Raw genomic sequence first — 124846 nt, 5'->3', positions numbered from 1 at the left:
AGTCCCAAATGCCTTACAACTGACTTTCAGAAACACCAGGGTGAGTGAGAACAGGATTGGGTAGAGATTAAGCCCTGGCATAGGGAACATGACCCAGCATGGGTCCCCAGGCCAGTTCTGGGGAACTGACTATTAGATGCTGGGTCCCAGGTGACTTCTGGTAAGAAGGAAGCAATGGGAGACTTCCCTGGTGGCACAGTGGTTAAGAATCTGCCTGCCAATGCAGGGGACACGGGTTCGAGCCCTGGTCCAGGAAGATCCCACATGCCGTGGAGCAACTAAGCACACGAGCCACAACTACTGAGCTCATATGCCACAACTACTGAAGCCCACGTGCCTAGAGCCCACACTCCTCAACAAGAGAAGCCACCGCAATGAGAACCTGGTGGCCTGGTGGTTAGGATTCTGGACTTTCACTGCCGTGGCCTGGGTTCAATCCCTGGTGGGTGAACTGAGATCCTAAAGGCCACAGGGCACAGCCAAAAAAAAAAAAAAAAGGAATGGCTGGAACTTTGTGGAAAAATGGTCAGAGGGTAAATTCCTTTCCTGATCTGTGACTGAGGACTCAAAGGAGAGAACTAAGCACAAATGGATTATAACTCACTTGTTCGTGTATTAACTCACTCATCATTTCTTCTCTTCACTCACCTCACTGATTTATTCACTCCATCTACCTGCCTCCTTTTCCTCATTCATACTTTTGTTTCCTTACTCACTGACCCTGTTACCGTGGCTAAGAGCTATGTAGGTGACTAAGGCTTCAGAGAAGGGGAGGCAGCTGGGCAGAAAACCAACACACGAGGCAATAAAAGCAATAATAGAAGAATGTACAAAATGTGTAGGGACCTGGGACAGAGAATGGTTTAACAACAGCTTAGAGGGTCAGGAAAGCCTTCAGGGAGGATGTGGAAAGGAGGTTGCCTATCAGAAGATATTCCAGACAAAAGGAACAGCAAGGCACAAAGGTGCGAACAGCTTGCCTGGTTAGAGAGACGTGAGAACTTCAGTGTGACTGGAGCCCTGGGTGTGTGGAGGGGGAGGGAAAGATGAGAGATGAGGCAGAAAGTAGGTTGAGACCAGGCTGGAATAGCCTTTGGATGGCAGGTTAAGGAGCACTGGTTTTATTCTTGAGGTCAAGGGTTCTCAAAGTGTGGTTCCTGAACCAGCAACATCAGCATCACCTGAGAACTTAATAAAGATGCAAATTCTCAGGGCCCAGACCTACCCAGTCAGTAGGGCTACAGGTGGGGCCCAGCTGGCTCTGTTTTAGCACGCCCTCCAGCTGATTCCTAATGCATTGTACAGTTTGGGCATCACTTTCCTAGGTAGTATGGAGCCAGGGTTGGTTTGTGACCAGGGCAGTGCCATAATAACACTCTGAAGTGGAAAGTACTCTGATAGCAGCATGGAAGCTATACTGAATAGAGGGGGTGAAGCTGAAATTGGGGCGGACGAGAGTGCAATCGTGTGCAAAGAAATACATCTGAGGGACTTCCCTGGTGGCACAGAGGTTAAGAATCCACCTGCCAATGCAGGGGACACAGGTCCGAGCCCTGGTCCAGGAAGATCCCACATGCCTCGGAGCAACTAAGCCCGTGTGCCACAACTACTGAAGCCTGCACGCCTAGAGCCCAGGCTCCACAACAAGAGAAGCCACTGCAATGAGAAGCCCACGCACTGCAACGAAGAGTAGCCCCCGCTAACTGCAACTAGAGAAAAGCCCACGTGCAGCAACCAAGGCCCAACACAGCCGATAAGTAAATAAATAAATAGTTTTTAAAAAGTGTCTTTAAAAAAAAAAAGAAGAAAGAAATACATCTGAGATAGGGCTTCCCTGGTGGCGCAGTGGTTAAGAATCCACCTGCCAATGCAGGGGACACGGGTTCAAGCCCTGGTCCAGGAAGATCCCACATGTCGCGGAGCAACTAAGCCCACCCAACACAACTACTGAGCCTGCGCTCTAGAGCCCATGAGCAACAACTACTGAGCCTGCACGCCACAACTGCTGAAGCCCATGTGCCTAGAGTGCATGCTCTGCAACAAGAGAAGCCACCGCAATAAGACCGCGCACTGCAATGAAGAGTAGCCCCTACTCACCGCAGCTAGAGAAAGACTGCACAGCTACAAAGACCCAACACAGCCATAAATAAGTAAGTTAGTAAATAAATAAATAAATAAATAAATAAAAGAAACACATCTGAGATGGCAGATGTGGCAGAAACTGGTAGATGTCCTTCCGAATCTGTTCTCCCTTTCTTCTATAGTAACAGAACTCCTGATTTTTAGCTGGACATGTTTCTCTGAAAGACTAAATATCCCAGCCTCCTTTGCAGTTAGGTGTGATCACGTAACCGAGTTTTGGCTGACAGAATGTGAGTGGAAGAGATGTGTGTCACTATGAGGTCTTCTTTTTTTTTTTTTTTTTGCGGTACGTGGGCCTCTCACTGCTGTGGCCTCTCCCGTTGCGGAGCACAGGCTCCGGACACGCAGGCTCAGCGGCCATGGCTCACGGGCCCAGCCGCTCCGCGGCATGTGGGATCTTCCCGGACCGGGGCACGAACCCGTGTCCCCTGCATCGGCAGGTGGACTCTCAACCACTGCGCCACCAGGGAAGCCCCACTATGAGGTCTTGAGTGCCAGTGCGTGTCCCCCGCTTCCCCTGGCTGGGATGAGGCATGGTGGCCACCCATCTTGAAACATGTGGTCAAAGATACCATAGGAACAGCTGAGCAACAAGATAAGAAGCTAGGTTCCCTCGTAGTAATCGTACCAGCCTGAGACTACTGTGGCCAGATGGTTATATACTTCTATTTTATTTAAGTCACAATTATTTTGGGTGTCTCTTAGAGAAACCAAACCTATATTCTAGTTGATACAGTGAGTAGCTGGCATGCCAAGCCCTCTTTTCAAACTATACCTGTTTCCTTCTCTTCCCTTCTTCTCCTCTTTCTTTTTCAAAAGAATTCGAGAAAACTTATAACTGAGGGTGTGCCTCATGAGTTTCATAAAACACAAATATAAAGTTAAGCTCATCTGATTTAATGGAGTCGCTGTCATTAAGCGTTAGATTTAGCTTTGAGCTTCCTGGAAGCTAAGGCGAAAAATGGAAATATGATGAATCAGTCTCAGAACATTTGATATCAGAGTAAAGGGCATCTCCCAGTTTTCACGACAAAAATTCTAATAATTTGTCAAGCTGGAGAAATTTCTCAACTAGAGTCATATGTTGATAAGATTCTCCATACATTTGGCAGCAAAAGGAGACTGAGTTTCACATGGTGATTTCTTATCACAAGCTTTGATGAAAGCTCAGGGCCTATTGTTAAAACAACTCTGGGAGGACGGTATGCAAGGGACAAAGCTAGGGTGATGCTCAGCACTGTACATGAATTTGATCCTCTCAACAACCTATGTCAAAGCAGGTAATATTATGACACTTATTTTACAGATGAGGAAACTAGGATACAGAAAGGGGAAGGGCCAGATCAGAGAGTTGGTGGTGAGCCAGTTTTGTAAGGCAGGTCTTAGACTCTTGAGGCCCTTTTTACACGTCCCTCTCTAGGGCCTACCAGCACCCTCACATACAAAATTGTAGGTATTGTGGGTTGAGAATCAGAGAAAAGCACAAGAATCATTGCCTCAGACGGAGGGCAGGAGGGAAGATGGCAGAGTAGAAGGACGTGCGCTCACTCCCTCTTGCGAGAGCACTCGAATCACAACTAACTGCTGAACAATCATTGACAGCAAGACACTGGAACTCACCAAAGAAGATACGCCACATCCAAAGACAAAGGAGAAGCCACAATGAGACGGTAGGAGGGGCGCAATCACAATAAAATCAAATCCCATAACTGCTGGGTAGGTGACTCACAAACCGGAGAACACTTATACTACATAAGTCCACCCACTGGAGTGAAGGTTCTGAGCCCCACGTCAGGCTTCCCAACCTGGGGGTCTGGCAATGGGAGGAGGAATTCCTAGAGAATCAGACTTTGAAGGCTAGTGGGATTTGATTGCAGGACTTCGACTGGGGGAAACAGAGACTCCACTCTTCGAGAGCACACACAAAGTAATATGCACATCGGGACCCAGGGGAAGAAGCAGTCACCCTATAGGAGACTGAACCAGACCTATCTGCTAGTGTTGGAGGGTCTTCTGCAGAGGCGGGGGGTGGCTGTGGCTCACCGTGGGGACAAGGACACTGGCAGCAGAAGTTCTGAGAAATGCCCCTTGGCTTGAGCCCTCCCAGAGTCTGCCATTAGCCCCACCAAAGAGCCGGGTAGGCTCCAGTGTTGGGTTGCTTCAGGCCAAACAACTAACAGGGAGGGAACCCCATCCCACCTATCAGCAGACAAGTGGATTAAAGTTTTATTGAGCTCTGCCCACCAGAGCAACACCCAGCTCTATTCACCACCAGTCCCTCCCATCAGGAAACTTGTACAAGCCTCTTAGATAGCCTCATCCACCAGAGGGCAGACAGCAGAAGCAAGAAGAACTACAATCCTGCAGCCTGTGGAACAAAAACCACCTTCACAGAAAGACAGACAAGATGAAAAGGCAGAGGGCTATGTACCAGATGAAGGAACAAGATAAAACCCCAGGAAAACAACTAAATGAAGTGGAGATAGGCAACCTTCCAGAAAAAGAATTCAGAATAATGATAGTGAAGATGATCCAGGACCTCGGGAAAAGAATGGAGGCGAAGATCAAGAAGATGCAAGAAATGTTTAACAAAGACCTAGAAGAATTAAAGAACAAACAAACAGAGATGAACAATACAATAACTGAAATGAAAACTATAATCAATAGCAGAATAACTGAGGCAGAAGAACGGATAAGTGACCTGGAAGACAGAATGGTGGAATTCACTGCTGCCGAACAGAATAAAGAAAAAAGAATGAAAAGAACTGAAGACAGCCTAAGAGACCTCTGAGACAACATTAAACACAGCAACATTCGCATGATAGGGGTCCCAGAAGGAGAAGAGAGAGAGAGAGAAAGGACTCGAGAAAATATCAGAAGAGATTACAGTCAAAAACTTCCCTAACATGGGAAAGGAAATAGCCACCCAAGTCCAGGAAGCACAGAGTCCCAGGCACGATAAACCCAAGGAGAAACACGCTGAGACACATAGTAATCAAACTGACAAAAATCAAAGACAAAGAAAGCAACGAGGGGAAAATAACAAATAACATACAAGGGAACTCCCATAAGGTTAAAAGCTGATTTCTCAGCAGAAACTCTACAAGCCAGAAGGGAGTGAGTGGCATGATATATTTAAAGTGATGAAAGGGAAGAACCTACAACCAAGATTACTCTACCTGGCAAGGATGCAATTCAGATTTGACGGAGAAATCAAAAGCTTTACAGACAAACAAAAGCTAAGATAATTCAGCACCACCAATCCAGCTCTACAACGTATGCTAAAGGAACTTCTCTAAGTGGGAAACACAAGACAAGAAAAGGACCTACAAAAACAAACCCAAAACAATTAAGAAAATAGTAATAGGAACATACATATCTATAATTACCTTAAACGAGAATGGATTAAATGCTCCAACCAAAAGACACAGACTGGCTGAATGGATACGAAAACAAGACCCGTATATATGCTGTCTACAGAAGACGCACTTCAGACCTAGGGACACATACAGACTAAAAGTGAGGGGAAGGAAAAAGATGTTCCATGCAAATGGCAATCAAAAGAAAGCTGGAGTAGCAATACTCATATCAGATAAAATAGACTTTAAAATAAAGAATGTTACAAGAGACAAGGAAGGACACTACATAATGATCAAGGGATCAATCCAAGAAGAAGATATAAGTATTCTAAATATATATGCACCCAACACGGGAACACCTCCATACGTAAGGCAAATGCTAACAGCTATAAAAGAGGAAATCGACAGTAACACAATAATAGTGGGGGACTTTAACACCTCACTTACACGAATGGACAGATCATCCAAACAGAAAATTAATAAGGAAACACGAGCTTTAAATGACACAATAGACCAGACAGATTTAATTGATATTTATAGGACATTCCATCCGAAAACAGCAGATTACACTTTCTTCTCAAGTGCACACAAAACATCCTCCAGGATAGACCACATCTTGGGTCACAAATCAAGCCTCGGTGAATTTAAGAAAATTGAAATCATATCAAGCATCTTTTCTGACCACACGCTACGAGATTAGAAATCAATTACAGGGGAAAAAACACAACAAACACAAACACATGGAGGCTAAACAATACGTTACTAAATAACCAAGAGATCACTGAAGAAATCAAAGAGGAAATCAAAAAATACCTAGAGACAAATGACAATGAAAACACGACGATCCAAAACCTATGGGACGCAGCAAAAGGAGTTCTAAGAGGGAAGTTTATAGCAATACAAGCCTACCTCAAGAAACAAGAAAAATCTCAAATAAACAATCTAACCTTACACCTAAAGGAACTAGAGAAAGAAGAACAAACAAAACCCAAAGTTAGTAGAAGGAAACAAATCATAAAGATCAGAGCAGAAACAAAGAAAACAATAGCAAAGATCAATAAAACTAAAAGCTGGTTCTTTGAGAAGATAAAATTGATAAACCATTAGCGAGACACATCAAGAAAATGAGGGAGAGGACTCAAATCGATAAAATTAGAAATGAAAAAGGAGACGTTACAACAGACACCGCAGAAATACAAAGCATCCTAAGAAACTACTACAAGCAACTCTATGCCAATAAAATGGACAGCCTGGAAGAAATGGACAAATTCTTAGAAAGGTATAACCTTCCAACACTGAACCAGGAAGAAACAGAAAATATGAACAGACCAATCAGAAGTAAGGAAATTAAAACTGTGATTAAAAATGTTCCAAAAAAGTCCAGGACCTGATGGCTTCACAGGTGAATTCTATCAAACATTTAGAGAACAGCTAACACCCATCCTTCTCAAACTCTTCCAAAAAATTGCAGAGGAAAGAACACTCCCAAACTCATTCTATGAGGCCACCATCACCCTGATACCAAAACTAGACAAAGATACTACAAAAAAAGAAAATTACAGACCAATATCACTGAAGAATATAGATGCAAAAATCCTCAACAAAATACTAGCAAACAGAATCCAATAATACATTAAAAGGATCATACACCATGATCAAGTGGGATTTATCCCAGGGATGCAAGGATTCTTCAATATATGCAAATCAATCAATGTGATACACCATATTAACAAACTGAAGAAGAAAAACCATATGGTCATCTCAATAGATGCAGAAAAAGCTTTTGACAAAATTCAACACCCATTTATGATAAAAACTCTCCAGAAAGTGGGCATAGAGGTAACTTACCTCAACATAATAAAGGCCATATACGACAAACCCAAAGCACACATCATTCTCAATGGTGAAAAACTGAAAACATTTCCTCTAAGATCAGGAACAAGACAAGGATGTCCGCTCTCACCACTATTATTCAACATAGTGTTGGAAGTCCTAGCCACGGCAATCAGAGAAGAAAAAGAACTAAAAGGAATACAAAATGGAAAAGAAGAAGTAAAACTGTCACTGTTTGCAGATGACACGATACTATACATAGAGAATCCTAAAAATGCCGTCAGAAAACTACTAGAGCTAATCAATGAATTTGGTAAAGTTGCAGGATACAAAATTAATGCACAATGGACTTGAGGACATGGGGAGGGGGAAGGGTAAGCTGAGACGAAGTGAGAGAGTGGCACGGACTTATATATACCACCAAATGTAAAATAGATAGCCAGTGGGAAGCAGCCACATAGCACAGGGAGATCAGCTTGGTGCTTGGTGACCACCTTGAGGGGTGGGATAGGGAGGGTGGGAGGGAGACGCAAGAGGGAAGAGATATGGGGATATATGTATATGTATAGCTGATTCACTTTGTTATAAAGCAGAAACTAACACACCATTATAAAGCAATTATACTCCAATAAATATGTTAAAAAACAAACAAAAAAAACCCCAAAATTAATGCACAGATATCTCTTGCATTCCTATACACTAATGATGAAAAATCTGAATGAGAAATTAAGGAAACACTCCCATTTACCATTGCAACAAAAAGAATAAAATACCTAGGAATAAACCTACCTAGGGAGACAAAAGACCTGTATGCAGAAAACTACAAGACACAGATGAAAGAAATTAAAGATGATACAAACAGATGGAGAGATATACCATGTCCTTGGATTGGAAGAATCAATATTGTGAAAATAACTATACTACCCAAAGCAATCTACAGATTCAATGCAATCCCTATCAAATTACCAATGGCATTTTTTACAGAACTAGAACAAAAAATCTTAAAATTTGTATGGAGACAGAAAAGACCCCGAAGAGCCAAAGCAGTTTTGAGGGAAAAAAACGGAGCAGGAGGAATCAGATTCCCTGACTTCAGACTATACTACAAAGCTACAGTAATCAAGACAATATGGCACTGGCACAAAAACAGAAATAAAGATCAATGGAACAGGATAGAAAGCCCAGAGATAAACCCATGCATGTATGGTCAACTAATCTAAGACAAAGGAGGCAAGGATATACAATGGAGAAAAGCAGTCTCTTCAATAAGTGGTACTGAGAAAACTGGACAGCTACATGTAAAAGAATGAAATTAGAACACTCCCTAACACCATACACAAAAATAAACTCAAAATGGATTAGAGACCTAAATGTTAAGACCGGAAACTCTCGCACCGCAATGAAGAGTAGCCCCCGCTCGCCACAACTAGAGAAAGCCGCCCGCAGCAACAAAGACCCAACGCAGCCAAAAAAAAAACAGACTGGACACTCTAAAACTCTTAGAGGAAAACATAGGAAGAACACGCTTTGACATAAATCACAGCAAGATCTTTTTTGATCCACCTCCTAGAGAAATGGAAATAAAAACAAAAATAACAAATGGGACCTAATGAAATTTAAAAGCTTTTTCAAAGCAAAGGAAACTACAAACAACATGGAAAGACAACCCTCAGAACAGGAGAAAATATTTGCAAACGAATCAACGGACAAAGGATTAATCTCCAAAATATATAAACAGCTCATGCAGCTCAATATTAAAAAAACAAACAACCCAATCCAAAAAATGGGCAGAAGATCTAAATAGACATTTCTCTAAAGAAGACATGCAGATGGCCAAGAAGCACAAGAAAAGCTGCTCAGCATCAGTAATTATTAGAGAAATGCAAATCAAAGCTACAATGAGGTATTACCTCACACCAGTTAGAATGGGCATCATCAGAAAATTTACAAACAACAAATGCTGGAGAGGGTTTGGAGAAAAGGGAAGCCTCTTGCACTGTTGGTGGGAATGTAAGTTGATACAGCCACTATGGAGAACAGTATGGAGGTTGCTTAAAAAACTAAAAATAGACTTACTATATGACCCAGCAATCCCACTACTGGGCATATACCCAAAGAAAACCATAATTCGAAACGACACATGCACCCCAATGTTCACTGCAGCACTATTTACAATAGCCAGGTCATGGAAGCAACATAAATGCCCATCAACAGACAAACGGATAAAGAAAATGTGGTACATATATACAATGGAATATTACTCAGCCATTAAAAGGACTGAAATTGGTCATTTGTAGAGACGTGGATGGATCTAGAGACTGTCATACAGAGTGAAGTAAGTCAGAAAGAGAAAAACAAATATTGTATATTAACGCATATATGTGGAGCCTAGAAAAATGGTATAGATGAACCGGTTTGCAGGGCAGAAACAGAGACACAGATGTAGAGAACAAACGTATGGACACCAAGTGGGGAAAGCAGCAGGGGTGGTGGTGGTGGGATGAATTGGGAGATTGGGATTGACATGTATACGCTAATATGTATAAAATGGATGACTAATAAGAACCTGCTGTTTAAATACAATAAATAAAATACAGAAATTCCAAAAAAAAAGAATCATTGCCCCAGAATATGCCTGTGTTAGCCAAGAGAAATTAGTGAGATCTGGTAAATATTAGAGGGACCGCTGAGCCTCTTAAGATAGGCTGCTGCTGATAGGGTGAGGAAGTAGGGGTAGGTACTGTGGAAGAAGAGGGGAAACCCCAAATTTTGAGCTTGATTTCGAGCTTGACTAGAACTTGTGGGGCTTCAAGAATGGAAGGAGAAATAATATTGAAAGTGCTGTCCTAGGGCAGCTAACGTCTAGAAAAGGAGAAAAAAACTCTTTTCTGTCTCACTTCTTACTGAGCACCCACTCAATAAGTACCAAGTATGTGCTAGGAACCCAAGTGACAACAAGAGAACTAGCCCACTGGGTGAAAGGCATTTTCTAAGTTGTCTCATTCTCAAAATAACCCTACAAAGAAGGTATGATTATTGGTGTGATTATGTCATTCTCTAGATGAGGAAACTGAGGCTCAGAGCTGTTAAATGATTTGCCCAAGTTCCCACAGCTGGTAAGGTGGGGGTGAAGTTTGAACCCAGATCTGTCTGACTCCAAATCTTTCAATGCACTATCACTGTTTCATTAGCAGGGAGAGAAAAGGTGTGATGAATTTGACATTTAAATCCATTCTATTTCTTTGTTGTTATTGTTGTTAAAATACAATTTAAATAACTGAACACCAAATTGGTACACACCCACCATCTTTTGGCATAATTTTTTTAAGTGACTTTTTGATTGTAAAGTTAATATTACTCAACAAAAAAATGTTTGGAGACTACAGACATGTAGAGAGAAGTGAAAGAAGCAAAACTGAATCAGAGGGACTTCCCTGGTTGCGCAGTAGTTAAGAATCCGCCTGCCAATGCAGGGGAGATGGGTTCGAGCCCTGGTCCGGAAAGATCCCACATGCTGTGAAGCAACTAAGCCCATGCGCCGCAACTAGTGAGCCTGCGCTCTAGAACCTGTAAGCCACTACTACTGAAGCCCGCGTGCCTAGAGCCCGTGCTCTGCAACAAGAGAAGCCACCGCAGTGAGAAGCCCACGCACCACAAGAAAGAGTAGCCCCTACTCACCGCAACTAGGCAACTAGAGAAAGCCCACTTTTTCAATGAAGACCCAACGCAGCCAAAAATAAATAATTAATCAATGGAAAAAAAAAAACGAATCAGATAATTCTTTAACCATTAACATTTGTGGTGTTTCTCTCCACTCTGCTATGAATAATTTGTAGTTTGCATTTTACATTGAAGTTATCAAACTGCATACCTGCTTAACATTATAAGCATTTTTTCCGTTTTTAAGTAGGTTGCATTACCACCAATTTACGAGCTGTGAAATATTACATCTGGTAGATGTACTTTATGTTTTTTAATCATTCCCTTCTTGGTGATTTCTTGTAAATTTTCCTGTTATAAAAATATTTCTTCAAACATCTTGGCGCATATATATTTGTCCTAATTTAGGATTATTTCCCTGAAATTCATTCCCAGAAGAGAAATTCCTGGGTCAAAAGGCCTGGACATTATTTCTTTTTTTAATAAATTTATTTATTTATTTATTTTTGGCTGCGTTGGGTCTTCAATGCTGCGTGCAGGCTTTCTCTAGTTGCGGCGAGCGGGGGCTACTCTTCGTTGTGGTGTGCAGGCTTCTCACTGCGGTGGCTTCTCTTGTCGTGGAGCACGGACTCTAGGTGCGCAGGCTTCAGTAGTTGTGGAGTGCAGGCTCAGCAGTTGTGGCTTGTGGTCTCTAGAGCACAGGCTCAGTAGCTGTGGCGCATGGGCTTAGTTGCTTCAAGGCATGTGGGATCTCCTGGACCAGGGCTCAAACCCGTGTCCCCTACACTGGCAGGCGGATTCTTAACCACTGCACCACCAGGGAAGTCCCAGGCCTGGACATTATTTAAGCCTTTGATGCATACTGCCAAATTGCTTTCCAAAAGAAAGATTTTTAGCAAGTCATTTTCCCACCAGAAATGTAGAAGTATCCATTGCTCACACTAACACCAGCTTTTGGGGTTACCAGTTTTTTTAAACTTTACATTTGAGAGGGTATAAATGGCTTCTTTTAGTTTGTACTTCCTTAACTACTTGTGAGGTAGAGAATGTTCCATGTTCATTGTGTTTCATCTGTCTCTTTTGACCATTTATTGGGTTCTTAGTCTGTTATCAATTTTATGTTATTTACATAATGGAAATATTAACCCATTGTCTGTAAAACATTTCCCCAGTCTGAAGTTTGCCTTTTACTGTTAGTTATGATTTTGGAATAAGGTAGGGTTTTTTTTTTTTTCTTTTTTTGCTTTGTTTCCAAAAACAGAAGTTAAGAATGTTTTTATATTTGTGATGCAACAGACAAGGGCTTAATTTCCAAAATATACGAACAGCTCATACAACTCAAAAACAAAAAAACAAACAACCCAATGGAAAAATGAGCAGAAGACCTAAATAGACATTTCTCCAAAGAAGAAATACAAATGGCTAATAGGCACATGAAAAGATGCTCAACATCATTATTAGAGAAATACAAATCAAAACTACAATGAGGCACCACCTCACACTGGTCAGAATGGCCATCATTAAAACGCTACAAATAACAAATGCTGGAGAGGGTGTAGAGGAAAGGGAACCCTCCTACACTGTTGGTGGGAATGTAAGTTGGTGCAGCCACTATGGAGAACAGAATGGAGGTTCTTCAGAAAATTAAAAATAGAGCTACCATATAATCCAGCAATCCCACTCCTGAGCATATATCCAGAAAAAACTCTAATCCAAAAAGCTACACGCACCCCTATGTTCACTGCAGCACTATTCACAATAGCCAAGACATGGAAACAACCTAAATGTCCTTCTACAGATGACTGGATAAAGAAAATGGGGTACCTATATACAATGGAATACTACTCAGCCATAAAAAAGAATGAAATAATGCCATTTGCAGCAACATGGGTGCAACTAGAGATTATCATACTAAGTGAACCAAGTCAGAAAGAGAAAGACAAATAACCATATGGTATCACTTACGTGTGGAATCTAAAATATGACACAAGGAACACCCTGGTGGTCCAGTGGTTAGGACTTGGCACTTTCACTGCCGTGGCTCAGGTTCGATCCTTGGTCGGGGAACTAAGATCCCGCAAGCTGAGCAGCATGGCCAAAAAATAAATACATAAATAAGATAAAATATGACATGAAATGAACCTATCTACGAAGCAGAAACAGACTCACAGACATAGAGGACAGATTTGTGGTTGCCAACAGGGAGGGGGTTGGGGGAGGGATGGGGTGGAGGCTGGGGTTAGCAGATGTAAGCTATTATATATGGAATGGATAAACTCAAGGTCCTACTGTATAGCACAGAGAATTATATTTAGTATCCTATGATAAATCGTAATGGAAAAGAATATAAAAAAAGAATGTGTATATATACATATACATATACATATATATATGTATAGGTGAATCACTTTGCTGTACAGCCGAAATTAACACATTGTAAATCAACTATACTTCAATTAAAAAAAAGAATGTTTTTATGTTTGTAAAGAAACCTGTCCATCTTTTCCTTGTGATTTCTTCCACTTTTCTCTAATCTTAAAAGATCATTCACTCATCTAATGGCTAATTTTCTGTTGGATTCAAGAATTGATGGAGGGACTTCCCTGGTGGTCCAGTGGCTAAGACTCTGAGCTCCCAATGCAGGAGGCCCAGGTTTGATCCCTGGTCAGGGAACTAGATCCCACATGCTGTAACTAAGAGTTCGCATGCCGCAACTAAAGATCCTGCATGCTGCAACTAAAGATCCCACATGCCTCAACTAAGACCTGGTGCAGCCAAATAAATAAATAATAATAAAAGAATTGATGGAGATGTCTGAGTTGTTTTGTCATTTTTTAATAACAAAAGAGAGAAGAGGATTATTTCCTTTACTTTTTTTTTTTTTTCATATATTTGACTTTCCTTGACTTTTTGCTTCAGTACCTTGAAATATGCTCACTGGAAGTGGGGGCTGTAGGAGGAAGTGTGTATATGTATACACATCAAAAAAAAGTCTGGAAGAATATGTACCAAAACATATTAACGCCGTTTTTTCTGACTGATGGGAGCACAGCTGGGATGGATTTGTTAGCTGTGCCTGCCCAGCACTGCTATTTCCTTTGGGCAAAATAGCCATCTTCATCCCCTGTGACTTTGGTGTGGCTGCCCATGACAGTACACTTACCCTGTATAGTACCTTATTCCTCTGGCAACAGTTCTGGGGGTAAAGGCATAGGCATGTCACTCCAGCAGAGCCCATCGGAGTCCCTCCCTGAGACTGATACATGAAACTGGGTGTAGCTCCTCTTTTGCTGGGTTCAGTTGGAAAGTTGGGGCTGCCTCACACCATGCTTCCTGCCAGGTAGAGGAGATCACTCTGCAGAGGAAAGTAAGCCGAAGTGTAAAGAAAAATCAAGACAAGGAGAGATGAGAGAAAGCAAATCCTCCAAGTACTGTATCTCCAGTTCCAGTCTCAAACCCTGATCCATGGTGTTCCGCTTTCAATCTTGCCTCAGCTACTGTGAGCCATAGGTTCCTCTTTGGTGAAGCTGGCTTAGATTGGGATTCTATTACTTGACAAGTGAAAGAATCTAACCAATGGCAAGGAGATTTAGGGGAGGGAAATTGCCCCTTAACCCCCTATCCCCAGGCAAACCAGGTCCCTTCTCTGAGCCTCAGTTTACACTAAAAGTAAATTTTAGCTGTCAAATTTTTAATTCCAATGGTATTCAAGGCATTTCACATACATCAGTCTCATAGACTTCTCAGGAGAATTCTGAGTCAGTCATCGATATTCCCATATTCCCAATGAAGAAACTGAGACTCAGAAAGGCAGAGTGTGACTCAGATAAGTTAGTCTCAGAAGCCTTTCTAGGGGGATTTCCCTGGTGGTGCAGTGGTTAAGAATCCACCTGCCAATGCAGGAGACATGGGTTCGAGCCCTGGGCCGGGAAGATCCCACATGCCATGGAGCAACTAAGCCCGTGCGCCACAACTACTGAGCCTGCGCTCTGGAGCCCACGAGCCACAACTGCTGAGCCCACGTGCCACAACTACTGATGCCCGCACACCTACTCTCACCATAACTATAGAAAGCCCGCGCGCAGCAACGAAGACCCAAAGCAGCCAAAAATAAATAAATAAAATAAAATAAATTTATATATAAAAAAAAGCTTTGGGCTTCCCTGGTGGGGCAGTGGTTGAGAGACCGCCTGCCGATGCAGGGGACACGGGTTCGTGCCCCGGTCCGGGAGGATCCCACATGCAGCGGAGCGGCTGGGCACGTGAGCCATGGCCACTGAGCCTGCGTGTCCGGAGCCTGTGCGCCGCAACGGGAGAGGCCACAACAGTGAGAGGCCCGCGTACCGCAAAAAAAAAAAAAAAAAATCCTTTTTAGGAACCTCTGCCATCTTCCTTTCTCACTGTAAAATGGGCATAATAACTGACCACCCTGACACAGTCCTGAGGATAAGAGAGGGAAAAGCCAGTTGAAGTTGAGTTGGGGGTAAGCATTGTCCCTTCCCCATCTTCCTGGAAAATGCAGGAATTCAAGAGTTAGGGCTAGCACTGGGTGATGATGGAGGTGGAGTTGGGGTCCTCGGCAAAGAGCCTCCTCTGGCTGGCTTCAGTCCATCCAGCCGCACCCCTACTTCCTGGGAGTTGCTGCCCCGCCCCCCGCCGCCCCCCCACCCCGGGCCACCTTCCCAAAGAAGGCCTCGCGCAAGAGGACTTCAGTCAGTTCCCTTGGCCCCCTGCCTACCTCCCCGGGGCACTTTTGGGCTTTCCCTCCCCAACCTGGCCCCGAGCCATCGGTCACTGGCGCCTGCCCAGTCACGTGGTCCTCTTTGGCCGACTTCCTCCAGGATCCTGATTTAACTCTCCCTCCTCCCCCGTCCCTCCCCGCCCCAGGCTCTCAGGGCACCCTCCTGTTCTGCCCGGCAGGTGTAGGGAAGTAGAGCATCAGCTCTGCCTCAGAGGGGGACCTCGGGCTTTAGTTTTCCCGCCTGTCAAATGCGGCCCCCACCCTACGGTTGCCTCAATTCTCTTCACTGCCTCCTACTCTTGCTTTGTCCTTTCCCTACGGCCCCATCCCTCCACCCCCATCAGTCTCCTAAGCTCTTCCCAGGGCCTAATTCCCCGGGGCGGAGGTGGGGGGGGCAGGGGAGGAGGGACAGAGTCCAACCTTAAGGGAGCTCACGGAACTGGTCTGAAAGGAACTCCAAGAGACAGGGAGAAAATGGCCAGCTTCCGCCATCAGACAGACTTGGGTTCGAATTCGACTCTGCTTCTGACCAATTGCTGATTCTGAACCCTTCATCTCTCTGTGCCTCAGTTGTTCCTTCTGTGAAACGGGGACCCTGCCGGGAGACGAAGGATGGAAAGACTCAAACGGAGGCTCCAACCTGAACTAAGGGGTTCCCCCGCCCAGCCCCGCCCCCAGCACCCCTTCCCTAGCCCGGGAGCGGATCCTCACCTCCCAGTCCCTAGTCCCTCCGCCGCAGGCTCCTCCTCCTCTTACATCAGAGCCGCGGGCGGGCGGAGGGAGCCAGCTGAGCCCGAATCGAGCCCTAGCCCGAGAGCGGGCGGGCGGGCCGAGCGCGCAGCAGCGGCGGACGGCGGACGGAGCTCGGCACCTGACAACTCGCGCCTCCCAGCCAGCCCCGCGGCTGGGCAGCCGCAGGTACAGCCCGGGAACCGCCCCGCCCGCGACCCTGGGCGCTGTCGGGCGGCGGGACCCTTCAGCCGCTGGACACCATCCCCGAAAGATGGGAGGGGGTGCCTGGGCGTACTGGACTGTACAGGGGCAGGGCTGGGCCTTTGTCCCCCACCTATGCCCCAGGCCCAGCAGGTGCCTTTACTGAGTGGGTAAAAGAGGAAGGAGGAGGGGTGTGTGTGTGTGTGTGCCTTCAGGAGGAGGTGTGTGTGTGTGTGTGTGTGTGTGTGTGTGTGTGTGTCTGCCTTCAGCTGGGCCTGAATGTGGAAGGACTGGGCATTAGGAGGGGGCCGTGTTGGGGTATGCGAATGTCACAGCACAGGCAAGTGGATGTGATATGAAGTTGCAGCATGTTGGTGCGTAAGGGTATCCGTATGGGTGGGGATGTCTGGGAAACAGTGTTTGGGCTGCACATTGTGTATCTAGGTGTTGTGTGTGCTGGAATCTGGCTCAAAGGGTAGTAAGTCAGAGTTGGGGGGTATACAGTTGTGTACTGAGGATGTTTGGAGTTAGATGTTTTGAGGATTTGGAGTTTAAGAGCTTCTAGGGTGTATAGGAGCTGGAGGGTGAAGGGTGTGAATGAATCTGGGATGTCTGGTATACAGGTGAGGGGTCTGTGTGTGTGTCTGTCCTGTCTGCATGTCATCTCGTCCAGGTGTATGTGGATGTGTGTTTTGGGGTGTGAGAGGGATCTGTGGGAGGGATGTCTGGGTGTGAGGATGTCTGAGGAAGTGTGTGTTTGGACATGTGTGCTGTTGTCTGGGTGTACATGTATGATGAGATGTCAGAGCATCATCTGGAGATGGAGTGTGCTGGATCTGGGGGCAGGTGTTTGGGTTCAGGGGTGTGGGTGAGTCTTGGTGTGGTGTATCTGGGTGTAGGGATATGTGTGGAACTGTGAGGTTTGTTATTTGCCAGGCCTTCAGGTGGGTTTTAAAATTCTGCCTCTAGAGCTTACCATCAAGTTTCCTTTCCTAGAAGTTTCTGCCCCTGGGATAGGTGGCCAGACCCCCCTGGGAACAAAGTCCCTCCCAAAGAGTGGGATCGCACATCAGGGGCTCTAGTCAGGGCACCTTCCCCTCATTTTCCCACAGAAAAAACAGAGAAGAAAAGTGCTCTTCCTGAGGTCACACAGTACACTGGTCTCTCTTTTGGCCTCACTTTCTGTGGGCCTGGGATGGGATTGAGAGGCTGTGTTCTCTGGATGGGTCCTAGTCTGGCTGCAGCCCCCTCCAAGGCCTTTACCTTCAGCAAGCTTAGCTGGGGCCCCAGCTAGGGTCATTGGGCAACTCTGGGTCCAGACCCTATCCATCGCCAACCTCAGTCTCCCCATTCTCCATCTGATGAATGGAGAGAGAATGCTCACTCTCTACTGCTGGTTGAGACAGACGTCTCAACAGAGAAAAGTACAGGCTGGATCAGGGTGAGATCAAGCCGGGAGGGGACAGGTTGGGTGGGACCATTTCTCAGGCTGCTGGGACCCAGATGGGGAGTCAGGAGTGACAGGGGGGTAACAGGAGGTCCGGGGAGCTCCAGCTGTGGCTGCTGTTGCTGTGGTAACAGTGCAGAAGGAGCTATTTAAAAACATGGCTGAGATATTGCTGGAAGCCCAGGCTGCCGGAAAACTGATTTCCGAGAGGCCTGGCAGGGAGAAGGAGGAGGGAGAGGAGACACCCCAGCAATTCCCAGGGTGGGGCTGGGACATCGCTGGTTCTGGGGACGGGGGATCCTCCTGGGCTGTGCATTTCTACAAGCTGCTCTGGGGTCTTCTCTTCTGTCCTCCCAGAGGTCAGTGTCCCCCAGAGTGTTTGGATTTAGAGAGGGAGGAACTGGGAGGTGAGCTGAATAAACGAATGAATGAGTGACTTTGTTGAATAAAGAATTTTGCTGCCACCCTGAAGGATTTTCCTCTAGGCATAAGGATATGATGCAGGGATGTTGCTGAATGAACAAATGGCCTGTGAATGAGTGAAAGTTGAATGATTTTGTCAAATGAATGAATCAAGGAATGAATAAACGCAGGCTGAATGGGGCCCCCAGTAAGTTCCCACGAAGAAGGCTGGGCCCTGCTGAGTCTTTTCCTTCCATTCCCTTTCCCAGGAGCCCTGGCTGTGGCCAGGGGGCAGCGGGCCATGCCGGGGGCAGTGGAAGGCCCCAGCTGGAAGCAGGCGGAGGACATTGGGGACATTTACGACTTCCGTGATGTTCTGGGAACGTGAGTCTCAGGGCAGGAGGAAAGGGAGAGCTGTCCCTGAGCTGGGGGGTGGGGGTGGGGGGGCGGGGCTGGGAAGGTCCTCACTCCTGGGCCTGACTGGCTGGGGAGGCTGAGTCCAGGGTGGTGCTTCCTCTAGCCAGTTGATCACTGCTTCCTGTTTCCTACTGCCCAGGCCCCATGGTGGCCTTGTATGGCCCGACTGGCCTGGGCTTCTCACTTCTGGCTGACAGTGGGTGGAACAGAGGCTGCTCTTGCCACAGCTCTGGGTTCCTGTGACGAGAAGAAAGTAGGAGGAATGAAGGAGCCAGTTTTTCAAACTTGTTGCCAAGAACTGGGGGTTCTGGCCTAGGTTTTGGAACTGAAGCTGGGCGTGGCTCTGTTCTCAGTGGTGGGAATCCAGAAATAACTCAAACCTGATCTCCCAAGTCGATCCCAAACATGTGAGGGAGACAGACCTATGGAAAATGACAACAGGGTGTGTGCTGTGCTCTAGCTAAATTCGGGAATGAGGACTTTGTTGAGCCCAGAGAGAGCAGTGGCTTCTGTGTGGAGAAGAACTTTATGGAGAAGGGAGTATTAGAGCTGGGGACTAAAGGATGGGTAGGAGTGTACTTGTCAGAGAGGGAGAAGGCATTCCAGGCAGAAGGAATAGCATCAGCAAAGGTTCAGAGGCATGTTATGTGTGGAAGGAGAGTCTAGTGGAGCTTCTCATCAGAGGCTGGGGGAAGAGTGGAAGAAGAGGCTGAGAAGAGAGAGGAACAGGTCATGTAAGGCCTGAAAGCCAAGCTATGGAGGCTGGACTTGATCCCATGAGCCACAGGAAGACATTTAAGACTTTGTGGCAGATTTGCAATTCAGGATGGTCACTCTGGCCACAGCACAGAAGGTAAACTGGAGAGGGACAAGACTGGAAACCAGCAATGAGGCTATCGCAGTCACTAGTTATTCTGATGATTGAGCTTTCACGAGAGATGCTTTTCTTTGACTTATGGCTTCTTATTATCCCAGGGAAAGCAAACCGTCCTAGAAAGAACGCTCTAGTAAACCCTCCTTAATCAGTGAACTTTAGTGAAAATGAATGTGTTCCTTTCTAAGAGCCTGTTAGAAAGCATTGCTTCTCAAACTTCAGTGAGGATACACATCACCTGATGGTCTTGTTAAAATGCAGATTCTAGGGCTTCCCTGGTGGCGCAGTAGTTAAGAATCCGCCTGCCAATGCAGGGGACACAGGTTCGAGCCCTGGTCCGGGAAGATCCCACATGCTGCGGAGCAACTAAGCCTGTGCACCACAACTACTGAGCCTACACTCTAGAGCCCGTGAGCCACAACTACTGAAGCCCGCGTGCCTAGAGCCCGTGCTCAACAAGAGAAGCCACCACAATGAGAAGCCTGTGCACTGCAACAAAGGGTAGCCCCCGCTCGCCGCAACTAGAGAAAGCCCGCGCGCAGCAACAAAGATCCAACACAGCCAAAAATAAAATAATAAATAAAAATTAAAAATGCAGATTCTGATTTAGTAGGTCTAGGGTGGGGCCTGAGATTCCACACTTCTGAAAAGTTCCCAGGTGATACTGATGGTTCTTCATGGTTCTAAAGGGTGTTAAATAAGCCATGACTCAAATTGGCTTTTGCAGAAAAAGGAGTGAATCAGTCATGCACATAATAAAAAAGCCTAGGGAGTAAACTTCAGGCATGGGATGCAGAGGCTCACATGATGTTATCAGGAAATTGTCTTTGACGGTTTCTCAGCTCTGATTTCCTTTGTGTTGGCTTCATTCTCAAGCAGGCTCTCCCCAAGTGGTGGCAAAGATGACCACCATTAGTGCCAAGCTTACGTCTTACCAGCTTAGCAGGAAAGAGCACCTCATTCTCAAAGTGCCAGTAACCTGGCTTATATCACAGGACCCAATTACTGTGGCCAGGGGATAGACTACTCTGATTGGCCAGGCTGGGTCACCTCTGGCACCAGGGAGGTGAATGAGTGATGGAGGGAGGCTCATCCCATCTCCTTGGTCTGGGGATGGTCACGTAACCCATAGGGGGATGGAGGAGAGGCTGGAGGGAAGCTGAGTTCCCCACCTCGTGAATCCCCTCTCTCTGCAGAGGGGCCTTCTCGGAGGTAATCCTGGCAGAAGATAAGAGGACTCAGAAGCTGGTGGCCATCAAATGTATCACCAAGAAGGCTCTGGAGGGCAAGGAGGGCAGCATGCAGAATGAGATTGCTGTCCTGCACAAGTACGTGAGCCACATCCTGTCCCTGCCCTGGGTTGACCCTGCCTTGACCCCTCCCATTCGCTTCCTATCTCTGCTTTGGGCAAATCATCTAACCTCTCTGAGCCTCAAATTGCTCATTTGTAACACGAGGTAATAATCTCCACTTGGTAGGGATTTGGGGAGCATTAGAGGTCCTTTATTTCAGGTGCCTGGCACAACAGCTAACATGACAGATGTGACCGAGATGCCACTGCTTCTTTACAGTGGTTTAATGTCCAATCAGATCTAAAGGTCAGTCCTTGAACGTGTCTCAAACCCATGTATCTCAACTGACGTTATCTCTAGACCTACCGCAAGTTCCTGCCACATATTAAACCACCCAGCAAGTTGAAAAATGCTCATCTGCGGATGCCCTGACTCAACAACCAAATGGTCTCCGAACTGCTCATGCTGATGGGAAACCTGCTGTTCTCACTGGAAAGCTCATATAGAATCTTCACTTCCAGCCTCCCCCCTGAGCTTTCCAACCACCATGGGCAGGGACGAAATAATCATTTCCATTATTGGGTCAGGGAGACTGAGGCCCAGAGAGGACAAAGGACTTGCCCAAAGTCACACAGCAAATTTGTGGCAGAGCCAAATCTTCCATCAAACTCAATTACCATCATTGGTTCATTTCTGGAGCGTTTACTGTGTGCCAGGCATTGTGCCGATTCTTCCCTGCATTTCCTCACATGATCCTCACTCCACCACTTGGAGGGAAGTACTATCACTGGCTTCATATTATAGATGAAGAAACTGAAGCCCGGAGAGGTTACCCTCAATTCAGTGAATATGAGTGAGCACTCACTCTGCACCAGGTGTGGAGCAACAGTGGTGAGCAAGATAAAGCTGCTGGTTTCATGGAGATGATGTTCTGGTGGGGGAGGCTGACAACTTTATAAACCCAGACAAGTGTTAAAATCATATACTGATCAGCACTGTGAGGTGAGAAGACTTGCCCCCGAACAGCACATGGCAGAGGCGGATGAGGACCCGGGTCTGTCTGACGCCGGAGCCCAGTGTTAACCCCTGTGGCTCTCCTGCCTTCCATGACACTATGATACATCATGGTAAATCAGCTTTTCCCTTTGAGACCCAGATCTCAGGCTCGTCCTGCCCAGGTTTGCAGGCGGTGGTTCTTCACCATGAGGGTGGGGAGGTGGCTGAACTGTCCTCACCTCTGAACCACCTCATTTCTCCTTTCAGGATCAAGCACCCCAACATTGTAGCCCTGGATGACATCTATGAAAGTGGGGGACACCTCTATCTCATCATGCAGCTGTGAGTGGCCCTGCCTCTGCCCCTTCCTCACAGCTCTGCCTGCTGCCCCCTCCCTGGCCTCTCTGCCTTCCGTTCTCTTGTCCAGACTGCCCTGTCCCTGGCTACAGGGTGTCAGGTGGGGAGCTGTTTGACCGAATTGTGGAAAAAGGCTTTTACACAGAGCGGGACGCCAGCCGCCTCATCTTCCAGGTGCTGGATGCCGTCAAGTACCTGCACGACCTGGGCATCGTACACCGAGACCTCAAGGTGGGTGTGAGGGTGTGTGGGGAGCTGGGGCACACAGGGGTGGGGCCTCTGCAAACTCCTGAGACCTTGGGTACCTCTTACCCCCTTGCTGAGCCTTGCTTTCCCATCTGCAGAATTAACCCGGTAAGCCCTAAACTGCTTCCTCCCCATTCCATCTCTGACACACAAATGGACACAAAGGTGAACTGTGCTGTTATTTTATCCCAGTCGCATCTTATGTTTTTCTGATAATAAAAGTCCCACTTGCTCTTTGTAGAAAACTTGAATGGGGTAGCAAAACACGAAGAAGAAAGCCAGAAGCCCCTGAAAGCCTGCTCCTCAGAGACAATGATGGGGTTCACGTTTTGTAGTACATCTCATTCTGCTCTAGAAGAGTGCTGGGGTGAAACAGATCTGGGTCTGAATTCTCTCCCTGCCACTCCCCTCCCTAACTGTAGATTCTCAGGCAAGTCACTTTGCCTCTCAAGGTATCAGTTTCCCCCACTGTAAAGTGGGATTATTCAGAGTGGGCTAGCAGGGATGTGGTAAGGATAAACTGAAATCAAGCACAAGACAGGATCTGGCGCACGGGAGCTCCTCAAAAATTCTTTAGGGTGTCACAGTACACACCTGAGATTTATAGGAAATTCCCTTCTACATCCCCGAGGCCCTTGTCCTTTTGGAACTTCGAACTTAATTGAGTTTCTTGTGCCTCCAACCAAGATGGCAGCTGTGATGCCCCAGTGGCTTCTGGGGGGCTCGCTGGGGTGCTTGGGGAGGCAGAAGGTCCTGCTGGCCTCTGGCCATCTCCCACTCCTCTTCCCCCACCTCCCATCTTCCAAGCCAGAGAATCTGCTGTACTACAGCCTGGATGAAGACTCCAAGATCATGATCTCCGACTTTGGCCTCTCCAAGATGGAAGACCCCGGCAGCGTGCTCTCCACAGCCTGCGGGACCCCAGGATACGTGGGTGCGGAGGGCCGTGGGCTGGGACTGTGGGCGGGGAGGAACCCAAAGCTGCCGGGCAGATTTGTCACTACCATGTCCCCTTCCTTCCACAGCCCCTGAAGTGCTGGCCCAGAAGCCCTACAGCAAGGCAGTGGATTGCTGGTCCATTGGGGTCATCGCCTATATCCTGTGAGTGGGGGGCTTGGCCGTTGGGGATGTGGCTTCAGAGTTCTCTCCCCTACTTTGCTCTCTTCCTCCTCCCTGCCATTTCTTCTTTCCTGCCATCCATATTTATATCTACCAATTAATGACTAATATTACTTCACTCAACAGGTACTATGTTTCTGGCACTGTGCCAAGCACTGGGGCTTTAGCAGAGAATAAGACAGACAGGGTGCCTGCCCTCAGGGAGCAGACATGCTAATAAGGGAGACAGAAAATAAATAAGTAAATCTATAAAATAATGGCAGGTGGTAAGAAATATTAAGAAGAAAAATCAAGCAGGGAAGGGAGATGGGGATGGATGCTATTGTAGATAGGAGGTCAGGGAGCCTCTCTGAGGAGGTGGCATGAGTGGCATCCTGACTGAAGTGAGGGAGCCAGACATTCGAGGTGTGGGGGGAGAATGGTTTAGGCAGAGGGCACAGCAAGTGCAAAGGCCCTGAGGAAGGACAGATGGCTGCATGTTAAGGAACAGAAAGCCAGGGTAGCTGGACAGGAGTGAGCAAGGCAGAGAGGGGCAAATTTCCCCCCTTTGTAAAAGGGGGAACTCCTTCCTGTGGGTTCTGCCTGATCCCTGAGACTGCCCCAAAGCTCCATCCTGGAGCCAGTGGGTACAATGAAAATGGAAATGAGAATGAGTTTCTCCTTGCCCAGGCTCTGTGGTTATCCCCCCTTCTATGACGAAAACGATGCCAAACTCTTTGAACAGATTTTGAAGGCCGAGTACGAGTTTGACTCTCCTTATTGGGACGACATCTCTGACTCCGGTATTTGGGGCTTTGCTTTCTTCCCCTGGGTCCTACCTCCGGTGCCTTCCTCATCTGCTTTGGGGGTCTCCTCTCTGCCTTCCTTCCACCAGATTCCCCAGAGCTGTCTTCGAGACCAGACACCCACCCTGGGTGCTTCTCTTTGCCTGGCTCCTGGCCTGAGAAACTGTAGGCTTTCATTCATTCGGTCTTCAAACATAGTATTTTAGAAAATACCTCTCCCCACTGACTTCCTAATGCCTAAGACACCACCATTCATGTTTTTATCTGTCTTCCTGTGCCTCCGATTAGGAGGCAAAGCTGTGAAGCCATTATCAGTCATGTACACATCAGTGTGAATACACTGAGCACAATCTTCTCTAGGAACAAGTTATTCTTAAGGGAGAAAGCTGGAGGGTTGGGGTGGGCCTGGGGACTTAGAGAAAAGGGTGCAGGTGGGGTGGGGTGGTGAATGGACAGATCTGGCTTCGGTGCCAGCCAGACCTGAGGGGTGGGTTCTATCTTGGGGGTGTTCTCAGGCACCACCATGCTGTCTTTGCTCTTGTCTTGGGGATTCAGCCAAAGACTTCATCCGGCACTTGATGGAGAAGGATCCAGAGAAGAGGTTCACCTGTGAACAGGCCTTGCAGCACCCCTGGTGAGAGCTCCCACAAGCTGTGGGCTGGGGTGGGATCTGGGGCCCCCAGGCCTGCCTCAGCCTTCACTGACAACCCTCCACACACATCCGCTCTAGGATTGCAGGAGATACGGCTCTAGATAAGAATATTTACCAGTCGGTGAGCGAGCAGATCAAGAAGAACTTTGCCAAGAGCAAGTGGAAGGTGAGCCCACGTTTAGTCCTGGGTCCCAGCCTCCCCAGGACTCCTCCTCAGCCCCATCCAGCCCTCAGCTCACACAGCAGCTTGCACCTTGTGGGGCACACTGTAAATGCTCAGGGGTGCTTACTGAAGAACCTCATTCATTCATTCAATGCTCTGACACCTACTCTATTCCAGTGATGGTCCCTGACCTCCAAGTCTAGAGGGAGAACAGTGTATACTTCTTAAGGAGACATCGAACCCAAGCTACGAGATCCTGGAAGGGGCATAAACCTGTCAGACGTGATAGCCGAGTAGGAATTAGCTGGGCACAGCAGAATAATGTCTGAGGCAGACGGAACCAGGGTGCATAGGGCCAGGAGACGTGAGAGTGCAGCCATTCAGGGCAGTGTAAGCGCTAAGCCTGGCTGGACTGGAGGAGCTGTGGGGCAGGAGCCCAGGCTGAAGACCCAGGTAGGGGCCAGGCTGCTCAGGGGCTTGAGTACCACAGTGGAGCAATGACTTGATCCTGAAGATGCTGAGGAGCCCCAGAAGGATTTTCAGCTGGAACTTGCCCATTAGAAAGGGCTCTCAAGATGCAGAAAGGCACAGTGGAGGCTGGGAGACCCTTTAGGGGGCTGTGGCAGAGACGTAGTCAGGAGACGGTGAGGGCTTGGACCAGAGCAGTGGCACTGCGAACAGAGAACACTGGTTGGTCCAGAAGTCGTTTGGGAGGCAGAACTGACAAGAAGTGATGGTAGAATGGATATTGGGGGAGAAAAGAGATGTCCAGGGCTGGCCCAAGATTTTGGTCGGGGATGAAGTAGATGGCGGTACCGTCACTAAGATGGAGATCCCAGGGGCAGAAACTTGTTTTAGGGGATGATTTTGGTTTGGGACATGGTAAATTTGAGGGACATCTCAGTGGATAGGTCGAATAGAGAAAGATACACACACACCTGGGCAAGTTAGTTAACCTCTCTGTGCCTCAGTTTCCTCCTTTGACAATGGTGACAGTAATAGTGCCCACCTCAGAGACATTCGTGAAGATTAAATGAACTACTATGTAAAGTGCTTAGAACAGTGCCTGACACATAATGCTGTATTGTTTACTCTTATGTAAATATAAATTAATTATAAATAAAAAGTTACGCACGTCTATCTATATATACATTTTATACATGTGCGTGTGTGTATTACTATATGATATGACTGAATATAGTTTAATAAAGCCTTGTAGATGTTTCAGGGAGTTTTAGGTGATCAACCAATATTGCCTGAATAAAACTAACAGAACTGCTGCGAGAATTACACCGCCAGACCCTGCCCGGTGATGTCCTACTCTCTCCAAAGTCCCTTCTTCTGCCTCTCTCCACAGCAAGCCTTCAATGCCACGGCCGTGGTGCGGCACATGAGGAAGCTACAGCTGGGCACCAGCCAGGAGGGGCAGGGACAGACGGCGAGCCACGGGGAGCTGCTGGCCCCAGCAGCTGGGGGTGAGGCCCTGGGCTCTGTGGAAGGGCAAGGGTGGTCCACAGAAAGGCACCCACACTAGAGCAGAGGGTCTCCTCCTGTGGCCAACTCTGCTTTCTCTCCCCGTGTAGAGCCGGTGGCCAGCTGCTGCTGTCGAGACTGCTGCGTGGAGCCGGGCCCGGAACTGTCTCCCACACTGGCCCCCCAGCTCTAGGGGCCTGGATCCCCCGTGTAGGAGGGGTTGGGAGCAGCCTGCTCCCCCCCTCCCTGAACTGGGGAGTTACCCTGCTCCACCCGCTCCGCACCCCTTTCCCTACAGCCCCTCCACTGCATTTTCCATACAAATGTTTCTATTTTATTGTTCCTTCTTATAATAAAGGGAAGAGGTTAAAACCACAGGTAGCTCTGTCTCCCCAGACAACTCCCATCCCACACTGTCATGCAAACTGCTTGATTTGAGGGTGCCTGGCCCCTTAGGTAGCTGCAAGGAGCCCCCTTTCCAACATGAGACTGGATGGGGGTGAGAAGGGGGAATGGTGGGGAGGGGTATTTGGGGCATCCCTTCGTCCAGCGCCCCCACCTAGCCTTCCGGCCCTGGGCATCTCTTTCTGCGCTTTGCTGGTGGCTCCTGAGCTCGGTGGGGTTGGCGCAGGTCAGCACTGAACAGCACCTGGTGGGGGGGAGGAGTCTGAGTGGAGAGAGGGTACACTGGGGTCAAGACTGGGGGTGCCGTGTGGGGAGCCGGAAGGGTTCATGGGGGGCAGGGCTGAGGCAAGGAGAGTCCACTGGAGTCAGGGCTGGGGTGGGTGGAGAGTCCTTTAGGGTCACCTGGGGCAGTGGCGGGGTAGAAGAAAGTGGGTCAGGGCTTGGGGCGAAGTCCTATGGGGTCTGGACAGGAGGAGGACGGGAAGGCTAGGTACACTCACTGCTTGGGCCCAGCCAGCATAAGGTCCCCACAGGCTCCGGAAAAAGCTTCCTAAACCAGAAGTGGTGAGGCGAGATTGATTGGCCCTCCTGTTCCCTATCCACAAGGGTGGGGTGTAGGGGGAGGTGTGGGAAGTTTCCACCACCTCAGCTCACTGCCAGTCCCGACATCCCACTCTCTCCTTACCCAGTTCCTTGTTGGCCTGGGGGCTCGGACCCTTGGTGGTGGGGTGCCAGCTGTAGTCACATTGAGCGATCTGCCACACGTGGACATCCACGGGCACAGCCTGGGGCTTGTCTAGGGCCATCAAGCAGATGCAGTCGGCCACCTTTGACAGACACAGAGTGAGCCACAGAGGAGGAATGGCAGGGTCCAGCCAGCAACCTGCTTCTAGCCCCAAAGCCAGCTGCTTCCTTCTCCACTCTGAGGTTACTATGATTGTACATTCTATTAATAATTTAAAACACAGCTGTGTGGACTTCCCTGGTGGCACAGTGGTTAAGAATCTGCATGCCAATGCAGGGGACATGGGTTCAAGCCCTGGTCCGGGAAGATCCCACATGCCGCGGAGCAACTAAGCCCGTGCGCCACAGCTACTGAGCCTGCGCTCTAGAGCCCACGAGCCACAACTACTGAGCCCATGAGCCACAACTACTGAGCCCGTGCACCTACAGCCCGTGCTCCGCAACAAGAGAAGCCACTGCAATGAGAAGCCAGCGTATTGCATGAAGAGTAGCCCCTGCTCACGGCAACTAGAGAAAGCCTGCGTGCAGCAATGAAGACCCAATGCAGCCAAAAATAAATTAAGTAATTAATTAATTTTAAAAAAGAAATAGCTCCTGGTATTAAGAAATTCTTTTAAAAAAAATATAGGGCTTCCCTGGTGGTGCAGTGGTTGAGAGTCCACCTGCCAATGCAGGGGACACGGGTTCATGCCCCGGTCTGGGAAGATCCCACATGCCACGGAGCGGCTGGGCCCGTGAGCCATGGCCGCTGAGCCTGCGCGTCCGGAGCCTGTGCTCCGCAGCGGGAGAGGCCACAACAGTGAGAGGCCCATGTACCGCAAAAAAAAAAAAAAAAAAAATATATATGTGTATATATATAAATAAATAAATAACAGCTGTGATGAGAGTGCTACTGGGTGAACATCTTATGTGTGTCAGGTTCTCTTTTTTTTTATAAATTTATTTATTTATTTAATTTATTTTTGGCTGCATTGGGTCTTCGTTGCTTCAAGTGGGCTTTTCTCTAGTTGCGGTGAGTGGGGGCCCCTCCTCGTTGTGGCACGCAGGCTTATTGTTGTGGCTTCTCTTGTTGTGGAGCACGGGCTCTAGGTGCACGGGCTTCAGTAATTGTGGCACGCGGACTCAGCAGTTGTGACTCGCGGACTCCAGAGCGCAGGCTCAGTAGCTGTGGCCCCCGGGGTTTAGTTGCTCCATAGCATGTCGGATCCTCCCGGACCAGGGCTCGAACCCGTGTCTCCTGTATTGGCAGGCGGATTCTTAACCACTGCGCCACCAGGGAAGCCCCTTGTCTTGTTTCGCAGACAAGAAAACCGAGGTTCTGAAAGGTGAAATGACTTGGCCAAAGTTACACAGCTAGGCAGACGCAGAACCAAGATTTAATGTTAGGCTGGAGTTCAGAGCCCGTGAAAAAGAGTTCTTTAAGCAAAAGTTCATTTTTAAAGTACAGAGAAATATAAAAAAGAAAACAATAAATGCCAAATTCCCAATCATCTTTCTGATAGCTAACGCTGTTGATATTTAACAAGAAGTTCTATAAGTGCATATAATTTTACGAGAAGAACAAAATGAAAAGTGGAAACATCTTTTCATTTGTCTTCCCAAAGGTAACCACTATTAAGTTCCCTGTGATTCCTTCTGGAAATTTCTGCATATAGCAGTGTATATATGTACCTAAACAAATGGTTTTTCTAAAAATGCATTCAAAGAGCAATGTCTTTTATACCCTTTCTGCATTCTACATTTCTCTAATAAAACATCTGCTGGTATCCTTTCTCCTTCCCACTCTGCCTCCAGAAGAGAAGCCCGCATCCAAGCACCCAGCTCTCAGGCCTGCCTTCTCTCCTCCTCCGCTACTCTCTGCATGGGTGGTGAGGGCAGCTCCTACCCCCCTGGGGCCTTACCTTGGTGCCTACCCCAGGCAGGGTGCAGAGGGCCTTATGGGCCTCCTCGTAGGGCGCCTTGCGCAGCTGCTGCAGCCAGGGAAGTCCACCCCGTTCTTCCAGGATGGCTCGGGCAGTGGCACTCACATAGCGGGCACGATACCCCAGGCCCAGCTTCCTGAGCTGAGCCTCCACCTGTGGCCCTGTGGGGTGGTGGGGAGGGGATCAGGGGTCAGGCATTATCACATCCTTCCTGTCATCAGGCTAGTGTGTGAGCCCTGCACCCCACAGGAATGCTTTCCCTAAGCACCCCTCTCCTACCTTGCCACCCTCTGGGAGACCCCAGGACACTTGCATGTACAAAGGAAAGGGTTAAGGCCTGGGTTCTGCCCCTCCACAAATGTTCTCTGAGCACTGACTATGTGCTGTGCACCGCAGAAGGGACTGAGAAGGACTTGCTGCCCTGGAGGAACTCCCCAGTTAAGTTCCTTAACCTTTCCAAAGGGCATTCACATTCATGATCTAAAATAAAAGTCATAATAACAGCAACAGCTTCTATTTTCAAGTGCTGGGTATCATGCATGGGCAAAGTGCTTCAGGTACATTATCATGCTTACTTTTCTCAAGGACCCTGATGACAATATTATTGTTCTTCCCACTTTATGGATGGAGAAAATGAAGGCCTAGAAGAGGTTAAGTAACTTGCTCAAGAAAGGACATGGTAGAGATGGGACCTTGCACTGAGGTCTGGGACACCAAGCCTGTGCTCTTAACCCATTGCACTACCTACCTCATGATTGCTTTATTCATCCCTCAAACCCTTCTGGATAGAGACTGTTACTCCCATTCCACAAACAAGTTAAGAGAAGCTTGGAGAGGTGAATGAATTTCTTGAGGTCTTATGACTACTAAGCTGGGAGCTAAGACCCAAGATTGGGTTTCTAAGCACCTAAAACATTCTGTTTTCTCCAGAGGGGGCTGTCTCCTTGCTATGCAGTCACCAAGCACTTTCTCTAGCTTGGTTCTCACAACTGCCAACTGATATACTTGCCTCTGTAAAATACTTGCCTCACAGGGCTGCTGTGAAGAACATATGTGTTTCTGGTTGCAGAATTGTTGGATTCATTGCGGAGATAACAAGTTGAATTTTCTGTTTACATCCCATAAGCCAAACACTGTGCTAGGTGCAGTATGTGTATTCCTTTACTCAACCCTCATGACAACTCTGATAGGTAGGTGCTATTCTTTTTTTTTTTTTGCGGTACGTGGGCCTCTCACTGTTGTGGCCTCTCCCGTTGCGGAGCACAGGCTCCGGACGCACAGGCTCAGCGGCCATGGTTCACGGGCCCAGCCGCTCTGCGGCATGTGGGATCTTCCCGGACCGGGGCACGAACCCGTGTCCCCTGCATCGGCAGGCGGACTCTCAACCACTGCGCCACCAGGGAAGCCCGGTAGGTGCTATTCTTATCCCATTCAATGGATTAAAAAACCGAGGCACACAGAGGCTAAATAATGTGCTCAAGGTCATATACGTAGAAGTCACATGCCAGAGTTGAGATTCTGACCCAGGCAGGCTGTCTCTAGAATGCGTGCTCTTAAGCCCAAATTAATGTACACTGTATACAGATGTCTTCTGATGAGCCATTGAACCCATGGGGCAAAAAGCCCAGACTAGTGAGGTGCTGACATTTCAGGGACAGATAAGGAAGATGAGGTGTAACTGGGACTGATCAGACCAGGCAGGGCAGTATTCTGGATGAGGGCAGTATTTAGAAAGGCAGGAAGCTTTGAGATGGGAGAAGGGCACCAGGGGAGAACTGAACAGACCCTGAAAGCTGCTGGAAGGCCCGGAGGCAAGGACCCACCTACTCACCAGCCAGGGCCTGCAAACTGGGGAAGCCATGGTAGGTGACATCATCAAGCTGGAGGAGCCGAGGTCCGAAGGTCTGGCAGAGCTGCTCCACCATGCCAGTGATGCGGGCAATGTTGTTGTTGGAGGAACAGATGAAGGAGAAGAGACACTCGATGGGATCCTGTTGCAGGAGTCGCACACCTGGGGACCAGAAAGGCAGAGGGACCAGAAATCACCTGTTATTGGGAGTGGCCTCTTCTCACCCTCAGATTCTAGGTACCAAGGCTCCGGGGTATCCCAGGGGAATGAGGGACAGCACTGTTAGAGAAAGCAACACCAGAGCTCTCATTCCTCATAGCATCTTGTGAGGTCTGGGTTATCATCCCATTCCACAGATGAAGAAGCCACAATGTAAGTACTATGAGGGTGGGGATTTGTTTCTATTTTGTTCACTGTGGTATCCCCAGTCGCATAGCTGATGCTCTGTAAACATTTACAGAATGAATGATGTCACCAGTCCCAGATCACACAGCCAGGATTTGGCTCAATATCCTTGTCACTCCACTATGGTGGTCAGCAGGACAATAATAACAGTAATAATAATTACTATGTGTCAGGCACTATTCTAAGCACTTTACATGTCTTAGCTTCTTTAATCCTCATAAAATCCTATGAGGTGGATATAATCCCCATTTTACAGATGGTGAAACTGAGTAACTTAACCAAATCACAAGCACCCCAACCCCTGCCTCAGGCTCTGTACTCACCTTGGAATTTCTGAGCCACCTCTTGAAAGTGGGGGTCCACAGAACTCCAATGGTGATACAGCTGAGCAAGGCTGACATCCAGCCGGAAGTACTGTCGCACGGCCTTTAGCTCTTCCAGTGTGGGCCTGCCAACCCGGCCCTTATCCCCTCGGTACACAGTGCAGTAAAGATGCTCCTCAGTCTGGGTCAGCGTCCATACCTGGTCGGCCAGCACGCCACTCCAGTGCGCAGGGCTCTGCTCCCTCCACCTGACCCCCAGGCACAGGGCAGCCCTAGCACTCAGTTTCCTTTCCTGCACCCTTTGGGGCGTTCCCATCTTATAACTGCTCCATATACAAACCTGACTTACAAATTGCAAAGTAAAAGTGCTTTCTTTTACATCAGTTATATCATGTAATCCTCGCAACAACACTGCGCAGGCTTATTACCTCACCTCCACTTTATAAAGCATGTAACAGGGTCACCACCACCCATGCGTCAGTCTCCTCTTTTGTACTCTGAAGTTTCTTCATCACCCCCGATGCACCCCAGGATCTGCTGTGCCGAGGAGCCAGGAGCCAGGGTCACTCACCGGAATGACTGTCCAGAAGCCAGAACCAGGTCCAGGCGCAGCTCAGAGCGTGGACAGGGGATGGAGGCCCACAGGGCCGGGACGGAGGCTAGAGTGCGATGTCTCATGCTACGCTGCAGAAGGGAGCGGGCTAACATTTCCACGTCAGGCTCCGCCCCATGATGCCCTCGCCCACTCAAAGCAGCTCAACGCTCCGCCGAGACACCGCCCCAAAGGTCACGCCCCTCTAGGCCTCGCCCACCAAATCCTAGCCTCTTAATTTGCTTATTTAAGGCCCGCCCAGTTTTATTCAATTTCTGCACTCCCCAAAGGCCCCACTCCTTGCGGTTCACCAACGCTCCGTCCCTCCCACTCTGTCCCGACACTCCCGTCCTTCCTCCTTACGTATCCTCCCCCGCCCCCCACGGCCTCCGGGCGCGCACCGCTGTCCCCACTGTCCCAAAGAGCTGCCGCGACTTTGGGAAGCGCGCGGAAGCGCTCTCTTTGGCTTTCTCCTGCGTCCGCCCTCTCTCACCGGAAGTACGGTTCAAGCCCGGCTAATTGGATCCAGAGGTAGCCAATCCACGGAGAGTTAAGAGTCGCCAATGAGAATCGGGTGTGGCGGCGGGTGGGCGGGCCTTTCCGTGGCGCCGCAGCGGTTGGCGCGCGCTGGGCTAGCTGCCCGCCCTTGGGCTTTCCTCTGTGGGCTCGGCTGCACTCGGCACGCCGGTGTGTCCCATCCCCGCTCTCCAGGGTCTGGGCGCACTGTGCGCCCTCAGGCCCCAGTCCTCACTGCCTGATCTTCTCAGAGCCCTGGGATTCCTCAGGGCCTGCCCGCCCACAGAACCAAGTCCTATCCCTCGCCGTCCTTAGCCTTTCTCACCGAGCCTCTCGGGGCTGATCCTCGCCCTCCTCAGTCGGCCTCCCCTGAACCACCCCCTCACTGAGAATCGCGCCGGAACGCAGCTCCGGGCCCGCCGAGCCCCTGAGGTGTCTCCACGGCGTTGGGCTCCTGGGGATTCTGCCTTCGCGCTCACCCGCTGAGCCGCTACCCTCCAAGGGCTTGTCCCTGAGCCTCGACGCTGTAGGCTTAGGCCTCCTCACAGACTTCCTCGTCAGAGGCCTGCCTCCTCGGACTGTCCCGCCGGGCACCGCCCGCTGGCTGCCACAGCTGCTCCCTCCGTCTAGGGCCTTCCTCCACAGCACTCCGTCAGCCCTGCCCAACGGGGCCTGGGTAGGCCTTCCTCGGGGACTGCGCCCAGCGGCCCAGAGAGGCCACAGGACCACCAAGTGTGTGGCCCCCCCGGGCAGCCCCGGTGCCAGGGTCGGCTACCTGGCCCAGGAGAGATGTATCATGTAACTTCTTACCTTCTGGAGAAAGACACAAAAAGCAGGCCACAAGAACTGCCTCTGGGCGGTGATTCTTGGTTACTGTATCTGAGCCATTAGCCTTCAGATTCCTTAAGGGACAGACTGGCAGCTGATGTATCTCTGTGTCCCTCTTGCCACAGTTCCCAGCAGCGGGGGCTGTGAGCCTGGCAGCGTCTCAGTTCTGGGCTTCAGGAGTTACCAGGCCCTGGGGCAGCTGCTTCCTGTGCCTGTCTCCTCTGCAGGCACGACGGCCCACAGGTGCCTAGCGCTTAGAGGGCATTCGTTCCTCCAGTAAATGCTTAAATTGGAAGAGAAGGTGTCAAGGTGGGGAATGAAGAGTCCCTCCGCATTCCTGCTCAGGCCCCAGCTAAACAGGGAAAGAAGGGTCACACAGCTATAGTGACTCTGAAGCAGCACCCAGACCGTCTAACTGGCAAAGGACTCGGAAGCATCTGCAGTTCACGAAGGAATGGCCGCGAGACTCTTCCCTTCCGGCCGTTCGGCAAACTGGTTGCAGAGCCAGCTTTGGAGGCAGGCTCTTGTTCAAATGCTAGCTCTGCGACTTCCTGGTTGTGGGAACTTTGGCAAGTTACTTGTCTAAACCTTGGTGTCTTTGTGGAGATAACTACCCTGTCATTAACTTTCCCCGTAGTTATTGCAAGGATTATACAAAACTGTGTATCTAAAGGTGCTTCAGCACAGGGTCTACCACTCAGTGAAGGACATGGGGAATGGGAGCTGTCATACTGGTGTTAGCCAAAGAGTTTGTCTGGGTTTTTCCGTAAGATGTTACAGAAAAACACGAATGAACTTTTCGGCCAACCCAATATTATCTTTGCTGTTGTCTTACAAATGCAGCAGGCACAGCAGCCAGCAACCACTTGGGCCCAATTATTTACCATCCCCGAGGAACACAGCCTCGCTTTTGCCCTGGCAGAAGGCAAGAACCAAGAATTCCAAACAGACCATTTATTTTCTAAGAATCAATATATTTTCTTCCTTTGAAATAAATACAAACCAGTTTGAAAGGTGGGGGAATCTATGGGAAGAAGGGAAGTGGGGACAGGCCCCAGTCTTTTTTTTAGTACCAAATGACTCTGGCGCGACCCGGAAACGCAGTTACAAATGAGAATAATTTAAATTCTCCACTATTTACAGTATTTACAACAGCAGGGGAGGGGGGTCACCTAGTGCCCCTCTTCCGGGCTGGACAGACATCAATCTCACTGCTAGGCTGTGCAGATGCCAGCTCACCTCACCACCTCAGGGGCCTCAGGCCACTAGGCAGTTAGGGGTTCTCCTGGCATGAGTAGGCAGAGGTGGTTGGATGGCCTGTGTTACGCAGCGTCCTAAGCTTGGCCCACCAACTTGCGCTACAATGCCGTGAGGTCTCTGGAGCTTTCTGGCCTGTGGAACCTCCCCTCTCATTGCGCAGAGCCCCCATGGGCCCTTGGAGTGTTCTGTACAGTCCAGCTGCACTCAGGGCGGGAGGGACCTCCCCCACCCAGCTTCCCCTGAGACTGGCCCCAAGACCAGGAATGAGTCAGTGCAGAGGCCGGTGCCACTCCAGGACAGTGAGCAAAGGGGAGGAGAGAGGTGGCAGGGCACTGTAGGTTGGGTTGTGCTGGACAGTATCAGTCACTATCGCTGGTCTCACTGCTCTGCTCGCCCTGCACCTTGCTGCGGTGCTGCAGAGCCCTGTGGTAGGCGATCTGTACTGACTTGCGGATGTTGGATTTCCGGCCCTCCAGCATCTTCTCCTTGTCAAGGTCCTGGTTCACGCCCAGAGGAACCAGCTTAGTCCTGGGCAGCCACTGCCTGTAGGACGAGGTGAGAAGCGAGTAAGTCATCTCTTATCTCTGGGGGAGCAACAGGCACCAGCCTTCCTCACTTGTTCATTCCTTCAAAAACTCCTCCTGAGTGCCCCACTCTGGGCCAGGCTCTGGTGGGAATTAAAGAAACCAAGAGATGCAGTCCCTGCTCTCAAGGAACTGCTCACAGGCTAGTGATGAAAAGAGCCCAGACATCGGTCACAACGGGGTAATCATAGGGGTAGTTATGGGCACAAAAAGGAGCCTTGACCTACCCTGAAATAGGTACCTTGTCCAGTGGGCTCCAGGCAGGCTTAACTGACATTAAACATCCTCTGCAGACAATTAACAACCAGAGACCACACGTGTAAGTGTGACGGAACAGCGATTCAGAACCTGAATGATTAGGCCTGCTTTATCCCCATCTTGTCACCATGGAGGGAGAGGTGGGAAAAGTAAGTCTAGAAGCCACCTTAGTCTGGGTGGGGAGCCACCCCCACATTTGTCACAGTCACTCACGGTCCTTTGATTTCTAGCTACAGCTGTCTGTCAGCTGCTGCCCGCTCAGTCTCTCAGACTCTTGGTCGACACAACCCTTTTGCTCAAAGATCTAAGTCCCTCCCCCACTGACTTATGACAGCTCAGGCTGTCTGTTGCTGGAGTTCCCTGGCAACCTGCCCCGATACCGAGGGTTGCATCTGTGGCTATGAGTCACATCAAATGCTCCCCTCCTCCCTTACCAGGTTCGCTTGTTGTCAAAGAAGAGGACGAGGTAGAGATGCTCTCGGGCTTCCTGGGTCATCTGTTCCCCAAGTTTCAGCACCTCCAGTGGGGGCACAGGGATGGGAACCCCATGGTGGAACATACCTTCCCGGGGCATCTTTGGATCAATGATCTAAGGGTGTAATAAGACCTTGGTTTAGTTCAGTCTCCTCCTTCCCAAGGCTTACCCTATCCAAGAATTTGGAGACTACGTCTGAAGTGGGAACAGAAAAAGGTTACCACACTGCTAGGGCTGCAGTGCTGACCCTTGGCTTATTCCCATGCTGAACTATTTCAGAGCCCAAGGGGCAAAGGGAAGAAAAAGGGAGAGATGGAGAAACTAACCAGGGACCTCTAAGTGTCTATCTGCCAAAGACTCCTGTGGTCTGCAGCTCAGCAGAGAGTAGAAAAAGTCTGCTACTTTTGAGTCTGTGTTCTGGGGTTGGAAGACAAGGGATATGACAAGAAAAGTGGAAGCCTACCAGAGCTGGGTATGATGGATACCCTCGGCATTTGGCCCACACCAGGTCCAGAGCATCCAGTGGGGAGTCCTCATCCTCTGACAGCCAGCCAGCTCCCCGGCCCAGACTCTTCCTTACCACTTCACAGGAATGGGAGAGAGGGGGCGGATCAGCAGTCCGGGGTCTGGCAAGGCCCTTACACTGGGCCCCCAGAACCCCTGGCTTTGGGCAGGCGTACTTACTGCTGTGGCCCACGCCGCGGCCAGTGCCCACGGAGTAGGCCTCGTTCTCAGTGCCTGAGGTATCTTCACTGCTATCCTCTGGGAACGTGCCCCGAGAGAAGGAGGGCTTGCCCCGGCCTTGTTTTGAAGGCGTTGTGCTGTGGACAAAAGGGAAGCTCAACTCAAAGGAGGGGAAGAGTGGGGAATGGCATGGTGGGTATCCTCCCTTCTTTAAGCCCCTAGGGTCTAAGACGTTTGGAAAGCAGAGGCTACTTGAAGAATTTCAAACTCAAATGCCCTCAGGGACTTGGGGGTGATCTGACTGAAGTGAGCTGGACACAGCAGTAGTGCTGAATGCATGCGCCCGTCTTAAGTCAACAGTGGCCAGAACTGCCAGTCTGATTTTTACAGAGACTATAGAAACTGGGATTTTATATGCCACTTCCGAATCTTTTTTTTTTTTAATACTATGCTGGCCAAACAAAATGTCTGCAGGCCAAATCCAGCCCACAAGGAACCAGTTTATGCCCTCTGTTCTAAACCATCAGCTTAACACAGGGTGGGCCCCTCTGTTTCATTATGGTGACAGTCTCATCTATTCCATTTATTTTGCAGAGAACCTTTGGTTTGAGCCATCTTAATCTAGGCTAAAATGGCTGCCACCCCAGTCCCCATAGGGAAATCTAGAAGGCCATCCCGGAGGTGGGTCTTGATCCGGAGGACTGGTACCTGGTCCGGTCTGAGGCAGCGCTGCTGCTGCTACTGCTGCTGGACTCAGAGTCAGAGCTGCTCCGAGGAAGGCTGCAGTCATTACGATACACCAAGAAACTCTTCTTTACTGGCTGGTTTCCACCGCTGAAGCCGTTGGCTGGTAAGTCTTGGTTGGGGGGAGGGGGGAAGGGAAGGAATCAGTCAGGAAGATGTAGATCAGAGATCTACTGGGGGTAAGAGGGACTTAGAGCTTGGCTTTCACTTCTGTGCTGGAAAATTCCTCCAACCTTGGCCAGCAGAGCTAGCTCTGGGCAGTGTCCACCACAGTTGGCCACAGCTCTGCCCCACCCCTTGCACTTCCCTTGGCAGTTACTGGCCTTAGGACACAAATGGCTTAAAGGAGATTCCCCAAGGAGGATAAGAAGAGAAAAGGTGAAGTGATACAATGGAGGAGTGGGGGGCCCTGGATGGGAATCTAGCTGGGTCAGCATCTCTGGGCTTCAGTTTCCCCATCTGTAAAATGAGGGAATTGAATTAAAGGATTCCTAAGGGCCCTTCTAGCTCTGATATATTATGGGCAAATGAAGGGATAGGTGGGAGTTATATTGGGAAGGATGGCAGCTTTGCTCACTCTACTGCGGGGCTGGGTGATGGTGAGGCTCACCCATTGGGGGGTCTTCTGTGGATTTATCACTGTCGCTGTCTGAACTCGAACTGGGCCGAGGGCTCCTACCCCGCTTGCGCTGACGCAGGGAGCCCATGATGGGGAGCTGGGGGGGCCCCACAGGACTGCCTCCGTGGCTGGGGGTCATCTGGCTCTCCCGGTTTTTGGGGGGCCGGCCCGGCCTCTTGGGCGGTCCAGCTGTCTTCGGGTTCTTTTTGGAGAACAGAACTGAGGTTCTCCTGCCCACCTCATGTGCGGGGGTTGAGGACATGTTGGGACCCAGGCCTGGAGCAGAGAAAGAGAGAAGGAGAGTCGGTGAGGGGCCTGATGTGGGAAGGGCATACGTCCAGGGTAGGCCCTGGGTATATAGGACCATAACTCCAGCTAGAGTAGGGGAGATAATCTGGGGGGCATGGAGTTGGGAACATTGTCTCTTATACAAATAGCCAGAGAGGCAGCTAAGAGGCCCTTGACTGGGGAATGAGGGAGAAAGTGCAGCTGGCTGTGCATGAGGGACCTCTGCCTGGGGCATGGCAGGCGCTGAGTGTGTGCTGCAGAGTCAAAGTCTGGCTGGCCTCGGGGTCCACCATGCTGCGGGGTTCAGACCTTTGCCTGTCTCCTGGCTGCTGCTCTCCTCGGCGGCACTGTCTGTCTGCCCGTCCTTGTCACAGGCTGCCGGGTGGGGTGTCAGGCTGCCCCGGCTGGAGGGGCCATGCCGCTCAGGCCCATCCCGTCCAGTTTCCCGCTGGTTGGCAAGCTTGCGCCGCAGTGCCGTCATCTCTTTCTTGATCATCTTTGCACGCCTTGAGCGGCCCACGCTCTGCTTACTGGCATTCACCTCATCCAGCCGCTCGAGCAACAGCTTCAGCTGCTCTTCCACCGGCAAGTGCTTCTGGTTCTCCAGCAGGACCAGCCGCTCTTCCTCTGCTGCCAGGGGTGGGAATAGGGAGGAAAGGGTCAGACTCAGGGCAGTCCTCTGGGCCCCGTGAACCTGGGCAGGCAACAAGAAACCCACTCTTCTCCCCCTCTGCTCCTCACCAGGAGCAGCTGTAAAACAGTAGCACCGAGATGTGCAATGGCAGGGACTGCTATCCATTCACCCAGTCTGGCTTCTTAGAGCGCATTCCTGGGGATAGCTTGCCACTGCTCAGCCTAGCTGCTTCCTGCCTACACAATGCCTGCTCCCAGGAGGGGACTTTGGAAAGCTGTTCATCCCTGGCATTGGCCTCTATGTGGAGGTGTGACTTATCACCCACCATCTTCGGTGTGGTGTGAGGCCTCGTCTCCAGCCAGGCTGTGGGGGATATGCATGCCCGTCTCAAAGTCAATGCCCATTTTTTCTGCCTGGCGCCGGGCCTGGCGGAGCACAGCACCACCCTGCTCACGGAGCCGCACTGCTGCCCGGTAGAAGATGGTATCCTTGGCATTATACTTGAGGCAGTTGCTGACGATGAGGTTGAAGTCCTCCTCAAAATCATCAAAGTTCAGGTAGCGGTAAGCCTCCAAGTTCTGCTTCATGGTGAAAAAGTCCATAGGCTTTTTGATGTGGTCTAGGTAGTCAGGTACCTGGGAGAACACGGTAGGTGTAGCTAAGTGGAGATACGTTCCTCATTCCCCCTGAACCCCTGTTCCTGATAACCTCCCTTGAAATGCATCCAGCAACCTCCTCCCACCACAGTTAGAGGCAGGCATTCAGCACAGGGGAAAAGAAAGCCGGATTCTAGTCTTGACTTTACTAGTCACAAGCTGTGTGACCTTGGCAAGCCTCTTAACCTCTCTGGGCCTTCTTTTCCTCACCTAGAAAATAGTAATGAAATTACAGCCAAATCTATCTCCTAGAGCCATATGACGCTTTAGTAAGAAAATGACTAGGGGAATCCTCTGGAAAAAAACACCACCTTGCATTCCTATAGCTCTTTTTACTTATCATTAAGACTTATAAGGAGGCTGCTGCCTCAGGCCTCTCATTTTATACCTTTTAGAGAGAAGAGTCTGCCAGTCAGGACCTAGGGCTTCAGAGATGGTTCTTTAGGTGCTGAGCCTTCTAAATTCTCCGTTCTAGGGTTCAGCACCCGGAAAGTGTCTTCCTGCCCTGGGATAATTCATTTGGCAGACTCAGTCCCTGCCTCTGGGGAAGGAGTGCAGATTGCCTCCCATTCTGGGCCCTTGGGATATGACAGGGACAAGACAGAGTCCAGGTGATGCATGTGGCTCCAGTTCATCCTGGAGCCCCAGAGCCACCAGCCCCTCTCTTCAAGGTCCCCTCCTAGTCCCTGGCCCAGACCTGCAGCGGGGGTCCATCTGGGAGAGGAACAGAAAGAAGGTGGAGTGAGGGGAAGGGATTCTTACTTCGTCCAATTCGGTTACCTCAGACAGAGGGACCGGCTCGCTGAAGATGTTGCCTGTGTCCTTCTCTTGGAGCTGCTCCAGGGTTTTTCGAAGGAGGATGAGGAAAGGGGTCAGCTGCATCTCCATGGCAATCTGCTGGACCTTGATCTGACACACATAAAGGCCCAATCAGCCAGGCCTAGGCCAGTCCCTTGGCAGACAGGTCTGAGGAGATGGTTGTAGCTGGTATGGGAACTCGCCTTCCTTCCCACCCCACACAGCTCGGTGTACTTGACTCCTCTGGACTTTCCCTTCCTTGAGCTCCCAGCACCAGCTACCTGCATCACATAATTTAGGATTCCGGTCACACTCTCCTGCGACATTCTGCTTCCGGTGGGCTTGAGAGCAAACTGAGCTCACGAGACCTGACTCCCGCATCAGCCCTGTTGCTTCCTGGACAGGTGACACATACTTGTCCATGTTTTCTGTTTTCCTGGGTCTGTTTTCTCTACTGTAAAAAAGAGTTGGCCCAGGAGCACTCACCGTCTCCCTTTTGAGTTTCTCCCGCTTGCGGATCAGCTCCACCAGCAGCCGGGCTCGCTCTAGGTCGTGCCGAAGCCGCTGCCAGGACTTGAGCTGTTCTTTGAGGGCCCAGTTCTTGTCTTCAGAATCTCTCTGAAGAGGCAAAAGAGGGATCAGGAAATGATGAGAGAGCCAGAGGGGACGAGAGCCCAGGAAACTTGGGTCAAGGGCAGGTAAAGCCAAAGGAGGGAGCAGTGATTTACTGGTAGGCTCACTAACTAACTGAAGTGGAAGCTCCTCAACCCACGTGGCCCCTAGGCCCAGCACGGAGTCGGTGCTCAGTATATGCTTGCTGTGAACGAACAGATGAACACATAGGAAAAATGCGTTAAAAATCATCTGTAAGGATTTCATCCTGAGCTTGCTTTGAGGCCTAGTTTAAAGGAGGAAACAGCCCAAGCCCTCAGACACTGGAAACTACAGTCACAAATCTCTGTCCTTGGGGACTTCCCTGGCGGTCCAGTGGTTAAGACTCCACGCTTCCAAGGCAGGGGGTGCGGGTTCAATCCCTGGTCAGGGAACTAAGATCCCACATGCCGGGCGGTACGGCCCCCCCAAAATCTCTGTCCTCGTGCCCCTGGCACTAGTTCCTAGAGCCCACAGGGAATCTGACACAGTACCCCAACTTGGTCACAGTTCCTCTGAGACTGCAGGTGTGTCTGCAGGCGACGCAGCAGTGGGACCCCATTCCGTGACTGCCTCTTTAGCGTCCAGTAGCTGTGCAGCCTCTGCATGAACTGGCTCTTCCTTTGGATGGTCAGGCGGTTAGTGATTTTACTGAGCCTGGGAAGCAGGAGAGCAAAGAGAAAAACCTCTTGGGCCCTGATTTTCTTAAGCAGAACAGTGGTCTCTGGCTAATGAGACTTTCTGAGTGGGGCTAAATAGGGAATAAATCTACTGTCAAAAAGGCCTATGACACTGGGCTAAGGCGAAGAAGAGCAAAGAGAGCTGTCAATGGCAACTCAGCAGACAGGGAGCCAAGCTCCCAGCTCTAAGCCAGATCCATAATTCTGTTCACCAGTGGGTCGGGGAGCCTGCCCCTAACACTGCTCTTGGCACTGCAGCCCAGAGTGCTATTTGACCCTGGGATACCCAACTCAGACTGAGCCTGGGAAGGTTTTAAGATGAAGTACTACTGTACAGCAGTAAACTATAGGAAATCGACTATGTAGCGCAAGCGAGAGTAAAAAGTAACTGATGACTGTAGCCCTCATTTGGACTTATTTGTGGCAGCAACCGTTTCACGATTCCTACAGCGTATCCGTCCCCCTTCTTCATTCCATTCTCCCTTCAGAGTCGGACCATTTCTTCCACTGTGGCTGGTAGCTATTCCATCCTCTTTCTTCCTAACTTAAACCACCTCATCAAAACGGAAGGCAGTTTAAAACACGTTAGGTCTGCCAGATAAAAGCTGAAGTTTCTGTTTCCTAGTGTAAAAGCCAGGTGACCTGCTAGAGCTCATCTCTTTTGATATTAAAAACAAAACAAAAAAAACCCCAAAACTTCTATGTAGCTCCTGATAGGAAGAAGATACCCCAACCCTGTCACTCCACTCAGGGGGCTGTCAGTCTCCAACAGGGCTTCTTCCCTCAACAGCCTGTCCACCTGCTTCCCTCATACCTGTGTGGTGGGATGCAGGGCACAGACACCACAGGTGCTGCTGCCCGTTTCTCCGCCAAGATCTTCCGCGCCTTCTTCATCTTGATCCGGGACTTGGCCTTGGCCTTCTTGACCTTCTCTGAGCTCCAACTCTTACCCTCCTCCTCCTCCTCCTCCTCCTCCTCCTCCCCCTCGCTGTGGGACAGGGCAGGCAGGCGGCGTGCTGAACCTGGAGGCGTATGGATGTCGCAGTAGGCAGTCTTGCGGACGCTGAAGGAGGTGCCATTGGCACCCGTCTCCCGCACAGGCTCCATCTTCATGTAAAGGCCAGCCTGCTGGGCACACGTCACATGGAAGGCTGTGTAGCAGTTGGCCTTGTGGCACTGGATGCAGGCCCCTGAGCCCCTCTGTTTGCAAATGTAGCAGGTCAGCTTCCAGCGAGCTGGCGGGATGTGCTCGATGCTGTCGATAGGCTCCAGGAAGACCGTGTTGGCGAAGCAGACCTCAGGGATCCATAGGGCACACACCACATGGGCCCAGCGCCCATCATCTGTCTGCTTGAAGGCACCACCCTTGTTGGGGCACAGGGCGCAGTCCACAGCACGGGAGGGTGACTGTAGGCAGCGGCGGCACAGCCACTGGCCCTCAGGGATGTAGGGGACACCGTAGCACTCCTGGTGCACAGCCAGGTTGCACATGTCACAGAAGAGGATGACATTGCTGTTCTGGCACTCACCATCATTGCAGATGCAGCACACTGCATCCTCATCCACGAGCGCATTGGGGTCGCCTTTATTGTGGCTCTCAAAGTAGGACTCTTTCTCCAGCCGGTCCATTAAGTACTCAAAGATTTCCTGTGGAATGGGACTCACACCCTCCGTCTTCCGCCGCTCGTTCATGATATCCAGCCAGATGTAGTCCTCCTCATCCATGTCATACTCTACTTCCTCATCGAGCTCTTCCGCCGACTTCTCGATGTACCTGCAGTGCACATAGGCAGCTCAGCACCAGAGCTGAGATTTCCCTCCTTTAAAGACCATGGGTTATATCTGCAGAGTACTCACCCTTTTCTAGGCCTGTGCCTTTACGTCTGTGTTGTCTATTCTCACCTTTACCCCAGGCACTCTAAGTCCTATAATCATTCTTATTTTGCAGAAAAGGAAAACTTACATTTGGGGAGGTTAATTCACCTGCCCTGGTCCTCTTGTGAGAAAGTGGCAGAGCTGGGATATGAACCCAACCATGCTGATTTCAAAGCTCATGTCCTAGCTGCTACACTGCCTCCTTTGAGGTGCAGAGGCTCAGCCAGACTCCTGAAGGATGGGGCAGCTAGGACCCATTATTGGGGTGGTCTGGGTGATGATACAAGGAGTCAGAGGAAGGAAGGTCCTCAGTTTTCATTTGCAAATCATACATAAGTTGTTTTAGCACCAACTGGCTATGTCCTGAATGCAGCTGCTGTAGGTCTTCTGTTAGCTGGTACCAGCATCAGCTCAGGGCTCCCTCAAACTCTAGGTACTCTTTACTCTCTGGATAACCTTGGGAAATAACAGTCAGAATAGCTAAGATTTACTGAGCATTTACTATAAGCTAGGCATTGTGCTAAGTTATCACATTTATTTTCCCCATAGCCATAGGGTCAATGTTTTTATTGCCCTCACTTTATAGATGAGGAAACTGGAAGCTTTGAGAAGTTAATTAACTGCCCAACACCGTTAGTTCACACAACCAGGAAGTGGCAGAGTGAGGATTCAAACTCCACTTCACAGCACTCAGTGGGCCAGCAGGACTGCAGCTAAGGATTGCTCCAGGTGCCTGGGATACAAAGTAGGCTCCCCACCCCCTTGCCATGCACACTCTAGGTGGCCTGACCCTGGTGTTGTAAAGCTACAGGGAGCTACAACGGAAAGAACAGGGCTTTTTGCCCTCTAACAAACCTGGATTTACATCCTGGCTCTGTTACTTTGTGGCATTCAGGACATCACTGCCCTTTTCTGAACCTCAGTCTTATTTTTATTTATTTATTTTTTTTTGTGGTACGCGGGCCTCTCACTGTTGTGGCCTCTCCCGTTGCGGAGCACAGGCTCTGGACGTGCAGGCTCAGCGGCCATGGCTCACGGGCCCAGCCACTCCGCGGCATGTGGGATCTTCCTGGACCGGGGCACGAACCCGTGTCCCCTGCATCGGCAGGCGGACTCTCCACCACTGCGCCACCAGGGAAGCCCTGAACCTCAGTTTTATTGATGACAGAATGAGAAACAAATGGGCAAAATCAGGTGGCACACAGCAGGCCCTAGATAAATGTTAGTTCCCATGCCTCCCCTCTCCTCTCCACAAGGGAAATGTGGCTCTGGGGGCTACAGCAGGCCAGGCAAGCACAGGTTCCGGAGCCATGCTCTGGATGACAGCAGGCGAGTGAGCTGATCTCTCTGGGCCTTGGTTTCCACACCTGTAGAATGGTGATGCTAACTTGAACCTATTTCATACAGCTGTTGTGAACATTAAATGAGTTACTACAGGTAAAGGGCTTAGAACAGTAGCTGGCACGGAGCAAGTACTCAATAAATGTTAGCTTTATTATTAGTTTTTGTATAGATCTGCCCCACCCTGTCTTGCGTTATAACTGTTTTTGTGTCTTAACTCCTCCACTATTAGATAAGAGGCAAGAACCATGTCTGATTCACCACACAGAAATAGGTGCTCAGTGTTGCTCGTTTGAAAGACATTTAGGGGGTGGAAGGGAGGACAGACTAAAATACTGTGTCTATCAGAAGCAACTTCTTCCTTAGCCCTTTACCTCTTCCCCAAGGTGAATGCAATGTCCTCATCCTTGAAAAAGGGTGTGGCTCAGGGCTAGTGTGAAACATCTGGTCCCTTCCAGGCCTTGGCACCAGCTCTCAACCTTTTCTCTGCCACGACACACGTGACATTATGTGATGGTGCATAACACACTCCCACTGTGCACCAAGATTACAGGGTGTGGCGCAGATAAGGTAGGCTGCATGTCACGTACAATTCCTGACACAGCAGCTGACACTCCCCCTCAAGAAAGCATACCAGATATGAGCAAGGCAAGTGGTGTTGTTAGAGGGATGACCTCAAATCTTCTTACATTTATATAAAAAGTAAATCATTTCCAAAAGAGGCAGTTCTGCTAACAGTAGTAACAAATTACATGCAACACACCTCCCAACTGATTGCAGTGCACCAGCTGAGAGCTGCTGCCTGGAGAACAGATCTGATTCCCCCGAGGAAAGAGTGAATCTGAGTGGAGGGATGAAGAAAAGGAGCAGAGGAGCTGGGCTGGGCTGCTTACTGGAGCCAAGAGCACTGAAGAGCCATTAGGAGAGACGGCAGGCCCAGAGAGGGGTCTGTGTGTTGGGAGGTGGGCATGGCAGTCAGTACTAACAGACAAGAGAGGCAGTGGAAAGCCAGAGGGAAACAGAGCTGGGCTGAACAGATGAAAGGATGGAAGAGAGGAAGAAGACACTGGCTAGCATGTGAACAGCGGTGAGAGGAGAGTGACACATTGGGCCAAATTACTTGAGTTCCCAAAGATTTGCTTTTAAAAAACTGAGATTTAGTATAACATCACATGGGTTGCCCTTCTGGTAAAAACTACCTTTCATATAAAAACCTTTACAACAAGTCCTTGTCAGAGATCAGGCTTTCTGATTAGCTGACACCAAAGATGGCTCCTTAACTAACTCACCCAAATGCCCTCTTCGACTTAGATGCCAAGACTCTAAGAAATTTTACACTTGGTTTTTATTCCATCCTTCAGCTAGGGTTTCTGTATGTAGTTCCACCACCACACTTCCCCACTCCTTCATTTTTTTACCTCAAGTTAAAGGAATTTAGCCTTATGCCTGTGACTTTTTAAAAATATTAATTAATTAATTAATTAATTTTTGGTGCATTGTGTCTTTGTTGCTGCACGCGGGCTTCTCACTGCGGTGGCCCCTCCTGTCACGGAGCATGGGCTCCAGGCACACAGGCCTCAGCAGTCGTGGCTTGCAGGCTCTAGAGCACAGGCTCAGTAGTTGTGGCGCACGGGCTTAGCTGCTCCACGGCATGTGGGATCTTCCCGGACCAGGGCTCGAACCCGTATCCCCTGCGTTGGCAGGTGGATTCCCAACCACTGCGTCACCAGGGAAGCCCTATGCCTGTGACTTTATTAGGAGCCACTGTGACTAATTTTTGGAAGGAAGTGGGGTACTAAGAAACAGTTAAATGAAACAAATAAAAGGGTCCTTGGAGGAGTACAAAACATAGGCGATGAAAATACTGCTTACGCAGGCTAAAGGATGGGTGACAGTAACAGAACAAGTAATGGGAAAATTACTTCTTTAGATTTACAAACTGATTTTATAACCTTATGAAATCATTGTCCCTAGTCTTGTACCTTTAGGCTACCAGAGGAATATTATACCTACTCTGCAGATGGGGTCACTGCAACACCAAAAGCTGGATGCCTTTCCCAAGATCACAGAGTGATGGAGTAGTAAGAGTCAGGAACAAAAAATGGGACCTTTTGATACTGTGGAAATAGTGCAGCTTTGGAGTCAGAGGAACCTGGGTTTGTCAGCTATCTACTGACATGTGACTTCTTGGTCCTTTTTCTGGACCGTGGTTTCCTCATCTGTGAAATCAGAACAATACCTACCTGAGTGAGTTGTGAGAATAAAATAATGGAATGGCTATAAGGCAGCCAGTGCAGGGCCTGGCATGTGGCAGTGGAGACGAAGTGCCATCATCATTAGCTGAGGCACTTTTATGCCTTGGCAGGACCAGTGTGCTTCTGCTATGCTTTACCCCTGCCACTTCCTATCACCTATCTTTGACTCCTGAGCCCTGCTTGACCAGTTTTCCAGAGTTGGGAGGTGGAGGCAGCCTTACCGGTAATAGGAAGTTGGCCGGGGCGGGGCATCAGGGGTATCCTGCTCCAACTCCCGGTATACCACCTCTGGCAGCTTGGGAGTGGTGCTTGCAGAAGCATTGTGGTGATGGTGATGGTTGGAGTCCTTGCGCTTCTCCTTGTTCTTATGCTTGCCTGACTTGGGAGTAGCAGCCGGTGTCTCAGTGTTCTCCTTATTGCTGCCGTTCTCAGGAGCCTCCTCAGGGGCCTCCTCATCTTCTGACACCACATCCAGGTTGTCAAAGATGCTGATGCGGTGGACGCGGCCGTGCAGGTCCACCTCCACCATGCGCTGGGCCTGTGCGTAACTCATCACCTCACGGCTGGGCGACTGGGATACCTCTGAGGGGGTGGGTGACTGCTTGTTGGCTGGGCGTGACTGGCGCCCCTTCTTCTTATGCTTTCGGAGTGGAGTCTGCTGTGGGGGCGGTGGGTTGTCATGGTCATAGTGGTACAGGTGGTACTCAATACCACTGTAACTCTTGTAGACCTTGCGGCAGGTCTCCACAGGGCACTCATACGGTGGCTTAGTTGCCCGCAAGTTGTGGCAGAAAGTCTTCACGTCAAAGTCCACCCCCATGCTGTCACATCTAGAATGTACAGATCAGTTAGCACAGGCCGAGGGAAGAGTTCCTGGCCACCCACTCCACTCTCTCCAGCCCTCCCTCTCCCCAAGGGTCCTGGCCAGCCAACCTCTACAGCAGCTCCAAATGCCCCCTCCTCCATAACATGGCCATAGTCTCGGCCTTATCACCTCTTGCCTGATCATCCTGCTCTATGTCTCAGTTCTTCTAGCCTAATCTCACACAATGTGTCCAGAACGATCTTTCTACCAAGTAGAAACGATCATGTTAGTCTCTTGATTAAAAGCATCCTCCTGATGTTCCCCACTTACTTCAGGATAATATCCAAATTCCTTATGATGATATTCAAGGTGCTCCTTTCACTGTGTGGCCTTAGTCCTCCTTTCTAGATTCTTTTCACCAGTTACAGCTGTATTTCTGTCTAACCAGGACAACTTGCCAGTCCCTGAATGTTACAACCTCTCATTCCTGCAAGATGATCTCTATTTAGAATGCCTTCCAACCTCCCTGATTAGTGAGCTCCCACTCATTCTTCAAAACATGGCTCGAATGTCACTCCTGTTATGCTTCTTTGTCTCTCCCATGGAGAGCTGTGTTTCCCCAGCATTTCATCCTCACCTCCACCATGGCACTCACCACACTGGAAGTTCTCTGTCTCCTCCCGTTAGACTGGGAGCTGTGCAGTGCAGACGCCAGAGCCTACCCACCTCTGTATCCCCAGTACCTGGCATGTAGTGTTGTTTTGGCCAATGAATAAATAATCTGTTGAATGAATAGCTAAATGAGGGGATCACCAGTTCTGGAGATGAGATGGATGAAGGCTAGTGTCAGCCCATGCAGAAGCTTGAACAGGTAGCCAATGATTTGGTCCTGGACTCCAGCAGAAATCACTGGGTTACAGAAAGAATTAGTTAATTTCTGAGGCCTTTAGGGTAAGCCTATGCCCTGGCCCTGGGAGTGGCACCAGGCCCTAAGGGTACAAACAGGAACATGACAATCCAGGCACACTCAGCTCCATGCTGGTCCTCAGAGCCCTCCCTTCCTCCTCTCCAGTGTTCCTGGGTGAGTGGAGACAGCAGACGGCACCAGCCCCCAGGAAGCCCAGCTTGGTCAGAGAGACTGCCCCAATTTCTCCAGGCCTAGCTGAGTGCAACAATTTAACTGTGGTCTTGGCACCATTCCAAGCAAAGCCACCCTGAGCTCCCTGATTAATAACGGTCCTTGTTGGCTCCTCTCCTGCGACTTAACCAAGCTAGTGAGCTGCTCCAGTCTCTCTGTCAAAGCCCCAGATTGTCATATCAGTAAAACTACTCCTTAAACTCGCCCCTACTTCCTACCTGCACCTGTCTTTAAACAAACCAATCAGAAGCACAAACAAACTCTCCTCTTTCTATGATGAGTCCCTGGTGAACGCTGCAGCTCTGCTGCCCCGGCTGGCTCCCTAATCAGCACAGAAACCCCCAGCAAACGTCCCGCTGGGACTCAGAAACAGAAGCACAGAGGAGAGACAAGGCAACTTAGACCCGAAAGCCCGTGGGCAGGGCCCCAGCCCAGGGGTATGGCGGCGGCATCTGCCCCAGGCGCTCCGAGGGCTGGAGGAAGTAGGGGGCGGAGGCCAGAGGGATTAGGCCGGGCCGGGCGGTGCCCGCAGCCCTCTCCCGGATGCGGCTACGTTTCCCCTTTGTCGAAGTGTAAAATGTTAAACAAGGCTCTTCTCCTGCCATTGGCCCAGGCAGCCCCAGGCAACCCCGAAGGATACAGTGTTGCCCGGAATGCAGGCTGTGAGCGAATGCACTGTCAGTTCTCCGGGCTGGAGTGGCCCGAGGGTACTCGGGCTGGGCAGCTCAGTGCGCGCCCCACTAAAGTAGCCTACCCCTTCCCGGCTGGCCACTCCCGCCCTGGTCCCTGGCCCGCACTCACCGGCCACCTCGAGTCCGGGCTCATTGCCGAGGGCGCCCGCCGGGGCTCCGACCCCACTAGGGGAGGCCGGCGGGGAAAGACGGGCCGGGGATGGGGAGTCCCAATTCCGGAGACTGCAGACCTCGCCACCCCGACCCCCTGCCGCCCCACGCTCTGGCCCGGCTCCCTGGGATTCCCGCGCTGACCCCTGCCGCTCCCAGTCCCGCCGGCGCCCCGGTCTCTCAATTGCGGCGGCCGCCGCCCCTTTCGAAAGCCCCTAGGTTGCCTGGTCTCGGGACCCAGCACCGTCGGAACAATGGAGGCTCCCGGAGGCAGCGCGGGGACGGCGGCGGCGGAGACGGTGGCGGCAAAGGCAGTGGCAGCGGCGGCGGCAGCAGCGGCGGCGACGGCGTCTGCGCAGGGTAAACGCGACGCCGCAACGCTGCCGAGCTGCACTTTCGCCACACATCCCCGCCCGCCCGCTGAGGCTCGAGAGGCCATTCTCCGGGATTCGGAAGTGCCCCTGGACACCCTACATGTCTTTTCTAGCACCTCCATCTTAGAGCTGAGTTTCTAGAGACTGAAGTTGCGGTACTCGGGACCCGGAGTGGTGGGGCCGTTTGTAGCGAATCTGCGACCACGTACGGTGAGCGCGGACTGGGCGTGAGGAGCCCGCCCTTCTCCCTTCCCCCTCTGCCTCTCTCCCCCCCTCCTCCTTCTCTCCCTCCTGCTGGCGCCGCGGCTGCGGTAGGGACCTGGCCTTGGTCTCGGAGGAAGGCGGCGAGGCGGGGCGGGAGCCACGGGGCGGGACTGGGGGGCAGGGCCAAGAGCAAGAGGGACGCGGACTGGAGCCTAAGGGAGACCCGAAGTTATAGGTAGGGGCGGGGCGGGGCTGGAAGAGAATAAACCAGTCTACGGGGCGGGGTTTGCGGAGAGTGGGCGGGGCCATCTGTAAAGCAGACCCCCAGTAAGGAGAACAGGGGCTGAACGGGGGGTGAAGCGTGGGACTAAACAGAAAAGTGGGCCTCAGAAAAGAAAGGGCGGGGCTTTGGGTGGGCCTGGAACTTGGAGATGGGCTAGGGGGAAAGGATACAGCTGGGAAAAACGTTGTGAGGCTGAAGGTAAACGGTGGGGCTTGGAAAAGGTAAAGGGGCAGGGCTGGAGAAAAAGGTGTGAATCTGAAAGTAGCTGCCTGATTGGGGGTGGTGCAGAAGGCTGGTGGGGCGTGAAAGGGGTTGTGTAAGGTAAAATGAGATTCAGATGCTGGAACCCTGTAGGTAGGCGGGGAAATGCTTCATGGCTACGGGTTGCCGGTTGGAAGATAGTGTCAAAACAGAGCTGCGGGCTTCCCTGGTGGCACAGTGGTTGAGAGTCCGCCTGCCGATGCAGGGGACACGGGTTCGTGCCCCGGTCCGGGAAGATCCCACATGCCGCGGAGCGGCTGGGCCCGTGAACCATGGCCGCTGAGCCTGCGCGTCCGGAGCCTGTGCTCCGCAACGGGAGAGGCCACAGCAGTGAGAGGCCCGCGTACCGAAAAATAAAAAAAATCAAAAAATAAACAAAAAAACAGAGCTGCTTTTAATGTGACTGGGCCACTTAGTAGCTATGTGAACTTGGGCAAGTCGTTAAATTCTTCCTCACCTACCTTTACTTATTTGTAAAGCTGAGCTCGACAACTCTTGTCAGTTCTTGGGGGCTTCGGAGAACTTGGGGGCCAGGAAGAGTCCACTTGTTAAACAATACTTGTTGCTGAGCCTGTCCAGTTTTGCCATCAACGGCGACCGTGAAAGATTCTGCCAGGGTTCTGGGGCGAAGCCCAAAGCATCTGGAAACTTCTATTTTATCTTAATACAAACCTTGCAGCTGACCCACTATAAAGTATGTGTTTTCATATACAGTGTCTTCCCCCAAACATCCTTATAAAATTAACACCCCAGGAAGAGGTTTGCTGATTAAGATCTTTGGATCTGGAGTCAAACTGTTGGGTTCTCTACAATAAGTGACTTAACCTCTCTGAGCCTTAGTTTCTTCGTGTGTAAAATGGCGATAAAACAGTGCTTACCTCACAGGATTGTTGTGAGGGTTGAATAAGATGATACCTGTAAATCACCTAGCACAGTGTCTGACGTGCAGTGAATACTCAAAGAAAATATCAACTCTTTTATTATCTTCACTCAAAAAACTTGGACTAGATGGATTAGAGCAGAGTTATACAGAATCATCTTAAAGCTGACCCCTTTGGAGGTCAAGAACCCCTTTTAGAATCTGATAAAAGCTATGGGCCTCTCCCCTCAGAAAAAATGTACACACATAAAGATTCATTTGTTCCTTAACGTATTTGAAGAATGTCTCAAGTGTTAGATGAATGTGTGTTAGGATGGGGATGAACCCTAGCTGAAACTGTCCTTGCCCCCTCCTTCTCTTGGTGTGGCCCCAGATCCTGGGTCCCTCCCTCCCCAAGACCCATGAGACAGAACTGGAGTAGAGATCAGCTTTATTATTGGCATGAAGGTAGGGAGTGCCAGGCCCTCCTATGGTTGAGGGGGCAGAGGGCTCGACCAGCCAGTACCGATCCTCCAAGCTGGCCTTCCAGTGAGGCCCAGGGTTCCAGGTGCCTCTGGCTTTCAGCAGAAGCAGTGGGTGGGCAGGTGAGTAGGCTGCTAGGCTTTGGATAGGTGGGCTATTCAGGGATGCTCTGGAGCTGGCGTCGGCCTGGGGTTGGCAGGGGGTGGAGGGCGAGGCTGGATGTCCCTGGTGCGCATATAGGACAGTAGCTGCTCTGGGATCTCGGCCAGCACGTCCTTGGCTAGTCGGGCCATGCTCAGCACCTGGTTCCCTGACCGGTCGACATAGTCTCGGAATGGGACAAACTGGGACAGGCACAGACAATCAGATGTGGGTGGTGGACAGAAGAGAGGGGAGTGGGGAAGGCAGCAGTAGGGAGGCTTCCTCTTTGACCCCCTAACATCTCTTTCCAAATATCACACTATCTCTCTCCCCCATCTTGAGGAGCTTTCTACATTTGCTTTCTCTCCACCCACTTTTTTTTTCACCTTCTGTTCACCCTCAACCCACTCTAATTTGGCTTCATGTAGTCTACTGAAACTGCTCTCGCTAACGATGTCAACAGCACCATTTTCCCAAATTAGTCCAGAGGGCAATGATTGTCAGCCTCATCTTGCTGACTCCTCTTTAGCTTTCTATTACATTTGGCCATAATCTTCCTGAACACTTCCCCCTCTTGACACATTACATTCTTCTAGATTCTCCTAACTTTCTGGATGCCTTTCCCCCCACCCTCACCCCCAGTCCTCTGGGTCTACCTAATCTCTAAATCTGGTGCCTTCTCTCAGTTCTCTTCCTGGGTGATTTCATACACTTCTGTGACTTTACAAACTGTTCCCTGGATTAAGAGATACAAACTACTATGTATAAAATAGATAAGCAACAAGGATATATTGTATAACACAGGGAATTATAGCTTTTATCTTGTAATAACGTTTAATGGAGTATAAACTAAAAATACTGAATCACTATGCTGTATACCTGAAACATATTGTAAATCAACTATACTTCAATTAAAAAAAAAACAAAACCTGTTCCCTGATGACTCCCCAATTTATACATCCATCCCTGACCTCTTTTTTAAGGCCCAGAGCCACATATTTACTTGTCCATATCACATCTCCTTTCATTGGTCTTAGATACCTCAAGCCCAATGTGTTTACAACGGAATTCTAGGCTTGTCTGCCAAATCTGCTCCTCCTCCAGCTTTCTCTTTACCAGTAAATGGGATTAGCACTCACCCAGTGGCTCAGTATAGAAAACTGAGAATCATCCTTGAAGCCCTGCTCCCTGTCATCATTTAATCAAATCTTCAACTCTTGGAAATTTTTCTTAAATAATCTTTTGAAACTGCTTCTTCTCTCCATCCTTACTGCTGCCATTCCCATCCAAATCCCCTGTACTACTTCAAAGGCTTCTTCATTAACGGGTCTACCTGCCTTCTCTCTTGCCCTGCTATAGTCCACCGTCCTGCAGCATCTCTGCATGTCTTAAAATGCAAGTCTGACCACCCCACTTCTCTACGTAAAATCCTTCAAGAGCTTTCCAGTTCTTTTAGAACAAAGCTCTGAGCTTCACCATGACTGGCAAGGCCTTGGCTTCCTCTTCCTCTCACTCCCTGTGATCCTGCCACCCTGGCCTCTTGCCCTCTCCATGATTGGGCAAGTTCTTTTGAGCCTAAGGGCCTTCTCACGTACTGCTTCTCTACCTGTAATGCTTATACCTCCTTTAGATTTCAGCTCAAATGTCATTCCCTCGTAGTAGCCTTCCCTGACTACCCTACCTAATCAGGTCCCTGTTATAGGCTCTCATTGTGGCATTTGGTGTCCCTCTGGAGCACTTATCACAATCTAATGAGATGTGTGATTATTATTGGTTGCCTCCACTAGAGGGCAGGAGCCTTGGGATCTCCTACACTATGAATCCACGATGGCTGCAGCAACCTGCCTGTTTCTCAAAAAGAGTTTGTTGAATGAATGTAGGTAGGCTGAAAGAGTGAAGGGAAGAAAGGCAGGTGATTAAGAAGGCAGTAAAGGAGAACAGCTGCTAACTTAGCCTCTCCTTCCCACCGTGCCTTTTGACTCCATGACTTCCTCTCCCGGGTCAGGTCTACCTGAACGATGTCCCGCTCTGCATAGCGTCCCCTAGAGGACACGCGCACATCATCACCATCCAACTCTTCCATTGCTGCGGAAAAGACACCCCTCAGCTGATTGGCCTTTCCCACACCAACCCATGTTGCCCCCTCCCTCTTAGCTCCCCTTTGGAGTCATCACGAGAATGCCTAACGGTTGTATCAAAGTCCTACAAATATTAGGCATTGTAATGGAGTTATTATTATGCCCTCCCACGCATTCCTTCATCCCAGGAACCCCAGGAGGGAAGTATTTGTATCAACAGCCTCGGTTATGATGAGGAAACAGGTTCAGAGAAGGTCTGTGACTTGGCCAAAGTCCAGCACAGGCATCCATCCTATCTTTTCTATGAGGCAGGCCTGGGTGCCCAGATCCTCCCCTATTTTCCCGTTATTGGTCCCACTCATGGACACCCCCCATCTTACCCTCAAACATGGCTGGTCCCACACCGACAATAATGATGGACATGGGCAGTGAGGAGGCCTGTGAGGGAAAGAGGGTAAATGGTTGGGGTGAGCAGGCACAACAAGGGAAGTGGCTGTTGGGAGACAATTCTGTGTGTGTGATGTTTCTGCACATCTTACAAGCAGAAGCACTGATTCCCTTTGTGTCAGATTATCTTTTCAAGGATGTCTCCATATGTAACTGCCTTGAAAGATACAGTGTCTTCCTACAGAGCAAAGGGCAGGTTTGTTTACTGTCCAGTATAATATCTTGCACTGGAACAAAGGGAAGGCATGCTTACTGCCCATTATAAAAGACTCGGGCTCTCTACACTTAGGGTTTCTGTTCTATAATGCAACCCACTGTGGGTACAGGTGTCATCTGGCCCTCTGCACATTATCTTGTGGGAAGCGGGACTTAGTGAATCAGAGCCAATGCTGATAGTTGAGCTACTGCTATTGCTGGGAATAGCAAAGTCCTTTGCTTTTTTTGGCCACGCTGCATGGCATGTGGGATCTTAGTTCCCCAACCAGGGATCGAACCCATACCCCCTGCAGTGGAAGCACAGAGTCTTAACCACTGGATCACCAGGGAAGTCCCACAGTCCTTTGCTTTTGTGTCTGCTGCCAGCATCCATGAAACTGGCAGGTTGACTTGTTAGCTTGCGTGTAGGGTAAAATCTCAACCCCTTCACGGTTATTAACAGTGACCCCTCCCTTCCAAGCCCTCCTCCTCAGACTCACACTGACAATGGCCTCCTTGGTCTGTGTCATGTCAGAGATGACCCCATCAGTGATGATGAGCAGAACATAGTACTGAGAACCATCAGAGATCTTGGCTGCCGCCCTGGGTGAGAGGCCAAGATCAGAATTCAGCTGAAAGCCCAGAGTTCAAAGGAATGTCCTGTCCCTAAAACTTCCACAGCCAGCACGTAAGCAGTGGTCAAGGACTGGGGCTTCTGAAGCTCATGATCCTTCCCCAGACCTGGCTGCCTGCCCCACCTACCATCCCTCCAGTCACATTTATAGAACACTCACTATAGCAGGTACTGTGTTTAGGCACTGGAGGTACACAGTGAGAAAAAAAAAATCCATCCCAGTCCCCTTGAGAGGGATGCTGATCTAAGAATCACAGAAATAGCTATAGAATTGCACTTGTGATGAGAGTTGGGATAGAAAGAGACACTGCTATGACAGTGTCCTGTAGGGGATCTTGACATGGCCCAGGTCAGTGAAAGCTTCTTTAAGGAAACAATGTTTGAGGATAAAGGAGAGGAGGACGGAGAAGAGGCTAAGTGAAGGGGGAGAATTATTCCAGGTCGAAGGAACAGCATGGACAAAGGCCCCATAATGGGACTGGAGGAATCCTACACTTTCTGGAGCCCAGAAAGTGAAGGAAGCAGAGTGGACCATGTGACTGAAATGAGGTGGGGCCCAAACCACACAGGGCTTTGTTGGCCCTGGAAAGATGTTGGTATTTATACAAGAACAAGACCAAAGACTGAAGGCCTCCTTTCTTCCCTCTCTCACCCATTTCTCCTCTCTCCCTTCTCCCCTCTGCTGACCACATCCCATTGCCTAGGCTTCTGGGTCCTCAGCCAGTCTAACAGCTGCTCCCAGAGCTCCTTTCCCTTCTCTCACTATCAGTCTTTGAATCCAAGATTTTTTGATCTGAAAAGGACTTCAGAAGTCATTAACTCTAGTCCCCTTATTTTACATATAAGAGAAACGAGACCTCAGAGAGCACAAAGGCCGTGGCAGACCTGGTCTCTTGACCTCCAGTGTCGGGCCCTGTGTGGATTGGAAAGGATGGAGTTGCACTCTCCAGTAAGGTAGCCTCTATTGAAATTTATATTAATTAAGTTAAATAAAATTCAACATTCAGTTCCTTGTTCCCCCTAGCAACTTTTCAAGCTACCATATAGGACATCACAGATACAGAACATTTCCGTCATTGCAGAGTTCTGTTGGACAGTGCTGATATCTAAGCTTGATATAAAGAAGGAGGAAAGCGTGGTGAGAGTGGAGAATTCAAATAGCTCCAGTTCATTTTGCCCAGGGCCCAGGGTGGGAGTGGGCCATGATCCGTTCCTGAATCCTGGCTGCAGCCTCCTCATAGGCTTGGGCTGGTACTGTTTCCTGTCACTCACCATTTTGCAAATAATCATTGCACACCTGCTATGTGTCAGGCCAGGCACCAAGTTTGGGGCTGAGCATGCAGCAGAGAATTGGACATTGTCCTGCGGGGTGATGGATGCTTTCACCACTAAGATGCAGTGAGGTTAGGGCTTTGAGGACATGACATCTAACCCAAGACCTGAAAAATGAGTAGGAGTTAGCCAGGTGGAGGTGGAGGTGGGGTGGGGGGAGGAGGGGAGGGTAAAGGGAAAGTGTTCCAGAGAGAAGGAATAGCACGTACAAACCAAGAGAGTGTGTTCTAGGGGGTGCACGTGGGGCCACAGAAGAGAGATGAGGCTGGAGCAGTGGGCAATGGCCCCCTCATGAAGGGATTTGTGAGCCAGGGCATTGGGGGGCATGGAAGGGCGTTGGGCACGGGAGGTACATCTTTGGCTCCCTGCTGATGCCTGGCATTCCCAAGGCCATTTAGACCTGGAGCTGGGTGACTGGCTGGGGAAGGCCAGTCTGTGCCCCACCTGGCTGTGGGGTGGGAAACGACAAAGAGTCGTCTGTGATCATCAAAATCACAGCCGCACTCTTGACATACGTGATCTAATTTAATCCCCACCACCATTCTATGAGGTAGGCACATTTTTTATTCCAATTTTTAAAATGAGAAAAGTGAAGTTCAGAGACATTAAGTAGCATCCCCAAGGGGTGGTGCAGCTGGGGTCCAAGCCCACGCTTGAACAACTGAACCTAAAGCCTGAGCTCTTGATTCCTCCAGTCTTCCTTCCAGCCTGCTCTCTGGATACTCCTCCGTACACACTGCACATTCTGCTCAGAGTATACTGTTCACTGTTTACCGAGCTCACCCTTCATACCTCTGTGCTTTTCACATGTGGTTCCTGCTGCCAGGCCTGCTCTGTGCATCTTCCTCTGATAAAGTCCAGTTTGCCCTCTGCACCCAGCCAAGCAGTCAGTCCCCTCTGTGACTAGACTGCCTTGGGTCTCTCAGACTCTCCTTCTCCCTCTGCCTTCTAGGATGCCACCCACCAAGACGGGCTGTCTGCCCTTCTAAATGTGTTCTCACATCCCTGAGGGTACCAGCATGTGTACCAAGGGGAACCCAAGGTCACAGGATACCGGAAGCACTCATTATACTATATGATTTGGTGGATGAAGCTAGATGACTCTAAGTACACTTAAAACACCTCCCCCCCCCCAAATTATAGCAAACACGGACACAATATCAGAAGAATGTAAATTTGCATGCATTTTAAAGATAAAATATGGGGATTTCAAAGACATTTTCAGCTTGGCTGCTTTCAGCTGTGCCCCCAGTTTCCCCTAGGGGAAGCGGTTGTTTGCCTTTGCCAACAGGCAACTTGCTGGAAAAGTCTGGGAAGCTCCGGCCTACAGAAGGTAATGATTTGTTTATATTTCTGTCTCCTGCACCGAGGCAGGAGATCTCAAGGGCTGAGCCTAGATCTGATTCATCTGTGAGTCTCTAGTGCCCCAGCAGAGAACTGAGCACACACAGATGCCCTTAGAATAGTAATAATGATAATAATAGTACCAGTAATAGCTAACACCTATAGCACTTACAATGTGGCAGGCACTGTTCTCAGTGCTTGACAAATATTAATTTAGTTAGTCCTCACAACAGCTCTATGATACTATTCTCCCCATGTACAGCTGAGGAAACAGGCATAGAGAGGTTAAGAGTCTTGCCCAAAGTGACACAGCTAGTAAGTGGTAGAGTGGGTGTAACTTAGCTAGTCTAGCCCCACAGCCCACATTCATGCTACATTCTCCTTTATGGAATGTTGACTGACTGAATGAATGAATGAGTGAACTTGCCCAAGATAATATTTAAGAAGTCTGTTTAATAATAACAAAAAAATGTGCTCAGGTTCCATTATTAAGTGAAAAACTCAGTAGTGAAATATTACATGTAATTTGACTGCCATTATGGTTGCATAAGGAAGACTGTCAAAAACTATATATACATCCACATTCCCATGGGCCATATTCTGGGTGATTTCTTATTTAATTTCTCCATCCTTGAAATTTTCTACAGCAATGTTATGTTACTTTTGTAATTAAAGAAACTATTATCTCACTACGAATTAAAAAATAACTATTCTTTATTAGAGAAAAGGCAAGTCTCTGGACATCCAAGTCTCCCTGAAATCCTTCCACTTTTCTTCTCTTTTTTTGTTTCATCTTTTTACTTTCAAGTTTTCTGAGGTACTTTGTTTTCGATGGGTCTCTTCTATTTAGCATACTACGGTTTACTTATTATTTTTTATTCAATCAGAAAAACTTTAGGTTCACTGACATATGTTTGGTTTTAGTTGTCATTTTATTTTATCTGCATTTAAGAAAATCATTTGTTACATGAGCTGGATTTTCTTTGCATTGCGTTTTTGTTCTGAAAATTTGGAGTTACTCTTTTGTTTTTAGAAGTTACTCTTCTATAGTTTAATCTGCAACTTAAGCTCATTTTAATCTACCATGAGCACTTACTATGGGCCACACACTGTGCTAATCATTCTTTTTTTTTAAAGAGTTTGTAATTTCTTTTTTTTTTAATTAATTAATTTTATTTATATTTATTTTTGGCTTCGTTGGGTCGTCGTTGCTGTGCATGGGCTTTCTCTAGTTGTGGCGAGCAGGGACTACTCTTCGTTGCGGTGCACGGGCTTCTCGTTGCGGTGGCTGCTCTTGTTGTGGAGCACGGGCTCTAGGCGCGCGGGCTACAGTAGTTGTGGCTCACGGGCTCTAGACCTCAGGCTCAGTAGTTGTGGTGCACGGGCTTAGTTGCTCTGCGGCATGTGGGATCTTCCCGGACCAGGGCTTGAACCCGTGTGCCCTGCATTGGCAGGCGGATTCTTAACCACTGGGCCCCAGGGAAGTCCTAATCATTCTTATATTGTTATCTAATTTTAAATTTCCAATAACCCTATAAAGAAGGTACTATGGTTATCCATTATTACACCTATTTACAGGGATGAAATGGAGGCTTAGAGAAGCTAAGTTGCTTCAGGTCACATGGTTAGTGAGTGGTAGACCTGGGATCACTCCCAGGTCTGATGCCCAAACTTGTGCCTTACCCACTGTTCTGTAGGCCCTTCTCTCTTCCCCAAACTTGAGGCCTGGGTTGTTGTTCCCAGGGAGTGGGGTTGGGGTAGTTTGTTGACACCCTTTCTACCTCAGAATAAGGCATTATGTAACCTCTTTATAACAGAGCCTGGCCAACACTGAAAATTTCACCTTCTCCCCAGAGTGGTCCTAACTATTCTTGGGAAGTCAGTTCACTGTCTGGGTCCCCTTAATTTCCCCCAGCCCCACCCAGTTTCCTTACCTGGCCACCAGGTTGATGACAGGGGCGAAGTAGGTGGGCCCGTAGAGCTGCACCGTGCGCAGGCTCTGGAAGTAGCTCTCCAACACGCCCTCAATGCCCACACAGTTGGGGTCCTCATCATTGTTGTTCTGTCAGGGAAGATGCCCTGCTGGGCTGATCCTAGCTCACTCTTTCCTTCTTGCATCGCTGTCTCTCAGAGTCCCCTCCAACCTGCCCCCTCCCTGCTCTGCCACCTTCTCCTAGCTCCTCCTGCTACTTGGCAGGTCCTTGACCCTTAGAAGAGACATAAGCAGAAGAATTTGTCAACTTGGGTGGGCCAGATGCCAGGGCATGGAGTCTAGGCTCTGGCCATACCATACCAGGGGGAACTGGTGGGAGATCCGTCCCTCGGGAGGCAGCTTGGCCCCAAAGCCGTAAGCTGGGAACAGCTTGTCACTGTCATAGTCCTGGATGATTTCTCCCACTGCCTTGAGGGCCATGGCATAGGCGCTGAGCTGATAAGGACTCATGTAGTGCAGGGAGGTGGGCTGCAGGGGATTCCCTATAGGGAAACAGGAGCCCCACCTCATGGTCATCTTGATGATCTATTAGTTCACCTGCCTATCATTGTATGCATCCATCCACCTATCCATTCATCCACTCTTTACCCACGTACTCCCTCATTATTTTACCCAGTCATCCAAATGTTCATTTATCCATCTATCCATCCACCAACCCCTATATGTATCCATCAGTTCATCCACATACTCATACATCCGTTCACCCATCCACTGGCCATAAATCCATCTTTCAGTCTACCTATTCATATCCATCTGTCTGCTTCTCCATTCTCTTATCCAACTATCCACCCACCTAACCATCCATCCATCTATCCATCCATTCACTTGTTCACCTGCTATTTCTCTTTCTTTCCCATCCATCCATATAGCCATATTCTTTCATCCATCCATCTCTATCCATCCCTATCCATCCCATTCATTCACCTGCCTGTCTATCCTCATATGGATCCATTCACCTGTCCACTCATCCATTTCCCCAATTTAAACATCTGAGCGTCTGTGCACCCACACACCAGTTCATGCACCCACCTGTCTAACCCACCGTACTCACTCATTACCCATTTGCCCCTCTGTTTATAAGTCTGTCCACCCACCCAGCCATCCACCCATTTACCTATTCATCTCTCATTACACTCCTGTTCCCTCGCATCCATTCATTTACTCATCTGCTTCTCAAGTTTGTAGACCTATCTATCCTTTCAACTTTCTTTGATCCATTTACCCACTTATTTTTCTGTACCCTCTCCTACCATTACATCCAGTAATCTCCTCACGACACTCCTGCCCCAGTATGAGCCTGACTGGGCCTTGCCTCAAGCCTGGGCTTTCTGGGTAGCTTAACTCTTATTCCCAGGTTGGAATCCAGGCCAATCCCTAGTGACTTCTTTAGAATTCCTCCGTACCCCATTCCCCCATCCATGCCTCACCATTGGAAGCTGTGAAGTCAATGGCTACTGTGAAGTTCAGCTGCGTCCTATTGGGGAAATAGATGGATTGAGAAGTGAGGGACTAATAACTTACTATACCGGGATTTCTCAAACACTAGTACGCATATAAGCCACCTGGGAATCGTGTTAAAATGCAAATTCTGAACTGGATGGTCTGGGTGGAGCCTGAGATTCTGCATTTCTAACAAACTCCCAAGTGGGGCAGATGTTGCTGGCCCACTGAACACGCTTTGGGTGGCAGAATTAAATGCCTGCTGCATGACATAACGGGCGCGATGGAATTTAATTTAACCCTTACTATCGTCCTGAAGTAGTACTTAACAGCTCCATTTTACACTGGAGAAAAGTGAGGTTTAGAGAAAACAAGTACCTTTCTGAGGTCAGCCTGTGTCCCCTAAACCAAGCAGGATGTCCCCTACAGCCTGCTTATCGTTTCCCTCTTTCTTGGCTTCTCCCTCTTGCCTGGACATATCTTCTGCCTGGGCCCCAGTAAGGTTACTGGGGACACCTTTGAAAACCACTGGTCTGTCATCTTCCCAGGGCGGGCTGGAAGCTCGGGTTGAAAGGCAGCCCCATGGAGAGAACTAAGGTGGGCGGCACTCTGCACTTTATAAAGCACTTTGTAGTCTGCCAAGTGTTTTAAAGTTTATCCTCATGATCTCTTTGGACCCTGACCATTAATGAATAGTAAAACTGAGGCTCAGAACTGGGAGTAACTCATTGCTGGGCTTTCAGCCAAAAGCTTGGCCTGTGACTCACCCTCCCTTGATGTAATCGACAAAAGTGAACTCAGAGTCCACAGAAAAGGAAAGCAGCGTCACCTGCGGGACAGAAGAGGCAGCCCTGCTACTTTGGAAAGTGTAGTTAGGGTAGAAAAAGGGAAAGACGCACTTGATTTCACCCCCTATCCCACCGTGTCCAATTTCTGAAAGGGCAAAAAGGGGAAGCTGTCAGAAACATTTGGATTTCCAAAAATATATTAACTTGGGAAATATAACTTAGGTTTTCCCCCAAAATCTGCAAAAGAGTAAATTTCAAAACACTTTCCTTAGGTGAGAGAAAAAAAAATTAAAAACAAAACACAACAAAAACTTAAATGGTGCCACCTTGTATCCAACATTACTATATCCAAGTAATCTGTGCCAACAGCTTTCCCATACCCTCAACATTTGCCATGTCATGCTACGTCAGTGGGGATAGAGACAGAAGGATCCAGGGAGGGACAGGGCTCTAGGGAGTACTCACAGTTCCCGAGTTGACATATTTCTTCTTCTTACATTTCTTCCGAGGGTTAAGTACCTAAGTGAAGAAGATAACAGTGATGGTGGGAAACAGGATGGGAACCACAGACTGAGCACACTAGGATGGAGGGCCTGGGCAACCTGGGCAGGGCTGGAGCTCTCACCTCATACACTGTGAACTGGTTCTGGGCCTTGCTCAGCTCTCTGTAGCTGGTGGTAAACTCACCGATGAAGTCGTGACTGCAATGAGATCAGAGGTAGGTAAGCAACAACTGCTGGTGGTTTGGAGACATCTCTGAAACCAGTCTTTTTTTTTTTTTATTTAAATAAACCATTAGAGTACTGGGAGGTAATCTCATTAGTTTTATTTTTTTTTATTTATTATTATTTTTAAATTGATTTATTTTTTGGCTGCATTGGGTCTTTGTTGCTGCTCGCGGCTTTCTCTAGCTGCAGCGAGCGGGGCTACTCTTTGTTGTGGTGCACGGGCTTCTCATTGCGGTGGCGTCTCTTCTTGTGGAGCTCAAGCTCTAGGCGTGTGGGCTTCAGTAGTTGTGGTGGGCGGGCTCAGTAGTTGTGGCTCGTGGGCTCTAGAGCACAGGCTCAATAGTTGTGGCGCACGGGCTTAGTTGCTCCACGGCATGTGGGATCTTCCTGGATCAGGGCTCGAACCCGTGTCCCCTGCATTGGCAGGCGGATTCTTAACCGCTGCGCCACCAGGGAAGCCTGAAACCAGTCTTTTATTTCCACTATCTGTGCCTCTGCTTGGGCTGCAGGGCACTGGGGCTTGGGCTAGAAGGGGGACCAAGCTAAGGGGAAGAGAAGGGAAGAGACAGTGTACCAGAGAGACAACTGAGGGCATCAGTTGTACCCAAGGTCTTGGCATCTGTCATCAACCTTTCTGGCTCCCAAGGCTACTTTGGGGTTCCTAGTGAATGTACTACATATTTCAGGGAACTGTTTGTGTTAATTATAGGAGAGGGCAGTACTATGTGGGGCAGTGCTACCTTCCATCCCGGTCCCAGTCGTACACATCAATCTTCACTGTTCTGAAATGCAGGAGATAAACGTAGGCTGGGTGTGTATGATAAATCTGAGACACCCCCACCCACTTAACTATACATAAATCATCTTCCAATCCACCCATCTGTCCTTCTATCAAACTTCCTCCTATCCGTCCTATCTATTCATCAGTCCATGCACATACCCAACTATCTACTGCCACTACCACTATTACTACTACTACTACTGATATTTATACTGCTGTTACTATACTTTACTCTTGACTTTTTTTTTTTTTTTTTTGGCTGCACCACATAGCTTGCGGGATCTTATTTCCCCAACCAGGGATTGAACCCAGGCCCTCCGCAGTGAAAGGGCAGAGTCCTAACCACCGGACCGCCAGGGAATTCCCTACAACTTATTGAGTCTTACTATATTCCAGGTATTGTTCTCAGCACTTTCACAGACTAATTTAATTTAACAATCATTCTATAAAGTAAGAACTATTGAGATAGCCTCATCCACCAGAGGGCAGACAGCAGAAACAAGAAGGACCACAATCCTGCAGCCTGTAGAACGAAAACCACAATCACAGAAAGACAGACAAGATGAAAAGGCAGAGTACTATGTCCCAGATGAAGGAACAAGATAAAACCCCAGAAAAACAACTAAATGAAATGGAGATAGGCAACCTTCCAGAAAAAGAATTCAGAATAATGATAGTGAAGATGATCGAGGACCTTGGAAAAAGAATGGAGGCAAAGGTCAAGAATATGCAAGAAATGTTTAACAAAGATCTAGAAGAATTAAAGAACAAACAAACAGAAATGAACAATACAATAACTGAAATGAAAACTACACTAGAAGGAATCAATAGCAGAATAACTGAGGCAGAAGAACGCCTAAGTGACCTGGAGGACAGAATGGTGGAATTCACTGCTGCAGAACAGAATAAAGAAAAAAGAATGAAAAGAAATGAAGACAGCCTAAGAGACCTCTGGGACAACATTAAACACAACAACATTCGCATGATAGGGGTCCCAGAATGAGAAGAGAGAGAGAGAAAGGACCCGAGAAAATATCTGAAGAGATGATAGTCGAAAACTTCCCTAACATGGGAAAGGAAATAGCCACCCAAGTCCAGGAAGCACAGAGAGTCCCAGGCAGGATAAACCCAAGGAGAAACACGCCGAGACACATAGTAATCAAATTGACAAAAATTAAAGAAGAAGAAAAATTATTGAAAGCAACAAGGGAAAAACGACAAATAACATACAAGGGAACTCCCATAAGGTTAACAGCTGATTTCTCAGCAGAAACTCTACAAGCCAGAAGGGAATGGCATGATATATTTAAAGTGATGAAAGGGAAGAACCTGCAACCAATATTACTCTACCCGGCAAGGATGTCATTCAGATTTGACGGAGAAATCAAAAGCTTTACAGACAAGCAAAAGCTACGATAATTCAGCACCACCAATCCAGCTCTACAACAAATGCTAAAGGAACTTCTCTAAGTGGGAAACACAAGAGAAGAAAAGGACCTACAAAAACAAACCCAAAACAATTAAGAAAATGGTAATAGGAACATACATATCTATAATTACCTTAATGAGAATGGATTAAATGCTCCAACCAAAAGACACAGACTGGCTGAATGGATACGAAAACAAGACCCGTATATATGCTGTCTACAGAAGATGCACTTCAGACCTAGGGACACATACAGACTAAAAGTGAGGGGATGGAAAAAGATGTTCCATGCAATGGAAATCAAAAGAAAGCTGGAGTAGCAATACTCATATCAGATAAAATAGACTTTAAAATAAAGAATGTTACAAGAGACAAGGAAGGACACTACATAATGATCAAGGGATCAATCCAAGAAGAAGATATAAGTATTCTAAATATATATGCACCCAACACGGGAACACCTCCATACGTAAGGCAAATGCTAACAGCTATAAAAGAGGAAATCGACAGTAACACAATAATAGTGGGGGACTTAAACACCTCACTTACACGAATGGACAGATCATCCAAACAGAAAATTAATAAGGAAACACGAGCTTTAAATGACACAATAGACCAGACAGATTTAATTGATATTTATAGGACATTCCATCCGAAAACAGCAGATTACACTTTCTTCTCAAGTGCACACAAAACATCCTCCAGGATAGACCACATCTTGGGTCACAAATCAAGCCTCGGTGAATTTAAGAAAATTGAAATCATATCAAGCATCTTTTCCGACCACAGTGCTATGAGATTAGAAATCAATTACAGGGAAAAAAACAAAAAACACAAACACATGGAGGCTAAACAATATGCTACTAAATAACCAAGAGATCACTGAAGAAATCAAAGAGGAAATCAAAAAATACCTAGAGACAAATGACAATGAAAACACGACAACCCAAAACCTATGGGATGCAGCAAATGCAGTTCTAAGAGGGAAGTTTATAGCCATACAAGCCTACCTCAAGAAACAGAAAAATCTCAAATTAACAATCTGACCTTACACCTAAAGGAACTAGAGGAAGAAGAACAAACAAAACCCAAAGGTAGTAGAAGGAAAGAAATCATAAAGATCAGAGCAGAAATAAATGAAATAGAAACAATAGCAAAGATCAATAAAACTAAAAGCTGGTTCATTGAGAAGATAAACAAAAGTGATAAACCTTTAGCCAGACTCATCAAGAAAAAGAGGGAGAGGACTCAAATCAATAAAATTAGAAATGAAAAAGGAGAAGTTACAATGGACCCTGCAGAAATACAAAGAATCCTAGGAGACTACTACAAGCAACTCTATGCCAATAAAATGGACAACCCGGAAGAAATGGACAAATTCTTAGAAAGGTATAACCTTCCAAGACTGAACCAGGAAGAAATAGAAAATATGAACAGACCAATCAGAAGTAAGGAAATTAAAACCGTGACTAAAAATCTTCCAACAAACAAAAGTCCAGGACCAGATGGCTTCACAGGTGAATTCTATCAAACATTTAGAGAACAGCTAACACCCATCCTTCTCAAACTCTTCCAAAAAGTTGCAGAGGAAGGAACACTCCCAAACTCATTCTATGAGGCCACCATCACCCTGATACCAAAACCAGACAAAGATACTACAAGAAAAGTAAACTACAGGCCAATATCACTGATGAATGTAGATGCAAACATCCTCAACAAAATACTAGCAAACAATCCAACAACACATTAAAAGGATCATACACCACGATCAAGTGGGATTTATCCCAGGGATGCAAGGATTCTTCAATATACGCAGATCAATCAATGTGATACACCATATGAACAAACTGAAGAAGAAAAACCATATGGTCATCTCAACAGATGCAGAAAAGCTTTTGACAAAATCCAACACCCATTTATGATAAAAACTCTCCAGAAAGTGGGCATAGAGGGAAACTACCTCAACATAATAAAGGCCATATATGACAAAACCATGGCAAACATCATTCTCAATGGTCAAAAACTGTAAGCATTTCCTCTATCAAGAAGGATTCATCTATCCAACCAAACATCCAGCCATCTGACATTTGTCCATCTGATCATCCATTCTTCTACATAACCATCCACTTATATGCCCATCCATCCTGCTACCCACTCACCTATCTTCATACTGCCCATTTGTTAGATCATATGGTCAGCCTATCCATCTACTTTACACTCATCCACCAACTAATTCATCCACTAATCCATCCATTCCCTCTGCTATCCATTCATGTGTCTATCCATCAATCTACCTGTCATTCCACCTGTTTGTGCTCCTGCTTTTTCAGTCATCCCTCTGCCTCTCCAACCAACTCACCAATCTCTCATATACCCATTCATCCTCTCACACATTTAGTCATCCACCCATTAATCCACCCATCAGTCCACTCATCCATTCATCTGCTATCCATTCATCCATCTCCCTCTACCCACCCACCAGTCCTCTTATACACCCATCCACATACCCATCTAGTCATGCACCAGTTTATCTATTCATCTGACCACCCATCCATGTATCTGCTCACTCATTTGTTCATTTGCCCTTTCATTCATCCATCCATCCATCCATCCATCCATCCATCCATCCACCTATTCATCCATGTGGCTATCCGTCTGCTTCCCCATGCACCCATCTCCATGTCCAAAACTCTGTCTCACTGAGTAGGATCCTCCAACACTATTATGACCCTTCTACCTTCATTCTTGGGCCCAGGAACCCCACTCTCACGCCCTTGTCCCCTTACTCCTTAGCTTATGCTGAAGCAGACCTGTCATAGTCTCCATTGCACAATACCCGCACAGGGATGCTGAAGGGCTGCCACACAGGATTCAGCGTGTTTTTCACAACCTCCGTCTTGTGGCAGATGGTGAACCTGGAGAGGACAGGAGGATTGGAACCTGCCTTTGGGGTAGGACTGAGCCCAGAGACAGGGCCTGATACTCTTGGAGATTCAAGCACATATCAGGCACTGCCTTGAGTGGATTCTGGGCTCAGGTCCCGGTGGAGTCTAAGATGTCCCAGGCTAAGAGCCCTAATGGGCCCATGGTCACAGTGGGGGCAGTGACTCACGTGCCATCCTCATTGCTCCTATAGAACACAAGGAAGGGGTCTGATTTCCCAAAGAAGTCCTTCTTGTCCAGCTTGTTTGCACACAGCTGCATGGTGGCAATATCCTATGGATGAAATTGGGCTATTGACACTCAAATTGCTCACAAACTCAGACAGCCCACTACAGGGAGTTTGGGGAGAGAAGAGAGCCTCCTGGGTCTAGTATGTGGCCCTTACTGACCCGACAATTGCTAAGCTCCTCTGCAGTCAGCAATATGGTCCCACACTTCTTGCCTGGTACACCCCTGGAAGCAGAAAAAGCCTCTTTGTGAGGGGAGAGGGGAGAGTAGGAAACAAGAATTGGGGTGGCCAATCTGGGATTGGGTAGGTCAGGGGATCCAATCTGTCATTGACTGACAGTCCCGAGTATGTCCACCTCTGTCCTAGGTGGCTTCTGGTGGGGAAAGACCTGACTTTGACTGGGGAAGGTTTCTAGTCTGGAAGGAAGGGGTTAACCTAGCCTACGTGGACATATCATAATGGTAGCATAGGAAAGACATAGGATTTAGAGTTCTGGGCAAGTTATTTTCCCTTTCTTTGGGCCCTGGTTTTCTCTTTATGTAATGGGAATCTTGCCCACCTCTCAGGGTTGTGAAGAGATCAGAATGAATGCCTGGAAGGAAAAGCAGTTGGTAAGCTTGGTAGATATGAAGGTGGTTCTCTTTCTCAAAGCAGGCTCTTCATCTACGACACACCAGACACTGTTCTCGGTATGAATTGGCCAGTTGGCACTTTCCAGCTCTGCTAGACCCTGCCTTCAGGGAGCTTCCAGGGGAAGGTGGGATGTCAAAGCCAATAGGCAAGTAGAGCTTGATGTAGCGATCCTAACGAGGGAGAGGAATTTCTATCCAGATCTGGAGCAAAAGGGCTGGTTTGTTAGGTCAAAGATGCTGTGCTTTCTGAAGACTGTGAAGAGTGAGATCAAAAAGTCCAGGGCAGCCTTATCTTCTTCTGACCCAAGAAGGGACACTTCCATGTGCCCAAAGGGTGCATACCAGGATACCCATCCCCAACTTGCCTTGGGTCTCCAAGCAGTCAGGGACCCTGTTGATATGGGCCTGCAAACCCTAACCCCCATGGGATCCAAAAGTGTGGTAGAGAGGAAGCTAGGTTAAGAGTATTCTCAGTTCAAGTTTTGACTCCAGCTTGCTATGTAGTTTTCCCCATCTTTAAAATGAGAATTTGAACCATTTCTTTGGCTCCTTTGATCTCTGACTCTCTGTGCTTTAAAAAGACAGAGCGTAATGAGTACAGGGACTCTTCACCTGCACGTTCAGAGCCGAGTCGCTGATCCTACTGCCTTCTCACTGTTCTTTGCTTCCTTAATGTTCTCCCTCATCTCATCACCCAGTGTGAATTCCAGTCATTCTGGACTATAATAATCACTCCCTTGCATCCTACTTCTTTTCCCGTACCCTCTCTCACTTCTATATACTTATCTGGCAGAACCACAGCCCTAGTTAAATCCAATTCTCTGCCTAACCTGTATTACACCTGTGCAACTGAATATGGCCAGAGGAAAACACACATTCATGCTAATGGCTTTCATTTTAAATGTGTGACCACAAACCTCAAGAGGGTCCTTAATCATACCGTACACCCCGAGTCCCTTCGCGTTTCCAGTTCTGCGAGATGGCAGTTTCACTCTTCCTCCCCCCTCCTCACTCTCGGCCAGTGGCCTTGTTTGCTACCTCACTGACAAAACTGAAGCAACCAGGGGGAGTGTCCACAGACCCACCACGCACCTACCCTGCCTCCAGTATCTTCTCCAACACGAGGCCTTCCTACCGTTGCTATAAATGACTATCCGTGTGCCTACTTACCCCTCCACTGTGTGCTACTTTCCACACCCTCCCTCTTGCCTGCACAGGGACGTCACTCTAGCAACTCTCCCCCCCCTTTTTTTTTCTCTTTTGGCCACGCCACACGTTATGTGGGATCTTACTTCCTCAACCAGGGATTGAACCCACACCCGCTACATTGGAAGCATGGAGTCTTAACCACTGGACCGCCAGGGAAGTCCCTCCCCTCTTTTTATTATGTCAAATTTTCAGTTTCTACTGGATCATTCCCATTAGCATACAAATGTGGTATAATTTTTCTCATGTTAAAATATTACAAACCTATTCTTGCTCTCACTTCCCTCTCCAGCCACCCCTCCTTTTCTCTTCTCCTCTTTGCAGCAAAACCGCTTCAAAGATTCCTAATTCCCATTCCTCTCTTCCATTCTCTTCTAAACCTCCCCAACCAGGCTGTCACTCCCATCTCTCCTTCAAAACTCTGCTTGTCAGGGTCACCGGCGACCTCCATCTGGCTAAACCCAATGGCCAGTTCCCGATCCTCACCTTACTTGACCTGCAGCAGCATTTGACATGGTTGGCCACTCTCTTGTCCCTGATAAACATCCTTCACTTTGCTGCCGGGACAGCACCACCTGCTCTCGGTTACCCTCCCATTTCACTAATGATCCTTCTCAGCCTCCCTTTCTAGCTCCAATTCGTGGAGTCCTTGATCTTCCCTCTCTCCTCACTCCCTTAGTGATCTCATCTAATCTCATGTCCTTAAAGAGCACCTAAGATTCACGTTTCTTATTGCCTATTTGACATGTCCACTCAGATGTCTAATAAAAATTATGAATTTCAACAGGTCAGACTGAACTCCTGGTTGACTTCCTCCCACAGCTTACTCCTCCCTCACATTTAAAAAAAAAAAAATCATCGTTTATGGCAACTCCATCTTTCCATTTGTTCAGGCCAAAGACCTTGGTATCATCCTTGTCTCCTCTTATCCTCTCACATCCATATGCGATCTGTCAGGAATCTGTTGGCTCCACCTTCAAGATACATCCAGAATCTGACCAATTCTCCCCTCCTTCACTGCTAGCACCGTGGATTACTTCTACCTTTGTCCACCCAAGGTTTAGTCTCAACCCGGCAGCATCCTTTGAAAGCAAGTCGGATCGTATCAGTCCTCTGCTCAGAACCCTCCAGTGACTTCCAACTCCGAGTAAAAACTGAAGTCCTTACAGTGGCTACAAGGCTCTAACTGTCAATGCTCCAAACTCACCTTCTCCTTTCTTCCCCCTGCTCACGCACTTCCACCCACACTGGCCTCCTTGCTGCTCTTTGAACACATCAGACTTCTGCACTGGCAGTTTCCTCTGCCTGGAACATTCCTCCTCCAGATATCTGCACAGCGCACTCCCTTGCTTCCTTCAGGTCACTGCTCTGAAGTTACCTCTCTAGGAGGCCTGCTCAAGCATTCTGTTGAACACTGCAACACCTACCCACCCAGCATTTCCAGTCCCCCTAATTCTGCTCTACTTTGTCTTTATTCCTCAATATTTAATGTCTTCTAATATATTATGTAATTTACTTATTTATTATGTCAGTTTTGTACTGTTTTTCTCCCCCTTCTGTTATATAAGCTCCCTGAGGGCAGGAACCTTTGTTTTGTTCACCACTGCAACCCAAGCCCCTTGAACAGTGGCTGACATAGAGTGAGTATATGCCCAGTAGTGTCTGTGGAATGGATAAATCCCTGGCGCCTAGCACAGGGTATAGCATACAAAACAAGCTAATAAATATTTAGTGAGTGAATGTAATGTAAATTCCAGAGAACTTGATTTAGTGAGGAAAGCTTCCTGGAGGAGAAAGGCTTGGAAGTGGACCTTAAAGGTTGAATCAGACTTAGAAAAAGAATGAAAAGGGTGAGGAAAGAGAGAGACAGAAGATCCGTCAGGCCTGAGACTGACTTGAGCAAAGCCCTGGAGGTTGGATTTTCCCGGGAGGGTGATGGAAGCCACTGAAGGCCCCTGACCAGGGGAATCCCAGCCTCCATCAGTACAGGGTCGGCTGTGTCTTTAGGAGGAGCATTTGGAGGCCCACCCTTCCCCCGCTCCCCTTCAGGTTCAGCTCACGTGAGGGGTCGCTCTACTCGGCTGCCCTGGCCTCCGATCACCTCTCCCAGGGCCAGGAACGCTTGTCCCAGGAAATCCTGCGCCGGGATACAGAGTCAGCGGGGCGAGGACCGGCTGGCGGCGCAGAGTCCCAGCCCAGCCCTGGTGACGCTGCTGCACTGACCACGGCGACTGGAGGCAGCGGAACCACGCGGCCGGGGCTTTAAAGGAGGCGCGGGGTCCCCAGGAAAGCTGCCCTTCTTGGTCCTGCCATCACTTTAAGCCAAGATACCATCCCACCCCTCGCCTTTCACACACCACACATGTCGCCCCCGCCCAGCCCCGTTCAGCCTCACCTTCTGAGGGTCCCAGCAGCAGTCGAGAAGGAAGAGTAGCAGTGAGTAAGAGGCACAGGCGGGAAACCAAGGCAGGAGCAGGAGAGGAGGGCAGGGAGGGCAGGTTCGGGGCCGAAGAAGGTCGAGTCGGGTTTGAGGGGGAGGAGGGTTCTAAGGAGGGTCGTTTAACACACACTGAGCGCCGCCTGCGTGCCCAGCCAGCCCGTGAGTGAACGGTCGCTCACCGGTTTGGAGATGTTGGTTCTGGAGTCGACGTTGTACCTGGGAAGAGAGTGGGACCAACATGGGGCGGGGCTGGTGGGAGAGCCTGGAAAAGGAGTCGGATTTCGAGTCCAGGTTAAAACTGTGGGTGGAAGGAGGGGCAGCCTTGCACCCGAATTCAACCTGGACCTCCTTTGGGCAGGAGTCGGCGTCATTGTGAGTCAGACCCGGGGCGAGGCCAAGTCCGGGGTCTGCTGGGGGCAGGGTCACGTCAGAGGTAGGGCTTGGGAAGGGGCGGAGGGTTGGATCTGACCTAAGAGCAGGGCCAACCTAGACTTGTGGGCGGAGCTAAGGCTGAGCCGAGCCCTTCGGAGTGCCACGGAACAGGGCTTGGGGGTGGAGCCAGGCCGGGGGTGGGGGGTGGGGCCCGCGTGGGGGCGGAGCCATCCGGAATTTCGGGCGGATCGAGGTCGGGGGGCGGTCCAAGCCAGATCCGGGGCGGGGCTCACACATCGAAGCGCAGGTTTTGCTTTTCCTCGAAGAAGTAGTCGAGGACGAATTTGCGCACGAAGTCTGGGTTCAGCGTGTTGTCGATCACCTCGGTCCGTCCGAACTGAATGGAGAGCGGAGAGTCAGCGCGAGGCCTGTAAGGGGGCAGGTGATTCCCAGGGGCGGCTCCGGACTGGCCAAGGGTTCTAGGACTTACCTCCCGCCACTCTTGGCTGGCCCGGCTCTGCGTGTAGAGCACCACCACTGCAGGCGGGAGCGGGGGCGGGGAGGGAAGGACTTCAGGTCGGCCCGCACCCCCTCCCCGCCCCTCAGTCTTTCCCGGACCCCAAGTTCCCTCCCTCCTGGCCCTGGTGCCGCCTACTGGGGTCGGACTTGGAGAAGGTGTCGAGGTCCAGCAGGTTCCTAGAGAAAGGGACAGACAGACGGACACGGGGTGGATCATTCTGGAGCCCATCGCCTCGAACCTGCCCAGAGATGGGCACCTGGGGAGGCACGGGGCTCACATCACACTCCCCTCCCCCGTTACTACCTCCGGCTTGGGGGTGTGTGTGTGGGTGGGTGGGGGGGCCTCCGCGTTATCAGCACCCTGGACAACACCGGAAATCTCCGCCCAAGAACCGTTTCTCTGCGCACTGGACTGCCTCCAAGGGCCCAGGAAAGAGGGCTAGCCCCCAGAACTTTGCCCTCCTGGGGCGCAGATCCTACTGGACCCCCGAGACCCGTCCCTTGAAGCCGCAGGCTGAGCCCTCTTTTGTGGTTGGAGCTGTTCCAGGAAACCCCCTTCCCGAGTCCGCTAGCGACTCCCCTGAGTCTGCAGCCGCGATTTTCCTTCCCGAATGCTGCTTCCCCAGCGGTCTAGCCCCTCTCCGCGTTGAGCCCCGGAGCTGGGTGGTGCTGGGGCAATGCCTAAGCCCTCCCCAGCGTGGCCCGCTCACCGGCAGGACACGGTAATTTCAATCTTGGTGGCCGGGACGCTGCGCTCAGAGGCTCCGCTGAGCGACATGGCTGGTCGGCTGGCCGGAGCTGCGGCAGGTTGCGAGACGGGGGCCGCCGGAGCTGCTAGGGGCGGCGGCGGGGTCGGCCCATGTGCCGCCGCGGCACTGGCGGCGGAGGCTGCACTCCCTCCAGCCCTGCGCGCACTCTTGCTGCTCGCGCCTTCACTGTGGCCGGCGGCGCAGCGGCTCCAGATGGCAACACAGCCCCGCCCGGCCCTGCGGGTGGCCCCCACCCCATTGGAGCAGCCTCGAGCAGGCCAAAAACCTTACACAGATTCGAACTCCAACCCACAAGGTGGGAGAGTCCTCCCAGCGCGTTTCCCCGGGGCCAAACCCAGTGCCCCCCCCCCACATCCCCGCGAGCTGTCCCCGAAGCTGAAGGGTTCCAGATACCTGGTGGGCGTTGGGGTCGATTCATCTTCTTGAGCCGCTCGCTCAATCTGCTTCTCCTCCTTCCCACTCCCGTCCTCCCTCCCTCAGTCTCTGAAGAGTTACACATTTGCGTGACCTTGGGCAAGTTACTTAACGTCTCTGTGGCTCAGTCAGTTCATTAGTAGAATGGCCATTAATAGCACCTACTCGGGGTGTTGTAAAATTTCATAGAGAATAATCCACAGAAAGGATTTAGCACAGGGGATTGTACACAGTAAATACTCAAGAAATGTTCACCGGCATTATTTCCTTCTTGGCATTCACACTGATGACCTCTTTTGTGTTTAGAGTCAGAGGTCAGTAAATGGTGGCCGTTACAGCACTGTGCAAAACCTTTTGTCCATGTCCTTGAACCCGCATGATTTCATGGTGTTAAGAGACGCAGACACACTCTGTGAGGATGCAACTCACTCCAGGTCACACGGTAGGTTGTCAGCCAGGTCCATCCTCCCCACATCACCTACTACCTCCAAAGCCCTGGAAGCCAATCCCTCACCGAACGAACGCAGGGGCTGCAGGTCACCTGTACCAGTCTGCTAAACTTGTTAAAAATGAAGATTCTCCCCACACCCTTCCCAGCTAAATGAAACTCAGCAACTTCAAGTCTGAATTTCAGGCAGCCCTGGAGATCTGCATGGATAAACAGGCTCCCTAGGGGTGACTAGGGCCCACTCAGGCCTGAGGACCACTGCTCCCACCTTAACAGCCTGTGACTACATGTCCCCGTCTCACTGGAGACTCTCATGGCTCAGGAGTTAAGGGGAACACCCAAGTCTCCAGTTCCCTTCCTGCTTCATCTGTACCCCTCCCCCCAGCAAAAAGAAGGACAAGGAGAACCTTCTAAATAACTCCACAAAGACAGGAGCCAAATGATAATGCGATAGAGTAGCTGTTCAAAAAGGCTTTGATTTCATTTTGTGATCTGTGTCAAAACTGCCTCATTCTCAGCACGGGTGACCCCTCCTCCCCAGGAGACGAGAATGGAAAGTGGGGGTCTTTTGTGAAGTCTCGGCCTCCACAAGGCCCCAGGGAAACCCCACATAGTTCTGAGAGTTGACAGGAATCCTGGCAAAGACTGAGGTGGGTGGGAGGCAGTGACAAGTAGGGTGGCGGACACCAGTCAGGAAGCTGGGGTGGGGGAGAACCCCGTCCTTGGCCCTGCTCAGCCTTGGGGCTGCCATGTGCATGATGGAGAAGGGGAGATTTCCCCCCACCTTGAAGCACCCCTTGGCTGGGCATGGCTTTGATTCCGCTTAGGGCTCAGGTGAGAGAGGAGCAGGAAGCTGTCATGAGCTGGCTGCCTCATAAGGTGCTGCTGCTGGTGCCCCGGAGTCCAACACCACGGACAAACTGCTCCAGCAGGCCGATGGCACCAGAGGGACTGGGGGCTGCTGCCCGAAGCCCCACTGTGCTGCTGTAGGCAGCCAAGAAGGCTGAGCGCACCTCCTGTAGCCGAGTCTCCCGTTCACTCAGGGCTGTAAGCCTGTGCGGAGGGAGGGAGGGAAAGAGAGAGAATTAATGCATTACCCTGGGGCAGGATCCAACATTCTCATCCTGACGCCACACTGCCTATCCTTCTGCATTCCTCAGTAGAAGGCCAGCATCTGCCCCGTGGCCATACTACCCTTGTGGTTCAGGCCCCAAATGTTTGGCCCTGTTCCTCTCTTAAACTCTCTCTCAGCTCTCAGGCTGCTGTTCCTACCTGGAGAGGCCAGAGTCCTCACCTTCAGTCACTGCAGTCCCCAGGTAAACAGCTAGGAAGGTGCTGGCTTTTCTAGCAGGACTTCTTTTCTCATTCTATCTGCTTTTCCTTCCCTGGCCTCTACAGGCACTTATCACAAGTCAAGAAGGGGAACAACAAGTGTGAATTCCACATAAGGCTGTTTGATGACTTGAAGAGTCTTTAATAGAAAAGGCCTGAGATACCAGCCACGCCCAACCTCTGGACTTAACCTCTGAAGTCTAGGGGTAGGAGGGACACAGAATTAGAGGAAAGGTCACAGACCCACATGAGATGAGCCCTCACATTCCCACCTACCTAAGCACAAAGACCAGCCCTGACCACTAACTCACTCCAAAATTTCCCCTAAGAGACCAATCACTGGGTAACCCCTCCTGCAAATTTGTTAGAAGCAGCAGCAATATTCCCAGTTCCCAGGCCCAAATGACTTGCACCTAGGGCCTGGGGTAGCAGATGGAGATACGAGGATAAGTGAGTGTCCAGGGGTAAGTATGGGGAGAACAGACCCAGGGAAAACAGATTGGTGGGAGTGGGGTGTGTGTGTGTGAGAGAGTGAGAGTGAGAGAGAGAAGCAGCAGCAGCAGCAGAAACAGGTTGTAGGGCAAAGGAAAGTCAAATAGCTCTAGCAGCAGCACTAAGAAAATGGGGCTGATACTGGATTCCTGCAATACCATGAACAACTCCGAAGTCTCTCTTGGCATGTGGGGGAGATACGTGGCCCCAGATTTTCTTTACTTCCTAATTAGGTTTTACATAGGCTGGAGACCATGTGTGCTTCTTTAGCTTTTCCTGAGAGCATATAACCAGGAGAAATACAGATAGTAGTTCATATTCACAGGGAATATCTAAAGGTCCGTATGTATGCATTCTCATTGCCCCCTATTTTTAGGAGGCAGAAAGGGGAGAGATCACAACCTATTTAGAAACAAGATAACTGGAGCCCAGAGAGAGTATGTGATCCGCTTGAGGACATATGGCAGGCAGAGACTGGAGCTACCATAGTGCCATTCCCTCTCAAGAGATGAGCTAGCAGGCTAGAGAAGTCAAGGCTGATATCCCAAGACAGAGCTGGTAAACATATTGGGGTTTTTTTGGCCATGCGGCATGCGGGATCTTAGTTCCCCAACCAGGGATCGAACCCGTACCCCCCTGAAGTGGAAGTGCAGAGTCTTAACCACTGGACCGCCAGGGAAGTCCCCAGAGCTAGTAAACATAACAGCTAGGATTTGGATTAAATTTCTCTGACACCAAAGCCAAAGCAGTGAACCCACATACTATGTGACCTCACCAGGAATCAACCCTGACCCTAGGCCCATCCTGCAATGTTGGAGGCCATGGGATCACGGCGAACCTAGCCCTCCTCTGGGAACCACCCCTAACCTGAGGGTTGGCTGGGAGCACAGAGAGCTACTCAAGGCATAAATTGTAGGATCTGGGGCTAGAGCTGCCCGTTTCAGTGGCTAATACCAGGTAAGTGAGGGGTGCTATTAAGCAGGGGCAGAGATGTCTGCTTCCTCCAGAGGTAGCTCTTAGGCTCTCTGGCTGAAGTAGGAAGAGCCTACAGAAAGGTGCAGACAACTATTTCTTTAATCCTCAAAAATCTAAGAGATCTAGTTTCTGGCTTAAGGGTCTGGCTATAGAGAAGGCTGTACCAGGCCCTAGTGGCCTCTAAAGTCCTTGGGCTACTCCCTAGCTGCGGGGCCAGGGCCTGTGAGCACCATCTAGGAATCCCAAGGTCTGGCCCCTGCTTGCCCTCAGCAGGAATCCTTCTCAACTCCCAAGGGCAACTTGCCTCCAACCTGTCAGCCCTGGAGGGTATGAACTGGATTCTGGTGGTGGTGATGAATACCCAGCACCCGGTGGGGAGGTGAAGGCCCTTAGGCAGCCACAGACCAGAAGCAGATCCTGCTCCCCAGGCCACCGGAGGCTCTCCCCGCCTGACATCCGTGAAACAGCAGCGCAGGCAGGGGGCAGGCGGCAGCCAGAGAGGCAGCTGCTCTGCTAGAACTGGAAGTCCAGCATTGGAGCTTTGGAGGGAGAGGATTTTACAGGCTTGGGCTTTGGATGGGCATCCCTGTCCACTTTTCTTTCCTGACCAGAGATAAAAGCAGATGACAAAAGGGGGGAGGGGACAGCAAGGAACCCTCGGTTCTGCTTGGGAGCACAGCCCTCGGGCTAACCCGTTCTGGCTCTCCACCATACACCTACTTTCACTACTCCACTGTTCTGCTTTCAAAGGGTTCTCATGTCAGGCAAAGCCTTGGACAGAAATAGAATCTTTTATAGCTAGAGTCCAGCCAGCTTTCCCTAAGGGTGTGTGCCCCAAGAGACCCACGGATGGGCTTTAGAGGCCGGGGAGAGTGAACACACTCCAACGCACTTCCTGAGCAGTCCATCAGGCCCCCTTCATACCTCAGGGTCCAGGAGCAGTGAGGTATACTTAACTGAGACACTCGGGAAGGGCAGGGAGCCCAGGCCAGCTCCCTGGGGCCTGCTGCTGCCTCATTCCTAGCCAGCACTCAGTGGCTCACCAGCTTTTGATACGGGCGGGCGGGGTGGGGTGGGGGCGGGGCATCCTGTCTTCTCAAGCAAGACACTTACAGACAATTGTTAGGGAGCTCATCCGGGAAGCTGAAAGGGAGAGAGGAGTCTGTGTGCAGGACAGCCCGTTCCTGAATACTGCCACAGCCTGTTACCATCTGCCAGCTGCCAAAGTCTGTGGAGAGAGAGGATCCGGGCAGGGGATGGTCCACTGATCTGGGGCAGAGAGGAGAGAGAGGGGAGATGATGTAGTCAGTCATATGCCTGACAGGGGAGGCCCTGGAGGAGTGGGGCGGGGAGGCTACGGTGGCCCTGGGACCGGGCCACAAGGGTCTGTTGGTAGAGCAGCTGTAAAGTCAACCATTTTCTCCAAAAGTACAAAAACAGCTGGACAGGTTATGACCAAGAAAGAAGAGTAAAAACCACAAGGCAGGGACTTCCCTGGTGGCGCAGTGGTTAAGAATCTGCCTGCCAATGCAGGGGACACGGGTTCGAGCCCTGGTCTGGGAGGATCCCACATGCCGCGGAGCAGCTGGGCCCATGCACCGCAGCTGCTGAGCCTGAGCTCTGGAGCCCACGAGCCACAGCTGCTGGGCCTGCGTGCCTGGGGCCTGTGCTCCGCAGCGAGAGAGGCCACTGCAATAAGAAGCCCGAGCACCGCAATGAAGAGTAGCCCCCGCTCGCCGCAACTAGAGAAAGCCCACGCACAGAAACAAAGACCCAATGCAGCCAAAAGTAAATAAATAAAGTAAAATAAATTTATTAAAAAAAAAAAAAAAGACCATAAGGCAGGCTCAGCTGTGAGGACAACGCATCATGCAAAGACTTACAGGAGCAAAAGAACAAGAGCAAAGCATGGTGACAAAGGTGAGCCAGCAACCAAAGCCTAGGATCAGGGCATGCCTGCTCTGGCTGACAAAGCAAGTCAAATCTCAACAGCACCAAAAGGAGGGGAGCAAGGCTGAATGCCCCAGGAACCAGGGAGGCAGGATCACCCCACACTCCCTGGCATGCAGACTGGCAGGGTGGCAATGTAGAACCCAGACCACTGAGGTCCTATGGTAGAGATGGGAGAACAAGCCTCTTGGGGACGGTGCGGGCGGTGACCTAGATGGAAGAGGAAGGTGACAGGAGCCCTGAGCCCTGCCCTCTTGCTCTGCAGCATCTTCCAGGAGCCAAAGTTCGTATTCACAAGCATCAACCCAGCAAACTCACTGGCTATGCCCAGGAGGAAGGAATGAATCAGGCAGCCAACTTGACAACTTCATCAGGCCTTTTTCAAGCAGAAGTTTGGGGGGTGCGGGGAGAGGAAAGCTGTATTGGGAATCTACCACCACCTCCCCACTCACAGCCCAGCCTTCTCTGCTGTCTCTGGACAGTAGCCCAGCTGGTGGGGGAGGAAGGGAGGAGATAGGGAAACATCAAACAAGGCCCTTCCATCAGCTACCCCAGGTCCCAATCCCCAGAGGTGCATCATCTTTGATGCTTGACCCTTTGTTCTTTAATTCAAGAATAGCAGAAGGTGCTCCTGTAGGAACCCAGAAACAGAGCAGAAGCATGAAGAGTGGTACAGGGGGTGGGATACTGAAAAATTAATTGACCTTGGCCCACCCAGTTAGCTGGAGTCAAGGGCTCCTAGACTGAGGTGACAGTCCCCTCAAGTAGTTGCCAAGCTTATCCTCAAGTAGTTGCCAAGCTGAGTGCAGCTCTGGCCAGCAATGCATCTCTGCTGATCATAAATCATCTCCTTCTTTTTTTTTTTTTTTTTTGCGGTACACGGGCTTCTCACTGTTGTGGCCTCTCCCGTTGCGGAGCACAGGCTCCAGACGCGCAGGCTCAGCGGCCATGGCTCACGGGCCCAGCCGCTCCGCGGCATGTGGGATCTTCCCGGACCGGGGCACGAACCCGTATACCCCGCGTCGGCAGGTGGACTCCCAACCACTGCGCCACCAGGGAAGCCCTCATCTCCTTCTTAGAGGAAGGAAAATGGCAGCCCAGACAGGTAAGGACACTCACCCAAGGTTCCACAGCTACAGAGTGCAAGAATAGATTTTTAAAGCCAAGATTGATTACAGATTGGCTGTGCAACAGAACCACCTTGAGACCAGGGAAAACAGCTAGCTTTCTACGTTAAAGCCGCCATGAATCGGACCCACCCTGCAACATAGAGACTTGGCATATTCATTGCTCCTGCTCTACTCTGGAAGGTGTATGACAGCAGCACTGGGGATGAGGACAGGTCATGGTCTGCTACCTGGTGGAAGCCCGAGTGACTGACAAAGCAGGGCTTCCTTCTTCCTACGTGGAGAAACTTGGTAGGGTTCAGGCCAGACACTGTATCTCTGGTGATCCTTAACTGTCTGTAAATCAGAGACCGCTGCCTACGTGCAAGAGCAAGCTACACGCCACCGTGTGGTGCCTGCCCTGTGCTTCCCCTGGGTCATGCCGGAGTCTTCAGTCAATGCAACCCCTCTTGAGGGCAGCCTGGCTCCACACATCTCACCTCTTGCTCAAACTTTAAAGTAAGGCAGAGTTTCTTTTCCCGTTTTCGGGAAAATAATTGCTAAACAGCAGAGTGTTGAGGGAATGAAAGTAATGTGAAGTAGAGGAGGCTGGGTAGGATGAGGGACTTATAGGGCAGGGAACATGGGGGTTTCTTATGCTCCTAACCCCACTCCCCAGGGCTATCAGAGACTCACACTTCCAATGGGAAAATGACAGATGGAATATGGTTACAGAGAGGTTCCCAGCACGGGCTCTTGGTCTCCTAGGCTAGTCCCTTGCCTGTACTTCCCGTGTGCAGCAGGTAGCACCCCCAGGCAAGAGCCATGCTTGAAGCAGCCCGGGGACAGCTGTAGTATGGAGTAGGCAGCACAGACAGCAACAGGGCGCATGATCCCAGGGGTCACGATGGAATCTCAGCAAGCAGCCAACCATCTTTTGCATCTTTTTCAAGAGTGAGCACACAGGCTCCAAATGAATCTTCGTATTTGAGGCTTTTGTCAAGGAAAGGGTTGCAAAGCAACCGTTGCGTTCCTGGGTTTGAGAGCAAGGGGCTGTGCTAAGCAAAGAGGTCCTCGTAAGTGCACATCTGGAGTAGCTGGCTAGAGGGGGCACCTAAAGATGACAGGGAACAGTCATGAGAAGGAAGCACCTGCACCTGCCGAGTGAAAGAAGGAAGGAAAACTTTCAAGTTAGCCTCAGTACACAGGTAACGCAACCAGCCTTAATAAAAACCCCATGCTCTTCTGCCCTATACCCTTACTCGAGTGCAAACACAGCATCTACCTCCACCGATCTATCTACAGGACTGGAGGGCACACGGGGCCAAGCCGCCCTCAAACTGGACAACTGTGGAGCTGACAGTGCTTCCAAGGTCATCCATCCACATCCCCAGGGCCCAGACCTCTGCCCAGGAGGCTGGCTTCTTGGCAACATTTCACTCCCTTAGACGGGTATGGCCTAAGCCCCTGTTCACAGCACCAAGAGAGCTAAATGGCCCCACCCTGCCCCACACCTGCCAGACCCCTGCTGTGGGCCAGCTCAGGCAAGTGTGTTTTAGCTGGTCCTTTTGGAAGGGGGTACAGGAGTACCCACACAAGCAGAGCTGGCCCAAGCCACACAGCTGAGGCGAGGAGAAAGAGGTCTGGCCTGAGGTACCTGATCTGGCCTTTTACCTAGCTGCCCAGTGCCCTGACACAGCCCATAGTCCTTCAGAAATGAGACTGATAAGGACGGGTCTTAACCACAACTACAGTTTACTGAGCATTTCCAGTACTCATGGAAAGGATGAGTATTACTATGTGCCAGGTATTTTGCTCCATTATCTCACTTAAACGCAAACTTATGGAGACCAGGATCATTACTCCCACTTTAAAGACGGGATAAAAAAGACTGAGCTCAGAAGGGAAGTGTCTTTTCCAAGTCACACAGCCACAAGTGGCAAAGCTGGGACTGAAACCCAGTCTGACCAAAACCCATGCTAGCCGCATAGCACACTGATCTTCCTTCCTGATAAGAGATGGTGGAGGCCTCAGGGACTGGCTCGGGGATGGACACCTCCAACTTCCAACTGGAATAAAGCACAGAGTTTCTGATCTATGGTTGGAAAAGAGGCCTTCACGTGGTCCCTGGATGTGAGAAAGGAAGCACATGGAGTAGCTGGCCAGCATTAGGGAAGCTGGCCAGAAGACAAAGCTAGCATGTAGAAAGAGGCAAGGAGAAAGAACCATAGGGAAACGGAGTTGGAACCTTGAGGAAGCTGCGCCTGAAGGCTGCATTTTTCCAACGTAAACCAACCGTTTTCCTTTATTGTTTAAACTCTTTTGAGATGGATTTTCTGTTACTTGCATCTAAAAGCACCTGATCTGACAGCTCACAGAGAGGGCTTGAAGGTTCACAGCTAGGAAGGACCTGGGCAGTTAGTTGCCCATTTAAGCCTCTGATGAGAAAAAAGAAACCCAAAGCTATCAAGTGACATGTCTGAAGTCATGCAGGGAACGAACATTTGAGCCAAGACCCAGAATCCTAGCCTTTCAGAGAGCTTGAATGTCACCTAATTTGTACCTACCCCCCACCACTACCAAGCCTCCAGGTGATGGTCCCACAGCCTCTGCCCAAGTGAACGCCTCCAGGAATGGGGCCTTAGGGAAGAATCCTTCGGTTCAACAAGGGCCTGACTCCTCGGAACAAGTGACTTCAAAAACGGCTAGGACAAGATTCATCAGATTTGAAGTCATCAGTTTCCCTCAGCCTGGACTTCAGGCATTGGGGTATGTGTGTGTCTGTGTGTCTGTTTGTGCGGGTGTGTGTGTTTGTGTGAACCAGGGACCTCTGCTTTCCTGCAGCAGCCCAAGGAGAAGTCTTTTGGGGCTCTAAGTTTTCTCTTATGGGTCTCAAGCTGGCAATGCCTTTAGGCTTCTCACCGCTCATCTCTGGTCTGAAGCTGTGGCCCCATGGGAGAACACATCAAACGTTAAGACAGGAACCCTATGTGTTACAGAAAGCAATCCGGTTTCTCAGCCTCATTAAACATAGCCGGGGACAGAGCTCATTGCTCATAACAAGCAGTTAGTAGGTGGTGAAGGATGGGGAAAGAGCAGCTATCTGGGCAGCAGAGTTGGCACCTATGTTGTCACTTAGCTAAGCAACCAGGCCGCTGGATGTCCCTCAGCCAAGTTCATGTGCTCTTCAGGCAGCTTGGCTTCCAGCTGGGCTCAGTGGTAGCACCATCCCTCCTCAGGCACAACAGTGCTATGCTAGCAACCCCCATCCCTAAAGACGTCTGACTCTGGAGCAGAGACCAAGACTACACACGGTGCGGGGCACTTTACTGCCCAGGGCTTGGAGAGGCACGTGAGCACTGCTCCTGCCTCTTCCCAGCCCCCAGCCCTGCAGGTGGCGAGAGGTTTAACAACGGTCCAGAAACGCAGCTCCGTTAGAAGCTGCTGCAGTAGCAGCTAATGATGCAAAAGGGCCACCAGTCCTGCCAGTGAAGGGCACGGGGTGGGGACAGAACTTTCTTCTGAATCTGACACGTAGTTCTTAGCTTTGAACAAAGCTTCACCAATTCTTTTCACAGGGAAGTCCTACCTTGAAAGAGATATTCTTGTAGAACTTGGGAATGTGGAGCATAGGAAGCCCAGAGAATTCACACTGTAAGGGGAATTTCGGCTGTCACAGATAGCGTTACTAAAGGGTTTCTTTCCACACAGTTCCCTTTGCTGCACTAAAAAGCTGATTGGCTGTTGTTACCTAAGAGAAGCAGGAAAGCTAATGACAGAATCCCTCAGGCACTTTAAGACAAGAGAGACTAAACTAATTTTAATGTTAATGGAAATATGTAATTATAATTATAATGCTCCAAATCTGAATAAACTAGTCTTTCAAATCCTCTGGCAAACAAGCAGCCAATCCAGAACCTTGTCACCTGGCCAGCCCAGCCTGGCTACAAGCAGGCACTCCCAGAATAAACCAGCAGAGCCATCAAACACCTCACAGCAGTCCACCTCACGCCTTTCCAAGGCGCCCCATTTTGGCCCAGTTATTCCAGCCTCCTTCACCAGGCCCCAGCTCACAGGGCCATGAGATCAGGAGGACACCCCCAATCCTCCTCAGCCTCCTGGACCATCCTGGACCAGCCATAAGCATCTGAGCCCCCAGTGCAGGCAGATAACCAGTGGCGAGACCGAGGGAAGTGACCACGAGATCGGAACTAGGATCTTTTGTCAGGAAGAAGGGAGTATGATGAAAAGCTACGGTGTATGATGGGGTGCTGCCTCAGTGGGGGAGCCCCCAACAGCTGGACAGTTAAGACCAGGGAGGACCCAGGGGACAGGAGGAATCTTCTGGTTTCCTTCCCAGTTGTCCAGCGATGTTGCACAGGCAGAAAAGGAGGCAGGGACGATGAGCAAGAGCTCCGGCCCAGAAGAGGGAGGGTCACACAGTGCCGCAGCAGGCCCACAGGGCCCTGAGGAAAGCTGCAGAGACAAGCGGGTGGCACAGAGGATGCGGATGAGCACGGCACGTGGGCTTGTGTGCTCAGCACCCTCTCCGCTCAGCTGCCTCCACCAAACCCGTGGGGACAGAGGGGTTGTGGCCTTTATTTAACAGACTCAGCTACAGCGCTGACGGACATGGCAGTGCTCCGAGTTGAAGGGCTCACCTCCAGAGGTGAGCACATGGGACCCCTCTGGACAGTGCAGCTCCACTCACCTAGAGCTCATCCGCTCAGCCTATGTGGGGAGGGTGCTCGTCCCCACCTTCCTCCATTGCTTGCTTTTGCCCAGAAAGGAAAAACCAGAGGACGGTGATGGGAGGAGAGTTCCCAAAGTTTCAGGGTTTTCTTTGTAATAAGCTTGTGACCTTTGGGTTCAGTTTCCTCCTTGGTAACATGCCTGCCACAAGGAAAGACCTGAAATTCTGGAGCAGTATCCAACAGAGCTGGGCTTGAATCTAGAGTGGACTTCAACGCTCACGATCTTTCTGCTAAATGTCTTTTCTCCCTGGAATTTATTAAGGACCTCTTAAGTCGCACATTTCTTTGTTCTCTTCAGAAGGGCCAGACATTCTCAAGGCCTTAGAAAACAAAGTAATTCACAGGCCTCCTTCCCTGGCTGTATGACATGGAAAGAGTGTTACGGGGTCAGCGAGGAAATGCCTCCCCCAAATGCCAGGCCATCCCTCAGTCCTAAGCCCCTGGCCAGTGCTCAGCTTTAACCTCACCAAGGAAACATCAGTTCTGCAGCACACTCCAGCCACACCTGTCCATCCTGGCTGAGCTGCTCCCTTTCCAGATGTGCAGGCCAGCGAGGGTTGCCCCAGCCACACACATCTAGCCTAGCTCCCTACCGTCTGTCCTCTTCAGTGCCCCACCCATTCAGACGAGGAACGGGAGAGCCAGAAGCACCTCGGAGGATCTAGCGCCATCTCTTTAATCAGAATGTGAGGTCCACAGGGGGGGCTGAGACCTGGCAAAGGCAAGAGGAAGGGGCAGCCCCAACTCCCTGCCCATGACATCACAACTACTACACCTTCTGGATACCCATCCGCCAGGGCTCTGGGAAGGGGGAGTCTCAAACCCCTCTGCGAACCAGCTCCTGCTCTGTATCCAAACATTAACGCATCCTCCAAACAGTGCGTGAGCCTGCAAGCTTGTCGATCCCCTCTGGCCTCCTGGGTACACTGCCTGCCAGGCCGCATGCCCTGGAACCCCACTCTCTAGCCTTATTAACAGGGAAGGGCTAGCCACCCCACCATTAGGACTTTGGAGGTCCTCACCTGGGCTTGGGGACCTCCAGGGGACTGCTACCCAGCCTGAAAAAGTTGTCAGAATGGTTCGAGGAAGAGGAGCTGGAGGACTTGGCTTCCACCAGTGCCTGGTGGGAAGGCAGGCGGTCCTCTGAGGGCTGTGGCCGGTTCCAGAGCACACTCTGTGGAGAGGATGAGTGGCTCTTCCTCCTGCAGTGGAAAGATAGGGCTGCTGGCTAAGGGGCCACCTCAGGCAAACCCTCTGCCCACCTGTACTAAATCTCAGGGCCCACTTTTTACTTGCACTGGAAAAATGCCACATGGGAGTGGGCATACTTCAGCACTCCCTTGGGCTCAGCCACGGGCAGCGAGAGCTGCGTCTTCACAGAGGGAATGTTACATCTGAACAAAACTGGCCTGCTGGCCTCAGTGCACATGCTGGAAAACAGATTCTTAACTAACACTTTAGTAACTGACCTTCCCTGCTAATGTTATAAAAAATATTGAGCCCTTTGTCCACGGGGAAGGTCATCTGATTCTCAAAGAAGCTGACCCTCAACAAGCTCCCAATTCCCAATCATTATTTTGTACTCACCCCTTTTTTCTTTTTCTAAGCTGGCCCCCCACCTCCCAGGCAAATGATACAAGGGAGCACCCCCAGGAAGTCCCTTTAACACCAGCGCCCCCCTCACCCGACCCTGTCTTCCCAGCCCTGCAGCTTCCTCCTTCATCCCGCAGTGCCCCCCACCAACCAGATGGCTGGCCTCTGAGGCCCAGTAGAGACAGCAGGGCATGGAGCTCAGCTCTCAGGCCTACTGTCGGGGGCCCCTTTGTTCCTGGGGCTCCCTGGAGCTGGAGCCCTGGCTCACAGCTCTTAGCAAGCTTAGTTCCAGCCTGGCCCTCACCAAGCTGCCTGAGTCTGTGCTCCTGCAGGGACCAGCTCCACGGTCTCATAGGTGAAGCTCCCGGCGGCTCCTGGGGAGCTCTCCATGACCAGAGAGAAGTCACTGCCAAGGCTGGTGGTGCTGCCACGATCCTTCCGTCCTGAAAGAAGCCAGTGCCATCAATCAGCACAATATCTTCTCCTGCTAGGGGTCCCCCACCTCTTCCACACAGAAGTTTCTAGAACAAGCAGTCCCTATGTGGTCTATAGTCAGAAAGATATACAGAGGAAATCTGCTGGGGCCCATGACTCACTCAGCATGCAGATATCTTCCACAGTGAAGCCTGCATCCCGGGCTGGCAAACTCTTCCTCCTATAAACAGAAGCCAGGACAGTGAATTCCAGATTGGGCTGAGGTCTCCCACGTCCCCTGAATGCTGTCCACCTGGGAAAGAAGCTCCAACTCACTAGAAATTCATGGACACAGGTCCTACCTAAACTGTTGCAGAAAGGCCAGGCCCACTTCTGAGAGGCCAGCAAAGCCTGCCGCCTCCCTGTCAGTGTGGCCCTCAGAGTTCCAGTCTGGTCCAGCACACTAGGAGCTTGGATTTGGAAAGCTTGGACTTGGAAAGCAAGCAAAGACACCTACTCTCACAGGGGTCCTAAAGCAATTACCGAGCAAGACCCCTGTGTTTGCCAGGCTGGAAGCAGGCTCTGCTCTGTGGTGGGCTGTGCAGACACCCCTCTGCAGCAGCACAGGGAAGGAAGCCATCAGCTCAGGCAGGAGAAGCTTCTGCCATGGCGGTGGCACGGGGAGCTGGGAGTCCCCCTATCCTTGGGCTGGCTTTTCCCTGCATCAACGAGCCCTGCTCTCCTGGTCACAAGATGAGACTCTTCAGCCGCTGGCCCTCCCCAGGTACCCCTACCTGCCCTCAGAGGGAAGGCAGGGACAGGAAGCCAGCCTGCCAAGCATGCAGGGAAGCAGGGCAGGGATAAGGCAGCGAGCAAGACCCCCACCGCCCTAGCGCGGCCCTTCCCAGAGCACCTTGCTCCCAGTGAGAGCAGGTCCCTCCTTACCTCTGTATCTTCAGAGCAGAGAATTCCTCAGAGATGATATGCTTCAAAAAATTGAAGCAGAAGAAGAAAATCTGAGAGACCAAAAAGCAGCACACATGAGAAGATAGCAGTCTCCAGGGAGAAGAATCTAGGTGGCAGAACTCCCAGGAGAGGGCAACCAGTGACCCTGGTCAACCCCTGATGGACAGCAGCCCTGCTTTGGGGACCCTGCTGGATATTCTGGTGTAGAAACAGTACGGGCGGTAGAGAAGGCTTAGGAGGTCGGGCAGGTGTGCCTGGGCTGGGGCAAGGAAGGAAGGGCGTTTCCTTCCTGAGAATGACGCAAGAGGGTAAGCCAGTGATGTTTCAAACCATCTTCAAACTGAACACACATGTTCTCAAGCTACTGAAAAGGAGGAAGAGAACAGCTGCTTCTCCCTCTCAGCCTCTCCTAAGAACCCCAGGGAGAGAGGCTAACAGGGAAGGACAGCTGGGAGAGAATTTCAGGGCAAGAAGATTAATGGACACAGCAGGAACACAATGCAAGGGCAAGAGATCAGATTTTGTAGAAGAAATACCCGGAAACAGTGGTTCAGGAGAACCAGGGCTGAGGGGCAGCCACTGCCTGGCCCGCAGCCTGCACTGTTCAGAAACTGTAAGGGGCAGGACGAAGTCTGAGGCGGGCAAAGCCGGAGGAGGCTCCTGAGCTCTGACCCTGCATCCACATCCCCAGCTCCGTGAGCAAATTCTCTCTTCTCTCTTCCAGCCAGTGCCCTGGTCCAACGGGCCTCTGTGAAGTGCACACAATGCATAGTCTCTGCAGTTGATTCTGCAAGGTGTGGTCCATCAACCCCTCACTTGGAAAAATACCCACAGGGTATCCCAGAGCCCCGTAAGAGGTCCTCAAAAAATAAAAAAGGAGGGAGGGCGCCTAGGTCAGGCCAGTATGAAAACTTTGTTACATAACTTTTTTTGGGGGCTGCCCCCGCACAGCTTGTGGGATTTTACTTCCCTGACCAGGGATTGAACCTGGGCCCTTGGCAGTGAAAGCATGGAGTCCTGAGCACAGAGTCCTAACCACTGGACAGCCAGGGAAGTCCCTGTTACATAAAATTAAATAGGTGTCTTCACCACAGATTTTTTAGTCTTTAATATGCTAATGTGTTCTGAGAGCCTCAAAGGCAAAGGAGGGATACGGAGCTGTTTAACAGGCCCCAGCTTTTTGCATGTTTTTAAAGTATCAGAGTTTTGAGTGTGTGCGGGGAGGAAGGGAGGGCTAAGAGAAAAGCCCACATCCTGCCAACCCTCCCAGCTGAGAAGACCCTCTTGTTTATGTTGAGACGTGGCCAGGGTTTGAGTCCAGAATCCACTGGGCTCAGCCGCATCCCCTGCCCAGTCTCTGAAGGTGGAATCTGGCCTGCTCTGGGGACGGGGAGACAGCATGGGGGTCAGCAGGTACTGGAGCGCCAGCTCCAGCAAATCTCAAAATGAGAGGCTGCAAAGGCGCTTTACGTGCGGATTTCAGTGCCAAAGTCACCACCTCTGACAGAGTTCATGGAGGCCTCTGAGGAACAGGCTTATGAGCTCTGCAGTCCTAGCGGATGCAATAAGTGCTCAAACGAAGAGATTTAGAAGGGGAGAGGAGCAGCTGAGAGGGAGGAACAAAAGAAGAATGCACAAGATAAGATGCCCAGAAAAGAGGCAGCCTCAGGAGGGTGAGAAAGATGCCTCAGGAAAATGGGGGGGGAGCCAACACTGCGTGCAGCTCCCACGCTGGGCATCTGGACTCATTCTCTTTGTGAGGCAGCAGAATCGACACGGGGAGACTCAAGGTTAATCACATTACCCAAGGTCACCCAGGTAGTAAGTGGCACAACTGGGGTTCACACTCAGGTCCGATTCCAGGTCTGTGTGCAGGGAAAACAGGCTGAAAACAAGAGTACCGAAGAGCCAAAGACTAAAAAAGGTAGCTAAGGATAAGGCGTGGACAGGGCAGAGAGGAGGAAGGAGGGACAGCGCGCGGACAGGAAGGGGACCCACAGCCCGCTGGCCGGGATTGGTCGGGGGGTGAGGAGCTGGCAGGACCCTGCTTGCACGGAAGGCCCTGGGGCTTAAAAGCTGCCGAGTGGGTGTGATGAGACAAGGGAGGACAGGGAAGAGCTTCTGGCTTTAGCTGTGAGGGTGAGGGGCACAGGAAAGCAGTTTTAAACTGGTTCCAGAGCTGAGTGCAGAAAACAAGGTCACTCGTAAGAAGGCCGGCACAGAAGGGGGGGAAGAGGACTGACACACGAAGGTCACAGGTAAGTGTTCTCTCCGTGAGAGAGGGGGATTGAGGCTCAGAAAGGGGCTGCTGTGCCGCTGCTTTTCCTGCCGCGCTGCCTGATCCCAGCACACACCAGGCAAGGAACCGCCCCAAAGTGTGGACACCAAACAGACCATCTCCCTGTCCCACTTGGGGGTAAAAGAGCCCGAGCTCGCGGAGCCCTGATGTGTGCTTGCAGACCGTGAGCAGTACCCACCTCCTCTCCTTTGCTGAGTCGATCTACCAACATGTGCCTGAAACAAGAAGGCGAGGAGGTCAAAGCAAGCACCTCCCAGACAAGAGGATGAAGGGGGACCAGAGCCACAGGGACAGCCCATGGCTTTGGCACCCCAGCCTCAGGTGGGCCCGACCACACCTTCTCTCTTCCCAAGGGGGCGGGACCGTCTTCGCCTTCAACCCTGTCACAGGGGCCACCACACCCACGCACACAAAAAGGCGGTTCCCAAGCACCGGAGCACCCCACAGCCCGACAGTTCCCGAAGGCTCACCCGAAGAGGAACCAGTCGTAGGCCACCGTTAGGTAGAGGATTTCAGCGGGCTTCAGGGATGCGTGGATGAGCCCGTCCTGGAAGAGACGGGCCCAGATCAGAAAGAAGCCTCCCCACGACGGCCCCCTCCTGGCCTCGGGGGCTGAGTCACAACCACCGCCCCCGTGACAACCAGGGTGTCTGACAGCCCCAGGAGCGGGGTTAAACACGACACCTGCTCTGGACACGTGAGGTCCCTCGCTCCGAAGCCTCTCTGCTTTCTGCAAACAGTCCCAGCACTCACAAAGGGCCTCTGAATGCTCCCTGACCCCAAGGCCCAGCCCGTCCATACTCACAGCCCACAAGGAAAGGCGCAGGAGAGAGATGAAGAGGGGCGTCCGGTCCCAGCCTGAGATACAGTGTACTAGCAGTCCGCTGTCATCTACACAGGAACATGGAACGGGAGGCCCAGGAGAGAAGCAAACACGGGCTGATGAAAAGGGGATGTGCCACCGCCCTGGCCTGGGGTGAGAGCCAGGCCACCCCAGAACCACGGCCTAGCTCCAGAGGCAGGCATGTGATGTTTCTGCCAACCTGGCCACAGTGACCGGTTCAAGGATGGGCACTGGATCCAAACTGAGGCAATGAGCGGGAGCTCTGGGACAGAGGCCGTCTCCCTCTTCTGGAGGGGTTAAGACGGCGGGAAACAAGTCTGGAACGATTGCCAGCCATGAAGCTAACTAAACAGTGGGTATGAGACAAGGAGAGATTCTTTGTGGTATTTGGCACCTGGCTCTGCTCTTGGGCCTTCTTGGTTAAATAAACGAATACATTTCCATTTGTTCAAGCAAGTGCAACCCCACACAGGTCCTGACTGATATGGAGGAACCAGAGTCAGACCGCCCTAGGACACTGAGCATGATGGGCTCATCCAATCAAAACAGTCAAACTGGCTGGAGTACCCTCTGGAGAACAGGCCCTCCAGGGGCTCTTGTGTGTGCCAGGGAAGAGGCCAGGACTGACTTTCTCTCACCTTTCTGAACCAAAAGAGGCCACTGCAGCCCCACACGAAAAGGCTGATGCTGAAAGCTCAAAGGCCAGCTGACCCAGTGCAGAAACACATCAGCAAAAGGCTGGTGCTGAAAGCTCAAAGGCCAGCTGAATGTGGTTCAGACGCTAACAAGTTCATAATTTTGGGCATGGAATAAATCTGCCAATGACAAGGGAATCCCCAAATCCTTCTCCCATAGAGCAAAAGGCCCCAATAAACACACATTCGCGATGTCAAGACCTGGGAACACCCAGAAGATCCTATGGCTTGAGGCAAGCAGAGGCAGACTCACCGTCACTGTTAATTATGGAAAGCAGCAGTTTCAGGTAGTTTTGTGTTTGTTGCACCAGATCCCAACTCTGTTGGAGAAGAAAAAGAAAAGGATTCCATGAATAGGTGTTTAACTCAGAATGGGAATCTAAAGCATTTTTAAAATAAAGTGCTATGAGTTATTCTGGGGAAACAAGTACCCCAGGCTCATGGTCACAGGCCACAGGTCCCAAATCCCAGGCTATCTGAAACTTCACGTTTCACACGTCCCTGCACCCTCCCCCACGGGCCCCTCCCTCAGTGTGCTCTGACCCAACGTGCGGGTGAGGGAGGGAAAGCCGTGCAAGAGCCTGGGCAACCCACAGCCCCACAGCCACGAGCAGCAGCCGGACACTAGCTCCTCTGAGCCCTGGGCTCCAGGCACGGCTGTCTAGGGAATTAACAGAAGCCGACAAAGAGCCCTGAGCCCATGGCCATTGTCACCAAATGGAAAGAGCCATTTCTTTATCTGCCATCACATCACAGAAACCAAGGTAACCATCAACCTTCTCATCAATCAGGTTTCACACGTTTTTTATTGCTACTCACTGCATAGTCTTTTAATGAGTAACAAATGCAGTCTGTCTGGTAAACAAAAATCTTTTAGAACAGAAGGCCCGAGAGGTGGGAGAGCAAAAACAAGCAAAAGCCATAGAGATTGGAACCTCTGTTCTAGCCCAAGCTAAAGGTCCAGACTAGAGCCTCTGAGAAACAGTCCATTTTGGAATCCGGAAGCCCACGGAGGGGCCTGACCCAGTTCTGTGGCCCCCTCCCCCTAGCTGGGGACAGTCTCTTAACATGACTGCTTCTCAGTGTCTGGGGCTGTGCAGAGAAGGCGGTGAATGCCAGCTAGTGAGAGCGCTCCCCTGGGGAGGGTGAACACAGCACCTGTAATTGGAATGGTTTTCCCAGGAATTTAAACCAGGCTCATTTACCTGACCTTCCCACGGACCCTGGAGAGTCCTGACCCACTTGCAGGAGCTCCAGAGAAAGCCGCTGCAGTGCCGTGCTAATAAACTTATTACTACCCATGGTGGCTCGGGGGTCTCTCTGCTCATCTGGTTCAACGTGTCAGACACACCATTGCCAAGAGATTTCCTCCGAGCTGTGATTCCAGCGGGTGAGGAAAAGCAGGAGAGGTGGGAGCTACGCAGCAGGTGTGCAGGGAGGTCAGGCTGGCTGGGGGAGGACTGCAGCGGCCGGGAAAGGGCAGGAGGTGACCAAGCACGAGCCCGCAGGGCAGCTCCCACAACGGCAGCTGTTTGAAGGGGACATAAATGACCAAGGAGCAGCGGCAGACTCCGCTGGCCACCGTGCCCAGGGCTGGGGCAGGAACCACAGCCTGGGGAGCGCTGGGTCGGCAGAGGCCCAAGGTCACACAGCTAAGCTGAGCTGGGGTCTGGACCCAGGCCTGTGGTCACACACTGCACTGTAGGAACACCTCCTCAGGTACCAGAGTGAGAAACAGAAGAGGACCTGGGAAATGCATGAAAATCTAGGCTCACCTCTGACTCTCTCAATCTATGTGTGCCGTGACAAAGCCTCCGGGTACAGAGGTGAGTACCACATATCGGCCTTACGTTTCCATGCCTGGTGCATGCCTCTTTCCCTGGCTGGCAAACTCCTACTCATCCTTTAAAGGCCCAGCCCCATTATCTTCTCTACAGAGTCTTCTTCTGTGGCCACTGGTCAATACCCCTACTACGCAGGTGATGGTTATGCTGTTGCCTCGGAATTTTCCTAGACTGAGCCCAGTGAGGGCGGAGGCCATTTTGGCACGTCTACATCTGTAAGGCTTCGTGCTTAGGGACTAGGAGGTACCTGTAGAATGTTCTTTCACTGACTAGTCATAGTCAGGGGCCAGGTTGAGGAGCAGCAGCCACTGGAAGGGGTCTTCGGGCACAGAATGAAAGAGCAGAGCTTTATGGAATTCCATCTGGCTACACAGAGGTCAGCAACACCCACACATGCACTACTGCTCGTGCAATGGGAAACAGTGGTGTGAACGTGACTGTGGGCCTGGCCCTGGGACACAGCAGTGAACACAATGACTCCAGCCCTGAGGCTGGAGGGAAGGGAAGGCAAAGTGAAGTGCTGCAGGTGTGCTAATTAAAAGGCGCCCTCTAAGATGCTGCAGGACCATGTAATTGGGGAGGTGAGCCTAGCCTGATCCATGGGGACCCTTAGGGAAGGCTCCTTGGAGATGGTGACATGCATGTGAGAAAAGGGGAGGGAAAGCACACGGGTGTTTGTGGCAGAGAGAAGAGCATGTGCAAACCTGGAGAGCATCTTCCCTAAGGGGTGGAGAGGCGGTCAGGGTAGCTGGAGGAGAGGGAGTGGACAGCCAGTGAGTCACAAGAACAAGCCTGGACCACGTGGAGCTGGGTGGACCACATAAGGGTCCTTGGACTTATCCTGAGGGAAAAAGGAAAGTCAGTGGCAGCTGTGAAGGAAGGAGTGACAGTGACGACCCTGCCCCATCATCTGAGTATCGCGCTCTGCCAGGCCCTATTCACATGCTTTACGTTCACTATTTCCAGTCGGTTGCCCCTTCAACATGGACCCACGCTCAGCCATGAGACGATGGTAGCCTGCATTAGGCCAGTGACCTAAGGGATGGAGGCAAGAAGGGCTGGGGAGTTTCCCTGGGGCAGAGACTTACAGAACTGATGGGACCAGCCATGGGTGTTGGGGAGAAGAGCCCCCATTTTTCGAGTCTGAGCATCTGGGTAAATGGTGGAGGGCCCGGGGGTGCTGTGGGTTGTGGCCAATTCCATTCTGGGCAGCTTGAGTTTGAGGTGCTTGCATGACGGGACGCTTGGAAAAGGAAGTAGGTGTGGATCACCGAGAGAGGCCAGGCCAGGCCGGGCCCAGAGCCCAGATTAAGGGGAATGTAGATGCAAGCATACAACCTCTCTAGGGATGGGGGAGAGGAGGCACATCAGGGAATTCTTCTTGGAGTGGACACTCGAGCCAAATCCTGAAGGCAGTGTGTCAGCCAGACAAGAGGAGGCTGGGAGGGCCAGCCAGGCAGAGGGAACAGACATGGGGAAGGCAGTGGGAACAATGAGGCTACTTGTCCTGGCTGAAGCAAGTGGCAAGGACACAGCTAATGGCCTGTGGGCTTGTACAGTGGGCTAAACATGGTAGAGAGATGGATCCATCCAGTAAGACTGGGGACCCTTTGGACTTCCTTGGTGGTACGGTGGTTAAGAATCCACCTGCCAATGCAGGGGACACGGGTTCGAGCCCTGCTCCGGGAAGATCCCACATGCCGCGGAGCAAAAAAGCCTGTGTGCCACAACTACTGAGCCGGCACTCTAGAGCCTGTGCGCCACAACTACCAAGCCTGTGTGTCACAACTACGGAAGCCCATGCGCCTAGAGCCCGTGCTCCACAACAAGAGAAGCCACCGCAATGAGAAGCCTGCGCACCGCAACGAAGAGTACCCCCGCTCGCTGCAACTAGAGAAAGCCTGCGCACAGCAATGAAGACCTAATGCAGCCAAAAATAAATAAATTAAAAAAAAAAAAAAAAAAGACTGGGGACCCTTCCATGGCAGACGATGACAAAGAGGAGAGAAGCACAGTGGAAATAATTTTAAGGTTTCTATAACCAAATCAGGTCAGGTAGCTCTGCACTTTCTCTGATGGAACACACATTTAAAAGGTAAAATGAAAAAAGTCACTAAATCCCAGAGCTGGAAAAGCAAACTCCATGAGGTCCTCCTCTGGAAACAGAACCCCCTGGTGGATGCAAATCTTTCAGTGAGTCATGTTCAGAAAGCTTTCATTTTCTGGGCCAAGAAATCAGGAGAGAGAGTTCAACAGGTAAGCAGCTCCTCCTTTCCCAGGAGGTCAGAGGTCACAAGCCAGGCCTTCAGGTGTCTGCCTGAGGGACTTGTGGGGCAGGCACCAGGGGTCCCCTCACCTGATACTGGCTCCAGTCAATGTTCAGAGAGCAAGTCAGGAAGTCAGGGATGCTCAGAGGGGCATCAACGTAGTCCTGGGGACAGAAAGACACTGTGAGATACAGGCTGTCCACCAGGAGAAGCCAGAATGACCAGGCAGGTTGAGGCCCTGAAGCTGTGGCTACTACAAGCAGGCAGGATGTCCCCCCACAGTGCTCGCCTTCTCAGGGCCAGATGCCTGTGCCACCCTGGGAGTGACAGCTTAAAAATCAAAGGGACCAGATACTGCTGCCAGGTGGAGCTTTTCAGTTGGCCATTTGAGTGTTTATGGCTGACACAGAGGTGATCAGCGTATTCAGCCTCCGGCAGCTCCTGGGCTGCTCCCACGCACTGAGGAGGAGCTCTTCACACAGAGAGTGGAGCAAAAATGAAGGACTTTTCCTACCTTTTCCCTGAAAACTCTTTTAAAGAAAAGGAGAAATTAAAGGGCGAGAGAAAAGTATATATGATGAGAGTTTAAACATGTACATACAAGGAGGAGAGAGAGAAAAATAATGAGACTCATTCAGGGAAGAGCAAAGGAAGGAGAGGGTAGCTGTTTTCCCCAAGAAGATTACTGGCTGGTTTCCCTTCACAAACAGAAGACCCAAGCTGATGAATGTTATTGCTCATACCTGCTTCCAGTTAAAAATGAGCCCTTCAGCCATGTAATCCCGATCCTTATATTCCTTGAAAAATTCACAGCCTGGAAAAGAAGGGCAGAGTCATGACACCACCCTTCCTGGCCCAGTGTCCTGAGATGCCCCTGGGTGCTGGAGGACCGGGGCGGCCACCAGCGCTCACACTCCGAAGTGGGCCCCAGATGACATGACTGGAGGCTGGACCAGGCGAGCGGGAGCCTCCAACGCTCCTTGGGTTTCTAGCCAGAGACCTTCCCGATGAGGCAGCCCCTGCCTGCACACCTCTGTATCTCTCTCCGTCTGTGCTCACTGGTTCTTGGTCACTTTTCTCTCATTTCAGGTCCCTTTGCCCTACAAGTCCCTGAAGTGCCAACAGCCAGCGAACAACAGCGCGGTTTACAGTTTGAGGCCTGGCAGCACCTTCTCAGCAACTTACCTAGTTACGGAGGATCACCCTCCCTCCTGTTACAGACACACTTCAGAGATATTGAGGGTTCAATTCCAGACCACCGCAATAAAGCAAGCCACACGAATTTTTTGGTTTCCCAGTGCATATTAAAGTTATGTTTACACTGTATTATAGTTTATTGAGTGTGTGATAGCACTATGTCTAAAAATATATATATTTTAAATTTAAAAAGTACCTTAAATAAAAAATACTTCAGGGAATTCCTTGGCGGTCCAGTGGTTAGGACTAGGTACACTGCTGTGGGCCCCGGTTCAATCCCTGGTCAGGGAACTAAGATCCTACAAGCCACACAGCACGGCCAAAAAAAAAAAAACAAAAAAAACAACAAACACTTTATTGCTAAAAAACGGTGACCATAATCTGAGCCTACAGCAAGGTGGAGTAGTAACATCGAAGATCACTGATCACAGGTCAGCATAAAAAATGGAGTGATAACGGAAAAGTCTGAGGTATTGTGAGAACTATCAAAATGTGACAGAGACATGAGGTGAACAAATACTGGAAAAATGTCTCCAATAGACTCGACACAGGGTTGCCACAAATGTTCAATTTGTGAAAAATGCAATATGTGAAGAGTAACAAAGCGAAGAGCAATAAAATGAGGTCTGCCTGTACCAACCTCGCAGGCTTTCAGTGAGGACTGAACATCGTAACATGAGAGAAAGGACCATGGACAGTGCCTGAAATGGGACAGGCGCTCAAGAGACACGTCCTTCTCCAACAAACCTTGCCAAGATGTGCTTTCTGTATCATTCACCAGAAAAACTATAAGAAATACCACCAGGGTAAGACCTCAGGAACAGAGAGAGGAGTGGAGAGAAAAGGGCCTTGGCAATGTTCCCAGCTTCAAACCTCAGTCTTTCATGTAGCCCTGTGACTGTGAACAAGTTAATTTCTCTAAGCCTTGATTTTCTCATTTGTAAAGTGGTTAAGGATGAAATGAAACAATACGTATAAAACAGCTGGCACAGCACTGCTACAAGGGGCACTCAGGTAACAGCATACTGGTGCCATCCTCATGCCACCGCTGCAGTGAGAGCCCCAGTGCAGCCCTGCAGCTTAGCCTGGGGAGAACGAGGCCTGCACTCCTCTCAGTTCCTCCACCAGGACCAACACAAACTCCAGAAGGCACAAGGCTTTGGCCACAGGTCCAAGTCTGGTAAGGTTCCCAAAGGCAACAAAACAGTTGCCTGAATTCTGTCAAAGTAGCCACAGGCCATAAACATCCACACAGAACTCTCCAGCTCCTCTTGGGACATGCTCCTGTCTGGGGCCACACCAGGGAAGAAAGGAAAGGTTCTTTCGTGGAGGAAGGTCTGGAGACTTAGCCTGTGTGTTCTGCAGACCTGGCTCTCACCATCCCACACACTCCTGCACTCGAATCCCCCAGGCCTCACTGTGGATGGGGAAGTCAGGAATCAATCCTCAGCTCTAACACTTCAGCGGATTCTTGGGTGCCTTACTGGGAGAAAGAAGAAATATAAATATCAGACAGAGGCCCTGAGCTTATGAGCCTGGGTTTAGGAGGGACACCAATCATTCCTCAGAACTCCCGTAAAGTGCTCTGTTTTCTCAAACTTGAGCGCTTGAATCAACACTGCAGGCTCCAGGCCGAGCTCTGACCAGCATATAATGCAGAAGCAACTGACTGTGAGAAACGGAGAGAATTAAAGCAGCCTCAGTACCCAGGGCAATGCCTTGACATTCATTACCTGAACAGGCTTCTGAGCCTGTTGAGAGGCAAACAGACAGGACCAAAAGTGAAGTGAGAACGGACGCTCGCTCAAGAGGGAAACAAATTAGACTCATGCTGGGGAGTTTTTGGCCCCGTCTATCTTGGTGCCCTGAAGGAAGTGCTCCCAGAACACTTCTCGTTTTCAAGGGCTAGTCTAAGCCTAAGTTAGTCTGACAGAGAACTGATACCACCGCAGTTCCTGTCTGGGCTTCAAAGTCATCAGAGGGCTCAACAGAGACCCCTGAAATGGCAGCCGACTGCATTTCAGGACTTGGTCTGGATAACATCAATTTTGTTATGAAGTATAATAATGTAGGCATGTAAAGAAATTCAAGAACATGAGCAGAGGACGCAAGGTAATTAAGGTAAGCAAGTTAAGTGCTTCTCCTGTCCCCTCATCTGGGTGTGCAACAGCGTCTCCTGCTACCTAGGCTTCTGGATTTTTACTGATGCCTCTTGACCTCCCCTCACACCATACACAACTATCAGATGCAGCACACGATATCCCGGGAAGAACGGGGGGAAATTCACAGAGAGACGGTATCATCTTACCATTCTGGCATTTTCTTTTCTTACCATTTTGTGTAAGCACCTTTTCTCTTACATAGTTGAGATTGTAGTATTTAATTTTCTATCTTGCTTATTAGCACCTTAAGCATTTTTCTATGACTATGTAATATCTCGTTCTACTATGGATGGCTGTACCATCATTTACATCATCATTATTCTGATTAATGAAAACATTTCCCATGTTTGGCTGGTATAATCAGACATGATGAACATCTTCAGGCCCAAGCTGGCTGGATTATGGCCTAATGAATAACTGGGTCAAAAGGTGTTAGTTAATATTTCAGGAGTCTTTTAACAAGCTGCCCAACGACAGCAGAAAGGATATTGTGCTACTGTTCTGGAGCAAAACGATTTTTTTTCTTTTCTTTTCTTTGTTTTAAAGTGTGGTGTGTTTTGTTTTGTTTTGTTTTGTTTTTTGGCTGCTGCCATGCGGCATGCGGGATCCTTATTTCCCCAACCAGGGATCGAACCCATGCCCCTTCAGTGGAAGCACGGAGTCTGAACCACTGGACTGCCAGGGAAGTCCCACAAAACAATTTTTTCTAAGCCAAGTGTTACCGAGAAGCTGAATACAAATAAAGAAGGCTGACACGTGGTCCCGCAGCCAGCTCAGCCTCTCCTGTTCATTTGGCAGTGAGTACTTCAGTCTGGGGACCCCCAGAGCATCCCCTGAGAGTCAGGAGCCTAGTCTGAAAGTCAGCTCTAGAGCTACCTGAGGGAAGCTCCAGCGCAGACCCCCAGTGGGGACATCCCTGTCTTGACACATCTCTGACGCTGCCGAGCCCATGGCATCATCATCATGGTTCTGCATCTCCCGAAAGCGAGCCTCTCCTCCCATGCACCCGTCACTCGGCCTGGTGTTGGCGAGCACCTGTCAGGGACAGGTCTGGCACTTCACCCAGAATAAGCATCATTAACCACATTTTATGCAGGATGAAACTGATGCTCAGAAGGGTTAAGGGACTTGTTCAAGGACACAGTGCTGGGACTGGAATGCACGCCCAGCCCTACATGCCACCAAATGCTAAGCTAGCAGAGAAGAGTGAGGAGAGACCCTGAAGGAGGACACTGTGAGAGCCAGGCCACAGGGGTCGTGGTTTGGATACCACCAGCTCACACTGATGAGGATATACCCTCTGCCCACGAGGCAGTGGATGAACTTGAGGTTCTAATGAGAAGGCCTTGTGGCTCTACTGCAACCTGGGGTCACCAGCCTGCTCTCTATTGGCCACATGGCTCCAAGATGAGGAGACAAGATCCAGCACAGGACTGAAGGCAGGTGCTACTGCTGAGGAGCAGGAGAGAGGTTTCAAGGAGAAAGAGTCCACTTTCTACTGTCTGTTGACAAAGTTTGGTGCTGATGTTAGGGCTCTAATACCTCCTTGAACGAGCAGGTGTTGCCAGAAAGCAAGCTTAAACACTACAAACTGGACTAATGCAGCTTCAGTATCCAGGGCAGAGAACACTGCCCTGGCCACAGGTCGCATACAGTCTGTGCCAGAGACAAATGCAGCCAGCTGTGTGCTCACCACGGTGCTCTGTGACACGGTGCGGCCACCAACCACGTGCAACTGGGGACAGGGCACTTACACCCTCACCACGGCAACAGCCAGCGCAGCACAGATGGTTGCTGACACGGAGGACTAACGATGTCATTTCACACCGAAACAGCACATTAGCTGCACAGAGCACGCCGATAAACCTGACCTCACCCAATCCGCACAACAAGACCCTGAGCTAAGCCTCACCAACTTCCAGTGATACCTGAGAAAACCTGAGGCTGGGCGAGGTGAAGTAACTCGCTCAAGAGCGCAGTAGGGAGGACCTGAGCCAGGACTCCATTCCTGGGCCGCTCCCAGGGGAAAGCCCCCCTACACACACACAAGGACAGCGTCCTACCCTAAGGTGAGAGCCAGGGACCAGGAGCTGCACTGCCCTATGCTGAGTGACAGCAGATCCTGTCCGAGAGCTCCGGGGCATCTGTGCACCTAAGTGGCCAGGGCCTGAGGAGGGCCTCAAAGAGCCCCAGTCCTGGGAAGCCTGTCCCTTGACCAGACCCTGGAAAGAGCCCCTACCTGGATACGGGATGGAGAGGAGAGTGAAGTCGGCATAGCGCTGGGCTTTGTCCACCTTCTCGGAGGAGGTGACACTACAAGACAGGACACAACGTGTTACGGCATCACAACACACGCACACCATTCCCCACAAGCATTACCACAGCTCGAATGATCCTCCTGCTATAGAAACTACTGTTCAGAGTTAGGAATGATGCCCTCCAGGGGGCTTACTTAGAACGGCTAAGAAATGCGACTGCTCTGCCGCCTCTACCCCAAGTCACCAGGGGAGAGCGCCGACTCCCCCGGACCCCACAGCACCCGCAACGCACAGGGACCTAAGCCGCGGAACAAGCTTCCCCCAAAGGCAGCACCGCCCCCTGACCTGCAGGGCGGAGTGAGAAAAGAGCAAAATAACAAAGACACTGTCCAAAAGGGGCCCTGGGGCGGACTCTCGTCTCCACCTTCTCCGGCATCCACTGCGGACACTCCCAGACAGCATCGGAGAGACACAGGACTACTCTGCCAGACAGCGGGATGTGCAGGTGACTGCAAACAGCTGAGCTGCAACAGCCTCAGTGTGGCTTATTTTCTAAGACATACTTGGCATAATTAAAAGTGGCTATTATAGAAAATTAACAACACTTTGGAAAAATTCCCCAAATTTCATCACCCTAACCCAGGTTCCATTTGTTTCTAATTTTGCCTTACCGTATGAAGATTTGTTCCACACAGGACATAAAAATTGAGCAAATACTGATTTTTTTCGATCCACTTTAAAAGAGACTCTAATCTACCAGAGATGGCGCAGCGGCAGCGGAGCACACGTTAGAGACCCACGGCTCCCTTGGTGCTCTCCGCACCACCCCAAGAAAGTGACTTAACCTCTCTGGCTTCAGTTTCTCCCCTGCAGGAGGGAGACACTAGAACCTCCTTGCAGGGAGGGCTGTGTGAGGATACAGGGAGAGGATGCACGAGGCCTGGCACGCGGTGTGCCCTTGTAACTGCTCTGTGCCATCTCCGACCCCACGAGCCTGTGAGCACACGGCCTCCACCCACTTCGCAGGGGGTGCCCTGCACTCACTTCATGCCAAACTTCACCTTCTTGTTCTCCACCATCAGGTCACAGATGTATTTCACTGACAGGTACCGGAGCAGCTTGATGTCATACCCTCTGACCTTATCAAAAAGATGCGTGTCGGAACTTCTGAAACAAAGAGCAAGAGGGAGAAGCTGCACTGCACATTCATCCACAAAAGTCTGGGGCGTGAGGGGCGCGTTCAAGGAAGTCTAGTTTCTACAGAAGAATTTCTGATTCTCTTCTCCAGAAGACAGAGGGAAGGCCAAGAGAGGACAACCGCTCCCAGGGAAGGTGACTTTCTAAGTGATTATCCCGCTCTCTGGGACGCATTTCAAAGAGGAGCAATCTGCACCTGGGGCGGGAAAGGGATTTTTGGCACTGCTTGACATTAAGCCAGAAGACTCAAGATAATCTCTGAGTTCTAAAAAGCAGCAGGCTAGTGGCTGATAGAGTCTTTGAGCCTCCATTAGAGTTTATCTCTCTCCACCCCCCTCCCTTTCCCCATTTATGACTGTTTTTAGCCATATGACTTGCTCAAAATGTAACAGATTGAAACTTTAACTGGGAGATGGACTTTTTAGAGCTATGTTATCAACTGATTGTGAAATATTAGCAAGTGAATTCCCTCTGCTTAGAAGGCCTCTGAAGCAAGGAGAAAGATAAAATTTTCCTAATCCCCAGGCTGCCTTTTGATCAGTCATACAGATAAAGGCAAAAGCAGAACGAATAAACAGTCACCATTAATTTTTTTTCGTAATGCCCACTGCTTTGCTGTCCCCAGCAGACTCCTCACCAAGAACAGTGTGCACTGTGGAAGATGGCCTGGCTGGGGCAGAGGTCGTCTGATCCCGGGGGAAGAGCCAAACATTCTTGAGCACAAGCCAGAGCCACTGCTCTTGGAACTAACGGGCAGAAGCTGGGCACAGCGAGATGCCTTTTCATGCACCGAGCCATGATTTTGGGCAGCTGATCTGACCAGGGTACTGGTGTGCATTCCAGAGACACCCGACACCAGTTAAAGACTTTCCATGTGGTACAGACGATGCAAAGGAGCTTTTCCAAAATAACCATTACTGCCGTTTTCTAAAAATATTTGGAAAGGAGGTAGGAAGAGTGGGAGCCAGCCCCCTCCTTCCCTTTAAGGGAGCCTAAAACATTCCTCTGTAGCAAGCGCCTTATGGCACCTATCACACAGCTGTGGAGCTTCTAGTGCCCACATCTCTCATGTGGGGACCACAGTCCTTGCTTGCCCTGTGCCTCGGGCCGGTTGTGCTGTGCATCACCTGGTAGGCCAGACGTCACACCCTGGAAACCGTGCGGCTTGAAGACACACAGATGTCTGGCCTGTGTTTTGGGCCTGGGGTGCCAGGAACCCCAGGGTTGGGGCACTCGCTCTGCAGTCCTGGCGAGCACAGACTGCTCAGGTAGTCCACAAAGTCAGCTTCGGGTGAAGCTACAGGGTGGACTTCAACAACCCTGTTGCAGGGGTGTGGGCCTGGCAGCAGGAGGAAGGGAGCCAATCCACTCGCCTGGACCACTGATGAGGTCATGACCGTCAGTAGGAAAATGGCCACCACCACTCAGACGCCTGCCCCCAACCCAAGCCCAGACCCATAACCACCTGGCACTGACCGAAGCGCACAGTCCTCCTCCGTGACATCCTCTGCATCTGCCCAGGCGTCGTCTGCACCCCCTGTGGGAGAAACCTGCGGTCAGCACCGAGGCCAAGGCAGGGGCTCCACCCAGGGGCTTCCTGACCAGTCTCCCCCCGGCTCCACCCTAACGACCACACTCCTGCCTCTCTCAGCATCCGAAGCCCCACATGCCTGGCAGTGTTCTTCACCCCCAGCATCTCCTCAGGTGACGAAAGGAGGGCCCTTGCCCATCCCCCAGCTTGCTGCCCCTCCACTTACACCACTGCAGCCCTAGGTGGCTATTCTCCACCACTGGGTTCCTGTTCTTAGTCAAAGACGGTGCAGCTCAACGCTCACCTGAGAAAATATAGTTGTAGCCAGTGCGTCCATACAGCTCCCCCCATCCAGCCAGCGTTGCCGACCTGCAAATATGCTGGGAGAGAAACCGCATTTTCAGGGTCAGGTGGTTTTCTGGAGTTTTTTGGTTTGGTTTTTCCCAGCCTTTCTTGAGATATAATTGACATATGACATTGTGTAAGTTTAAGGTATACAACACACTGATCTGATACGCTTACTTATTGCAAAATCATTACCATCATAGAGTTAGCTAACACATGCATCATGTCACATAATCACCACTTCTTTTTTTGTGGTGAAAACATTTAAGATCATCTCTCTGTGCAACTTTCATGTATCTAATACAGTATTATTAACTATAATCACCATGCTGTACATTAGATCCACAGAACTTACTCATCTTACAACTGGAAGTTTGTACCCTCTGACCAACAGTCAGGTGGTTTTCTGAAGTGCACACAGTGGGGGGAACCCCTGGGGACCCTCCAGGCCAGGAAAATGGATGCAGGAGTGCTGCCCAAAGTCTTCACAGCAGTCACTCCCAAGTATGCCTAGAATTTAACCTGCAGCCTCCGTCAAGAGGTTCTCTCTCCCAAACGAGAGGCACCAGAGTGTCACTAACAGTAATGGGTAGATTCAGTGGTCGTCACGCATGTACTTGGGTAAGATCTGGCGGTTATCACATGTGTTTGTGAGTACAGGACTGAAACAAGTACACCACCTTCCCACTGGATTTACACAAGCCCATGAGAGAGATGTCGCAGGCGGCAGGCACTGTTGCTGCTTCACAGATGAAAAGACGAGGGACGGGCGCAGGGAGGTGAAGTGATGCCTAAGGTACCACAGAGGGGGTTGAGCTGGGATCTGATCGAGCCCACCTCCCTCCGGAGCCTGCGAGCTGACCGTCACCGGAACTGCTTATCGCAGTGGAGGGCAACCTTTGCAGCAGGGGGGCCAATTAAGGGAGAAATGTTTGGGTTTTGTTTTTTTTTTTAAGAAATTTTATCTTCTCTCTCCTCTGTATGAAGGAAGTGTAGTGGCTTTAACTGTGCTTAACTATCCTTTTACTCTTCCCTCATCACTGAAGGAGCATTTCAAGAGCTAGAATTCTAGAAACCAGGCAATGGGCATGAACTTCATTATTTAACTTTAAGGCTGAATCTTTATAAATTGTGTTTGATGAGATCCAGGAGGAATGGGAGGAGGTATCTGGTGACCCCACGGTCCAGTTACAGGCTGAGGGAGGCTGTGAGGGTGGCTGGGAGGTTACACTAGGCAGGGGGAAGGCATTTCTGAACGGGTCACGCAGCCTGGCAGTGTAAGGAGGGTCCCTGGAAAACTGCAGAATACTGCCCAAGGGGTCTCCTTCTCCACTTGTAAGACAGGGGGAAAGAAACGGTTTTGCTGCTAGGAAAGGGGTGTGGTGGGAACCGGCAGGTCATCACCCGGCTTTCTGAGGCAGTGGCAGCCTGGGGCAGGGGGCAGGTGATAGAAAGGCAACCTGCTACAACCCGGGCGGGGTGGGGTGCTTTTCCAGTGCCGGGGGCAAGAATGCAATCGTGGGAGGGTTGTCCCGGAAGCCTATGAAGAAGGGCTCGGGCAGAGATTCCTGCTGGCCTGAGCAGGATGCACTCTGCGGGGGCTGCTTCATTTTTTCTGGGTCCAAAAGCATTTTGAAAATCTGATGAAAATGATAAACTGTCTCTGGATAAAAATGTACACACCAGAGTTTACCTACATCTCCAAGTCCATCCATGGACCCATCTCCAGCCCCTGATAAGAGGCCCTACTCTGAAGAGACCAACCCAGTAATTAGGAACTGCAGCAGGGAAATGTCAATCCTCAGGCTGAGGACCCCCCAAGACGCTCATGGTAAGAAGGGAGGTCTGATTCCTGAAAGCAAGACAATGGGGGGTACGTGGTTTGAGTTTGACTGGCACATGTTATCATGCCCACCCTCCCCCATCATCCAAGCTGCCAGCGCCAAATCTCAGTCTTCTTTGCATTACTCTGTTAAATCTTTTCAGAGCGGACACACACCCCTTCCTTCCTTAGCTGCTGAGCTCTGAGTTCTTTTCAAGGTTCAGATTCTTCTTTCTGCTCAGTTCTCCCATCTCTTTTCGACCCTGTCTTTTTGGTAACAGAGGCAGATACACCTGGCACAGAGGCCTCATCAGATGGAGAAGAATGGGAGAGAGGGCCAGCTCCCCAAGTGAAGCACCAAACTCTGCAGGAAGGTCCCGAGCCGGCACCTGGGGGAAGCTGCACCCCAAGGCAGAGTCTAACACCTGACCTTGCTCCCTGGCCTCAGGGCTCCAAAGCATAATCTGCCATTTCTGTACTTTAAGCTTCGCTCTTGACTGAAAAAGCAGGATGTACTCTGAATGCTCTCCACTTACCTAATTAGGAGTGGCCTCTAACTCTGCATGAGAAATACGGCTCTATAGGATATGCTAATGTAGTAACCAACTTTAGCACACGGAATAAAAGCAGCTGGCCTCTGCTCCCCATCTCTTTCAGGGAGGAAACAAAGAGAAAGATGACCTGTTCCCATTTTAATTGCCTAAAACCCAGATACAGATGTTGGGGAAGAGAACGGCATGGGAGAACAGCTTACCCTTAAATGCTTGAACTTAGCTGTAAAAAAATTTTAATAATATATCTCATTTAACCCAATATATCCAAAATATTACTATGTCAACATATAATCACTTTAAAAATTATTCACGTTTTACATTTTTTGGACTAAGTCTTCAAAATCCAACATGTATTTTATACTCGCAGCACATCTCAACTAGGATACTTTATTTTCAGCATTTAAAGGGAAACGTAGTCCTGCCCCAAAATAAAGTTGTGTTTAACCAAAAAAAATCTACATTGCTTCAGCTATAAAATGGAAATTAATTGAAATGAAATACAATCAGACATTTAGTTCCTTGGCTGCCCCAGCCACACTGGACTGAATCTGGAGAGAAGCAGGAAGCAGGCACTTCTGAACATACCTCCCCCTCCCCAGCCCCGCAGGATGTGCTGGTAGCAAACACTGCTGTCACCGCACTGGCTAGGGCCTGCTGGGAGCCACGTCTCTGAGGATGAGATCCCCACCTCACAACAGAAGACCCTCTCCTGCCCTTCGCCATCTCCCTCTCAGCTGCTAGTTCACAGGTCAACCTTCCCCACTCACTGAGCTCCACAGGGACAGGCCTGTCTTAGTCACTTGTCCCCTGAGAACCCAGCAGAGCCCACGACCACTTTAAAGAGCAGTGTCTTCCCACCTTCCCACCTTCCCAGCTTGCACGTACAAGCTGGGTGGGCACTTGCTAGGCGCTGGGATGACAGCAGCAAGACAAGGCCTCTGCCCTCAAAGGGATTACCGCTGAGAGGAGACAGCAGACTTGCAAACACAATAGGAATAAAACGTATATAAGGTGTTTGATCCCTGCTTGGGGAACTAAGACCCCACAAGCTGCACAGCATGGACAAAAAAAAAAAAGAGGATAATCCCTCCAACTCTTTGCCCTCCCTCTGAAATGAGCTGCCTTGGGCTCTTTCTCCCAGGCCTGCTGCAATCTCACTGGACTAAGCCGGTCAATGTGGCACTTTCCCAAATGCATTCCGGAAAGTCCCTTCCTCAAGGTCTGCCGAGTGAGAAATAGCAGACCTGACAGCACTACACAGGTCCCTCTGCTTCAGGATTTCTCAGAGCCTTTCCTATGTCAGTGCACACTTACCGATGTACCTCTTGAATCTGGAGCTTGTAACGTGCTATCTAGTAACGTGCTATCTCTCACCCTTGTTTGACAGGGAATGCTTTGCACAAGCACATCCTTAAATTACTATTCTGTGGAACACACTGTGCGAAGCACAGGTTTGAGTATTTCCTATGTAAATTCTAGCAACAAGCACTATGCCCCACAGAGCAGTGTGTTATAGTCCAGTTATCTAAACCGGAGTTCCCAAAGCTTATAGCATCACGAAACTTTCCAAAGGGGAAGAGGGAATAAACAGCTTTAAGATGATCAATTTCTGGAACTTGACTTCCAGACATACTTTTCCCTAAAATCGACCTGTCCACGAAAGCCTGTGGTCAAGTCTCCTTTCCTATCCCCCCTTTCACATCCCCCCTTCTTCCATTTTACAAAAGAAAGGCACAAAGCGATGGAAACAAGCCCTGTGTCTCTCCTCCCCACTGCCCTGCCCCAGCCCTCACCTGCGCTGGGAGCCGGACTATAGTCCGACAGGCACCAAGACCACAGCGCATTCAGGTACACAATGGACGACTAGAAAAGAGAGCCTAAGGGACTTCCCTGGCGGTCCAGTGGTTGAGACTTCACCTTCCAGTGCAGCAGGTGCAGGTTCGATCCCTGGTAAGGAACCTAAGATCCCACATGCCTGGCGGCCAAAAAACCAAAACAGAACAGAAGCAATACTGTAACAAACTCAATAAAGATTAAAAAAAAAACAAACAAACAGGAATAGAGAGCCTACACCCCTGCTTCCCTCCCCTGCTCCAGGCTCTCTGTTAGTCCGTTCCTTCTGGATTAATCTTTCTCAAAATGCTGTTTGCATCTTGTACTTCCCTGCTCAGAAATCACAGTGGCTCTCCCAGCAAACCTAAACACCTTGGCCAGCAACCAGCCTCCTGCATTCAGTCCCTTCCATCCTCGGCTCCACCACGTACCTTGCGCTCCTGTCAGGGAGTCTCTCGGACTTTCCGCGCCTGGCTTCATGCTCCCCCAGCGCTGGCACCTGCCTGGAACACCCTCCCACCCTTCCTCCAATGCTTGCTGCCTAGTCCCGCCCACTTAATGAGGCCATGTCTGTCAGTCCACACTGCTGCCTATCTGGGGTTTTTTTGCTTTTTTTTTAAAATTTTTGACCGCACTGCACAGCATGCAGGATCTCAGTTCCCCAACCAGGGATCGAACCCACACCCCCTGAAGTGGAAGCACGGGATCTTAACCACTGGACCGCCAGGGAAGTCCCCAACTGCTGCCCGTCTTAAGTGGGTTCCTCTGACACCACACCATGTGGCCCTAAGCTGCAGTGTGGTAACTTGAGTGCGTTTTGCAGTTAAGTTTAAACCCCAGCTCTCTAGTTGTGTAAACGTGGGGAAGTTATTTAACCACTCTGAGCCTTCGTTTCATCTGCAAAATGGGAATATCAAATACACCAAAGGATTATAAAAAGAGGTGAAATGAGACCATAGTGGGCAGACAAATTAACTACAGTCACTAGAATATAAGCTTGATAAGGGTGAGGATTTTTGTGTACCTTATATGCTGATGTACCTTGAGGCCTGAACATGACACACATTCAATAAATACTTGGTAAATTATATGACTGAAAGAATGAACAAACAACAATGTACTTACTCATCTGATCTAATCTATTCACAAACTTTTGATGTAGGCATGATTATTTTTCCCATTTTATAGAGGAAGAAACTGAGGCCTTGCACAGGCAGGAAGTAACAGAGCCAGGATCAGAACGTAGGCAGTCTGGCTCCAGGACACAGGGTGGGGTCCTCTGCTGTGACTGTCCCTTTCCTAATTAGACTCACCTTCAAAAATTGTATCAGAATTGGTCTGTTTCTCTGGCCTGCTTCCCACTGCACCAGGCACCCAGTAATCACCCAAACTTGGCTGGCAAAAGCCAAGAACACGAGACTCTACACTTTGCATTAAGCCAGGTACCCCACGAGAGGGTCTCAGGGAGTGCGAGGCTAAGGCGTGGTCTTACCTTGCCCTTGAACAGGATCACTGGGCAGACAAAACGTCCTCTGCACCTGGCCGTCTTGCTGCGGTTGACGAGGTCCTGCAACTTGCTCACCTGTACGGTGCTCTGAAACCTAAAAACGGGCAAGAGAGGTAGGTCAGTCTGCTTCTGCGTGAGTACTGTGTGCCCCATACTAGGGTTGTGTGTGTGTGTGTGTGTGTGAATATTCATTCCAAATTTAATAAATGCTCAGATTCCTAAATTCTAGATCACGGACATTCTAAGCTTTTCAAGAAAAGAAAAAAATGCTATATTATAGATACTAAAATGGAAGTCATCCTGATTTCAAAACCTTTAAGATTAAAAAAAAAAAAGTCAGCTACTCTGAAGACATGGTATTTAAAATACAGAAACATATATAGCAAACTGAACGTTGATTATATCTAAGGGGTTCAGTATCTTACTCCAAAAGTAAGACAATACGTGTGCTGGGGACCCTCAGGAAATCATGGGGCCATTCTTGTCATCTTTCAGAGTGCAGGATAAGATGAAGGTTCACATTTCACACGGCTATGAGCCTCTGATACCTCCGCAACGTTCCAGCTACCTCTAACAGTCCAAAAAGCCAACAGGGGAGGGAATGCTGGAGCAAAGGCAGTGAAAGAGAAGCTATTTGTGGCCTTGAGAAGCACAGTAGTTAATGCACTGGGTTTAATAAGGGAGCTTCTAGAAGATGAAAAAAATACATTTAGAAATGAGCTTAAGCAACTCACACATATTAAATCAGGTCAAATCAGCTGACCCCTAAAATAAGGGTCTACTCTCATAGCTTCACCCATTGATTCTTTTTTTCTTTTCTTCTTTTAAAATTTCTTGGCCGCGCTGAAAGGCATGCAGGATCTTAGTTCCCTGACCAGGGTTTGAACCCGCGCCCCCTGCAGTGGAAGTGCAGAGTCTTAACCACTGGACCACCAGGGAAGTCCCCACCCGTAGATTCTTAACAAAAGACTCCACAGCAGCCAGTCAGAGCTTCTGGTTGCAAGAGGAACAGGAGGCAGGAAAGTTCAAGAGTGGGAAGCTATCCCCGCCATGCAGAGTAATGCAGGGTGACAGAAGAGAAGGGAGGGAAGACACTCAAGTGCCCTCCTTACAAGAGCTGAGCTTCCAGGCCGAGTCCAAGAGGGCGTTCATTCCTTCTACATCCCAGTCGTGCTAGCACTCCCGTGTCACTGCACAGCATGTGCACACAAATAATAGTTTCAGAATGAGTAAGTTCACCAACTCCTACACATCTGTGGTACCCTTTTAAGCATATCTGGATGCTGCTGGCACCAATAAAAATATAGTCTTTTAAAAACACTGCTGATTTCTTAGTAGCCTTCATAGATATATTCTCAAACCAGTTACTAATAAAATAACTACTATAAAGTGAAGGTGTGAAATTGAAGTTAAACAGCGGTCTTCAAATAAAAACCTGGACCAAGAGTTTGGTGATCATGGAAAGAGAACAGAGGATAAAATAGGAGGACTTATACTTCCTATGGTGTATTTTTCTGTAAGGTCTGATTTAAGATTTTTTTTCATTTTTATTAAACATTTTGTTTTAAATCACAGAATTATTACATCCTTACCATAACCAATTCAAACAACAAAGAAGTGACTACATGTTATTTTTACGATCAAGATATTTTTCCTTTTTTGATGGAAGGTGGAAGGCTGCGGTGCCTCTTCAAGGTGCCTGTAGGATGGCACAGGCCAACCAGCCAGGTCCTAGAAAAAACATGGCTCACTGAAAGTAAGTTCTGCCACCTTCCCCTCACTCAGGTTCTCTATGAAATAAAAAGGCACCTCAGGGTTTCCCTGGTGGCACAGTGGTTAAGAATCCGCCTGCCAATGCAGGGCACACGGGTTAGAGCCCTGGTCCGGGAAGATCCCACGTGCCGTGGAGCAACTAAGCCCGTGTGCCACAACTACTGAGCCCACATGCCACAACTACCGAGTCCATGCGCCTAGGGACCATGCTCCACAACAAGAGAAGCCACCGCAATGAGAAGCCCATGCACAGGAACAAAGACCCAATGCAGCCGAAACATTAAAAAAAAAAAAAAAGGCACCTCAGAATGAAGCAATGGCCTAATTAAACTCAGATGCCAAGATAATATAAAACTGAGCACACACAGTACTGCTCACAGTAGTCTCCCTCCCACCTTTTGGTGGCCTCCGTCCATTTGCACAGATGTGGTCAGCACCATCTGTTTTAACCGACTCTCATGGAGCTCACTCCAGCAGCTCTAAAAGCCTTGAAACTGCATATGATTCTCCCAGGCTGAATCCTTCCATTCAGCAAACTCTCCACAAAACTGAGGGAGAGAATATGCCAGCATTTCCCTCTTAGAGGCTCTGGGCAGTCTTGTCATGTGAAGGAAGGCACCTTTTTCTTGTTAGGCTAGCTGGTGCTTTATTTTCCTGGGTCCCCTACTCAAAGAACCAATTCAGTTTCTGTTCTCAGTGGTTCCTGTTTTTATTTTTATCTCTTGGCCTCAGAGTCTTTCCCTTACTGTGCTAAGCACTGGGCTGTGTCAGGCACCTGATACTCATATTTGAATGAATGAAAGTGAGCTTGTGTATTTATGTCTGTCTTGTGGGACTGAGCCCTTAACCTGTGGGATCTAATGTTATCTGTAAAACACAAGGCTGGCGTCTGAAAGTTGGTGGAATGGGAGAACAACCCCCCCCCCACCCTACGCTCACACACGAGTTGGAATTAGCAAGTGCAGAACTTTAACCACTGTCTCCCAGTGCTTCACCTGTACCTGCCCTAATTCTGGCCTTTGTTACACTGTCATTGCTCGTTGATTGGTCTGTGTTACCCACCAGATCTGAAGGTAGGGACTTCATCTCTCTGGTAGGACCTGCAACTAGACCCCTGGGGTCTGCCTCATGGCAGCAGTTTGCCTCGTTGACAAACTCATGTCTTCGTTGTTTAGAGATCCCCATCCAGGCTTCCAGTCCCAGATACGGGCTCAACTGGGGAGGTGGGTTAAGAGGACCAAACCACTTCCTGAATCCAGTTCTACCCTGTGTAACTCAGTCTAATTAGTGTCATATTAACACCAAGTCCAGGCATGTGTAAAGAAGCAAAAAGTTCTACTTCTTCCCACCTGAACATGCACATACTCCCTTCTCTTTAACAGGCATCGCCCACTCAGTATCACTTCGAGGCCTTGCAAGAAGTGAAAAGTAAAAACAAAGTCCACGGGACTTCCCTGGTGGCGGAGTGGGTAAGACTCCGTGCTCCCAACGCAGGGGGCCTGGGTTCGATCCCTGGTCAGTGAACTAGATCCCACATGCGTGCCACAACTAAGAGTTCACAAGCCACAACTAAGGAGCCCACGTGCCGCGACTAAGACCCGGCACAACCAAATAATAAATAAAAACAAACAGGGCTGCCCTGGTGGCGCAGTGGTTGAGAGTCCGCCTGCCGATGCAGGGGACACGGGTTCGTGCCTCGGTCTGGGAAGATCCCACATGCCGCGGGGCGGCTGGGCCCGTGAGCCATGGCCGCTGAGCCTGCGCTCCGCAACGGGAGAGGCCACAACAGTGAGAAGCCCGCGTACCGCCAAAAAAACAAAAAACAAACAAACAAAAACAAACTCCACAACTCCTCTAGGGTTAGGGATATGCTGCGGTGGCCCTAGCCTGGGTGGCTAGACCCCGCTAGGCAAGATGGGAGCGCCGTGGTGGTGACAGAAAGAAGAGGCAGTCATACAAGTGCTCTGATCTACATTCAATTCCTTTTCCCAATACATTCTTTTTTCTCAGTGCACCCCACCATGACCTCATTACAGGGCACACTTATAGATCTCCCATTTTACTCCTCCGCTTGAAAGGCTTCTCTGGCTCCCTGCGGTTCCCAGGCTATAGCAAGGATGAGACGCATCTAGGGAGCTCTCTGAGGCACAGATTCTGGAAATTGTGATTCAGGGACCCTGGAATCTGTGATTTCAATGAGTGCTCAGGGGGTCCTAGCCCAATAACCACTAACACCCACAAGTCCACATGCCTGATGATCAAGACCATATACAAGCTGGTCCCTAACAAAGGACATTTCAGGGACACCCCTACTCATCCTTCCAAATCCAGCTGAAAGGTCTCCCGAAACACACACCAGGCAGAATCCACCCTTCTCCCCAGTTCGTCTACAGCAGTGCTTCTCAAACCTCCATGTGCGTACGAATCACTGGGCCATCTTGTTATGCTGTGATTTTGATTCAGTGGCTCTGGAGTCCAAGACTCAGAATCTCTAGCCATTCCTGGGTGCGTGGATGGGCGCACCGTGAGCAGTGATGGCCCGCTGCACTTTGCAGCACGACTCTACCATAGCACTCATCACCACAGTGCTTCCACGGGGCCAGGCTTTCATGGATATTGTTGGCAACAGCTTCTGGAATTCCCTTAAAATCAACAGCAAGCAGGGCGCCTAGGGGAACAAACTTTGAGATCAACAGAAAGCACTTCCTAGAGCATCAGTGATTATTTATCAGTGTCAAACAACTGCTACCATTTACTGACTGCCTATGGGCTGCATCCTGTGCTGGGTGCTCTGTGTCTGCTCTGGTGTGAACTGTTACCACACGCAAAGCACTCAGGCCTTGGGAGGCCCTCAATAAACGGTAGCTCTTATTTCTAATTCTTACAGCACACACGTCAGGCTTGGAATACTCCTGTTTATCAGCAGGAACTGCAAAAGCCACTTTTCTACATAGAGGTAGAAACTGATGAGGAAACTAAGAGACAAAGAGGTTCAGCGCCTTGCCCAAGTTAGTTACACAGCCAGCAAGCAGGGCAGCCGGCACGTACGCTGACCTCAGGCTCTTAATCTCTACATATGGTAAGTGCCCTTCCACATGTTGACAAAGCATACCTCCCACTTGCTCTCTTAAAAAAAAAAGAAAAAAACAGAACAGAAAACACTGAGGTTCAGAGAGGTGAGCTGTGAAGTCAGCTGTCTCAGGACAATGAGCTATAGGGTAGGAGTAAAACGGGAGGCCAGGGCTGTGACTCCCAACCCCTCCTTCTACGCTGTGCTACTCTGCCAACCTAAGATGTGAAACCCTGAAGAAAACAAAGATGCCAATGAGGCTTGACACCTGGGAAAAGTGAGCCTGCCCCACCCAGCTGCAGACTTTCCTAACCCCGGGGATGAGCTGTCAAGGCCTTCCCAGATGGGCACGCTTTGGTTACATGATGCTCACGTGTCTTTCTCCTTCTCAGAACTCTCATACTCCAGGAACACGATGTGCTGGGGGTAGTGGCCGCAGATATCCCCATTCACATTTTGGATCACGCTGTAACAGTAGTCTCGGCCAAACAGCTCCAGACACCTCTTCTCAATGCGCTCAACCTGCACAGAGGAGGAGATCTGAGCATAAAGAAGATTCTGGCGTTCTGAGAATTAGGCGGTTCCTGACCTGGAGAGGTCTCTGGGAATGACAATGTGCCTCTGTGATTATAATTCAATACCAGGAAAAGACATCTTGCTAGATCACAGACCCTAAACGTGTGGTTCATGAACCCACATGGTAAACTCTGGGAGAGACTCTGAACCCCTCAATGTGGTGGTGAAACTGTGTATGATAAGCATTTGAAGAGAGGTTGATACCCTTCATTAGATTCTCAAAGGGGTCCACAATCCATAAAATATTAAGAACCCCTGCTCTAAGTTACTTTATTTTATTTTTAATTATTTATTTATTTTTATTTTTGGCTGCATTGGGTCTTTGCTGGAGCACACGGGCTTTCTCTAGCTGCGGTGAGCAGGGGCTATTCTTTGTTGCAGTGCGCGGGCTTCTCATTGCGGTGGCTGCTCTTGTTGCACAGCATGGGCTTCAGTAGTTGTGGCTCGCGGTCTCTAGAGTGCAGGCTCAGTAGTTGTGGCGCACGGGCTTAGTTGCTCCACGGCACGTGGGATCTTCCTGGACCAGGGCTCGAACCCCTGTCCCCTGCATTGGCAGGCAGATTCTTAACCACTGCGCCACCAGGGAAGTCCCTCTCTAGGTTACTTTAACCGACACTAATCCATTATCTTCCTTTGGCTCCAGATTCTTCCCCATTCTCCAGCCACAGACCGGTACCTAGAAGCTCTAGTTAGTGTAATGAGTAAAAGATGCAGACAAAGCTGTCTCCTTACACGCAATTTGCTTATGAAATAGAAGGAACACCTCCCTTAAAATTGCTCTTGTTTTGCTCCGTTCAGGGAAAGACCCACCAGAAGAACGACATAAAACCTGTAACATCTCAACAAGTCTGCAAAAGATCAGAAGTTTTGGACCAGGTGGAGTGAGTCAAGTATAACTTTTTACAACCCTAATCTTCAGGGGTGTGTAAGAAGGAAGGGGGGCCCAGCAAAACTGACCCTCTAGCCACCCAAAAGACCAATGTGGAGGGAAAAACTCACAAGAATTAGAAATCCTCAAATTTCAAGGGGCATGAGTATCATTAACAAGCCTATTAGAAAATACAAATTCCAGATTCCCACCCTCAGAAATTCTAACTCAGTAGGACTGGGTGGGATCAAGGAACCTTTATTTTTAACCAACACCCCAGATGATGCTGAAACAGGTGGTCCTCGGGCTAAGCTCTGAAAAATACTCGGTCATTTAGAGACTGGGGGAGACCCATCATTACTGAAGTCTTCCCTGCATTACTTCAGACTAGCAGATGCCAAGTTCAGTAAGTCCTAGCATAGGTAACCCCTGGAGCCAAACCAGAGTTTCATGGCCTGGGAGGGAACAGAATTCCATTGGAAAACCTGATGCTAAACCTGCCAAAACCACGTGGGGGATGAAAGATGGCAGGGTCGGCAAGATTCCCATCAGACTGTCAGGCAATGCCTAAGATGGGAATGGCCTGACCAGACTGGAAGCCTTCCAGGTCTGGCAATAAGGAGCCTGAAGGGAATCCCAAAAGTAGAAAAAAAGAGAAACTAAGACTTGCTTTTGACAAAGGAACAGAGGGAGTATGAGTTGCCTTCCTGCTTTATGGGGAAAGGAAAGGGATGGGCCTAATTCTAAAGTCATGCTGAGACTATACAAGGGAGCAACACACTCAGTTTATCTCTTGGCTCCATTCTGCCCCACCCCTCCAGCCCCTTCACTCTGATCTCTGACCTGGATAAATCCTCTACACACTTCAAAAAATCTAGACACGAGGGTTTTTGTCCCCATACCTAATGCATGGGAATAACCCTCCTCAGCTCCTCTTCTCTAATCTCTGAACAAGGCCACTCAGCGCTAATCTTTGACCTCCACACCCTTTTGTCTCAAACCAAAACGTCGTCCTTCCTTGGCTTGGCTCGTTCTGAGCCCAGTTCCTCCTTTTCGGTTTTTAAACCCGACCCTTACTCTCCGGGTCCAGACACTGGGCACTTCCCTCTCTCTCTGTCCTATGACCCCTGACCTCAGCAACGTCGCAAACCAGGGACCTTCTCTTTCTGCTCATCGCGCCTCCGGACTCACCTTAGAGCCTCCCGTCCCGCTGCAGTCCTTGGCCCGGTATTGAGTCCGGGAGAACTCCTCCAGCAGCTCCCCGAGCCCCGGCTCCTGCGGCTGTGGGGTGCCTGAAGAAGCCGAGGACCCCGCCGAGGCGGCGGCGGCGGCCCGAGCGCCGGCCATGGCCCAGCCCCGCGTCCCTATCAGCGCCCTGCGTCGCCCTCAGCGCGGGCCAGCCCGGCCCATGGCACCTGGAGGCACCGACTCCGAGTCCTGAACCTCCGGAGCCGCCTCAGCCGCCTCCTTCGCTTTCCACTTCCGGCCCCGCCCCACCCAGCCGGATGTTTACTCCAGAGCTGGCCAGTCGGAGCCCAGGACTCGCGCCCTGCCCCACGATTACCTGCCCACTCCCGACGCGGAGCGGTCCAAGTGGTCTCCGGAGAGGGGACCGCGGCCGCTCTCAGAAACCTCGTGCTCCGCCCCACCGGGTTTCCCCTGGGAAGCCAGGCTAAACCATTGGGGCTGCGGGGGGGTACAGCGCGGGACTAGGAGGAAGGAACCACGGGAAAGAACCAGCCGAAGAGTGGAATAAACCATTAACAGGGAGAGGAGGCGGGAACTCTCGGAGGCGCCTAATTAGTGTTGGCAACCATAGTAATGACAATGAGTAATAATAAAACAGCATTTCGTAAGGCACTTTGCTTGCGTTGCTGCTTACAGCCGTCCCTCTGATTGCTGCAATAGTCAACCCGCTTTATTGAAGTAACCGCGGGTCATGACTGGCTCGAAATTCTGTGAGTAGAAAGCCCCATGTTATTTTTCTTTTTTTCTTAATGGAGTATGTCAAACATTCACAGAAATGGAGAGAATAGTATAATGAACCCTCATGTGTCCATTAGCTTGTTTCAATAATCATCAACATACACCAATCTATCTTGTTTCATCAATCTTTGCCCCATCCAATAGTATTATTTTAAAGCACATCTCATAATTTAATCTGTGAATACTTCAGTATTAACCTTCTAACAGATTAGTACTGTTAAAAAATGATTAAGGAAGAGAATTTAGGTGTTAAACATACTTTAACACTTCATGAAGCCACCACTGTTTGTTCCCAAGGGTCCAAAGAACTGCAACATGGGACTGAAGGCAGGACACTTTTATAGGATAAAGAATAAGGAACAAGGAAGAAATGGGAATTCCCTGGCGGTCCATTGGTTAGGACTCCTCTGCGCTTTCACTGCTGAGGACCTAAGTTCAGTCCCTGGTCAGGGAACTAAGATCCCTGCAAGCCACTTGGCGGCCAAAAAACAAAACAAAACAAAACAAAACAAAAAAACAAAACAAAACGAACATGGAAGAGAAAAATAGAAAATGAATAAAGAACAAGAAAGTAATTATAAAGCCCAGAGTTTGGGGATTGGCTGACTAGATATACTGTGTTTCTGGTCAAGCAGAACATTTACAGATACCAAAGTTACTAAGTTTTGCTCTCTTGCTGTGGCACTCTGGGCAGGAGTGGCTCCATCTTTGGCCTAGAAATTTATTTCAGTAATTCTCCCTTTTCTCATCCTCTTGACCATTCAAGAGGTTTGGTCAAAAATATCAGCACTAACATGACCCTCAATCACCATTTGCCTCTTCTGCTCTTAGTGTAGCATTCACAAGAGGTGATGTCAGGCTTGTATTCTTGGCCCTGGTTCCGTTCTTCTGTTCTCTTTTGTCACTTCAGTCAGAGAGAGACCATGTGTTGGCTGGTCAGTGGCTGCCCACATGCCTTTAAAACTTTTGAGAGAACCCAGCTTATCAGGGAGACAGTAATAATTACTAGCAACAAAACAATGTCCATGGTTTGGAGAGTACTCCTGAGCCAGGGTCCCCATGATCCAAACCAGCTAGAAAACTGGGGACACTGCTTTAAGCCAGTTGGCCTGTTTATGTATTTCGCATAACTATGTCTCCCCACCCCAGAAATATTTATGCAGTGAGCTTGTTCTGTTGAAACTGAGGTGTTATAAATCAGGGAGAAGTTTGTGACGGGAAGAAAGAGCTACAGGATCACCAGCGTCCAAGCCAGTCCAACAGTCAGTTTACCTTTCTTTGCAATGGTCTAAGGTAGGTGAACAGTTATCTTTCCAGGCTAGAGCAAGCCAAAAGGTGGAGAAGAGAATAATAAAGACCTTCATGATGTAAGAATTAGGAAAAGGATGGTCCGAGAAGGAAGGAAGAATGGAAGGAAATGCTCTTAATCTGACTTCTTGGGAGGAAACAGTCTACCTCACTGTTGCCTAGTTCTCTTCCTAGTCAATTGGATTTTGAGGTCTTTGGCATTTAAACAGGGCCAGATGTCAGGTGGGGTCTTCTTCAGTTGTGAAACATGTACCCAAATTTTTTAATTTGTTTGTTTGTTTGTGTTAAATTTGGCTCTTTTATTTTGCTATATATTTTTATTTGTTTATTTATTTATTTGGCTGTGCCGGGTCTCCGTTGTGGCACATGGGATCTTTGCTGTTGCGTGCAGGATCTTCGTTGCAGCATGCAGTATCTTCTAGTTGCAGCATGCGAACTCCTAGTTGTGGAACGTGGGATCTAGTTCCCGGACCAGGGATCAAACCTGGGCCCCCTGCAATGGGAGCACATAGTCGTAGACCCTGGACCACAAGGGAAGTCCCTGTACCCACGTTTTCACACCTTGTAATTCGACACTGATGTTAGTGGTCAAGAACACTTGGTAGGGTCCTTTCCAGGAATCTCACTTTTGCAAAAGCATCAAAGTAAAACAATAATTGTCTGTAAATGACAACGAACTTTAAAATGCCCATGGTTGGAGATCTGATGAGAGTTCATTATAATGGAAATTGACAAGGAAATTTGGTTATTTCTGTGACACCCAACATTTTTAAGACAATAACTAGGAATCTGGGAAGCTGAGGCCCATTGGGTAGCTAGCAGGGCACAGGACTGAGCTGAAAAGCCATACTTCCCTGTTAACACCCTGTGCTCGTGCCGAGGGGGCAATGGTGGCTTCCTGTATCCTCCTGCACACTGGACGAAGATGTCCCTGATTGGACTGGGCACCGGAAGAGCGAGCCTGGCCAGGTAAAAGCAGTTATTAAGTATGTCTTGAGTATAGGCTACCGCCACATTGACTGTGCTATCTACGACAATGAGACTGAGATTGGGGAAGCCCTGAAGGAGGATGTGGGACCTGGCAAGTTGGTGCCTCAGGAGGAGCTGTTTGTGACTTCCAAGCTGTGGAACACGAATCACCACCCTGAGGATGTGGAGCCTGCCCTCTGGAAGACAATCGCTGACCTCCAGCTGGAGTATTTGGACCTGTACCTGATGCACTGGCCTCATGCCTTTGAGCGGGAGACAACCCCTTTCCTAAGAATGCTGATGGGACTATACGCTATGACTCCACCCACTACAAGGAGACTGGGAAGGCTCTGGAGGCACCGGTGGCTAAGGGGCTGGTGAGGGCACTGGGCCTGTCCAACTTCAGCAGTCAGCAGATCGAGGATGTGCTCAGCGTGGCCTCGGTGTGCCCAGCTGTCCTGCAGGTGGAATGCCACCCATACCTGGCTCAGAATAAGCTGATTGCCCACTGCCAAGCACGCGGCCTGGAGGTGACTGCTTATAGCCCTCTGGGCTCCTCTGAGCGTGCTTGGCGTGATCCCGATGAGCCTGTCCTGCTTGAGGAGCCAGTGGTCCTGGCACTGGCTGAAAATCATGGCCGGTCTCCAGCTCAGATCTTGCTCAGGTGGCAGGTCCAGCAGAAAGTGAGCTGCATCCCCAAGAGTGTCACACCTTCCCATATCCTTCAGAACATCCAGGTGTTTGACTTCACCTTTAGCGTGGAGGAGATGAAGCAGCTGGATGCCCTGAATAAAAATTTGCTATTCATCGTGCCCATGCTTACGGTGGATAGGAAGAGGGTCCCGAGAGATGCAGGTCACCCCCTTCAATGACCCATATTGAGACCACAGCTTCCTGGCTTCCTTTTCCTCTCTCCAGCTATAACGTCCTGCCATCCCCAGAAAGGAGTTAATAAAGCCATTGGAGTATCCATCCAAAAAATAAAAATAAAAAAGACGGTAACTAGGATTATAACTTGTAACATTATACCATGCAAATCAGATTTTTAGGAATTTTATATAAGTTCTGGAACACTTATGTTAATAACATACCCACACAAAGATAAGCTAAAGTTAAACATCACTTCTTATTTGGCAATGTTTTCTTTGTAATTTAACATATCAAATAAGCCTAATTAGCTTCACATTTCTCTTTTTATAAGGAGAGAGAACAAATATACTACGGGCCCTTTGGGAAATCCCAAAGTTGGCCCCAGGTCAAAAAAAAACTTCATTTAGAATTTTATTTTGGGGGGTTCCCTGGCGCAGTGGTTAAGAATCCACCTGCCAATGAAGGGGACACAGGTTTGAGCCCTGGTCCCCACATGCCGCGGAGCAAGTAAGCCCGTGAGCCACAACTACTGAGCCTGCGCTCTAAAGCCCATGAGCCACAACTACTGAGCCGCGTGTCACAACTGCTGAAGCCCACGTGCCTAGAGCCCGTGCTCTGCCACAAAGAGAAGCCACCGCAATGAAAAGCCCGCGCACCACAAAG

The 124846-nt window shown here is 50.0% G+C and overlaps 5 protein-coding genes and 1 pseudogene across 48 annotated transcripts; 2 read left to right on the top strand and 4 right to left on the bottom strand.

Annotated features, from left to right (window-relative positions):
* Window positions 1-13035: 13035 nt before the first annotated feature.
* Window positions 13036-33613, bottom strand: OGG1 (8-oxoguanine DNA glycosylase). Of its 18 annotated transcripts, none has more exons than XR_003796765.1 (9): window positions 33111-33603; window positions 32540-32787; window positions 31794-31973; window positions 29942-30123; window positions 27982-28123; window positions 27797-27846; window positions 16156-16330; window positions 14170-14349; window positions 13036-13076 (listed from the first exon to the last, which is right to left on the bottom strand). XR_003796765.1 is itself a non-coding variant. In XM_029243490.1 (9 exons), the coding sequence occupies exons 2-8, from the start codon at window positions 33215-33217 to the stop codon at window positions 16157-16159; spliced, it is 1083 nt and encodes a 360-aa protein (XP_029099323.1). In that variant the 5' UTR covers window position 33218; window positions 33533-33613; the 3' UTR covers window positions 13758-14349; window position 16156. The 18 variants fall into 18 exon arrangements, 10 of the variants coding, with proteins under 10 accessions (XP_029099323.1, XP_029099322.1, XP_029099321.1 ...); XM_029243490.1 differs by lacking the exon at window positions 13036-13076 and having other exon boundaries at window positions 13758-14349; window positions 33111-33218; window positions 33533-33613; XM_029243489.1 differs by lacking the exon at window positions 13036-13076 and having other exon boundaries at window positions 13758-14349; window positions 33111-33223; window positions 33495-33603.
* Window positions 16497-27266, top strand: CAMK1 (calcium/calmodulin dependent protein kinase I). Its single transcript, XM_029243485.1, has 12 exons — window positions 16497-16653; window positions 18787-18901; window positions 21005-21136; window positions 22364-22438; window positions 22546-22684; window positions 23507-23633; window positions 23725-23800; window positions 24488-24600; window positions 25159-25237; window positions 25334-25421; window positions 26776-26893; window positions 27002-27266. Exons 2-12 carry the CDS (start codon window positions 18819-18821, stop codon window positions 27082-27084), a joined length of 1113 nt encoding a protein of 370 aa, XP_029099318.1. The 5' UTR covers window positions 16497-16653; window positions 18787-18818; the 3' UTR covers window positions 27085-27266.
* A 1815-nt stretch (window positions 33614-35428) lies between the features above and the next one.
* On the bottom strand, window positions 35429-51396 carry BRPF1 (bromodomain and PHD finger containing 1). 9 transcript variants are annotated; one of them, XM_029243700.1, is made up of 13 exons: window positions 48499-51008; window positions 43621-44580; window positions 42621-42783; window positions 41962-42093; window positions 41440-41586; window positions 40347-40656; window positions 39697-40017; window positions 39091-39375; window positions 38445-38592; window positions 37737-37873; window positions 37516-37634; window positions 37012-37166; window positions 35429-36278 (listed from the first exon to the last, which is right to left on the bottom strand). In XM_029243700.1, exons 1-13 carry the CDS (start codon window positions 49095-49097, stop codon window positions 36095-36097), a joined length of 3660 nt encoding a protein of 1219 aa, XP_029099533.1. In that variant the 5' UTR covers window positions 49098-51008; the 3' UTR covers window positions 35429-36094. The 9 variants fall into 9 exon arrangements, with proteins under 9 accessions (XP_029099533.1, XP_029099534.1, XP_029099535.1 ...); XM_029243701.1 differs by having other exon boundaries at window positions 39697-40014; XM_029243702.1 differs by having other exon boundaries at window positions 41458-41586.
* Window positions 51397-53483: 2087 nt separating this feature from the next.
* Window positions 53484-76495, bottom strand: CPNE9 (copine family member 9). 12 transcript variants are annotated; one of them, XM_029243714.1, is made up of 22 exons: window positions 76358-76495; window positions 75905-76028; window positions 75331-75371; window positions 75166-75212; window positions 74969-75072; window positions 74483-74519; window positions 74259-74261; window positions 73924-74000; window positions 70186-70249; window positions 69966-70069; window positions 69664-69768; window positions 65387-65428; window positions 64544-64619; window positions 64384-64437; window positions 63898-63959; window positions 63118-63164; window positions 61991-62172; window positions 61632-61759; window positions 56888-56990; window positions 56126-56183; window positions 55679-55752; window positions 53484-53870 (listed from the first exon to the last, which is right to left on the bottom strand). In XM_029243714.1, exons 1-22 carry the CDS (start codon window positions 76461-76463, stop codon window positions 53685-53687), a joined length of 1824 nt encoding a protein of 607 aa, XP_029099547.1. In that variant the 5' UTR covers window positions 76464-76495; the 3' UTR covers window positions 53484-53684. The 12 variants fall into 12 exon arrangements, with proteins under 12 accessions (XP_029099547.1, XP_029099548.1, XP_029099550.1 ...); XM_029243715.1 differs by lacking the exon at window positions 74259-74261; XM_029243717.1 differs by lacking the exons at window positions 65387-65428; window positions 69664-69768; window positions 69966-70069; window positions 70186-70249.
* Window positions 76496-77281: 786 nt separating this feature from the next.
* On the bottom strand, window positions 77282-120561 carry MTMR14 (myotubularin related protein 14). 8 transcript variants are annotated; one of them, XM_029243707.1, is made up of 19 exons: window positions 120242-120561; window positions 117980-118128; window positions 112749-112857; window positions 107007-107082; window positions 106648-106708; window positions 105019-105141; window positions 103956-104029; window positions 99101-99171; window positions 98447-98521; window positions 94500-94566; window positions 93513-93598; window positions 93178-93254; window positions 92886-92922; window positions 90388-90458; window positions 89625-89683; window positions 89333-89471; window positions 88458-88637; window positions 80739-80894; window positions 77282-77879 (listed from the first exon to the last, which is right to left on the bottom strand). In XM_029243707.1, the coding sequence occupies exons 1-19, from the start codon at window positions 120395-120397 to the stop codon at window positions 77699-77701; spliced, it is 1947 nt and encodes a 648-aa protein (XP_029099540.1). In that variant the 5' UTR covers window positions 120398-120561; the 3' UTR covers window positions 77282-77698. The 8 variants fall into 8 exon arrangements, 7 of the variants coding, with proteins under 7 accessions (XP_029099540.1, XP_029099542.1, XP_029099543.1 ...); XM_029243708.1 differs by having other exon boundaries at window positions 77620-77879; window positions 105019-105138; window positions 120242-120530; XM_029243712.1 differs by lacking the exon at window positions 117980-118128 and adding an exon at window positions 111217-111398 and having other exon boundaries at window positions 77620-77879; window positions 120242-120425.
* A 2670-nt stretch (window positions 120562-123231) lies between these two features.
* On the top strand, window positions 123232-124185 carry LOC114907621 (annotated as a pseudogene).
* The last annotated feature ends 661 nt before the right edge of the window (window positions 124186-124846 follow it).

The sequence above is a fragment of the Monodon monoceros genome, unplaced genomic scaffold (genome assembly GCF_005190385.1).
Source record: "Monodon monoceros isolate NGI ecotype Baffin Bay Population unplaced genomic scaffold, NGI_Narwhal_1 Super_Scaffold_3, whole genome shotgun sequence".
Taxonomy (NCBI): Eukaryota; Metazoa; Chordata; class Mammalia; order Artiodactyla; family Monodontidae; genus Monodon; species Monodon monoceros.
Note: the sequence above shows the minus strand (reverse complement) of the source record. Positions and strands in the feature narration are given on the sequence as shown.

What these genes read in the sequence shown, in the direction of transcription:
- OGG1 (XM_029243486.1), bottom strand. Translation starts at nt 33,247, where the DNA reads ATGTTAGCCCGCTCCCTTCTGCAGCGTAGCATGAGACATCGCACTCTA. An exon ending in CAGTTTGCAGGCCCTGGCTG is followed by an intron (nt 30,124 to 31,793) that starts GTGAGTAGGTGG and finishes ACCACCCCACAG; the next exon opens with GGCCACAGGTGGAGGCTCAG. An exon ending in CCAGGCCAACAAGGAACTGG is followed by an intron (nt 27,847 to 27,981) that starts GTAAGGAGAGAG and finishes CTTCTGGTTTAG; the next exon opens with GAAGCTTTTTCCGGAGCCTG.
- CPNE9 (XM_029243714.1), bottom strand. Translation starts at nt 76,463, where the DNA reads ATGTGTAACTCTTCAGAGACTGAGGGAGGGAGGACGGGAGTGGGAAGG. An exon ending in TCTCCCACCAGTTCCCCCTG is followed by an intron (nt 61,760 to 61,990) that starts GTATGGTATGGC and finishes CTTCCCTGACAG; the next exon opens with AACAACAATGATGAGGACCC. An exon ending in GGGACCAGCCATGTTTGAGG is followed by an intron (nt 55,753 to 56,125) that starts GTAAGATGGGGG and finishes TCTTTTCCGCAG; the next exon opens with CAATGGAAGAGTTGGATGGT.
- BRPF1 (XM_029243698.1), bottom strand. Translation starts at nt 49,097, where the DNA reads ATGGGGGTGGACTTTGACGTGAAGACTTTCTGCCACAACTTGCGGGCA. An exon ending in AGAAACTCAAAAGGGAGACG is followed by an intron (nt 41,587 to 41,961) that starts GTGAGTGCTCCT and finishes TATGTGTGTCAG; the next exon opens with ATCAAGGTCCAGCAGATTGC. An exon ending in CTCACACCACACCGAAGATG is followed by an intron (nt 40,018 to 40,346) that starts GTGGGTGATAAG and finishes CACCCCTGGCAG; the next exon opens with CAGAGGAAGAGCGGCTGGTC.
- MTMR14 (XM_029243707.1), bottom strand. Translation starts at nt 120,397, where the DNA reads ATGGCCGGCGCTCGGGCCGCCGCCGCCGCCTCGGCGGGGTCCTCGGCT. An exon ending in CTGGAGGTCCCCAAGCCCAG is followed by an intron (nt 80,895 to 88,457) that starts GTGAGGACCTCC and finishes TCTCTGCCCCAG; the next exon opens with ATCAGTGGACCATCCCCTGC. An exon ending in GAGCTCCCTAACAATTGTCT is followed by an intron (nt 77,880 to 80,738) that starts GTAAGTGTCTTG and finishes CCCTCCGCACAG; the next exon opens with GCTTACAGCCCTGAGTGAAC.
- CAMK1 (XM_029243485.1), top strand. Translation starts at nt 18,819, where the DNA reads ATGCCGGGGGCAGTGGAAGGCCCCAGCTGGAAGCAGGCGGAGGACATT. An exon ending in CAGGCCTTGCAGCACCCCTG is followed by an intron (nt 25,238 to 25,333) that starts GTGAGAGCTCCC and finishes CATCCGCTCTAG; the next exon opens with GATTGCAGGAGATACGGCTC. An exon ending in TTGCCAAGAGCAAGTGGAAG is followed by an intron (nt 25,422 to 26,775) that starts GTGAGCCCACGT and finishes CTCTCTCCACAG; the next exon opens with CAAGCCTTCAATGCCACGGC.